Source organism: Panthera uncia (genome assembly GCF_023721935.1).
Source record: "Panthera uncia isolate 11264 chromosome B3 unlocalized genomic scaffold, Puncia_PCG_1.0 HiC_scaffold_1, whole genome shotgun sequence".
NCBI lineage: Eukaryota > Metazoa > Chordata > Mammalia > Carnivora > Felidae > Panthera > Panthera uncia.
This window is the reverse complement of record NW_026057582.1, coordinates 72,119,354-72,257,999: the sequence shown is the minus strand read 5'-3', so window position 1 is coordinate 72,257,999 and position 138,646 is coordinate 72,119,354. Positions and strand designations below refer to the sequence as shown.

At 46.6% G+C, this 138,646-nt stretch overlaps 8 protein-coding genes, 1 long non-coding RNA gene and 2 other non-coding genes across 22 annotated transcripts in view; 4 read left to right on the top strand and 7 right to left on the bottom strand.

The window, feature by feature from the left end:
* Window positions 1–2,277: 2,277 nt before the first annotated feature.
* On the bottom strand, window positions 2,278–2,383 carry LOC125910487 (U6 spliceosomal RNA). The gene has a single exon (XR_007453997.1). It is a non-coding gene; the product is annotated as a U6 spliceosomal RNA (small nuclear RNA).
* Window positions 2,384–7,328: 4,945 nt separating this feature from the next.
* Window positions 7,329–12,825, top strand: LRP10 (LDL receptor related protein 10). The gene is made up of 7 exons (XM_049613117.1): window positions 7,329–7,967; window positions 8,363–8,407; window positions 8,928–9,060; window positions 9,792–9,982; window positions 10,099–11,116; window positions 11,450–11,579; window positions 11,709–12,825. The coding sequence occupies exons 1-7, from the start codon at window positions 7,934–7,936 to the stop codon at window positions 12,294–12,296; spliced, it is 2,139 nt and encodes a 712-aa protein (XP_049469074.1). The 5' UTR covers window positions 7,329–7,933; the 3' UTR covers window positions 12,297–12,825.
* Window positions 12,826–17,118: 4,293 nt separating this feature from the next.
* On the top strand, window positions 17,119–21,317 carry REM2 (RRAD and GEM like GTPase 2). 2 transcript variants are annotated; one of them, XM_049613127.1, is made up of 5 exons: window positions 17,119–17,285; window positions 18,523–18,864; window positions 19,106–19,179; window positions 19,906–20,113; window positions 20,472–21,317. In XM_049613127.1, the coding sequence occupies exons 1-5, from the start codon at window positions 17,177–17,179 to the stop codon at window positions 20,765–20,767; spliced, it is 1,029 nt and encodes a 342-aa protein (XP_049469084.1). In that variant the 5' UTR covers window positions 17,119–17,176; the 3' UTR covers window positions 20,768–21,317. The 2 variants fall into 2 exon arrangements, with proteins under 2 accessions (XP_049469084.1, XP_049469083.1); XM_049613126.1 differs by having other exon boundaries at window positions 19,103–19,179.
* A 94-nt stretch (window positions 21,318–21,411) lies between these two features.
* On the bottom strand, window positions 21,412–43,000 carry RBM23 (RNA binding motif protein 23). 6 transcript variants are annotated; one of them, XR_007453761.1, is made up of 15 exons: window positions 42,716–42,998; window positions 37,890–37,965; window positions 37,196–37,311; window positions 36,668–36,715; window positions 36,362–36,535; window positions 36,055–36,108; window positions 35,785–35,902; window positions 35,538–35,690; window positions 35,315–35,452; window positions 34,388–34,453; window positions 32,667–32,862; window positions 32,447–32,575; window positions 32,267–32,351; window positions 22,173–23,232; window positions 21,412–21,758 (listed from the first exon to the last, which is right to left on the bottom strand). XR_007453761.1 is itself a non-coding variant. In XM_049613121.1 (14 exons), the coding sequence occupies exons 2-14, from the start codon at window positions 37,953–37,955 to the stop codon at window positions 23,184–23,186; spliced, it is 1,392 nt and encodes a 463-aa protein (XP_049469078.1). In that variant the 5' UTR covers window positions 37,956–37,965; window positions 42,716–42,998; the 3' UTR covers window positions 21,412–23,183. The 6 variants fall into 6 exon arrangements, 5 of the variants coding, with proteins under 5 accessions (XP_049469078.1, XP_049469081.1, XP_049469080.1 ...); XM_049613121.1 differs by having other exon boundaries at window positions 21,412–23,232; XM_049613123.1 differs by lacking the exons at window positions 21,412–21,758; window positions 22,173–23,232 and adding an exon at window positions 26,066–32,170 and having other exon boundaries at window positions 42,716–42,994.
* Window positions 43,001–44,169: 1,169 nt separating this feature from the next.
* On the bottom strand, window positions 44,170–53,446 carry PRMT5 (protein arginine methyltransferase 5). The gene is made up of 17 exons (XM_049613119.1): window positions 53,235–53,446; window positions 52,444–52,562; window positions 52,052–52,137; window positions 51,743–51,877; window positions 51,053–51,165; window positions 50,858–50,907; window positions 48,740–48,903; window positions 48,099–48,260; window positions 47,848–47,925; window positions 47,697–47,755; window positions 47,491–47,613; window positions 47,229–47,404; window positions 46,563–46,672; window positions 46,225–46,318; window positions 45,931–46,047; window positions 45,658–45,722; window positions 44,170–44,724 (listed from the first exon to the last, which is right to left on the bottom strand). The coding sequence occupies exons 1-17, from the start codon at window positions 53,342–53,344 to the stop codon at window positions 44,572–44,574; spliced, it is 1,914 nt and encodes a 637-aa protein (XP_049469076.1). The 5' UTR covers window positions 53,345–53,446; the 3' UTR covers window positions 44,170–44,571.
* A 253-nt stretch (window positions 53,447–53,699) lies between these two features.
* TRNAR-ACG (transfer RNA arginine (anticodon ACG)) lies at window positions 53,700–53,772 on the top strand. Its single transcript has one exon. It is a non-coding gene; the product is annotated as a tRNA-Arg (tRNA).
* A 3,257-nt stretch (window positions 53,773–57,029) lies between these two features.
* HAUS4 (HAUS augmin like complex subunit 4) lies at window positions 57,030–76,846 on the bottom strand. Of its 3 annotated transcripts, none has more exons than XM_049613116.1 (10): window positions 76,630–76,846; window positions 74,589–74,673; window positions 72,321–72,463; window positions 72,100–72,231; window positions 71,502–71,636; window positions 70,189–70,285; window positions 69,427–69,572; window positions 68,932–69,062; window positions 68,519–68,587; window positions 57,030–57,918 (listed from the first exon to the last, which is right to left on the bottom strand). In XM_049613116.1, exons 2-10 carry the CDS (start codon window positions 74,641–74,643, stop codon window positions 57,912–57,914), a joined length of 915 nt encoding a protein of 304 aa, XP_049469073.1. In that variant the 5' UTR covers window positions 74,644–74,673; window positions 76,630–76,846; the 3' UTR covers window positions 57,030–57,911. The 3 variants fall into 3 exon arrangements, with proteins under 3 accessions (XP_049469073.1, XP_049469071.1, XP_049469072.1); XM_049613114.1 differs by lacking the exon at window positions 57,030–57,918 and adding an exon at window positions 64,483–67,307 and having other exon boundaries at window positions 76,630–76,842; XM_049613115.1 differs by lacking the exon at window positions 57,030–57,918 and adding an exon at window positions 64,483–67,307 and having other exon boundaries at window positions 76,638–76,842.
* A 9,152-nt stretch (window positions 76,847–85,998) lies between these two features.
* Window positions 85,999–96,728, bottom strand: AJUBA (ajuba LIM protein). The gene is made up of 8 exons (XM_049613108.1): window positions 95,355–96,728; window positions 92,453–92,554; window positions 90,706–90,773; window positions 90,511–90,573; window positions 89,632–89,762; window positions 89,497–89,548; window positions 88,671–88,739; window positions 85,999–88,175 (listed from the first exon to the last, which is right to left on the bottom strand). Exons 1-8 carry the CDS (start codon window positions 96,388–96,390, stop codon window positions 88,050–88,052), a joined length of 1,647 nt encoding a protein of 548 aa, XP_049469065.1. The 5' UTR covers window positions 96,391–96,728; the 3' UTR covers window positions 85,999–88,049.
* A 221-nt stretch (window positions 96,729–96,949) lies between these two features.
* LOC125909701 (uncharacterized) lies at window positions 96,950–104,216 on the top strand. The gene is made up of 3 exons (XR_007453760.1): window positions 96,950–97,661; window positions 102,470–102,689; window positions 104,086–104,216. It is a non-coding gene; the product is annotated as an uncharacterized LOC125909701 (long non-coding RNA).
* Window positions 100,175–123,844, bottom strand: CB3H14orf93 (chromosome B3 C14orf93 homolog). Of its 4 annotated transcripts, none has more exons than XM_049613111.1 (7): window positions 118,568–123,844; window positions 108,748–111,750; window positions 106,239–106,559; window positions 102,792–102,853; window positions 102,463–102,566; window positions 101,169–101,281; window positions 100,175–100,917 (listed from the first exon to the last, which is right to left on the bottom strand). In XM_049613111.1, the coding sequence occupies exons 2-7, from the start codon at window positions 109,345–109,347 to the stop codon at window positions 100,498–100,500; spliced, it is 1,620 nt and encodes a 539-aa protein (XP_049469068.1). In that variant the 5' UTR covers window positions 109,348–111,750; window positions 118,568–123,844; the 3' UTR covers window positions 100,175–100,497. The 4 variants fall into 4 exon arrangements, with proteins under 4 accessions (XP_049469068.1, XP_049469066.1, XP_049469067.1 ...); XM_049613109.1 differs by having other exon boundaries at window positions 108,748–109,794; window positions 121,385–123,844; XM_049613110.1 differs by lacking the exon at window positions 118,568–123,844 and having other exon boundaries at window positions 108,748–109,508; window positions 109,647–116,712.
* Window positions 123,845–135,354: 11,510 nt separating this feature from the next.
* The window catches only part of PSMB5 (proteasome 20S subunit beta 5), a 6,310-nt gene continuing 3,018 nt past the window's right edge, over window positions 135,355–138,646 (bottom strand). Inside the window, exon 3 of the mRNA XM_049613113.1 lies at window positions 135,355–135,860. Coding sequence (XP_049469070.1) covers window positions 135,574–135,860 — 287 coding nt within the window. The 3' untranslated portion in view covers window positions 135,355–135,573. The remainder of the gene's footprint in view (window positions 135,861–138,646) is intronic.

Below are 138,646 nucleotides of genomic sequence, written 5' to 3'. Positions count from 1 at the left end.
AGCCCTCAAATAACTCCGGGAAGGAAGAGGGGGTGGAGTGAAAGGGGTGCAGGAGGAAGTAAGGGGGCACTTCGGTGCCCTCTAGGAGCTTCTCCGAGTTGGCACGCTGCCCTCCGTGGATGCCTCAAACACCGATGCCTGTCTCCCAGGCTCAAACCTCAGAATACTTTGACCCAACTCCTTTGGGCCAAGGCAAGCCGGCCTCTGTGATTCCTTTATCCAAGAGTGGGCATTTCTGTGTCACTTCTCTGGGCCCTTTGGTAATCATGCCCACACGCCTCTTGGGGTGCCTGTAACCTGCACCCATCCTCCTAACCTCATCCCAAGGTCAGGAGGAGCCTTTAATCCCAGTCTCACATTTATAAGGCTCTTCAATTTTGAACGTAAAAAATATGTCTTAGGGACACGTGGGTGGTTCAGTGGGTTAAGCTTCCGACTCTTGATTTCTGCTGAGGTCATGATCCCAGGGTTGATGAGATGCCTCCCCCACCCCCGCCCCCCCAGATGGGCTCTGCACTGACAGAGCAGAGCCTGCTTGGGATTCTTGCTTTCTCTCTCTCTGAATAACCAAATAACATTTTTTAATGCCTTAAATAAAATAAAATATAAATATATGAATGCCTGTAGGCATTTGGTGACTATCACTGTATTATTGCTTTGTTTGTGCTAAGAGTTTTCATTTGTTGGGGCACCTGGGTGGCTCAGTCGGTTAGGCGTCTGACATGACTCAGGTAGGCTCCATGCTGGCAGTACTGGGCCTGCTTGGGATTCTCTCTCTTTTCCTCTCTCTGTGCCCAGTTTGTGCTTTGTGTCTCTTACTCTCTCTCAAAGTAAATAAACTAAAAAAATAAATAAATAAAAAATTGTTAAATAGAAATATTTAAAATACATTAAATATTGGGGCAGCTGCCTAGCTCAGTCACTAGAGACTGGACTCTTGATCTGAGGGTTGTAAGTTCAAGCCCCATGTTGAGTGTAGAGATTACTTAAAAAATAAAATCTTAATAAATAAATAAAATATACTAAGTATTTTCAAAACCATCTGTCTTTTTTTAACATTTATTTTTAAGAGAGTGCAAGTGAGGGAGAGGCAGAGAGAGGGGGACAGGGGATCCAAAGCAGGCTCTGTGCTGACAGGTTGACAGCAGTGAGCCTGATGTGGGGCTCAAATTCACCCGCGAGATTATGACCTGAGCTGAAGTCAGATGCTCAACCGACTGAGCTACCCAGGTACTCCTAAAACCATCTATCTTTTTTTTAAAACCATTTATCTTAGCATTTAATTTTGTAATATACCAGACATCCCCAAAATGGACATGATTGAGGTTCCTCTCAAACCTCTGAGATGTGTCTCCAAACTAGCATCTCATTCTTTCCAAAGCACAAGGAAACTTGCTCCTATAACCATATGGCAGGATCTTTAATCCCCACTCCCTTCAGACACAGAAGTTTCCACATCTTGAAAAGCTCTCTCCTGGATACTGCTGCAGTCTTGAATGATTTCCTTCATATCCCCCTTTTCTGTCAAGCCAAGGTTTTTCAACAGCTGTCTGCATTCCTTCACCAGTCTTTTTTTTTTTTTTTTAGTTTTTTTTTTAAAGTTTATATATTTATTTTGAGAGAGTGAGCATGGGGGAGGGGCAGAGAGAGAGAATCCCAAATCCCAAGCAGGCTCTGAAGTGTCAGTGTGGACTTGGGGCTCAAACTCATGAACCTTGAGATCATGACCTGAGCCAAAATAGAGAGTTGGACGCTTAACTGACTGAGCCACCTAGGCACCCCTTTTTAAAGTTTTTTGTTTTTTTTTTTTTTTTTATGATTCATTTAAGTAATCTCTACCCAACATGGGGTTCGATCTCATGACCTCCAAGATCAAGAGTGGCATGTTCTTCTGACTGAGCCAGTCAGGCGCCTCACCTGTCATTTCTTTTTAACCCAACTGGGAAGGTGGCCTAACCCAGGCATTTAGTGCAACTTCTCCTTTAAAAGAAAAAAAAAAAAAATTGAAGTTTAGGGGCGCCTGGGTAGCTTAGTCGGTTAAGCACCTGACTTCAGCTCAGGTCATGATCTCATGGTTCAGTTCATGAATTTGAGCCCTGTGTGGACAGTGCAGAGCCTGCTTTGGATTCTCTCTCTCCCTCTCTCTGCCCCTCCCCTGCTTGCTCACACTCTCTCTCTTACTCTCAAAATAAAACAAACTTTAAAAAACAAAATGAGCATTAAAAAAAATTGAAGTTTAATGAGCATACATTGTTCTATTAGTTTTATGTGTACAATAAAAATACAGAATGCTGCATGAATCCGTGTGTCATCTTTATACAGGAGCCATGTAATATTCTCTGTATGGTTCCAGTTGTAGCATATGTGCTGCTAAACTGAGTGCTGAAACTTCTCCTTAAAGGGCCCTCCTGACCTCTTTCTTCACAGCCCAGGCCTTTTCTGTGTTTTCACTGTCTTGGCTTCATGTTAGCATCGAACATAATTTGTTTCTAGAAGCTTCTTTGGCCTCGTTTTCTGGGAAGTTATGCCATCCTGAAATTCATGAATCACAGCATTGCCAAGGAACCCTGAAGTCCCAGGACATCTGTCCCTCAGCACCAACCCTACCTGTACCATCAGCTTCTGTACCTCAAAAGCAGGAAATACACTGACTTTATTTGCTCTGTTAATTCCTGCCTCTGCCCTTCCGACTGTTCAGAACAAACAAATTCTTGTTCCATGCTATAGCTCTTCACATATTTGGATCTAGTTCTCATATATTCAAACCCTCACTCAAGCTTTTCTTTAGGCAAAAAGCCTTTCTAGTTCCTTAAACAGCTTATCATATGACATGGCTTAGAGACTCCTCATCATTCCTAACACCCTCCTATAGATTGATTCATTATATCAATCTTTCTCTTTTTTTTTTTAAGATTTTATTTTAAGGTAATGTCTACACTCAACGTGGGGCTTGAACTCACAACCTGGAGGTCAAGAGCTGCGTCCTCCACCTACTGAGCCAGCCAGCCACCCCCATTGTATTAGTCTTTTAAAACAGCTTCCAGCACATAGAGAGGCAGTAACAAGGGCTCTGGAGTTACACAACCCAAGTTTGAATCCAGTCTTCACAACTTACTAGTTGGGTGGCCCCAAGTGATGTAATGTTCTTGAGCTTCAATTTCCTCATCGTTAAAATGGGGCTAAAAAAGGGGCACCTGGGTGGCTCAGTGGGTTAAAAGCCAACTTCGGTTCAGGTCATAATCTCGCAGTTCAAGGGTTCGAGCCCCACATCGAGCTGTGTGCTGACAGCTCATAGCCTGGACCCTGCTTCTGATTCGGTGCTTCCCTCTCTCTGCCCCCACTCCGTTTGTGCACACTCCCTCTCTCTCTCTCTCAAAAATAAATAAAAACATTAAAAAATTTTTTAATGTGGCTAAAAAGTAAAAATAATAAAAATAAGGTAAAATGGGGCTAATAACTGTAAGGGTAGTTGAGCGAATTAAAAGACATCAACTATGTGATGCCTATGACTGGCAATCATCGATTTATTCATTCAGTAAACATTTATTGAATACCTACTTTGTGCCAGATATTATTTTTGGCACTGGGGATACACCAGGAGACAAACAGATCCCTGCCCATGGCACTTACATTCTTGTGGGAGGAACAGGCAATAAACATGATAAATGAGTAAGATATATAGAATATTAGATCGTGATAAGAATTTTCCAAATTTTTGGTTCTGCATCCTTTTTGATTAACAATACCACCTTTAGGGGTGCTTGGGTGGCTCAGCTGATTAAGAGTCCGACTTCAGCTCAGGTCATGATCTCACAATTCGTGGGTTTGAGCCCAGCATCAGGTTCTGTGCTGACAGTTCAGAGCCTGGAGCCTGCTTCAGAGTCTGTCTCCCTCTCTCTCTGCCCCTCCCCCACTCATGCTTTGTGTCTCTCTGTCTCTCAAAAATAAATGTTTAAAATTAAAAACAAAACAAAACAAACCAATTCCACCTTTAAATAATTTCTCTCTGCTTGCGTTTTACTATAAGTATTCAAGGGAAACCAGGCTGCTTCCTCAACACTTTGCATAGAAATTTCTTCAGCCAGTTGGGTCACCTGGCTGGCTCAATCCGCAGAGCATGCGACTCTTGATCTTGGGGTTGTGAGCCTGAGCCCCACATTTGAGCCCCAAATATCACTCTCAAGTTTTACTTTCCACCAACCACCAGGATACAAACACAATTCAGCCAAGCTCTGTGTCACTTTATATCAAGGATCTCTTTTTTCCTCCAGTTTCCAATTAATATGTCCCTCATCTCTGTCTGGGACCTAGTCAGGGTGACTTTTACCCTCCATATTTCTATCCATATTCTGTTCCTTACCACTTAGGTAATTTAAAGAGATTGAGATCTATACAGCTCTCTCCTGCTGAGCCTTCCCAAGAACCATCTTAACAGTCCGTTCGCAACAATGTTGCTTTTTCTAGCATGCATCTCTGGCCTCTGCCCCAGTTCTAAAGCCACTTCTACATTTTTAGGTATTTGTTTTAGCAGCACCCCAACTTCTTGGTGTCAACTCTCTGTCTTAGCCCATCTGCTACAAGAAAATACCACCAATTGGGCAGATTTACTGCTCATAGTTCTAGCAGCTGAGAAGCCCAAGATCAAGGTACCAGCATGGTCACCTTCTGGTGAGGGCCCTCTTTTTTGTTCACCACCACATTTTCTTACTGTGTCCTCTCATAGTAGACAGGGAGGGATCTCTCTGGGGCCTCTTTTATAAGGCACTAGTCCCATTGAGGGCGCCATCGCATGGGCTTAACATCGCCCAAAGGCCCACCTTTTAATATTATCATCTTTGGGGGTTATGAAATCAACATATGAATTTAGGGGACAGGGGACACAAACATTCATACCATAGCAACTTGGCTCCTGCATGTGCTAGCAGTTTCATCTTGAGCAAGTTATCTAACCTACCTATGACCCAGTTTCCTCAATTATAAAAGGAGGACAAAAATAACACCTACTTCCTAGAGGTGTGGTGAGGATTAAATGAGATAATACATGTGAAATGCTTAGAGCAGTGCCTCCTAGAGGTGAGTACTCTATAAAAGTTGGATATTACCATTTTGAAAACCAAACATCTGCCTGTTCTGCACTACTTCCACTACCTTTCATAATTCCTCAAAGATTTCCAAGAACATCATAGGCCCATTCCTAAATGTACTTAATGCTCTAGGATGTGATTTAAATTAAATTTTTTTAATTAATGTTTATTTATTTTTGAGAGAGAGAAAGAGACAGAGCATGAGCAGGGAAGGGGCAGAGAGAGAGAGGGAGACAGAATTGGAAGCAGGCTCCAGGCTCCGAGCTGTCAGCACAGAGCCCAACGCGAGGCTCGAGCTCATAAACCACGAGATCATGACCTGAGCCAAAGTCAGATGCTCAACTGACTGAGCCACCCAGGTGCCCCTAGGATGTGACTTATATGGACCTGGACACTTAAATTCACTGGACTAATTGGAGTATAAACCCATTTTTTAAATTTTTTTTTTTTAATTTACATCCAAGTTAGCATGTAGTGCAACAATGATTTCAGGAGTAGATTCCCTAATGCCCCTTACCAATCCAGTAACCCTCTTTTTGTTCTCCACATTTAAGAGTCTCTTATGTTTTGCCTCCCTCCCTGTTTTTATATTATTTTTGCTTCCTTTCCCTTATATTCATCTGTTTTGTATCTTAAAGTGCCCATATGAGTGAAGTCATATGATATTTGTCTTTCTCTAATTTCACTTAGCATAATACCCTCTAATTCCATCCACGTAGTTGCAAATGGCAAGATTTCATTCTTTTTGATTGCCAAGTAATACTCCACTGTGTGTGTGTGTGTGTGTGTGTGTGTGTGTGTACATATACATGGATACTCCCCATGGCTGTCTGGATTCTTTCATTTGTGTATCTGACCTCTCTTTCCAAGTAGGCAGTATGCTCCTTGAAGTTCAAGGCATCTACCAAGCATAGAAAACAAAGCCAGCAATTAACTAAAACCTCCAAGATCACTTTTAGAACTTAAATATTTTTAATTTTTCCCACCTCTTTGCCTTCCTTTCCTTTGCTCAACATCCTTTTTTCACACTCAGGCTTCTATTTCACTCCTCATTAATCCCAAAGGGATTACACACAGAGGGAGTACAGCAGAGGGCACAGCAGAGAGACCAAGGGACCAAGGTCCAAGTGGAAGAAGGGCCTTTTTATGGCCAACCCTGCTGTGGTTCCAGTTTTGAAAATATCAAAACTGATGCCAACAACAAATGTCATGGACAGAAAACTGTTTCGTACCATTTGTAGAGAGCAGAGAGTAGTAAGGATCCAAATGTACTCTCTCCAGAGCCAAATTGCCTAGGCTCAAGGCCTTGTTTCATCATTTACTAGATCCGTGATCTCAGGCAAAATACTTAACCTGTGCTTGAGTTTCCTTATCTGTAAAATGGGAGTAATCATAGTTTCTACTTCCCAAGATTGTGAGGATTAAAAGAGCAAATACATGAAAAGTGCTTAGATCTGTGCCTGAAGTGTGAAAAAAGCTCAAAAAGTATTTGCTATTGTTGTTGTTTATTAATATTACCTATCAGTGCCACAGGAATAACAGCCCACATAAATAAGAAATATCTTCTGTGACTAATCATAATTGTTCTGAACTACAGAGCACTTCCTAGATGCTCATCGTGCATTAACGCCCTAAATGTTCATGACAACCTTAAAAGGGAGTTGCACTATTAACTCTGCTTCACAAATGAGAAGCAGAGAGGTTAAGTGATTTTCTCAAGGTCACAGAGCCAGCAAGTGGCGAAGGCACATTTATTCGTTTATTTACCATATATTGGGTTCTTACTGTGTCTTAGTAGGAGAGAAACCCCGTGGGTGCAAAGGTAAACATTCTAGGCCCCAACCTACAGGAAGTTTCAGTTTCTAGAGAAGGGGCGGGGCGGGGGCGGGAAAGAGGAGTAAACAAATAGTTATAACACCGTGTGGTAATTGCTATAATAGAGGCTCACGACAAAAAGTGCTGCCTGATCTCAGACACTGGGACAAGAAAAGTACTGAGAGTTTAAGGGTCCAAAGGAAAGACAAGACAGTTACGGAATAAGCAGTTGTCCTCTGGCCAACGAGTCCTGTTAACAAACGTGTCACGGAAGAGACCGAACAAAGCCGAGTTCAAAGTGGAGGCGGACAGCCTAGCCGAGGGCGGGTCTGACGGGTCCCGGCAGGGCCGGAAAGGGGTTAAGGAGAGAGGGTGGGCGGGGCGAGAGCGCTGATTGGCAGGGGTGGGGCCAGGCTCGTCACCCGCCCTCTCCCTCCGCCCGGCTCTTCCAACCCCTGGGCTGGCCGGGGTACCGCCCGGGCGAGGGCCGGGGAGCTGGGCCGAGCCTCCTATCCCCCTCCCCCGCTCCCCCGCCGCGTCCCGCCGGCTGGACGCGCAGGAGAAGTTGAGCCGCGCCCGGGCCGGCCCTGGGGGCTGACCGTCGGCAAAGTTTGGCTCGAAGAGGAAGTGGCTTCAAGCCCCGGCAGGTGGCGGCCGGGCCTGGACAGGGGCTCTCGCGGCCTGCGGACGGGCTCTAGGCGAGGGCGCGCTCCAGCGCCGGGCCTCGAACCGATTCCCGGGGCCTCGAAGCCGGCCTCGGGATAGAGCGCGGCAGAGAGCGCGGCGGCGGCGGCGGCGGCGGCGGGGGGGAAAACAACTCCGAAGTTGGCGAGAGGCACCGCCCCTGCTCCCGGACGGCCGCCGCCTCCCCGCCCCCAGCCCTGGCATCCAGAACACCCGTGGGGGAGCCCGGGCCATGCAGCCCCCTCGGGGAAGCGGCAGTGGGGAGCCTGGACGCTCGGAGCGGCGCCGCCTTCCCACTGGATAGACGACTGAAGCTCCGGGACTCTTCCTGCACCCCCGGACGACTCAGGATGCTGCCCACCACTCTCCTCCTCCTCCTCCTAGGTGAGAAACCGAAACAAGACTACTAACCCGGCACCCCGCCCCTGGGGCTGTCAGAGTCCGCGCGCTCTCTTTTGCCGTCCCCCACCTCCCCTGCCTGGCGGTGCCCCCCAGCGCCTGCCGCCGCATCCGAAGCTCCCTCCCCAACCTCCGGGAAGCTTCGAGCCACTCCCCTCAGCCCTCATCCTCCTTCAGGCTTCCCTAGATCGGCGTGCCTACCCCATCGGCCGTGCTGCTGTGGCTTCCTTCGAGGTCACACACCGCATCCTCCCCTGCTCCACTGCCCCTTTCCCATAAACTACCCAGAAATCCCAGATGGCTCCTTTCCTCCTTGAGTTACTCAGGTGAAGAAAACTAAGGGCGATTAACTCTCCTGTCCTTTCCTGCTCTTCCTCTAGGAGGCGCTGTGGCCTATCCAGACCGGATCATTTTCCCAAATCCTGGTGCGTAAAGGATGCCCCTGGGGCCCCAAGGGTTTGGTAGTGAGAGAAGACCCTTGAGAAGGATTCTCTCTAACCTAAATTCCTCTGGCACCTACGGTAGTTTTAGAGTGGAGATCATCCACCCTTATTTTACAAACGGGGAAACATCCAGTGTGAGCTCTCACCTGGTAGTTACGTACTATTTTGTTTTTCCAAATATCCATGCTTGGTCTCCCTAGCTGCAATGTAGTCTCCCTGATAGTAGAGACAGTATTTCCTGCTCCTCCTGGTCCAGTGGCTGGCACAAAGCCAACCTCAGATTGTTTCTGGTGTTGATACTTAAGGTGAAGCTATAACGAGTGTGGGAAGGAAGGGGGCCAGCTGAAGACTGATTTTAAAGTGTGTGTATGTGTGGTTGGAGAAGGGCAGTTTCTCTGCTCCTTCTTGAAGAGCTCAGACCCTTAGAAGCCTCAAGCCTGGGGGCAGGGGCTGTGACAGTAATGGGCTCTCAACCAGTGTCCCTACCTTCCTCACTCTCCAGCCTGTGAGGACCCCCCGGCAGTGCTCTTGGAAGTGCAGGGTACCTTACAGAGGCCCCTGCGGGACAGCCGCAGCTCACCTGCCAACTGCACGTGGCTCATCCTGGGCAGCAAGGAGCAGACTGTGACAGTCAGGTGAGAAACGGGACAAGACCCTATTACCCTCCCTCCCCTAACCCTCTCCACCATGGGAAAGCCTTCAGGAATCACTTCTTCATGGAATTTCCATTCCTGTCAACAGAGGAAAGAGTAGGATTTGATTTGGCCTGGTCTTCCCTAAAAACCTGGCTTATTCTGGGCCACAGTAAATTGGAGGTGAGCTGGGGCAGACATCTAGCTTGGATTCTAGTCATCTCTGAAGGACAGCAGTCACTCTAGAAACAGTCCTTGGGCTCCAATATGGCTGCCCTGAGGAGTCCTTCAGTCCATTGCACATCCTTGCCTGGGCTTCAAAAGCTATTCCTAATTAGCTTAGAACCTTCCTCAGCCTCCCGAGATGTTTTAAACGGTACAGGTCTCTCCTCAGTCTCCTCTGACCTTGAGCCATAAGATTGGGACCCATGTTAAGTACCTGGCTACTTGCTTCAGAGTTCACTCTCCATGAATTTCTCCTGAAAGGAGTAGGTGAAGGGAGAGGGCAGTCTGGGGAGAGCCTGAGGGATCAGAATGCCATGCTGCCACGAGCCTCTGTTAGGACTACTGCCATTGACTACAAAGGAATTTGGCTGAGTTCATTTGGCTGTTTGGATTGTGGATGAGCAGGGGTTTGTGCTTCTTGGGGTACAAGGGGCCTGACGGCACTGGGAGAGGAAGAAACCAGTGGTGGTCACGAATATCTCACATCCTGCCTTCTTCCACCCATCTAGGTTCCAAAAACTGCGCCTGGCCTGTGGCTCAGAGCGCTTAATCCTGCGCTCCCCTCTCCAGCCACAGATCTCCCTGTGTGAGGCACCAGCCAGCCCTCTGCAGCTGCCTGGGGGCAATGTCACCATCACCTACAGCTATGCTGGGGCCAGAGCACCCGTGGGCCAGGGCTTCCTGCTCTCCTACAGCCAAGGTATGCTGTACACTGTCCATGGGACTAGAAGAACAGATAATAGAAGCCCCAGGGAGGAGGGGAGGATCCTACCAACTCTGGTGCTTCATGGTGTCTTCTCCATGATGTCTCTGCAGATTGGCTGATGTGCCTGGAGGAGGAGTTCCAGTGCCTGAACCACCGCTGTGTGCCCTTGGCCCAGCGCTGCGACAGGATCGATGCCTGTGGCGATGGCTCTGATGAGGCAGGTTGCAGCTCAGACCCTTTCCCTGACCTGACCCCAGCCCCTGTCCCCACCCCACCCTGCAATCATACCTTGGAAGACTTTTACGGGGTCTTCTCTTCCCCTGGATACTCACACCTGGCCTCAGGCTCCCACCCCCAGTCCTGCCTCTGGCTGTTGGACCCCCATGATGGCCGGCGCCTGGCGGTGCGCTTCACGGCCCTGGACCTGGGCTATGGAGATGCAGTACATGTGTATGATGGCCCTGGGCCTCCCAAGACCCCTCGGCTACTGCGCAGCCTCACCCACTTCAGCAATGGCAAGTCTGTCACCGTGGAGACGCTGTCTGGCCAGGCCATCGTGGCCTACCACACAGTTGCTTGGAGCCATGGTCGGGGCTTCAATGCCACCTACCATGTGCGAGGCTACTGCTTGCCTTGGGATCGGCCCTGTGGCTTAGGCACTGGCCTGGGGGCTAGTGAGGGCCTCGGTGAGCGCTGCTACAGTGAGGCCCAGCGCTGTGATGGCTCATGGGACTGTGCCGACGGCACGGACGAGGAAAACTGCCCCGGCTGCCCACCTGGACACTTCCCCTGTGGGCCTGCCGGCACAACCAGCACCACAGCCTGCTACCTGCCCGCTGACCGCTGCAACTACCAGACTTTCTGTGCTGATGGAGCAGACGAGAGACGCTGCCGGCACTGCCAGCCTGGCAACTTCCGCTGCCGGGATGAGAAGTGCGTGTATGAGACATGGGTGTGCGACGGGCAGCCAGACTGTGCCGACGGCAGCGATGAGTGGGACTGTTCCTATGCCCTGCCCCGCAAGGTCATTACAGCTGCGGTCATTGGCAGCCTGGTGTGCGGCTTGCTACTGGTCATTGCCCTGGGCTGCACCTGCAAACTCTATGCCATTCGCACCCAGGAGTACAGGTCAGTGAGGGTGCAGCCAGCTGCAGGGGCGGGGGGCTGAGGGGAAGACCCTGAGGGTGCCCACACTGGGGACAGGCTCTGGTGACCTGCTTCTGGGTTGGCTCCTGGAGTTGTCCAGCTTGGGGATGGGGGTGCTCCTCTGAGGAAAGGACAGGTCTAGATCCTGAAGGCAATCTCCAAGAAGGAGGGGAACCTCGCATGGCTCTTGGGAAAGCCAGGGCATACATAGCTCAGTGGTCTTGGCCTGGGTGTGGAGGGAAAAGACGTGTCCAGGCTAGGACAGGCTGCTCTGGCCGGCACCACCTGTGACTGAGCTGCCCTCATTCCTTCCAGCATCTTCGCGCCCCTGTCCCGGATGGAGGCTGAGATTGTGCAGCAGCAGGCCCCACCCTCCTATGGGCAGCTCATTGCCCAGGGTGCCATCCCACCAGTAGAGGACTTCCCTACGGAGAACCCTAATGATGTAAGTGACCTCCCGGCCCAGTACTTCCCGCTTCCCAGCCTCCGTGGCCCTGCGCCTGTACCATTCTTCTTTGAGGCTCCTGGCCCTCCCCACCTCCCTGACTCTGATGTCTGCCTCCTCTCCTTGCAGAACTCAGTGCTGGGCAACCTGCGTTCTCTGCTACAGATCTTGCGCCAGGATATGACTCCAGGGGGTGCCTCAGGTGCCCGCCGCCGCCAGAGGGGCCGCTCTATGCGCCGCCTGGTGCGCCGTCTACGCCGCTGGGGCCTGCTTCCTCGAACCAACCCCCCAGCCCGGAACCCAGAGACCAGATCCCAGGTCACACCCTCTGCTGCTCCCCTTGAGTCCCTAGATGGCAACACAGGTCCGGCCCGTGAGGGCGGGGCGGAAGGTGGGCAGGATGGGGAACAGGCACCCCCACTGCCCGTCAAGGCTCCCCTCCCATCTACCAGCACATCTCCAGCCCTCCCTACCATCTCTGAGGCCCCAGGGCCACCGCCCTCCATGTCCCCAGAGTCATCACTGCTGTCGGGAGTGGTGCAGGCCCTGCGAGGCCGCCTTCTGCCCAGCCTTCGGCCCCCAGGACCAACCCGGACCCCACCTGAACCCCACACAACAGTCCTGTCCCCAGAGGATGAGGACGATGTGCTTCTGGTGCCACTGGCTGAGCCAGGGGTCTGGGTAGTCGAAGCAGAGGATGAGCCACTGCTTGCCTGAGGTGACCTAGCTCCCTTGGGGGCTTTGGTCACAGTGACAACCCTTTAGAGGGCAACTCAGCTTCCCTTTCGCTACTTCCCTCCCTGACCCTCTGTCTGAGGGGTCTTGGCAGGCCTCCTGTGACCCTGTGTAGCTGCTGTAAAATTAGGTATCCCTCAGGAAGGGAGAGGGCTCACACAGAGCTCCCTCCGCACATGCCCAGAGACCACCGTTTCTCTACCACCACTGTCTTCCCACACCACCACTCAGGTGGCTGTTTTTAAAAAGTAAATTTCTTAAAGGGTCACAGGCCCGGACACTCCATCCTTACCAAACCCCTACCCCAAAGTGGCCTTTCAGCACCAGAATGTCAATTGGCTGGAGATCTCCAGCACCCAAGGGAAGGATTTGGGCAGGGCCTGAGGTTTTGCCGACTGTGATCCTTCCTGCAGGGCCTGGCTCATAAAAAGAGCACAAAAACTGCTTTTGTCCCAAAGCTAGGTCATTGCCCAGCAAGTCAAGGTTGAAAATAAAAGAACCAGAAATTTAAGATTTTTGTAAATGAGCTATAACCTGAGCCCTGTCTCTACCCATCTCAGCTTACGCTCCCCTCGCCTTGCCCCTCCCTGTGAAGGTCTCTGCTCTGCCCTCGGAACCCTGCCCTCTTCCTACTTGTTCTAACCACATACACTTGGTTTTTACACCACTCTAGGAACCCTAAGGACTGACCCTCTCCACCACTTGCACCTACTACCTGGGGCTCAGCCCTACGGTGACTGACACCAGGGGTCAGCACCAAGCCTCTTTACTCACCACCAGTCCAGAAGTCTAGTGAGCCAGCTGGGCGCTGTAGTGGGAATGTTCCCATTCATGGAGTACTCCCAGAGCACAGATCATAGAAGCAGAATGTCCCTAGGGGAACGCAGGAGCCTTAACTCCTGGCCTCTACCTCTACCTCTACCCTCCTGGCCTCTTAACTCCTGGCCTCTACCCTCCACCCCCACCAAGCAGTTACAGTCTGTCCTGCGCAAGATAGGTGAACTCTTGGCCAGGATGCCTCAAAGCAGGCAAAAGTAAGTTGAAAGAAAAAAATCATAAACATCTGGGGTGTGAAGATGCTGGCATCACTTTGACCAAATCCAAAAAGGTCTGCCTAGAAGAGGGCCCAAACTAGACTCTAAAGAATGTGGTCCATAGGTGGAATAGAGTTATGGATTCTAGGAACAGTGAGAATCCACAGGATAAAACTAAGCAGATGTGAGGGCTAGGGCTGCAGGCTGAACCCCAGACCTCCTAAGAAAAGAGGCAGGAGTGTAAGCAGTGGCCAGAGCTGAAGAGCTAGAGTGGGTGATGGAGGAGGGAATAACCTGGAGAAATGTTGGAGCCCAGCCTCTGGTAAGTGAGGTGACAGAAGCCGTCCCAGAGTTTGAAACGAAAACTGGGACAAGGGATACAGAAGGCGTCTATGGGGGTGGCATGGAGCTGAGGCATTCCCGAACAGAAGCAGACTCTCCTCAGGCTCGCCCTCACCCTTCCTGGCCGGCCTGGTCTAGCCCCAGCCTCTGGCGGAAGGGCCCTGGTAATTACAGCCTGTCTGTGTCTGTGCCCACATCCGCACACCCAGCACCAACCGCATGTTTCCTCCTCTCAGTGAGCAAGAGCCTAGGGAAGTGGCAGAGAGTGAATATGGTATAGTCCTGGATTGAGGGATCTTGGGAAAGACCCAGATTCCTTTGACTCCAGACCCTCTCCAGAGATTGGGGAAGGGACTTCAGAGATCCCCATCCTTGCATACCCTTCTCCCTTTGGGTCTTCCTTCCCTAGTGCTAACAGTCCCTGGGTTCCCCTAGTGAAAGGCCCAGGGAAGCAGGGAATGCTGATTTTCCTTCCACACCTCTCCATCTCCTGGTCTGCACCCTCTCCCTTGCTCCTCTCCTTCAGCTGACAGCCTCATCACTTGTCCTGCTCCAGACCTTTGACCTCCTGGTGTTATTTGTAATTTGTGCCTGCTCCAGACCTTTGACCTCCTGGTGTTATTTGTAATTTGTGGACAAAGACATGGTAAAAGAATGCTCCTCAGGGTGGAATGCTTCAGGAAGCCAGAGGGAAGACCTGAGGGTAGAGTTCACTGGGAAGGGCTGTGTGTCCTGAGCCTGAAATAAGTTTCTCTAGGTGCTGGGTGTATGCTCTAGAAGGTGCAAAGGGTAATGCTACTTTTGTCAGCCACAGAGAAGCCCCAGGTTGGTGGGAAGAGGGGACTTAGCCTTGTACAGGCAACATGGGAAACTCAGAAGGTCCCACCCAGGAGAGGTGGGGAGAGGGTGGGGAACTGGGGAGCAGTCACTCAAGTTTATTTGCACCAAGCCCTATGGAAAAAGAAACAAAGCCACCTCACATCCTATCAGGACAGAGACAACACTATCCAAAGTGCCCAGTACTGGGGCGTGGGACTCCTGTCAAAGCTCTCAGTGCAGAGGAGGGAGGTGTCTCAGCATGAGATGGAGATCAGGCTGGGAATCTGAAATAACAGCACATACTAGCATTGAGTCCTTAAGAATCTGGGACTGAACCAAGCTCCAGACCCTGCTGGAAGGGGAGAGGGACCCCTAGCCACACTGCCTGAGGTTGTGGGAGCACCAGATGGTTGGGCAACCTGCTGAGTGCCAGATCCTTTTTCATGTGTAGTGAGCCCTCAAAACAAGGCTGTGCCATGGGCATCATAATCCCAATTCACAGGTTTGGAAGCAGTTTCATAGGAATTAGGAGACTAGCCCAGTCTCTACACAGAGGCAGATTTAAACCTGGATTGGTTCAGTTCCAAATTTCACCCTTGCCCCACTATTCCACAGACTCTCCCGTGGAGGAGAGCCAACATTTCTCAGGTTATTCCCTCCTCCACTTCTTACTAGTGGGACAAGAGAGATAGTGGTTCAAGGTGAAACCCAGCTGGCTCCTGTGACCCAAAGCACAGTCAATGGTAATGGTCAATAATCCTTCCTGGGGTCTGCAGCCCCCGTTTCACTCTTATATGGTATCATAGAAATTAATCCAACCACCTAAGTGGGTTTTCCAGATAAATGAAGCTCACCCCTTTACAATATAAAACTTTTAAAACTCATTTTGTAAGGAAATCATTCTAAACCGTCTTCAGCACATCTGCAATAGAACACACATTTTTCCAGATGGCTGAGGATCATTCATAGAAACCAATGGCTTCTCTATAACAATGTTTTCAGAAGCTGTAACAGTGTCAGGGAAGCTGTTCGCCTTTTTGCCAAAATGCTCTTAGACGACTTTTTAAATGCTTATGACACCTTTAAAGTGTTTTGTGGTGTTGTTGCCCTTGCTACTGGGTGATCAGGGGTCACTTGCTACTCTAATGTTCTGTAATTTCCTGTAATGAGTATAGGAACACATAGACACATACTGAAATTGTAAATAAGGACAAGGGAAGCTGTGATTGAAGCCTGGAGAGTCTATCCAATGAGTAAAGTATGTAAGTACTGTAGTTGCTCAGGGGTCCCTTCTGATCCCCCTAGACCCCAAACGTTGCCCCGTAGTAGATCTCCAGTCAGTGAAGTGTTACTGCACATTAGTCCATGATTACTATTTGTCTCTTCCATTGGAGGAGTCCCCTGAAGATTACAATACAGACTGTTCCAAATAATAGAAGACAGTTGGAATATTTAAGACAAAGAAGGCAGCAAGGCAGATGAAAAACAGTCTTTGGCATTGGAAGAACCAGGGTGGGAATCCTGGTGTCCCCATTTTCCAGCTGATGATTGATTTGGGGACAGGCTACCCCCCTACCACTCTAAGCCTTCAAGTCATAAGAATGACAGGAGATAATGCAGGAAGCTGCTTCACACAGCACCTGGCAAACATGGGGTGAGGAGGAGCCAGAAAATCAGAAGGTATGTTTGGGTGCTTGCAGCGTCGGGAAGAAAGATAAGAACTGATCTGAAGGGAAAGGGCCTTTCCACACGAAAAAGGATCTGGCACTCAGGGAAAAGGAAGCTGGCAGAAAAGGAGCAGTAAAGGAGAGGTGCCATGCTGGCTTCCCACAAAGACGCAGACATCATCGTGTAGTCCAGGAGGCCTGGTGGTGCCCTGGAGAGTGTGGAGAGGGGGCTGACACTTGGGACTGGGAACTTCTAGAGGGCTAAGCTCTGTGTACTAACACCAGGTTGGTGGGCCTGGCAGGGAGGGAGAGAAGGGGAGCCCACATGGTTCGCATCCACCTAAACGTAGTGACAGAATGAAGCTGCCCAAACAAGGCAGCCATCTCCCCTTCCTTAGCGCCCCCATCTGCCTAGGGGCCCAGCTGGGAAGTGGCTACTCTGGTGTGTCTTAACCCAGAAGGGGTGGTATGGGAAAGGAGAGGGTGATGGGGAAGCTTGGTGCCAGGGTGACCGGTGTCTCTTGGTTTCTGCCTCCAGACCCTCCATTTAGCCACTGAGCAGCCACTCTGACCTGGACACTGGGCTGGGAGGCTGAGAGTACACAAATGACGCACAGTCCTGGTTCCTGGACTCCCAGTCCCTGGGTCCTTGCCTCCGGCCATCCTCCACTCCCTTACCCACTGACCCCTCAGCCCACTTCTCTGAATGCCTGTCTCTTTTGCTCCTCTGACTCCAGTCTGTTCAGGTCTTAGCCAGACTCCGCAGTGTGTGTGCTCCCAGAGGGAAGCCACACAAAGGAAGGCGGGGGGGGGGCGGCAGAAAGGAGGGAATCCCGCTGACATCACTGCTCATTAGCATGTGTGACCTCATCAGGGGGCGGGACAACTTCCCCAGGTGTTGGGGGGGGGGGGAAGGGGGGTGGTATTTAAGGGAAAAGCTGACAGTGCTGCTGAGTGAGGGAGCGGGGACTGCAAGCGGCTGGGCTGCACACGCACGCGGATGCACACGGACCTCGACACGGACACGGACATGGACACAGACACAGAAACCACAGCACTCTGCCCCTCCGGCAGCCACCAGGCCTCCCCCCCCGGGACGCCCATACCAGGTGAGGGCTGAGCTGGGCAGGTTTCCAGCAGAAACCACGGGGGGTGGGAGCTGAAGCTCTGGTGGGGAGGTCAGAACTGGCGGCCGACGGAGCTTGAACCCAAACAGCAACTCGGGAAGTGGAGAAACCTCCCGCTCACACCAGGACTGAGGCTGGGCTGGGCTGGGGGCTGCGGAGTGCTGCCTAAACACCCCCACCCCCCATCACTCCCGGGCTTCGCTGGGGAAACTGGTGCTTAGCCCCTAGGTCAGCCTCATTCCCATGAGGCTGGGATGGGCAGGAGGGATGGGGGAAAGGAAAGGGGCAGCCCACAAGCCTGGGAATCACAGGCTGGGGGCTACCCTGGGGACCTGTTGTAAGGGTTTCACTGGCTCGAGGAGGCCCTGGCTGCCAGCCAAGTATTGATCCTGGGCTATTTCCAGCCTCTCTCCATCCCCCTTTGTTGTGTCTGTCGTTCTTCCTCCAGTTACCCTGACCCATGCATTGTCACTCTCCCTCTCGCTCATGCTCCCGCTCTCTCCCTCTCTCCCTCCCTCCCTCTACCTCACCATGAACACAAGATTCTCTGGAACTCACGGGAAGGTCAGAGATGCAGAAGGGTTCTCACACACAGCCATGCACCAGGAGTGCTCACTTAGAGGGCCATTTGAAGAAGCAAAGAGGCGGCAATTCTCACACACCGTGGAGGGGGACCCAATGCACACATCGTAATGAGCAAAGGCCCTTCCCTCGGCATAGGCTCCCCACAAAGTTTTTGACTCTACCAGTACCCACCCCCCAGAACCTGGGCAGCAGCTTCAGCTTCTCATCCCCTGTGCCCCTCCCCAGTGTGGGGACAACCAGTGCGGAAGCAGTGGAAGGCAGGGCCTCTTGGTGGAAACAGGGGCAGCCCTCAGGGCCAGAGGCCTAGTCTGGGGGTGTGCCTGTGTGTCAGTGTGAAGAGGGAGTGGGTGTGCGAGCCTGCGCACAGGTGCGTCCCCTGCATGGGGCATGTTTTAAACAGGTTGTGGCTGGAACCACACTGGCTAAGCCTTCAGCTTAGCTCCTCAGAGCCCCACCAGTTCAGGCTTCTGAGGGAATTCAGGGTAAGAAGTCAGACCAAAGATTCTCAGCTCCTTCTGGGGCATGGTCATCAGCTGGGCCTCTGAAGCCAGAGCAGCCAGGATTGAGCCCTCTGCAGATGGCCAGGCATACCTTCACTCATAGCTTCCTTCTCTTTGCCTACCCCCCGCCTCAGAAACAGATGCCACACTGCTGAAGAAGCCAGAGAAGCTGTTGGCAGGGTTGGACCGGGGTGGGCCACCACCGGCCCCAGGGGCACCCAGACGAAGAGGCAGTATGCCTGTTCCCTACAAGCACCAGCTGCAGCGTGCCCAAGCTATAGATGAACTTGACTGGCCACCTCAAGCCTCATCCTCTGGCTCCTCTGACTCCTTGGGCTCGGGGGAGGCAGCCCCCACCGAACAAGATGGCATCTTCAAGGTCATGCTGGTAGGGGAGAGCGGCGTGGGCAAGAGCACCCTAGCAGGCACTTTCGGCGGTCTCCAGGGAGATAGTGCTCATGAGCCAGAGAACCCAGGTATTTGGAGGGGAAACCCTGAAAGGGTCAAAGGCACCTGCGGACCCCTAGTCAGGGATGCAAGAGGCATGAGCAGCCCCCAGAGGCCAAAACCTAAGACAAGTTACTTCAATGCTTTCTGTGGCAACCTCCCTGGAGGGGGTCCCTGGTGCTGGGATCTGAGGCTTCCCTGGTTACCAGGTCTCATGAGTGTTGGGGAGCCTCCTGATGGGCTCTATTCCTTGTCCTTATTTCCCAGCAGAGGATACCTATGAAAGACGCATCATGGTGGATAAGGAGGAAGTGACTCTAATTGTTTATGACATCTGGGAACAGGTAAGAACTAAGACACGGCTGTAAGCAGGCAATGAAACCTAGGAGAGCTGGGGAGGGGCAAAGTCTGGCTGAAGGCGGGTGGCTCTGTAGGCCCTGGTTTTAATATGTACTGGACGTATGACCTTTCATATGTGTCATCCAGAGAGCAAAGGCCCACATCAATGTGCATACCATGGCACTGAGAGCCGCTGTCTTTCCAGGATCTTCTGACCCTGAGGAAAGTTAGGATCTGAATTTGACAAACCCTGAAGCTGCAAGCCAGGCTACACACCCTGAAATTGACCCCATCCATATGTGTTTCAGCCTGGAAGAGTCTTACCTGACAGGACAAGAGCTCAGGGCTCTGGAATATCAGGGAAGGGAAATAAGTGAGGATTTATGAATATTTGGACAAAAATGGTTACCACATAGAAATGAGAGGCCAGATTACATACAGCTGAAGAGCATTCATTTTTAAGTTAAGAGCTTAAGCATATGAAAGTAGGATGGGCTACCCTAGCCTACGACCCTATCTCCCCAATTCTCCCATGCGGGGCTCACATTACAAATTACTTTCTCCTCCACAACACACTCTAGGGATGGAGATTATGCCATTAACTAACTCTGCTGTCCTAAGCAGGTGGCTTCTCCCTCACATCCAGATTCCTCATCCTTGAGATGTAGGTGGGGAACAGGTTCTCCCATGCCTCCAGCCCTGACATCCCACCACTCTCTGCCCACATGCAGGGGGACGCAGGGGGGTGGCTGCGGGACCACTGCCTTCAGACCGGGGATGCCTTTCTCATCGTCTTCTCAGTCACCGACCGACGAAGCTTCTCCAAAGTTCCAGAGACCCTACTTCGGCTCCGGGCTGAGAGGCCCCACCACGACCTCCCTGTCATCCTCGTTGGAAACAAGAGCGACCTAGCCCGCTCGCGGGAGGTCTCACTGGAGGGTGAGTATCCTGGACCTAATTAACACTTGCAATCTCAGGGGAGATTCCAAGTGACCTCTTCTCCACAAGGCCCTTCTACCCTTCCAGGACAGGCTAAGGGCAGACTCCCAATACCCATGTCTAGCGCCGGAGAACCCCTTCTCTTCACTCCTCACCTCTTCGCCAAGGCCCCTTTATCTCCTTCCCTCGGCACCACCAAGACCCTCCACCTGATCCCTGCCTGTTCTCAGTTGCAAGAGATTCACCTGCTAGGACCCCTTTGTACTGCACAGCGGGCATCTCCCCAGGCCCACCCTTGCCTGGCCCCACCCCGGGCCCAGTGTAGCCCGCGGGCTCCTCAACCTGTCCCTTCCTGCAGAGGGCCGCCACCTGGCAGGGACACTGAGCTGCAAGCACATCGAGACGTCGGCGGCGCTGCACCACAACACGCGGGAGCTCTTCGAGGGCGCGGTGCGCCAGATCCGGCTGCGGCGGGGCCGGAGCCGTGCCGGGGGCCCGCGGCCCGAGTGGGGCAGCCCCGACGGCCCCGCGCCGCCCGCGCGCCGCGAGAGCCTCACCAAGAAGGCCAAGCGCTTCCTTGCCAACCTGGTGCCGCGCAACGCCAAGTTCTTCAAGCAGCGCTCCAGGTCGTGTCACGACCTCTCCGTGCTCTGAGCCGCGGTCGTCATGGCCACCGCGGTCGTCATGGTCACCGCGCCCTCAGCTCACCCCTTCACCCCGCCCCGCCCCCGTCCGGCTTCCTTTGTGAAGACCGTCTAGGAAACCAAAAAGTCCGTGGGCGCGCGGGTGTGGCCGCGGGGGGCGGGCCCCCTGCCCCCAGCCCCTGGTGGGCGTCGCCCCCAGCCCTGCCACCACGCGCGCGCGTGCCCTGGCTACCTCCCCGCCCAAGAGCGCCTAGAAGGCGAGGACGCAGACCTGCGGGCGGGCACGCTGCGGTCGGCGAGCGAGGCGGCTTCTGACGGGCAGGAGGGGATATAGTTCCGTGAGCTACTTTGACTTTTATTAAGTCGCGCTTGACCACCTCTCCTGTAAAGAGACCCTAAAAGTGAGAACTGGAAAAGTGCTTGGTAGACCCCTTTACAGTTCTCTGCGCGAACACGCCTCATCTTTAAGACATCCTTAAAGGTAAAAACACTGGAGACGCTTCGTTGAGACTTTTCCCAAAACGTGCTGGCTCTTATCTGCTGCACTTGTCCACTTTGCCTTTAAGAAGTTCTTAAAGGCAAAGGCCTGGAAGTGCCATTTTTCAGAATCGATTCTGTGATTTACCACTACATCATGGCACTTCCCTTTTAAGGTAAGGTTTGGACAGACTCTTGCCTTCAGATGCCATTGTTAAGAGCTGAGCAGGCAGCACCCTGGGCCCAGGAGGCCCCAGCAAAAGAGCCACCCTTCCCTTTTCAATAAAGAACTTTTCTACTACATTTGCTCATTTTGACTCTGTTCTCAAAAGCCCTGCAGAAGGGATAGATGTAGATGGAAACTGTTAGAGACAAAACTTAGGCCCAGAGGAGCAAAGAACCTAAACCTACCTCTACAGAGGCTTCAGAACTGACTCAGTCTTGGTTGTAGTCTGTAACAAGGAGCCACAGGCCCTTAGAGATCGCTGGGTCCAACTTGTCGCTTTGTAAATGAGCAGACAACCCTGGAGAGGAGCAAGGAAATACTAGAAGTAATTTAGTGACTTAATGAAACAATGGGACCAGGTCCATAGACTCTAGACCTCATCTCCTTACACCACCTTATTCTGCAGAGTAAGCTGGAGGCTACATTTAGCACCTAGAGCTATACAGAGCTTTGTCCTGGGCTGGTTTAAGGTGGGGCCCACATCCACCAGAGAGGCCCATCAGCTGGGGCATGATGGGGACGGCCTGCACCTCCCCTGGCAGGCCTCCACCCTCCCAACTGTCACCTGCAGAGCCCGTGTGAGAACTGAAGCTGTCAGTGTCTCCCCCTGGGGACGCCCACGTCTTCTGCTGCCTGAGCCACGAGTTTGAACAAAGAGAGCAGAGGCAGCAGCTCCCCTCACCCCAGACATGCAGTATAGCTCCCTGAGTACCTGAGGGCCAGGCCTCCACTCCACCCCACTCAGGTTCCCAGAGCTTGATGGAGGAGGGATGAGATGTCTCCCGAGTCCTTGTAGCTGGTGGGAAGGAGCCAAGGGGACCAGTTCAGCATCAGTGGTTATGAGATGGTAATATGAATAATGACATTATCCTAAGGACTTTATTAATTTTTCTCTGTTAATTCTTTAAGGACCATATAAGGTATTACTACTTCTTATACTGTAGAAGAAACAGTTTAAGTAACTTGCCTGAGGTTAGTAAGCAACAGAGCAGGGATCCCACTCATGTCTGCTTGATACTTAATTTTATCCAGCTTTGTATCGGAGGTTCCCGCTCCAGTAAGGATGAGGGGAAGAAGAAGAAGGTCACTAGAAGAAATGTAAGCAACACGATGGCCGGGGCCATGGGCAGTGGCTGTGGTGAAAAGGCCAGAGAAGTTACATGGCTATGGGGGAATAGGCCAGGAAACTCTAGGGACCGTGAACAGAGCCACTTCAAAATGTAAAATGCATAAAAACACACTGGGCCCATTAAAAGACAGATGGCTGGGTTGAAACCTTAGGGACATTAAGGGGAGGGGGTAAGAGATGAGCACAGAGTAGAAGGTTTGGAACCCTACTTTTAAGTACCTTAAATAGCAGGCAAAGGAGTTTGTGCCCAAGCCTGCAGGCAGTGAGTCACCACAGGTCTTTGGGTATGGAAGTGACATGAGCAGGATGGTCCTTGGGCAGAGGAGGCTGGGAGAGGTGCATGGACTGGGGCAGCAAAGATAAGGCCTGAGAAGCTGAGGTTAGCGGGCAATTAACTTTACATATTGGAAGGTAATGAAGTGCCGACCATAGGGAGAAGGCAGTGGGAAAGGAGAGGCACTACAGGTATGAGTCAGGACTGCGATGACTGGGTACAGGCGGGAGTCTTAGGTGGTGGGTGAGGAACTGGGAGTTAGAGGGCAGAGGAGGACATGGGTAAATGGATCCATTTTGGAGACTCTTGAGTTTGCGATGCTAGAAGAATATCCATATGGGGTTTCGGCAGCTCTCCAAAGATCTGGGTCTGAAATTCAGAACAAGTTAGGGCAAAAGATACAAAAATGAGAATAATTCCCATAAAGATGGTAGTAGAGGGGCGCCTGGGTGGCTCAGTTGGTTAAGTGTCCCACTTCCTTCCACTCAGGTCATGATCTTGTGGTTCACTGCTTCCAGCCCCGCGTCGGGCTCTGTGCTGACAGCTCAGAGCCTGGAACCTGCTTCAGATTCTGTGTCTTCCTCTGTCTCTCTGCCCTTCCCCTGCTCATGCTCTCTCTCTCTCTCTCAAAAATAAATAACATAAATACATTATTTAAAAATTTTTAAAAACGTTTTATTAAAAAAAAGATGGCAGCAGAGGAGCTAGAGGAAAGGATGAGCAGCAGTCACACGGCACCCCGTGCTCAGTAGAATGTGTTGCTATTGCGGCCTTGAAAATCTTTGAGCGAGGAGCCCTGCATTTTAATTTTGCCCCAGGCCCCACAAATCATGCTAAGGGAGGTACAAAGGGAGAGGATACAATACTGGCTGGGATCCTTGCCTCAGATCACACATGGGCTTTAGGGGCTGTGATTCTTGTGAAGTGGGACAATTCATGTGCCCATGCAGTCATGCACTTGAGAATAGTGTGCATAGATTTCATAGATTGCCAAAGGGGTCTGTGACCCAACAAATGACAAACCAGGATGTTACTGATTGCTGCCGGGGAGGGCAGTTGGGTGGGGGCAAGACAGGTGTAGGAAGTGTACTTTTCATCGTGTGCCCTTTTTGTTCCTTTTGAATGTTTAACTATGGCGTATATCACCTGTTCAAAAACTAAATAAAATAATGTAAAACAAAACACAACCTTGATGTTCTAGAGAAAGAAGAAGGTGGAGATGTAACCACCACAGAGGCAGGCCATGGAAGGACTAGAATTGTGCAGATAGTGGCCAGTGCCAAGGAAGGAGGCCTTTTTTTTTTTTTTTTTAAACTCTATGCCTAGCGCCGGGGGGTCAGACTCACAACCCTGAGAGCAACAGTAGCATACTTTACCAACTGAGCCAGCCAGGCACCCCAAGAGGAGATTTTTGTTTTTTTTTAACATTTCTTTATTTTTGAGAGAGCAAGACAGAGCAAGACAGAGTGTGAACAGGGAAGAGGCAGAGGAGGGCGGGTACACAGAATCTGAAGCAGGCTCCAGGCTCTAAGCTGTCAGCAGAGCCTGAGCAGGGCTCAAACTCACTCACGAGACTGATAGATCATGACCCAAGTCAAAGTCAGACACTTAACCCACTGAACCACCCAGGTGCCCTAGGAGGAGGGCTTTTAAAGTGGAAGACTACCACCAGTGGTCAAATGTGGCCAAAGGGGCGGATGGGGAAAAAGGTCCAGTGCCTTTCACGTGGCTGAAGCTGAAAATATGCATACTGAAGATGATGGTGGTGGCGGCAGGGCCTCCCCCAGGAGGGGGACTGCACGCACCACAGGCTTCCCTCCCCCTAACTCAGCCAGTCCCATCAGCCCAACCCATCTGTGTGTTCCCTCCAGACGCCTACAGGGACGAGCTCAGAACAGACGGAAGCTGAAGCCACGCTCCCGTCAGACTTGGAAAGTGGGGTCTTCTGCGAGAGCCAGGCCATTCTTCTACCTCCCTCTGATCAAGGCATAGTGCCAGGCTGCTGGTCTGGGCCGCTGTGAGAGACCAGCAAAGGACCCTGGGGCTTGAGCTGCTTGTGCCAGGTAAGGTCTTCTCTGCCCTCATTCTCCTCTTAACCACTGCAATCTTGTCTCTGCTCCTTTACCAGCTGGCCCCTGTGACCCCCATGATTTCTGGCCCACAAGGCCTCCTCACTGGCTGAGAGCATGAGCTGTGTGTGCTCTGCTCTGAGGGGCCAGAGATGAGGCCTGCCCTGCATCTTGGAAAGCATCTCTCTGCTCTGGGCCTCTGCTCAGAGCTGGGCCTTTGTGCCCTGCTGCATCTAACCCTCTCTAGAGAGACTGGACAGGGTCTCTCCTCTCCTAAACTGTTTTTTAATGTTTTATTTATTTTTGAGACAGAGACATAGCATGAGCAGGGAGGGGCAGAGAGAGAAGGAGACACAGAATCTGAAGCAGGCTCTAGACTCCAAGCTGTGAACACAGAGCCTGACATGGGGTCGAACCCACGAACCACGAGATCATGACCTGAGCCGAAGTCAGACGCTTAACTGACCAAGCCACCCAGGCGCCCCTTTCGTCTTCTAAAAGGCTGCCAGTTGTGGAAGAGCGTTTCACAAGTCTTCTGGGTTAAACCCTCATTCCCAGAAAGTCCACCCATACATATACATCTTTTTATTAATGTAGCATAATTCTATCCACATCAGTCTAAGTCAATTTTTCCTAGACTTTCATCCACAAATACTTGTTGTTCCCCTCAAGTACTGCCATAGGCCAGTCACTGTGCTGGGCCTTATGGGAAAAACAAATACAGGTGACACTATCCCTGCCCTCAGGGAGCTTACAAATGAGCTGGAGAGATGGGACAAGGTGGTAATAGCACTACCAGGGCCAACAACAGCAAACTGTACCGCATTTTGACTATCTGAGGGCTATGTCCTGAGCTCTAAGAATTCTGAATGGAAGAAACAGAATTTAAAGACAGATTTTAGGAGCTGGGCCTTAACAGATATATGTAAGCTGTGGATAGATGGGGGAAAGAAGAAAAAACTCCCTGTGGTGAAACTACATGAGCAAATGCACAGGAGACACAGACATGGTGGGCAGCCCGCCATGTGAGGTAAATACCCTTCCTGTAAGAAGGCAGCCAAATTTGGGTGGATGGTACAGCCAAGTTGTCAAGGGACCCCAAAACCAATAAGCAGCATCTTGCTGCTTAGTACTTTATCATCTTTTTTTTTTTTTTTTTTTTTTTTTAGGTAATCTCTACCTCTAATGTGGGGCTAGAACTCATAACCCCGAGATTAAGGGTCGCACACTCCACCAGCCCAACCCATCTTTGGGCCAGCCAGGTGCCCCTCATCTGTATGTAGCTTGATGCCATGCTCCATGGCTCGGTCGCCTTGTAGACTCAAGATGCAAATACAGACTCAATGTGGGCCTTGCAAACATTTTAATTAGCACTTAGTCCCACGATTTTCTGGATGGAGGACACCACTCTCAACGTCTTTGCCTTTCTGAACCTCAGCTCTCCCAACTGTAAAATGAAGATAACATTACCTACCTTGTAGGATAGTCATAAGGACTAAATACAAATCCAAGTATCTTTGTAATTTGTCAAACATTATACAAATGAGCTGTGGAAGTAATGCTTTTTACAACCTGTGTCCAGGTCCCTTATTCAGGCATCCAGACAGCTTGCTAACCTCTCAAGCAGAGCAGCACCCTGGAGATACAAATTTAAGGTGTGCCTGGCTGGCTTGGTCAGTGGAACGTGCGACTCTTGATCTTGAGGTTGTGGGTTTGAGTCCCACCCTGGGTGTAGAGATTGCTTAAAAAGATAAATAAAAAAGTATTTAAGTTGCAGTCCACAAAGTCCAACTTGCCTCCCATAGGACTCACAGGTAATCCCCTGTGAGTTGTGTTGTTTTGAAGAGGATGGGGAAGGAGGGGGGTGATTGGCAACCAAAGCCTCAGTGATGGTATTATACTGCCTAGTGTTCCATTGTTTGTTCAGGTTATAATGTCTTTAGGCAGAGTACCTGTGCTGATTTAAAACATTTATCTGAAAGGAAATTGTCAGAGTTCTGGAGACCAGTGATGGCAGGTGCTACAGGAGCACCTGCGGAAGGTCAGGAGGGAGGTTAAGCAAAGGGCTGTAGCAGACACCACTAGGATTTTCCCCGGCCAGACAAAGCAAAGGGCACTAGGTACCCTGAAGGTACCTGAGGGGGTGGGGAGGGAGAGAATCACATTGATTTTTCAAAGCCATCTCGCTCTGATTTATAGTTTCAGGCATAAAAAGAGATTGAGCCAGTGTGACTGGTTTTTCTGAAAACTAAGCTGCTTGTGACCCAGGACCTAGGGAGCTTGGGACTTTAGTCCAGGAACAATTGAGACTTACTTTCACCATTGCCTCACCTTCACTTCTCTCCCTGCATATATTAAGCATTCTTTGAGGTTGGAAGATGAGGTCAGGTAGAGAGTCAAGTGTGTAGGCATCCAGAGGAATGGGGATAGTGATGGCAGTAGCTATGACAAGTAGTAATGACAAGCTATCAAGTTCTAAGCCCTCAGCACAATCATTTCATTGCATCCTCACAATGTCCCTGAGACAGGTACTATTGTCATCATTTCCCTTTTACAGAAGGAGAGTCGAGGTTAGAGAAGTGATGAACATCCAAGTTTATTCAGCTGGTTTGTGACAGAAGAGCTATCTGAACCATGTGGTATTGCCCCAGAGGGTGACCATTCTGCTACAGGGTGGATGTCTCCTGACTTGGTTGGGCCCAACCCAGTTCAGAAAAGGCTAATTTTCAGCACCACCCATTCTAAACAAGTAGGCTTCATGATGCCTGAAAGCTGACTGAAGCTCCCTTCCTTTCTGGGACATTGGCTAGAGTTTGACAAGTCTCTGATTTCCAAGGTCATTGCTTCTCCTTTCTGCAATCTAGCATTGACTGGCTCCTTTCCAGTCTTCAGGGCCCTCATCCATCTACCATTGCCCTAAAAAATAACTGCTTAATGGCTCTCCAGTAACTGCAGCCAACTCCTTAAGGGCTCTTGAGAGGAGATCATCTGGGAAAGCTAACAGAACTCATCCAACTTTTAAAAGTGAGCTATGATCAGCTCTTTCCTTGCCTCCACCTTCCCGTATGATCTAAACTGGTTGGTCTGCTTCACCTCTCAGAGCTCTCTCAACCAAGAGCACACTGAGCACATCAGTTCTGGATATAAATGTAAGAGTTGGGAGAGAAGAGAAGGAATGTTTGAAGCCAGAAGGTTCAGACACAGTTCTGAGACCAGAATTTCTTTCCTGGATCCAGCTCATGACTATTGACTTCACCTGGTTGCCATGGAAATATCCGTCTCTGTTGGATGGGAAGCAGCATTTTTGACAAAGCATCACAGGCTACCATGGTAACACCAAAAAGAGTAAAGCTGCTTTCTCTCTTGGAGGGTGAGGAATGAATGGAGGAGGAGGCCAGGATGGACATTGGAAAGCTTAGCTCTGACTTGAACAGAGGGGAAATTAATTCAAGACATCTAATATGTGCGAAGGAAAGCAATAGTGAAAAAGACATGTTGATGCCTTGTCTCATTGGGCTATCACCATCTACTAGTAGAGGTTACTGTAGAGAACTGTAGTCGAGAACTGTAAATAAAGACAGAATGAGACTTCTAATGGGACAAAGAATACTGAAAAGGGAAACCAACTAGCAAAGCTTCAGAGTCTTAATGGACAGGATTTTAACCAGCAGGAGAGGAGCAAAAAGAGAACAAGATGAGCAGACGTGGAAGAGGAAAAGTTCAGGACATACTGAGAACTCTGGGTACAGAGACAGGAAAAGTGACTCCAAGGCCTTGGCTTCCACAAGAGGCAGGCTGAGATTAGGATCCAGGAATGTGAAGCTAGACTGCCTGGATTGGAATCCCAAACTCACTTGTGTAATCGCAGGGCAGGTTACTTACACTTTGGGTAGCCTCTTCCTTGTTCACAAAGATGATAAAAGAGTCTGCCTCAGAGGTCACTGTGAGGTTGAAGCAACTCTATACATACGAAGTGATTAGAACAATGCCTAACCCACAACGACGGGACCACCCTGCACCGATGTTAACAGTCATCATTATACCCCCTCCTACTTTCCGAAGCCAGGACAGCCTTTTCTCCCTGTCTAAATATTACTTCCGGATTCTCACCAGACCCCTTCCTTAACAGAAAAAGGAGAGGCTGCGGCTGACCATCTCCCTTCAAGGTGTAAACTTATTTTCCTTCTGCATAAGCACCAGGACTAAAGGTTCAAAGGGTAAACACCTGCTTCCTCTGGTAGCTCACATCGGGGGTTGTTGGAACCTAAGAAGGAAGTAGGCAGAAACTCAATTTCAAGAACAAAGAAGTTTAGAGAACAGGGAGGAAAACACCACTGCCTTAGAAAAGGCAGAAGCATGGGCTAGAAGCCAAATGTCAGGTGAACATCTGTTTAGAACTGAGGACAGTTGGGAAATTCTATGCTAGTAGAGGATCCGGGTCAGTCTCTCCTCTACCTTCGCCCCAGGTGCCATGCCCAGACAAGAGAGGTTGAAGGTTTCTTTTACCTTAGGCTGGGCACAGAGGCTGTTTGCTGCCCCCTCCTCTCTACTCCAACCACCTCCAATGCAGGCATGAGTAACAAGAAGGCACTGAGTCACATGCAGTGACTCCAGCTGTCACCCACTAGATGCTGTCACCTTATATGGATTAAGACTAGAGTAACTGTCTTAGATGTTTCCTCACTTCCACCACGCTCCCTCTCCCAACAAGAGGCTGTATGAGGAACTAAGAAGGGTGGCAGGAACCAAAGTGCAGGAAGACCAAAGGAGGCAAGGATGGGAATATAAGGAAACCAAGCAAAGATAGACACCCATCTGAGGAGGGCAGGGAGGCAAAGCCTGTGGGTATTTATGGTTTGGAAGAGTTCAAAACTGCCATGAGACGGCCCAGTCCATTGCCTCAGGATGACTAACAAAAATGGTCCACACTGTACTTTTCAGGATGCATTAGCAGCCAAATCAATAACTACAGGGGGACTGGGCCACAGCCAGCTGCTACCTAAAAACAATGTATCCTCTGTCCTATCCCCCGGGCCAAGAGAGCAAATTAGAACAGGAAAGGGTGGAGGTGGTGGCAAAGGCAACCGTAGCAGCAAATGAGGCTGCACCAGCCTATACAGCCATACCACCATGAACACACCCCATCTTGGCTGATCTCAGCAGGTAAGCAGGGTCGGGCCTGGTCAGTACTTGGGATAGGAGGAATCAAGACCTAGTCCTGGGTCCCAGTGGCCTTTTATACCACAAGCAGGCACCAAGTACTTAATACTTCTGTGTGAAAAGCAACCCCAGAAGCTAGTATCACCAAAAACTGTTCACTCTGGTTAGAAGTCTAAGAGCTGACAAATTAAAACCTAACAGCAATTATCCATATTTTTAGCATGACAATACAGTCTTAACATTCTGTTGCCATAGAGACCAGAAGAGAATGGGGGAGTCCCACAGAGCTCTGCCCCTGAACCTCAGACCTTCTTCTCTAGGCTGGTCCCTAACTGGTGAGCCAGTCTGGCAGGCCCCTTGTCACAGATCTTACAAAGCCGGCAGAGAAAAGAGATGTGCATCCCCTTCCTCAGGGCGATTCCTGGGATACTCAGCTTTCTGGAATTCACTGGTCCTAGCCTGTGTTATCTCAAGCAGAGCCATATATGGAAAACAAGACTTGAGGGGACTGACCAAGGAATAGCAGATTTAAGGCCTGGGGAGCCCTGATATAAGACCCCCAAGCCCCTTTGGATACCAGACTGGGATTTCCATTACAATGAGGGCCAAAAGCGGGCACAGAGGCTAATGGTAAAACTGGTGAGCTTAGGCTTCCCTGGTACTTAAGCTGCTCAAGATCTCGAACACCTCTAGCCACTTGAGGAGCAGAATGTGCTACTGTCACACTGCCATCTGGTGGAAAGACAAGATCTGTCCCTTAGACGCAGAGACACAGCCTTGGGAAGTGTGTCCAGTGGGCAAGGTAGGTTTGGAAATAGTTAAGATGAAGACAAACGGAGGAGACAATGGGGCTAAAGGTGTAATGCAGATACAGACTGGGAACTCCATCCAGGCGTGTGCCTTTCGTCCATTTTAATTTCTAAAGAACGTTAGATAAAACAAAATCAAAGGGAAAAAACAGAAAGGCATTACAAATGTTTTATATCCTAGAACCATTCACGGTTTTGGCTCATGAAAAGTTATTAACATCAGACAGATACACCAACTGACTGAGACCACACACACATGGGCAGCAGCCGCCACAACAGTGGAGCTTGCCTTTTATACAAAGTTTATACGTATGTGTATGTGTATGTGTATACGTGTACACATACACACACACAGACACACACACACACACAATTTTATGTACACAGACACAAGGGTATAAAATCCAGTGAGAAGGGCTCACATGTGCCCAGGTAGGGGACAGGAGCAGCTTTAACAGCTGGGGTTGAGCCCATGGTAGAGGCACATGGGAAGTGGTAGAGAATAGCAGCCTCCTCTCCATCCTCCCACCCTGGGCCACAGGAAAGACCTGGGAGGAAGGAAAACTATACAGAGGAAGATGGAACCTACTAGAGAAGTACCCCACCTTTCACTCAACTCCTGGATGCCCCTAAGACATCCAAAATGCCTGGCAGGACAGATTACTCCCATACTTCTCAGTAAGAGGCTGAGCCCACAGTAGCAGTTCTGGCCTCAAGCTGAGACCCAAGGAAGGCTTCACAATGTTCATGTCCATGCCATCTTCCAGGGCCTGTGCAGCAGCAAGCCAGCACTTTCAAGGTTCACCTTCCAAACTGCAAAGTCCTCTTGGACTAGAGGTCTTCAAGGGTTTTCCTCAACAGATTGTAGGGTAAAAGTACAGGAAAAGGAGAGAGGTTAGTTCCCTCAGTTAATGCCCTACGGCCTTCCCAACGGGGGAGGAATCGAGGAATCACTAAGAGTTGGTCGGAGAGAGCAATGAAGGTCATCCCAGGAGATGACACACACGGAAAAACAGGTGTTCAATATAGGTGCAGATTCTGTCCTCTTCAACTACTGGCTTTGCTCAGCAGAGTCCATTCCCGATGGGGCCCTGGGCAGGAGCTCTTCTTGGAGTCTAAAGGTGGCCCCAATTCCCACAGAGTCAACATCCACGCCCTCAGGATAGCTTGGTCCACAAAATGGAGAGAAGGGGCCATGGAAGGGTAGACGTGGAAAAGGGAGTGGCACCCAGAGGCACAGGGAGGCAGTGTACTGAGCCACTGATTTACCTATGGCAAGGAGAAGAGGTAAATGGGAAACCAAAGGAAAGAAAATAACCAAAGACATGGCACTTGCCACCATGAATACCAGACCCTGAGACTCACATGGTCTGAGGGGTAAAGAGGCTGGAAAGCTGGAAGCACTGGGAGGCGATTGCTTGGGAGGCGAGGTTCAGGGCTGGACTCAGAGCTGCAAAAAGAGAGGCACAATGAGTTGGTGAGCACATAGTATTCCTTCTTTCCAGGCCCCAACCCAATTCCTCCCTTTCCCAAGTTTAAGTCTACCAGTCAGAGCCGCAGGGTTCAGGGCCCCCAAGGGAACTGTCCCATTCAGTTGCAAGGCAGCAGCAGCCTGGGCAGCAGCAGCAGCAGCAGCAGCAGCAGCTGTGGTAGTAGGCAGCTGCATTCCAGAGCCTAAAAGGGAAAGAAAAGGTGGGGTTAAGTCCCAACCTCCGATCTAAAATTCAACCCCATGTTCTTCACTCTGCAGAGAAACTCTCTCCACCTTCTGCCAATTTGGCCATGAGCTGCAAACGTCCACCTGCTGATCCCAGATCCAGCTCCTGGTCCCCATCCGGAAAAGTGATGTCTGTGCCACCATCCAGTCGCTCAGTCACATGACCAACTCTCATAGGTCGACCAGCAAGCTCAAAGCCATTCAGCTGTTCCAGGGCTCGCCGAGCACACTCGGAGTCTGAGAACTACAAGAAACCCAGGCCGTATCAGTCACTTCCCGGACACAGACATGCTCTCAAAACCCCACTACTATTCCCTAGTCTCGCTATCCCAGGAAAACTGCATGCTCACCATGGCACAAACTTTTCTGTCACAGGGAATGTGACCTAAAGTCCCCATCCTCCCAAAATGGGGTAAAAAGGACCTTTTCCAACTGACTAAATGGCAATCACTTCAATCTTCCAGCTACACTAAAAACCTAACAACACAAAAAAAAAAAAAAAAAAAAAAAAAAATCTTTACCCATAGAGTGCCTACCCTGACAGACTGTTTCACAAATGACCAGATAAAATGGAAGTAAGACAGGCTAAGGGGCCCAAACTCCTGGACTTTTATTTTATCTCAGCCCTTTGGACTAGTCAGTTTCAGTTCTCACTCAAGAAAAAGGAATCTGGAACTCCAGAGTTCAGTCGCAGGGGGGAGCGCACCCTGGCGTGGAGAGCAAGACTGCACCCCACCCCTACGCCTACACCAGTGCTGTCGATCAGAGGGCTCCACTCCCCAGTCCCTTTCATCAGCGTCACCAGAGCTGCCTAGTGTAGAAAAGATTCCAGTCTGCTATTTAAGTGTCATGGGTGTTGATCAAAAAGGCAGCAGCGCAAGGGCAAAAAGGCCTCACCAACATTTTTCTGCAACTGAGTCACACAAGGTGTTAGAAGAGGTACTTGCCACCATGAATACCAGAGCTGGCTTTGTTTATTCTGGTGGCACCTGCCCTAGGGCCTGGCACGTTGGTACTGACAATTCCTAGGCAGGTGGTGTAGGTGGCTTGCCTTTACTGGATACTTCTGAGGTGAGCAATACCTCACCTGTGCAGAACACAACCTAACTCTCCTCTGCCCTGCAGGCAACTGTGGGGGGTGTATGCTTCCTGGACTAAACCCAGGAAATATCAGCTTCTGTGAGACTCTGTGGCTGGCAGCCAGTCTTCAGCCTGGAGTCACACAGGGCTGGAAGAACCAGTTATGGGAACTGGAAGTAATTTTGTGACAGTGTCAGGAAAAGGTAACACACAGCCCCACTATTCTCACTATAGCTGTCTTTAAACATAAAGATATTTCTCAGTGGAGAAACTCCTTCAAATGGGATAGTGCCAGAAAAAAATATAAATCTCTATTTCCACTATCATGAAAACACCAATTCCATGAAGCATGTCTACAAAAGCCCACATCTAACCTCCCTCATGCCCCCAACCTTTTAGCTGCTGCCTGAAATCATTACTATTACCCAAAAAGCAAGTTGCAGCACCAGGGAAGCTGGTTGAACTCCTGGACACCCCCATGCCAGGGCCACTGACAGAGTGTGGGAGCAAAGCCAAGATCTCAAGCAATGCACTCATCTCAAGGGGAGGAAGGCTAGTCCAAGCTTCAGGCACCAAGGCTTATGAGTCATTTAGACAGTTCCTAAAGGAGGAGGAGGAGGCTGAGCTGCAGAATCAGACAAGTGGACAAACCCACGCTGAAATTCAAAACTTCAAGACCAGAAACTTACCGTAATGAAACCATAACCTTTAGAACGGCCTGTATCTGAATCCTTCATCAGGACAATATTATCAATCTGTAGAAGAGGCAGAAATTATTAACAATCTTTGGGCTAACCCCCACCTTTGAGCTTTCCTACCTGACTGTTCACACTACCTCTAACCTTCCAGCCAATCGATTTCAACTCTCCCAAATCTTTTCTTTTTTTGAAGCTTATTTATTTTGAGAGAGAGTGCATGCATACACTCAAGCGGGGAAAAGGTAGACAAAGAGGGGGAGAGAATCCCAAGCAGGCTCACTGATAGCACAGAGCCCAACGACACAGGGCTCAATCTCATGAACTGTGAGTTCATGATCTGAGCAGAGATCAAGAGTCAGACTCTTGGGGCGCCTGGGTGGCGCAGTCGGTTAAGCGTCCGACTTCAGCCAGGTCGCGATCTCGCGGTCCGTGAGTTCGAGCCCCGCGTCGGGCTCTGGGCTGATGGCTCAGAGCCTGGAGCCTGCTTCTGATTCTGTGTCTCCCTCTCTCTCTGACCCTCCCCCGTTCATGCTCTGTCTCTCTCTGTCCCAAAAAATAAATTAAAAACGTTGAAAAAAAAAAAAATTAAAATAAAAAAAATAAAAAAAGAGTCAGACTCTTAACCGACTGAGCCACACAGGGGCCCCCAAATTTTTAAAGAAGAGACAAATGCCATCTCTTTCCAAACCACCTCTCCTGACCAACCTTAATCTGCACCCCATTATTTGATTTCACGGTGCCTGACTGACCTGTTTACTGAGCACTATGAAGACAAAGATGGAGCCTAACTTTCCCAGTGTGGACCTACATGCCCGTTCGATGGATGCAGTGCCTTAATCGTGGTCAGAATAAAGAGGTACACTCACCCTCCCCACTTTTTCCAATTCCCTTCAGAGGTTTCCATCACTTTCTACTCACTTTGCCAAAGGGCTCAAAGATGCCCCGGAGCATGTCTTCAGTGATATTGAAGTGCAGGGAGCCCACATAGAGGCGCATTGGTCCACCACTGCCCTTCTGCAGGTTGTTAGCCATGGCTGCCAGTCGGTTTTTCTCAGCCTAGGCAAGGAGGAAATGACGGGTCACATCCCATACCTCCCACCTTCAACCCCATCTTCTTGTGTCAGGTTTTCAGCCTGCTCACCTGTGAGGCCTGGACAATGATGGGCACTCCAAGCAGCCGCTGCCCAGTCAGCCCAATGGCCAGTGGCACAGACTGGATCTCACAGAATTCTACGTAGGCGATGCCCTTAGAACGACGGGAATTCCGATCTGAGATGATCCGGACGTCACGAACCTATCCGGGGCAAGAAGGAAATCCTGAGTTGGGCATAAGGGAGGATGGACAGAAAATAGGCCACATGGATGAAAACTAAGGGAGGGAAGGTTACCTTGCCGACAGCAGAGAAAAAGTCCTCCAGGTCTCGAGGCCGAATGCGGGCAGCTAACTGCATACAGAAAACCGTGCGGGCATCACGCTCCTCGGGACTCAGATTATCAATTGGTTCCCTAAAGAACAAGTACAATTTATTGAGACACCCGCTCCGATACACAGTCCTTGTTTTCTAGCTACACTCAAGCACTACAAGTTCCTGTATTCCAGCTCAAACGGCTTTTTATTCACACCTCACAATCCCTGGGAAAGCTCATTATCCACTCACCTGACTGGGCTCTTCTCTCTGAAATGAGGACTCTTACTGTGCGCATACCTACGCCTATGGAACAGAGAACAACAAACGGAAAATCGTGTCATTCAATGTCATTCGCACTAGTCCAATGCTCAGTCTTCTAACACGAGAAAACCAGATTCCAGCACTTCACCTCACGGGAATTCTCAACACCACCCCTCCAATAACAAGGTCTCCTGCCCATCACATCAGGTTGTAAGCATCCCCAGGCAGGAAGCACAGCACACTGGTTTTATCCAGACTACAACACAAAGGCCATTAGATTGGTGAGAGGCGTTACCCAGTGGCAAGTGGCGGGCTCCTGTAACGCACACGATCCTCACGCCGCCGGTCCCGACTGCGTGACTCACTACTGTGCCGACGGTCCCAGCTCCGGCTGCGGTGGCGACGCTGCCGCTCTCGACTTCGGCTCCGAGTGCTTCTCCGCCTGTGCCGGTCCCGATCTCGACTGCGACTATAGGTGGAAGGCACTACTGAGTTTGCTGAAGGACAAACCAACCTCTTCTGGCCTTTGATGGAGAGCTTTCCCTGGTATCTTTCCACTTATAGCAATCCTCAAAATCCAAAAGTCCCCACAATTACTTACCTGCGCTTTCTATCCCTGCTTTTACTAGGGCTCCGACTCCTCTTTTTCCTGGGAAAGAGGGGATAACTTATTGAGAATGTTTTATTCTCTCCCCCCAAGGAAAAGAAACAAAAGAAAGGCCAGGGTGGAACGGCAGTAAAAGACCAAAGTGCCCAAGATGACGTGGCAGGAGTTCACAGTAACCGCGCAACACGAGCTTGCACACAGCCCTGGATATTGTCAGGCATCTGGAGTGGCCGTTTCCCCCCCAAAGCCAGGCCAAAGCTGCTGTCTCCAAATCAGGGGTCCTCTTGCTGTTTTATTCAATTAAAATATACTGATGCTAGAACAAATCCACAAATCTAGGCAGGAATGTGAAGACTAGAAGAACATCAAACCAAGTCACCGTTATTCCCAGGACCCAGTGGAGCCATCACTAAAAGTCAGCAGTCTTCTAAGCAACCATCTCCCTGTTCTGGCTGTTTCTCTCATGGACATGGTTGCTTCCTTTCCCCCAGCTGCCAGCCCATTTCTCCACACCACACTCACTTGCTTGCCTCCGCACTGGCACTGCTCCCACTGGTACCACTGCCACTGTTGCCGTTGCTGCTGGCGTTGGTGTTGCTGGGGCCATCTTTTTGAACTTCTTTCCTTTGCTGATCATCCTAAAGGGTTAGCCAGGAAAAACGTCACAAGGCACAAGGTGGCAACACACACATTCCACTGGGCAACAAAAGAACAAAAGTGGACAGAGATTTGATTATGAAATCAAAGCTCACAATTATCTAGTCAGTTTCTGGGCACCCAATCTCCTAACAAAAGGAATAAAATAGGAAGAGAGAAAATCAAAAAGAGATCAGAGTGACAGATTTTGTCAAAACTTTAGCTACCCAACATTGGTTCCACTGACATCTATTTCCCAGGAGAGTGAGAAATTATTTAGGTTTGAGATACATTGACTTTCTAGTGTGTCACTGAGAGCTTTGAGCAAAGTACTAATTCCTAGCACATTATGCCCTGCCCAAACCTCTCCCCCACACCCCCAGCTTTGGGAGCCTCTCTGCCAGCATGTCTTTGAATATGAGAGCTGGAGAGCGGGGTGCGCTAAAAGACTATGACTTTTACGAATAGCCACAACACATAATAAACAAGCAGGAAAAAAGGATTCACAAAATGCTGAAACTGATGACCTAGAACTGCTCTTCTTACTAACCCAATTCTAGGAGTAAAGTGGGAGTATTACCTCTTCTTTTTTATAGGGAGCCTCCAGCATGGCTTCAATCACTATATCAAAGTCATCGGACGCCATCGTAGCAGATCTGAGGAGAAGACATGGATATGTGAGAAACTCGTATTTTTCCTCCCCTTCTGGCACCCCACATTCCCTTCCTTCTCCAAGAAACAGACTTCAGAATATACAGTTCTGTTTCTTGAATTCCAAAGGGATCTTCCTGGCTGTTGCTTACTCTAGGTTTATTTTTGTACATTATAAACCTTAACTAGTTCAGCTCTGTGGCTCAGAAAAGCTCAAGGGTTGAGAAGGAAACTGAATAGGTAGGAAGAAACTACAATATGGACCCTGTCCTGTGAAAACAAAGCGTTGGTATTCAAAATTACTATTCGTTTTACAGTAGACGCTAGGCCTCCATTCTACAGTTCCAAAATTCTGTATATATAACTGGTTTACACGTCAATCACAGAAACAGACACACGTTTCCAATAAAAAGGTAAAAGTGAAAGAGTACAAATCAGGAACAAGACAAAACAACACCAGAATGCAGATCTGCCTTAAGCTCTTTCCCCCACATACCCTACTCAAATATCAATAATTAGGCAACTCATCAGTAAGCATCTTGCGTACAACAGCAACTAGAATTCAGGTAACTCAGAAAGATTATGATTAAGACAGGCTTAACCAATTCCACTTTGAAGCCTGTCTAGGTAGGCAGAGTAAGACTTCCTGCCTCCCCCGAGCTTTCACACCTAGCAATCATCCTTCCCAAGACTGTCCACCACAGGCCTGTCAAATTAAAAAACAAACAAACAAAAACCAGAAGATATCAAATAAAATCAGTAGGCTAAATTATTAAAAAAAAAAAATACTGGTCTGGAATTATCAATATATAGAACATGGATGAATTTCAAAATAATTTTGCTGAGTGAAAAAAATAAGACCAGATAAAGTATATACCATATGCTTCCATTTATATAAAATTCTAGGAAATGCAAACTAACTTGTACTGGCAGAAAGCAGATGAGTGGTTGCCTAGGGATGGACGAGGTGGGCAGGGGAAAGGAAGAAAGAATTATAAAAGGGCAGAGGAAACTTTTGGGGGTGTTGGTTTCATGGGTGTTTAAACATCAAATTGTACACTTTAATGTGTACAGTTTTATTTTAGATCAATTATATCTCAGTAAATCTGACAAAAAAAAAAAAAAAAAACACAACCCTCCAACTAATCTGAAGAATTTCTGTACAAGGAAGCTAATCATAACCAGACTTTCCATATCCCCAAGAGCTTTGCCCTCTTTAAAGGAGCTAATGCATTATCCAATGATGCTGTCCTTGTTGCCCTCAAAGCCCACAGCCTATTTTGATGAGTTAACAATGAGTATAAACATACTAATATAAACTAAGTGATGCAAAAATAAAATTAATCGTTCCATTTGTCATTTACAGTACCTGATATTGCTAGGCACTGAACTAAGCTTGTTTCAGAAACAAGATTCTTGGAAAGAGCAAAACAATAAAATAAAAATTACTTGGAGCCATGGGCACCTGGGTGGCTCAGTCTGTTAAGCATATGACTCTTGGTTTCAACTCAGGTCATGATCTCGAGGTTTGTGAGTTCAAGACCCACATCAGGCTCTGTGCCAAGAGTGCAGAGTCTGCTTGGGATTCTCTCTCTCTCCCTCTCTCTCAAAAATAAATAAACTTTGGGGCACCTGGGTGGCTCAGTCGGGTGAGCATCTGACTTCAACCTAGGTCATAATCTCATGATTCATGAATTCGAGCCCTGCGACTAGCTCTGTGCTGACAGCTCGGAGCCTGGAGCGTGTTTTGGATTCTGTGTCTCCCTCTCTGCCCCTTCCCTTCTTATGCCCTGTTTCTCTCTGTCTCTCAATAATAAATAAACATTAAAAAAATTTTTTTAAATAAACTTAAAAAAAAGTTAAGAAAAGAAAAAAATTACTTGGAGACAAATTTAAGACTTAAAATGGAATTCAAATCAAGATTAAATAGCTGTGTCTAAAAACCGGTGAACTCAACTGCTTATTATAAGTAACATCATACGTTTGTTTAACAACCAAAGGTAATGTATGTCACAGGCAGCTGTCAGACCCAATGCACAATGAAAAAAACTGAGGTTTTATGAACTGCCCAGAGCCACAAAGCTCAAATGGAAGAGCTGACTCTTGATTAAGGTCCCCTGACTCTAAGTCTAATGTCTCATCAAGTCGATCAAATTACCTCTCTCCTGTACTTTACAACTTAACTTTAAAGATTTTTCTAATTTTATTTTTTATTTTTTTAAATTTATATCCAAATGAGCATTTAGTGCAACAATGATTTCAGGAGTAGATTCCTTAGTGCCTCTTACCCATTTAGCCCATCCCCCCTCCCACAACCCCTCCAGTAACCCTCAGTTTGTTCTCCATACTTCTGAGTCTCTTCTGTTTTGTCCCCCTCCGTTTTTATATTATTTTTGTTTCCCTTCCTTTATGTTCATCTGTTTTGTCTCATATGAGTGAAGTCATATGATTTTTGTCTTTCTCTAATTTCACTTTGCACAATACCCTCCAGTTCCAGCCACCTAGTTGCAAATGGCAAGATTTCATTCTTTTTGATTGCCAAGTAATACTCCATTGTATATATATATACCACATTTTCTTTACCCATTCATCCATCGACGGACATTTGGGCTCTTTCCATACTTTGGCTACTGTTGATAGTGTGCTATAAACATGGGGGTGCATGTGTCCCTTCAAAAGATCACACCTGTATCCCGTGGATAAATGCCTAGTAGTGCAATTGCTGGGTCATTGGGTAGTTCTATTTTTAGTTTTTTGAGGAACCTCCATGCTGTTTTCCAGAACTTTAAAGATTTTAAAAAGAAGAGTACACAGCATACTAATATGTCTAGTTTTATTTACTTATTTATTCATTTATTTATGATTTTGGGGGTTTTTAAAAATTTTTAAATATTTATTTCTGAGAGAGAGAAAGAGACAGTATGAGCCAGGGAGGGGCAGAGAGAGAGGAGACACAGAATCTAAAGCAGGCTCCAGGCTCTGAGCTGTTAGCACAGAGTCTGATGTGGGGCTCCAACTCACAAGCTGTGAGATCATGACTTGAGTCGAAGTCAGATGCTTAACTGACTGAGCCACCTAGATGTCCCTAAGATTTCATTTTTAAGTAATCCCTACGTCTAACATGGTGCTCAAACTTACAACCCTGAGTTCAAGAGTCACACTCTACAGACTGAGCCAGCCAGGCACCCCAAGATGTCTAGTTTTAAATACATACTCATCTGAATAATGATTGTTCTGACAGGTTTATCAAAAGAATTACTCCCCTCAGTCACACCTTATTATGTGTCTTCTAGGTATGAGGCAGCATATACTTCAAAATATTAGGAACCTGGCTAATTTTAATACATACTATTTGGCCTATTGTGGAAAAATGGTTCTTTAAAGGTTTTGATGTTCTGTTTCTTCCAGTCATTTTCGCTGCCAGGTCTATACAAGTTCTCTAGGTGTCATACAGCTCCTCTTTATATTTTTACAATCTTTTTCCTCCCCAAATGAAATGCTTCGGACTTCAGTAATTGCTCTCTGTTGACTGCTAGTACAGGGTAGGAATTACTTAAACACACAAAACTTTCACTTAAGTCCACAAACGAACCACCACCTATCAAGTAAAGTTTTCACTCAGGTACTCAGAAATGAATGAATCCCTTTAAACAAAGATACACACAACACCAGCACATTTTGAAATGAAATCTCACTAGGTTTGGTGCATCTTTTCAGATATCCTAGAAGCAGTAAAGTCCCAAACACCATGCATTTTCACACTGGGAGTTTTCAAATTCTTCCCATGTCCCAAATCATGGGTCAAAGTCCATTCAATCCCATCCATTAAGACACTGTAAGAGCCTTAGTCCATCCCAGCTCCAAAAACTGCATTAAGGGCGGGCCCACAATCATGCAAGTCTCGGGGCTCTATCAACGCACAGTCAAGACCCAAACAAGCACTTAACTTAGGCCCCACTGCTTAAGGGACAAAAGAGAGTGAAAAACCACTGTCAGCTCAGTTCAGGCAAAATTCACCACATGCTGAGTCCCAAAGGGTGATCACCTCCTGGGTCCACAGTCACAGAGCTGGACACAAACACCTCCAAACTGAAGACAGCTTAATTAAGAACAGGAGCAGTAAGATAAAAAACATTCCCCATGCTGCGTAACAAGCCAAGGCTACACTTCAAAAAATGGTCCTTACTATAAGCAACCGACTGGCATGGTCTCTGCGAGGGCCAGTGTCCCATGCTAAAAACCTCTTATGAAGCCTCACTATCCTCCGGTACAGCCACGGAATGTGTGGTTAAAAAAAGAGGGAAAGCCCCGAGGCGACAGAGTGAACACGAGTCTTCCAGAGACTGAAGACTGAGGAAGAAATCTCAGTTCCCTAGCCTCTCTCGGAGTGGTAGCACTAAGAGCTGAAACCCGAACCTGCGAGCTCTGTCAGACCGCCCCGGTATGGACGACCCTAAACGTCAGGGCAGAGGGGGACCTGGAAAGATATCAGTCACTGGGATCCTTAAGACAGCACCTTCACCATTAAGAGATATACCCACGAGGGTGCCGATCCCTAAATCCATGCCAGCGGGCTTCATTTAGGTAGCGAACACTTCCAAATCAAAGTAAACAATTTTTCTTTGTTTGTTTTTAAAAGTTTGCCTGACTCTGCGCTTGACGCCATTTTCTGCCTGTGACGTCAGGGGGAGGCGCCGTGCGCCGACGTCACGCATAGGTGACGTCGCGGAGGGACCAGGTTTCGGGGTTTCTCACCAGTTCCGGGTCCCCGCAGGGGGCCCCGGTTTCCTCCGTTCCTTTGGGTGTGTTGGGGGCGCGAAGCAGGGCTATTTTCCAGAGTCTCAGCAGTAAAAGCAGCACGGCAGTCGGAGCTTCTCCTCTTCCCGCAAAATGGCGGCACCTCCGCTGTCTTCCAGAACTTTCCCCAATCTGCGCAGGCGCCGAAACATTTAGGCGGTGGAACTAATCTCACTGGTTTCGCGGCAACAGTCCAAAGTCTAAATTTTCATTGGCCAAAACCCTAAGCATGGGTGGAGCCAAACTCAAATGTTTCTTAGCAACCATCAAGTTCCCATTGATTGGCTAACCTCTCCCAGACACGGGAAAGTGGAAGCGTCCTACGGCGGCCCGTCCGTAGCTCTCTCATTGGTTAGGCGACTTGAGGAAGGCGGAGAATGCGGGCAAACAACCAGCGGGAATGACTTCCTACCCAGCTCCCGAGCTCCAGGCCAACGCCGGCAGGCAGAGCTGGCAAAGAGGTACAATTGACCTCTTTGCTAGTCCCTCCCTACTCTGATTTGCCGAGGGTTGCGTCGGACTTACCTGTGACAGCTTTGGGAACACTGAGGCACACGTCAGGAGGGATGCCGAACTCCACATCCCCATTCTGAGCTGGCTGTCTACACAACCCTCCCAACCATCTCCTCTTGCCCTTAGTGCTTTGGCCCCGGGAAACACAAGTCTTGTAACAGATTTGTCTTCTTTTACATTCTGCCATAGCGTCATTACCTGGTCCCACAGCTCACACGCCTCCCACTGCAAGAGTAAACTTGGAAGATTCTCCTGGGACTCCGTGGGTGCAATACTCAGCCCTCTCTAACCAGAAAGAGAAGGAACTAAGGTCCATTCTCACATTCCAAGGGCTTCCATAATCCCCACACTTCCCTTGCCCCATACATGCTGCCAAAAACATAGCTGGTTATAACATCAAGAGAGCCAGAGTCAGAGGATCTGTGTTCCAGTCTTGAATACTAACTTCGTTATCTATCAGTTTGATTCCTCCTCTGTAAAATGGAGAATTGGACTCAGGACTTCAAACTCTCACCTTGTGATTTTATTCAAACAAAATAGGTGCCTTCTTGCTGGAGATGCCTGGATGGCTTCCAGCTTCCCTTCCAAGAGGTAGCAAAGGAGCTGGTGGTGCAGCAGCTCAGAAAAGTGGAAGGGAAGCTGGCTTCACTCACTACTACATCTTTCTCCATAGTGGCAAAATTTCATCCCCAGAGAAAAGCCTAATCACAGGACCTAATGTACAAGACCTCTTTGCAGCTGGCCGAAAAGGCCTACGGCCAGGAGTCCAAGAGTGACCATTAAGCTTCCTGAATAGGGAACAAAGTTTTAGGGCGCTTTGAATCTTGCATAAGGGCACAGATCTGAATATGCCCAGGTTTAAGTAAAGTGTGGGAAAGCAGAGGCAGGGGGCAACAGGGTTGGAGCAGGAAAAGGCTATAACTTCACTTTATTTGTATTTCCTCCCACACAAAACCATCAAAACAGGAACAGAGATGGGCAGGGAAAAGGGCTGAAAATTTGTTCAATCCACATGTTCTCAGGGCTATTCCAGGGAGCGCTTGAGGCCGAATGCCTGTTGGAGTAGCTTCAGATCCAGCACTAATTCCTCCCACCCTGGCCTGAAGTCTTCACAGATTGGTGGCTCGAGCCCTGCAATTAATTCTCATCCTTTGCCCACCTTGATGTAAGGCAGGAAAGCAGACTGAAATGCTCCACTCTGATGGGCAAGGGGAATCACAGCCCACAGATGTACTGCACTTTCTGTGCTACAGGAGCAGAACTTGAAGCTGCTTCCAAGGTCTCAACACTTGTAGGCAGGGCTAGAGGCCGATGGTGTATGAGCGGCCTGTGGGGTTATGAATAGCAGAACAGACTGGTGCTGTCACAGCCCACTCATACCACACCTTCTTGGAATTGCTGCACCGCCAGAAACGGACACAGATGGTCTGGCCTTCGCGTACCGTAATGGGCTGCTGTAAGAAGAAAGACAGGGAGGTTCAGGGTGGAGCTAATGAATTGTATGTGGCAATGTACTACTGAGCTAAGTGTGCCGAGAAAAGGATAAAACATGACATTCCAACCCTCATGAAGTTTATTTGAAGTCTTTCAGAATGAATTATCTGAACAATCAGACACTAAACAAATCATCAGAAGTGTGATGAGTGCTATGAACATGCAGAGAACATTGCGCTACAAGAGCACCTAGGAGGCAAGGCGAACCTAGTTCAGGCAGTCAAAGTTATCTGACAAGTGGAATGTTTAAGGGGACCTGGAATATAAGTCAGCTGAGTGAAGAGATGAACAAAGAACTTTCCAGGCAAAGGAGGTGTGAAACCCTGAGGCAGGAAAGAAGACAGGATATTAGAGAAACCAAAAGAAGGTCCACAGAATCATGATGAGCATTGAGTAATGTACAGAATTGTTGATTATGTTGCACACCTGAAACTAATATAACACTGCTTTTTTAATTATACTTCAAATAAAAAAAAAAAAAAAAAAAAAAGGTGGTCCATAGGGCTGATGCAATGTAACTAAGGGAACAGTAGCTGAAAAGACAAGCTAAAACTAGATCACACCACGTCTTACAAGGTTAAACCTTTCCCCTGATGGCAGTGGGAGGTCAATGAACGGTATTAAGCAGGACAGAGATATGACAAGATCTGGGCTTTTAAAAGATGACTCTTGCTCAAGGTAGAGACTAGACAGAAGAGGAGCCTGAGGAGATGTGGGGAAGCTAAGGAGACAGGCACCGCAGACATCTCAACATCTACGACAGGGATCCAAGAACATGTGGGAGCAGCAGAACATGGGTCATACTCAAGCATCCTCCTGAGAGCAGGGAAAGGGCAGAACACCAATGGCAAAAGTTACTCCTTAACCCATGGAGTATTAAAGGTGATTCCTACCTTAATAGGGAAGAGGATGGGAAACCATGAAAACATCCCAGGAGAGTGAGTTTCTGGACGGATACCTGTTTGAAAAAATAATGAAAACATTGAGGTCTCTGTGACTCTGCTTTTTGCCTGGGTTGAGGGGCGTTTCTTCTGTGAACAGAGAAACAAGTAATCAAAGATCCCCATTCATTGATTCTTGGGCTCCCTGTGCATCTAAATGAAACATTAACAAAACTGCCCAGGTAACATACTCATGCCCTGCCATCCACTGCCCCAGACACTCACTCAGGGTGATGTCCTGATAAAGCACAGTTTCAAAGTAGCCTGCAAAGCCATGTAGCACTGTGTTCACCTCCACAGGAAACTCCAAGGTGCAATAGCGGTTGTTGTCAATCATAGGATCTGTCAGGGAAGAGTTATGTGGATGACAAGGGGCCAAAAGTTCTAGACAACTTGGTAAAGCAAAAGCAAAAAACAGGATGGGAAGCCTAGACAGAGCAGACCCAGGATAGCAAGAGAAGAAACCAGAAAGGTAAGCTCTCACCCATCCAGTCAGAGGAGAGTCATATGGGAACCCACCTCTGTTGGGATGGCTGAAGGTAAAACAGGGCTGGGGCGCCGACAGCTGGTGGAAGTTGTGCAGCCGTACCACGTAAGGCATCTCAAACTGGGCCTGTCCCGAGAGACCAAGCAAGAGCTGGAGCAGACAGGCAAGACACACCTACTTCCCCGGGAAAAGAAGCCTGAGCCTCAGGGACACAGAAAAGGGTAACATTTTCATTTCAACTTTCGCTTTCCCACATCCCCAGCTTCTCCATCACTTCATCTTCTCCAGTGCAAGAAAACAGTTGATGCTAACGTAGAAAAAGAAGATGACTAAAGAGAAAAGAGCTCTCCAGAAGACAGTGGCTCTTTACCTCAGGGTCACGGTCCTTTTCCCGACAGGCGCGGACCTCATTATACAGCTTGGAGGAGGAGATGGGAGCCAGAAAGGAGGTATACTCCCCAGGGATGCTCACACCATCATCTGGAGAGTAGGAGGGTCATATTAGTTCCCAAGGGATGAAAATGGTGCGTCTAACTGAAGGTTTAAACCTCCTACATCAAAACATACCACATGTGACAACATGGAGCGGTCTAGGTCTGTTTTGTCTAGGTCCTTTCATGAGAAATTCTACTTTGAGGTTAACTTACAGAGACACAGGTTAAAACTGGAAAGAACCTAAGATATTCTAATCTAGTGGTTCTTAACTTCTGTAGGGTCATAAAGAACCTTGATATTTGGATGAAAGCTAAGCCCAAGGTACATATTACATCAGCTCAGGGAATCCACAGACCTCAGACTTAAGAAGGATCTGCTCTAGTCCACTGCTCTCATTTTACAGATGTGAACAGTGAGGTTCAGAGAAGTTACTTCATTTGCTAGGGCACTGACCCAAGTCCAACCCACGTTCCTTTAAACCTTGTCACCTCCTCCTAGGCTGCTGCTGCCTCACTCAACCCGCCCCCGCCCCCCAAACTGCCACAGCCTTCCAAGCTGAGAATCCATTCCCCTTACTCAGCACACCCCAGCCTAGAGGCACCTTTTAAGAAGTGTTGGGCTCCATCCAGGCACTCAGGTGACAGTTCATTGTCAGCAAAGGAGCCCAAAAGCTCACTGACGATGATGTCTGCTTTCTCTGGAGCCACCCATTCCCGCATGTCCGATGAGACTACGGTCACCTGGCTTCCCCATTCTTCAAATTGCCAGTTCTCTAGCCTAAAATAAAGATAATGCAAGTGAGGACACTGGTAAGAAAAACTGGCACTGGAGACAAACTTCCCAGCAAGGAGGTTGCTACTCACGTCACCACGGCATTTGGGTTCTTCTCCACAGCATACAGCTTTATCCTCCGGTCAGCCTGCTTGGCTGCCCTCAGAGAAGCATTTACCAGGGGACCCCGGCCTGCTCCCAACACCATTAGCACCCTAAGAAAGAGGAAGGGTCAAGCTGACTTAGCAGATAGAGAAGAGGTATGCAAATCTCTGGGATTGTGGGCAAGAGCACTCACTGGACATTGGTATCCTTCTCTTCGTCAGGCACTCGATCTAACAGACATTTATAGATGGCCTGGTGGAGGAAGGAGAAAAGACCTCATGGCTATGATCCCATCTTCACCCAGGACATCCCGGCCCTGTACTTGACCCAGACCCACACTATACCTGCTGATATTGAGAGTATTTGATGGGGTCCTTTTCAAACACTTCATATGTCTGAGATTCCAGATTGTCCATCAGTGGCTGACGAATGAGAGGAAAAAGGGAAAATAAGTTAGCCAGTTTCTGGCAAGGGCAACACACCAGAATACCAAAAAATTTCCCATTGCTTCCTGAGCTCTGGTAGGATTTTAGGGCACCTATGGTCAGAGACTCTTCTCCCACACCTCCCTCCTCTCAGAATACTCCAGACCCACCTGGAGTGGGGACTGCAGATAGTCTTCATAGCCCTTGGCAAAGAGTTCGTAAGCATTGGGTGGAGGACGGTTCTGGCTCAAGTATTCCAGGTACTGGAGGTAAGAACAGAACTCCTTCTCTGAGTGGTGGTTGGTGCCTGTGATGATGAACTGCACTTCCAGCTGTGAGAGAAGTCAGACCATCAGGTACAGTCCTCGAACCAAGATTCTGGGATATTGTTATGGCTTATGGCCAAAGAACCCTGGCGTAAAATAAGGCCCAAACGATCAGTCTTCCAGTTCAGCAGATATCTCCAAGTATCAACACAACAGCATGAAGCTTCAATAAACTTATAAAGCCCTCTAATGCCATATAAGCATCATCCTGACTCAAACAGCCCCATCGATCCTCACTGTAACATCTTAAAAGAAACCTTCTGCAAAGTTCTCATGAGATTTGGTTCCTTTTGAAATGTTCTGGGGCTCCTAATCCCATTTGCCTCTTTGTTCTCAAGAGCTCCAATTTTGATGAAATCGCTCCCCAGAAACCAGAAAGGAAAAGAATCAGCCTCACAGAAAAAAAAAAAAAAAAAAGCACCACACATATGTGAATAAGGCAAGAGGATTAGCTGGAGTATCTTTGGAAACCTTCTACCACCCACCTTGAGGAGCCGGAAGATCAGCCTCTGATGCATCTTAGAAAGAACAGGAAATCCCTTCTTATTGGTCAGGAAAATGCTGGTGGGGAGAATGGCTGCTTTGATGGGCTCCCCAAGCCAACGATCAATGACATGGTTAGATGGGAGGTCGGCCCCAATTTCAAGAGCTACACGAGGGAAAAGAAAGTTAACTACTACTATATAAGAAGGCTTTCCTTGCTTTTTTGTGCAACATCTGTTTACTCCTTAAGAGCAAGGCCTACTGAGACATAAAGTAGCAAAACTGCCCAGCAGCCAAGTATACATGAAACTCCTTTTTTTTTTTTTAAATGTTTTTTTTTTTTTTTTTATTTGAGACAGGGAAAGACAGAGCATGAACAGGGGAGGGTCAGAGAGAGGGAGACACAGAATCTGAAACAGGCTCCAGGCTCTGAGCTGTCAGCACAGAGCCCGACGCGGGGCTCGAACTCACAGACTGCGAGATCATGACCTGAGCCGAAGTCAGCTGCTTAACTGACTGAGCCACCCAGGCGCCCCTGAAACTCCTGATTCTTTTTTTTTTTTTTAACTGTATCCAGCTTTATTAAAGATACTTTTCATAAACAATCATGGTATTTCAGGCAGAACATGGGCAGACAATGTTAACAGTATACAGCAACTTTCAAACTCCTTTCTTTAATGGACTACCAAAGTCAGAAAGCCATTTCATAAAACCCAATGAAGTCTTCATTTGATGCTCTGAACAGGGAAAAGTTTAAAGAAATTTTAATATTTATTTTTGAGAGACAGAGACAGCACAAGTGGGGGGAGGGGCAGAGAGAGAGAGAGACACAGAACTCGAAGGGGGCTCCAGGCTCTGAGCTGTCAGCACAGAGCCCAAAGTAGGTCCCAAACCCATGAACCGTGAGGTCATGACCTAAGTTGAAGCCAGACGCTTAACCGACTGAGCCACCCAAGTGCCTGAACAAGGAAAAGTTTAGAGTAAGGGTTGACATTTCACATTTAGCATGTTGTTAAACAACTTTTCACAAGCCAACCCTGACTTTGAAATGAAAATGGCAGAATTATCAATCTGATGCTCCACAAGCTAAAAGAGGAACTCTTTTGAGGGATGCCATCTCCATGGTGACCCTGCGAAGTCCAGATTGCCTGACATACTGGGAACCATTTTGACACTCGGGTCAGGTTCCAACAGGTCTCTGGGTTTAAGGAAGTCAAATCTATGTTGAAGGCAGAGAAGGAGAAGAGGATATAAAAAATGAATTTTAGTTTTTCCACACCATAAGGTGTCTGTGCCAAGGTGGCTAATGTGTATCATCATCAAGGAATCCCTCCTCCTGGGAACCAAAGAGGAAGTTTCTCAGAACTAGAAGGGAAAGGTATTTTCTCCCCCTTATCAATCTAGCTTCAGAGATATTCAATTAGTGACATTTGTCTTCCCCCTAAATAACAATGAAGTGTTCTGTGTACTAACAACATAGCTTAAAAGAAAAAATAAAAAAAAAAAAAAAAAAAAAGTAAACCAGGGATGCCTGTGTGGCTCAGTCAGTTAAGCGTCTCTTAATTTCAGATCAGGTCATGATCTCATGGTTCATGAGACTGAGCCCTGCACTGGGCTCTGTACTAACAGCGAGGAGCCTGCTTAGGATTCTCTCTCTCCCTCTGCCCCTCCCCTGCTTGCTCTCTCTCTCTCTCTCTCAAATAAATAAATAAACATTAAAAAAAGTAAAAAAATCTTCATTTTAACAAAACTTGATAAAAAAGTATTTCAAGCTGTAAAGTCACCAGAAGTACATAGTTATCAAAAATGCACACATTTCACTTGGCATCTCCAAAAACTCCTAATTCTTTTTTTTTTAATATTTATTTAGTTTTGAGAGAGATATATATAAGAGAGAGGGAGAATGTGTGCAGGGGAAAAGCAGAGAGAGAGGGAGACAGAGGATCTGAAGTGAGCTCTGTGCTGACAGCAGAGCCCAGTCTCACAAACTATGAGATCATGACCTGAGCCGAAGTCGGATGCTTAACCAACTGAGCCACCCAGGTGCCCCCAAAACTCCTAATTCTTACTTGCAGGAGGTCAGAGAAGGGATACCTATCCCAGTACCCTTGTGGACTTACCCACCGCAATCCTCTTGCTATAGTCACACAAGGTCCGGAAGTTGTGCCACCTGTCGGGGTCAAATACAGAAAAATACAGTCAAATATATATAGCTCACCAATTACCACAGCTCGAGGAGACCTCCCTACAGGCTCCACCCTGTACCTCCCCTTATCCTCCCCTTTGCCCTGGCACAGCAGCAAAAGGAGACATACCACATCCATGTCTTCTCCTCTCCACTGTACTCCTCTGTGTGTGTACTTGGTGCATTCTCAATTATATCATCTCTCAGGTCCTCTGGGGCCACCAAGGGTACCCGCATCCAGAACTGCACATGAACAAGTACTCTATTTAGAACTCTTTGGAACTCACTAGGTCCAGAAAGCTTCCTTCAATTAAAAATATCTTGATCCACAGGGCACCTGGGTGGCTCAGTTAAGCATCCCACTCTTGATTTCGGCTCACAGTTGTGAGATTGAGCTCCGTGTCAGGCTCTGTGTTGACAGTACAGAGCCTGCTTCAGATTCTCTCTCCCTCTCTCTCTGCCCCTTCCCCACTCGTGCTTGCTCTCTCAAAATAAACTTCAAAAAAAGAAAAATCTTGATCCAGCTCACAAGTTAATCCTTTTATGTTTTTCCCAACTTGTGGTTATATGCACATGTACACTTACCTTGTGTATATCCTTATGTAAATACCTGCCTTGTCCTTTATTGCAACTGTAAGTTTCTAGAAATAACTATACATTCTATATATTTTATAACAGTCTGCTTACTACTTTTAGATGCTGGTAGGCAGTACTGACATGTCAGTTTTCCCAAATGCACTCTTTACTCAATGGCTAGGAACAAGAAAATACCTAGCAGACTATCATAACATGCAGCAGAAAGGGAGGCCCTTAGCCATACCATGGAGGAGTGGTGGCCAGTGTGGATGTGGTTGGTCAAAACCCTGGCCAAGTTTGTGTTATCTTCCTGATTTAGGGGCAGCAGGAAAGCTGGAAGACCCAAATATGCCCCAAAATTCAGCTCCTGTAACATGGCCTGGAATGGAGATCAAGAGGAAAAGGTTAAGAGCTAGGAATCCAATTAGCTTTAATTGAATTGTATTAGATTTACTAAGTTATGGGAGAAAAAAAAACAAACTGCTCTTTGCACCCAGCGTGGTTATGAACCTGATCTCTAGACAAATCCATTGGATTGGTGAAACAGTCTTACCGCCTCGGAGTTCCTGCGGATCTTCTCCACTTTTGAGTCTGGACGAATCCATGGAGAAAGCTTTCCCACAATTAGCGTATTCCAGTCTGCACTCCCCCCATCCAAGAAAGACAAAGACTAAATGAGGGTCAGCACTTTACTTGTTCAATTTCTAGTTCTTAACAGGGAATAAAGAGTAGAGATGAGAGATAAAAGACTTTCTATCACAGATATGGGATAGCCTGATGCAGAATAGACTACAGCTTTTAGCAGGTAAGCAAGAAAACAAGAGTTATCTGTGTCCCAGGACTAACCAATATATCCAAGTCAGGAAAGGAGGAGAATGAGGGCACTGTTAAAGCAGAAGTTGTTACTGCCTCTAATAATTAAGGGGCATATGGGATGGTCCCTACCCCTTCCTGACAGCAGTAGGTCTGATCGTGTCTGGGGGCCCGGCCGATTCTTAGCAGGTTCCTGAGTGAACTCCCTCTTGAAACGCGGGTGGAAGACAGGCATGCAGAGGAAATCAAACCTACAACCGCGACAGACCCAGAATCGTCATGTAAAGAGAGCAGCAGTGCCCAGAAATCCAAGCAACTGGATTAGGCTATCTCAATTCTGCACAACCCTCTCAGCTGCCATCAGTCACCCGACGGGACTGCTGAGTTCAGCCCACCTTGGGGCAGATCACTTCCGCTGCACTGTGCCTCAATTTCTCCCCAAAACACAGGCATGGAAAAGACAAGGAGAGAAGATAAAAATCCACCCCAAGTGGATTTCTACTCTGCTGTCACCGGTTTTCCAGGATCGTCACATCCAGATTTGCCCCAGTATCGCCCATGCCTTCCCCCTTAAGATTTACCTCTTCTCTCTCTAGCCCCCTAACTCTCCCTCCTACTCTCAGACTGTAATCCCGCTCTCCAGGGCCTTGGAGATCTGTATGTCCCCTTTTCGAGTTTACCTGACAACTCCCCCGACTTTGGGGCTCAGTGACCACACACCTCCAATAAGTTTTTTTTGTTTTTTTTTTTTCCTTACGCCCCAGAGCCTAAGGCTCTCCACTCACCCGCAAGGAGTAATGGTTTCTCCCGCCCTAATCTTACTCCGACCCCCTCACCCCTGCTTCTCGGGGATGACTAGTCTGTCCCCCCTTCGTCCCCGAGTTCGGAGCCCGCATTCCGCTTGCAGAGGTCTGGGCCCTCACCCCTGCTTGGCCACAGCCCCCAAAGTGTCAGCTATTTCGGGGACGCAATTCAGGTCCCTGCCGCTGGACACGCGGCTCCCACCGGCACCTCCGACCGCCATCGCCGCCATCTTTTCCCTCGCGCTGTCCACGCCGGGATTCCTTGATATTAGCAGCCAATCAAAAAGCCAGAAAAAAGCCCCCGGAAGGCGGGATGAGTCGCCCTAACAACCAGAGCGTCTTCCACGGCTTCAGAGCGAGAGGCGGAGGGGTGGGGAGTGGCTCCTCCCGCCAATCCGCGGGCTGCACAGTGGCTTACGGCGTGGCTCCGGAAGATCCACCAATCTCAGGGTCTGGTTCTCGACGAATTTCTATCTCCCAGAATGCTTCGTGCATTCATAGAAGTCCGTCAAGGGACTACACGTCCCATGAAACCCTGCAATATAAGCTTGAAGTGTCATCATTGAGGCGAGCGTGATTGTCTCAGGGCCAGTGGCGCAATGGATAACGCGTCTGACTACGGATCAGAAGATTCCAGGTTCGACTCCTGGCTGGCTCGGCGGGACTGAGACTCCTTTATTGCATCGAATGCGACACGGCCTCAAGCAAAATATTTTAAATCTCTCTTCCTTTCCTTACACTCTTAAAAGTTTCCTCTTTTATCTTTTAGCACCTTCGTTTTATAGGTCTTAATTTGAGTTCTGCAGCCATCTTATGTCAGCTTTTTCCGTTACCTAATTCAGAAATGACTCTTGTGTCACTACTTGCTTAGGTCCATCTAAGCAAGAGAATTGAGTTAATGGCTGGTGCTCTTAAAATGGGCTTTGTATGGGCCTTCGTATATTTACAAATAGATTGTGGAAACTCAGCCACTAATTCCTTGTGATTTTATATCTCAACACAAAAGGTAAACACACACACTCACACATTCGTGGTGAGGGATTACAGCGAAGAGGAGTCATGAAGTGCCTGGAGGAGGCCTGGGAAAATATATACACTCTTGTTAGAGGGATGGAAAGAAGCAGAGGAATGAAGCAAGGGAAGACACGGGGAGGAGAAAGGGAATACCTGAAGGCGGGGAGCCCAGAGGTGTTGAGGGCCTGGGAGCAGGGATGGAAAAGAGAACACAGTGCAAAAAGCCCGAAGAAGGAGGCGTTGACAGAACTTAAGGACTGCTTCGCAGGGCGCCAGGAAAGAGGAGTCTGGGTTCTGGCCTCTGTGAGTGAAACAAGAAAGGAGAGAAGCGGGCTTAGGGAGAATCAAAGTTCGGGTTTGGAAGTGCTGAGTTGATTGGGCGCCTAGGGGGCGCTGTGTAATAGAGAGTTGGATGAACAGTGAGTGATCTGATCTGAACCAGAGAAGATTTGGAAATGCCAGAAGAGAGGTAGTGATGAAAGCCACGAGACTGAATGAGATCATCCTGGACCGTTGCGGACAAAGTCCTTGGAAACATGGAAAGGGTGTGGATAGGATAAGCTCTAAAGAGCTCTGGGTGCAATGATAAATGCTCCAGAAGGACGAAAGTCAAAAAGCCAAACAACTAAGAAAAGACATACAAAAAACCTCAAGTGGTTGGAAGTGCTTTTGTCCCATCATTACTAGTACACCTACTACAAACTATTACTAGTAGACTTCATTTCTTTGCTTAAGTTTATTTATCTATTTTGAGAAAGAGAGCACAAGCAGGGAAGGGGCAGAGAGAGGGGGGGGGGGAGAGAGAATCCCAAGCAGGCTCCACACCATCAATACAGAGCCCCATTTGGGGCTCTGACTCACCAATCATGAGATCATGACCTGGGTAGAGATCAAGATTCGGACCCTTAACCGACTGAGCCACCCAGGCACCCCTAGCACTTTATTTGCTAAAACAGTTTTAGATTTACAGAATGATTGAGCAGATAGTACAGTGAGTTCCCATGTGCCTCCCCAGAGCTCTCTTTGTTATTAAGATCTTCACATGTATGGTATATTTATTATAATTCAGGGACCAATATTGATAAATTATTATTATCAAAGTCCATAGTTTAATCAGATTTCCTTAGTGTTTACCTAATGTCCTCTTTCTGTTACAAGATCCAATCCAGAATACTGTGTTACATATAGTTGTCATGTCTCCTTAGGCTCCTCTGGGCTGTGACAAGTTTCTCAGTTGTTCCTTGTTTTTGATGGCCTTGATAGTTTTGAGAAGTACTGGTCAGGCATACTATAGGATGCCCCTCTGTTGGAATTTAGTTTGTCTGATTGTTTTCTCATGATTAGACTGGGATTATGGGTTTGGGGAGGAAGATCACAGAGGTGAAGTATCATTTTCATAATATATCAATAGTACATACTATCAACATAATTTATGACTGTTGATGTTGACCTTTATCACCTGGCAAGAGTAGTATTTATCAGGTTCCTCCACTGTAAAATTACACTCTCCCCACCCCCTCCCATCCTGTGCTCTTTGGGAGGAAGTTACCACGTGCATCCCACACTTAAGGAGTAGAGAGTTCCGCTGACCCTCCTTTAGGGTGGAGTGTCAACAATATTTATTTGGAATTCTTCCCTGCAGGTCTTATGAGTAGGTGGTTGTCCACAGGAAGTGGGTGAGTGCTCTACCAACATTTTAAGAAGTAAAGAAGAGTTTTCAGGATGCCTGCTTGTTCTCTGCCCCAGCTGTGCCCAACCAAACTCTACATTCAGAGAAGACTTATGAGATATGGTTTCTTCTTTGGAAGCTAATTATCTGGGTTGTGGACCATCTGTGCTCCTGGCATCTTCCTCCTGATGTCAAGCTGGTGGCTGCTCTTGGCTGTTGGTTGTTAACTAACCCATCCATGAGTAAGAGAGAGAGAGAGAGAGGAAAATCTATAAAACAGTAATGTCAGTTTTGCCATCATTAAAATAATTTTCAAAAGAATATGTGTAAAAAGGGCTTGGAATTTGTTTGGCCTTAAAATAAATTCACATGGGCTGCATTTCATTTCTCTGTAATGTCTTTGGTTTTTCAATCAAGATGGCCTCAGCTCTAAGGCAAGCATGATGCTGAACAGCTCACAATAATTCCATACCATGTTGTTCCCAGTCTTTCCTACAGCACTTACCTGTGACTTAAAAAAAAAATACAGCAAATACTATGGGTCTATCTACATGAACCAGAGAGAAGCAGAAGGCAAGGAGTGAAAAAGAAACAGAGAACTTTGTCAAGGACTTGGCCCTAAGCATAAAGTCAGAGCTGGCAAAGTCTGTCTTCTGTTCTGACTCCCTCTGCCCTGCCCTCCATGCTGAACTCTTGTGCTCAGAAACATGTAAGTCACTGATAGAAGGCCTCCAGATCCAAGCCTTTGCTGAGATGAGGGTAGGGAGATGGTAGGACAGTGGGGTAGATACAATATTATTTTCTCCCAACAGGAGCCAGTGACCAACAGGCAAAGCACTGGAAACTCCTCTGGAAAGGAAACAGTATCCTCTCCCAGATAATTCTCTCCTTACCTCCCACCCCCACCCCACCCTTCCACACCATCCCTAACCCTGCCTGGCATTCCTCACCTTCAGGCCCAGTTCTTCTACTTGATCCTGTTTTTGTGACCTTGTTTAAACACCTCCAGCCCATTGTAAATGCTCCTTTCATCTCTGGTGCTCAGCTCCTCCCTCAGCACTTGCCTCCCTCCCCAGGACCCCTTCACTCACCTCTGTGCCTGCCCAGCCAGCTACACTCTTCAACACCAAAATAATGGACCGTTTGACCCTCCTACTGCTCCAAATTGCGCCTGTACAATCAAGGCTGTCCTGCAGCTACAAAAGTGGCGGAGTTACTGAGGCAAAATAATCTGTGCCGATTTGCATTCTCTTCCTTGTCATCTCTATTATACAGTGTTTATCTGTCAAAATGAATAGAAAGTAGAAACTGTTCTGGAACATAGAAAAAGATGGAAAACTACCCAATTTGTTTACGAAGCCAGAATATACCTAATATCAAAACCTGTCAGAAATAGCACCCCCTCAAAAAAACCCTATAGACAAATCTCACTTATGCTGCACATAAATGTAAAAATAAAAAATATTTAAGATTAATACATAAAGGTCAACAGTATATTAATATAATAATTATATACCACAACCAATTAGAGCTTAATCTCAGGATTTAAGACAAGATTAGGCATTAGGAAATTTATTTATATAAAAGGTCAAAATAAACCAAACAAAAAAAATTTGATCATTTTTAATAGTCACCAAAGAGAACGTGGCAAATAAATTCCATTTTCTGTAAACACTCCTAATAGTGTTAATATTCTTCATATATAAACACATGTATTTATATATATGAAGTCAACAGTTTATGTAAAAAAAAGAATGTCTACTTTCATCACTGTGTTATTTAATATTATTCTGAAAAATCAAATAAAATAGGCTGGAAATTTGAAAAAGGGGTTATAGCTTTTGGAAAGAGAGAAGCAAATTTATCACTGTTTGCAGATGATATAATTGTATACATAGAAAATCCATAAGAATCTATTTTAAAATGATGAGAACTGGAAAAAAAAAGGGGAGGGGGCACCTGGGTGGCTCAGTTGGTTAAGTGTCTGACTTCAGCTCAGGTCATGATCTTGCGGTTGCGGTCTGTGAGTTCAAGTCCGGCGTCTGGCTTTGTGCTGACAGCTCAGAGACTGGAGCCTGCTTTGGATTCCGTGTCTCCCTCCCTCCTGTAGCCTTTTAAATGCTGAGAATAACCAGTTAGAAGACACAATTAATAAAAATATCCCAAAAACATGATAGTTAAGATTATGGACTGTGAAGAGGTGCCTGGCTGGCTCAGTCAGTGGAGCATATGACTTTTGTGGGATTGTGGGTTCAAGACCCACCGTGGTTACAGAGATTACTTAAAAATAAAATTTTGGGAGTCCCTAGGTGGCTCAGTTAGTGAAGCATCTGACTTTAGCGGTCATGATCTCACAGTTCATGGGTTGAAGCCCTGCGTCAGGCTCTATGCTGACAGCTGAGAGCCTGGAGCCTGCTTTTGATTCTGTGTTTCCCTCTTTGCACCCCACCCCCCCACTTGTGCTTCTTCTCTCTCTCTCTCAAAACTAAATAAGCATTAAAATTAAAAAAAAAATAATATCTTTATATATATAAAAAAAGACGGGACTATGGAGCCAGATGGAAAGAGATTAAAGTTCTGTTCTTCCATTTACTAGCCACGTGAGCATAAACATCTCTGGCCTCAGTTTCCTCATCCATAAGATGGGAATGTAAATAACAATTTTTATCTATTGAGAATTAGTTAAGTTTAAATGTTTATTTATTCTGAGAGCAAGCAGGGGAGGGGCAGAGAGAGAGAGAGGGAGAGAGAAATCCTAAGCAAGGCTCTGTGCTGACAAAGCCCAATGACTCAGGGCTCCAACTCAAGAACCATGAGATCATGACCCGAGCCGAAATCAAGAGTCAGTGCTCAACTGACTGAGCCACCCAGGCACCCTGATGATTCGTTCAGTTTAAATTAATTAAAATAGCAACACACTTTCCTGCACATAGTAAGCCTTCAATATCGTGACTGGGGGCGCCTGGGTGGCTCAGTCGGTTAAGCGTCCGACTTTGGCTCAGGTCATGATCTCGTGGTCCGTGGGTTTGAGCCCCACGTTGGGCTCTGTGCTGACAGCCCAGAGCCTGGAGCTCTGTGTCTCCCTCTTTCTGTTTTGGATTCTGTGTCTCCCTCTTTCTCTGACCCTCCCCTGTTCATGCTCTCTCTCTGTCTCAAAAATAAATAAATGTTAAAAAAATTTAAAAAAAAATCGTGATTAGTATTTTCCCCATTCACAGTGGTAACAATAACACTGCTATAAAATACTTAGTTGTAACCTTACTGAAAAATGTGAGGAACTTATATAAAGAAAACAATAGGGGCACCTGAGTGGCTCAGTTGGTTAAGCATCCAACTCTTGATTTCAGTTCAGGTTCATGAGATCAAGCCCCACGTCAGGCTCTGCACTGACAGCGTGGAGCCTGCTTGGAATTCTCTCTCCTCTCTCTGCCCCTCCCCTGCTTGCACACACTCTCTCTCTCAAAATAAATAAATAAACATTAAAAAAAGAAGAAAACTACAAAGTTTTGCTGATACAATGAAAGAGAAAAAAAAGGAGACAGTCGTGTTCTTACAAAAAATGAATCTCATAAAGATGTCAATTCTTACAAAATTAATTTCTCACTTTTACAACATTCAATCACAATTCTAATGGAATATTTTGTTACTTGACAAAATGATTCCACTGTTCATCTGTATAAAAATCAGACAAGAAAAGCAAAGAAAATTTTAAAAAAGAGGAGAGTGAAGAAAGAATTTATTCTATAGTTTTAGCCCTTTACCTTAAACCCCTTTATGAAATAAGCAATATATAAATAAATAAAGAGACACAACGTGCAGTTGGTATAAGAATAGAGAGAATAAAAGAGCTAAACCAATAGTCCAGAAACAGACCACTTGTATGTGTGTACATGTTTGTGATTAAAAATGATTTTATTTGTAATAATAAAAACAGCTAACAATTACTGAGCCCTTCTTTTGTGTCAGGTTCTATGAAAAGCATTCCACATTTATAAGAACGCTGTGAGGTAGGAAATATTATTTTTTCAGTCTTAGAAAGATTAAGTGAGCTGCCCCTCTAAGAAAGAGTTTAGATGGGGTACAAACTCAGGTCAACAGACTCTAGAGCCTTCGATCTTAACCTTAAGATATATCATCTATAATTTTCCTTCTAGAAAGCTATCCTACTATCCTAGACAATCTTTCCAAACTAGGACAAAGATTAATTAAGAGAAATGCTTAGTGTAGCATTTTTTTTTATGATTACAAAGAATGTAAAACAACAACTTGGATATCCTATAGGGGTATGGTTAAATAAATCATCCATGCAATGAAATCTTAAGCAGCCATTAAAATCAATGTTGCCAGAGAAAATTTAATAGCATGGAGGACCACTCAATGATATGCTATTCTGTGACACAGATTACAAACTGTATACACAGAATGACTTTGATATGTGGGAAAAAAATGGTATTTTCCAAATTTCCTGTAATAATTGTGTTTATATTATATGGAAGACATTTTTAAAGTTTATTTATTTATTGAGAGAGAATGAGTAGAGGAGGGCAGAGAGAAAGGGGGACAGAAGATCCAAAGTGGGCTCTGTGATGACGGCAGAGAGGCCAATGTGGGGCTCAAACTCATGAACTGTGAGATCATGACCTAAGCTGAAGTCGGACACTTAACCAACTGAGCAACGCAGGTGCTCCTGGAAGACTTTTCTTTAAATTTTATTTATTTTAACAGAGAGAGAGAGAGAGAGAGAGAGAGAGAGAGAGAGAGAGAGAGAATCTCAAGCAGGCTCTAAGTGCAGCACAGAGCCTGATGTGGGACTCAATCCCACAATCCTGGGATCATGACCTGAGCTGAAACCAAGAGTTGTATGCTCAACTGACTGAGCCAACCAGGCACCCCAGTTTAAGGCCTTTAGAGCAAAAACTGAGGTTTCCCGCTGAAGAAGAAATTCTGCCTCAAGACAGGAGCATCACTTCTGCCAGAGTCTCCTGCCTACAGCCTGCACTATAAATTTCAGAATTGCCAGCCCCACAATCACATGAGCCAATTCCTTAAAATAAATCTTTTTATCTAATTAATATAATATAATAAATATAATAATATAACATACATAATAATATAATATAATCATATAATCATAGGTTCCATTACTTGGGAGACCCCTGACCTTGCTCTTTGGATAACCCTTTTCTAAACTCTGGGCTAATTGTTTACTTTTCATTATACATTCTTTCTTCAGCCAGGCTTGGTACATTTAAGTGTCTCTAAATTTCACTGTATTTTTCTGAGACTAGGAAAGCCACTTAGGCTAGACCTCAGCCACTCAAATACATACCATTTTTACTTTTTTTTTTTTTTAAGTTTATTTATTTATTTGGGGGGTGGGGGGAGACAGACAGAGGGAGAATCCCAAGCAGGCTGTCAGCACTTAGCCCAATGAGGGGTTCAAACTCGCAAATCGTGAGATCATGATCTGAGCTGAAATCAAGAGTCTAAGGCTTAACCAACTGAGTCACCCAGATACCCCATCGACGACATACCACTTTTTTTGGTAAATTATTTCTACAGATTGCTAATCTTGTCCATTATCATTTGCCTCTTACATTTTCACTGTCTTTAAGATATGAAAAGACCTATCAATTCCTTTTTTTAGTAACATATAATTTTTTTTTAACATTTATTTGAGAGAGAGAGAGACAGAGCACAAGTGGGAGATAGGCAGAGACAGGGAGACACAGAATCCAAGGCTCCAGGCTCTGAGCTGTCAGCACAGAGCCCCAGGCAGGGCTCAAACTCTCAAACTTGTGAGATCATAACCTGAGCTGAAGTCGGATGCTCAACTGACAGAGCCACCCAGGCACCCTGACCTACCAGTTCCTTTAACAAAACCTAGCTCAGGTCCTTCAAGATGGGTAATGCGGAGGGACTGTTCACAGGGTGAGGGGCCCCACAGAGGGGGGTGGATGTCAGGGATTCCTTTCTCCTTTGGGGATCATCAGACTGGGCTCTAAGGGGGCACTGTATTTCCTCTTTGTGGTGGCTGAGGGAAAATGCAGGGTGGCTGCCCCAGAGACCTGGATAGTCACCCTTCATAGAGAACCTTGAGGGAACAGGTTTAGTTTGTCCAAGAGCCCCAGAGTTTCCTTAAGGAGAACAATCCTAGGGGCGCCTGGGTGGCTCAGTCGATTAAGCATCCGACTTCCGATCAGGTCATGATCTTGTGGTCCGTGAGTTCAAGCCCTGCATTCAGCTCTGTGCTGACAGTTGAGAGCCTGAAACCTGCTTCGGATTCTGTGTCTCCCTTTCTGTCTACCCACCCCCGACTTGTGCGTTCTCATTCTCTCTCTCTCTCTCAAAAATAAATAATTATTAAACGAAAAAAAAAAGAACAATCCTATCCTGAGCTCTGGAGGTGATATACTTTGTTTCTTATTATTGAGGAAGAATCAGCAAGACTTAGTTCTTGATCAGATGTAGTAAAAGACAAGTGAAGAAAGATATGCCTGCAAAAGAATGAAGGAAAGGCAGTAAATGTAAATCTTTTCTGAAATGCGTGAGGGGCAGCGAGGGCAACTGAAGTCCAAGATGTTAACCTTCAGCTCTCACTGTCACCCACCCCCTCTGCTGGCCCTCCTCCAATCCCCTTCCCACCTAGTCCACACTAGCCAACGGCTCATCCTGCGAACCTGCTATCTCCACTCACTGCGAAGAATGAGGACCAAGACAAACTGCTGTAGTGTCCCCTTTGGGCAGCACCGAACACCCTTTATGTCCCTTCTCCCACCTCCATGGAACAGTCTGGAGATACTTTTTCTACCAAACTATATTCATAAGCTCAGTAATTAGTTTATTTTTTCATGAAATTACTAGAATTAATATATTGATTTTCTATACCAAAAATGCTTTAAAGGCACTTGAGCAAGAAACAAATGCAATGATAGTCAATTAAGCATTGTGTAATAGGGCAAACTGGGAACAATCTGAATATCTATCATAAAGGGAATGGTGAAATCATGATACAGCCATACCCCCAACGATATGAGCTAATATTTCTGTGCATACATTTGCAAATGTTTAGAAAAAGCTCTGCTCTGGCATTATATTCACCAAATCAGTCTAGTTATTCTGGGGTAGTGAATTGGCATAATGGGCCGTGTGTGTATGTACACGCATGTGCACGTTAAACCTTTTACTTTTATAGATTTCTGCTTGAATTTTTTTACAAAGCACATTTGTTTTGCTTTTAAGCCAATGTTTTTTATATAGTTGGGCAGCACTGTTGCTAGCAAATGTTCAGTTTTATTTAGGTTTTGGGAAACACGAGGAACAACTAGCTGTCCAGCTCCCTGTCATTTAGGGAACCAGGGCTGGGAACCACAGCCTTGGAAGCCATTTTGTTTTCTCAGGTAGTCACTTCTCAAACCTCAGCTCTCCAGAAACTTGACTGACGCCAGGGGATATTCTTTTCAAATTTTGGTCATTTAAGATGAAAGCTTTCCTTGGTGTGCGATTTACTCATTTCTCACCCTGTGCTTTCACTTACCGTCGCTTCCCCTTTCTCTGTCTTTGTCACTTTTTGCACAATGCCATCCCAGACTCACCTCTACAAATCCTGAACCAAATCTGTTTTCCCTACTAAGGCTCTACCTTATAATCCCTGATTCACTTCTCTTGGTTTTTCAACCATACTCATTTGCACTTCCTGTTACTTTATTTCTTAGACTGTCTTTTAAATTCATTTTTTAACGTTTATTCATTTTTGAGCGGGGGGGGAGGGGCAGAGAGAGAGGGAGACACAGAATCTGAAGCAGGCTCCAGGCCCTGAGCTGTCAGCACAGAGCCTGATGCGGGGCTTAAGCCCACAAACTGGGAGATCATGACCTGAGCTGAAGTTGGATGCTTAACTGACTGAACTACCCAGCCGCCCCATATTCTTAGACAGTTTTTATGTGTCCACTATTGTCTATAAGTTGTAGACACTAAGACAGAGTCCATTTTTTTTAATCATTATTTCAAATACCAAAACCTAGTATGGTTTAAGATGAGTACCTAACTAAGGAAATGCTAAATGCCATAATAAATATCAGGAAAAACTATTTTGAGACTTTTGATGTCATCTCCAGATGCTACTAATTACAAAGGGAAAATGTACTTCTATATTTTAGAGACATCAGCAGTTACCACCTTAACCAAGCAATCCAACTCAGCATAATTTAAATCTTTAAAAAAAAAAATTTTTTTTAATGTTTATTTTTGAGAGAGAGGGAAAGAGACAGAATGTGAGGGGGTGAGGGGCAGAGAGAGAGGGAGACAGAATCTGAAGCAGGCTCCAGGCTCTGAGCTGTCAGCACAGAGCCCCAGGCAGGGCTCAAACTCTCGAACTTGTGAGATCATGACCTGAGCCGAAGTCGGATGCTTAACCGACTGAGCCACCCAGGCATCCCCAACCCAGGATAATTAATAGTGACACACTCTAACCTGATATGGCTCCAGGGTGATATAATGTGAAGTACATTATGTCATCTATTAAGTATTCTTTGCAAAAATGTTTACCCTGAATCTAAAAAAGGCTGTAGACCTACTTCCAGTTTACAGGAAATATAGGCTTATAGCACTGTCCAATAGAACTTTTTTCTAAACAGCATTTGTATTTTTTGTTAATGTTTATTTATTTTGAGAGAGAGAACAAATGGGGAGTGGGGGAGGGGCAGAGAGAGGGGAAAGGAAATCCCAAGCCAGCTCCACAATCAGTGCAGAGCCCAACACAGGGCTCTATTTCACACCATGAGATCATGACCTGGGCAGAAATCAAGAGTCGAACACTTAACCGACTGAGCCACCTCGGCACCCCAATAGCTTCTTTATATTTTTAAAAACTTTTATTTATTGGGACTGGGGTGGCTCAGTAGTTGGGTGTCTAACTTCAGTTCAGGTCACAATCTCAGTTTGAGTTCGAGCTCCACATTTAAAAAATTTAAAAAAAATTTAAACATTTATTAAGTAATCTATACTCCCAACACGGGTCTAGCGTTGGTAGCATAGTGGTGAGCATAGCTGCCTTCCAACGTGGGTCTTGAACTCACAATCCAAGATCAAGAGTCCCACTGACTGTTCCACTGACTGAACAAGTCTGGTGCCCCTAAAACTTCCTAGAATGAGAGAAATGTTGTATATTTGTACCATCCAATACAGTAACCACCAACCTACTGAAATTTTATGTCATCCTAATTAACTTAAATTTGAATTTAAATACCTGTATGTGGCTAGTGGCTACTATATTGGACAGAACAGGCAAGGTGCAAGTTAACTACTGCAGGAAATAGACAACGGGACATTCTACAAAGTAACCAGCCAGGATTTTTCAAAAAATTAATTTCTACTTAAAAAGAAAAAAAAAAGGTAGGAGAAATGGTTTATTTTAAAAGAGATTAAAGGGGCGCCTGGGTGGTTCAGTTGGTTAATGAGGTTGAGCCCCACATCGGGCTCTGCAGTAAGTGTGGAGCCTGCTTGGGATTCTCTTTCTCCCTCTCTCTGCCCCTCCCCTGCTTGCACTCTCTCTCTGTCTCTTGCTCTCAAAAATAAGTAAACATTAAAAAAAAAAAAAAAGAGAGAGAGAGAGAGAGATTAAAGAAACCTAATATCCAAATGTAATGCCTGGGCCTTTATTGGACCCTAGACCAGGAAAACATATTAGGGAAATTTTAATATGACCTGGATAAGAGTTATTACAAAGTTACTAACTTTTAGGTATAATAATTTTATTAGTTATACAGAGGAGTGCCCCTATTTTTAGGAGTTACCTGCTTAAGTATTTAAGAAATGAAATATCACATCTGTAATTTACTATAAAATGGTTCTAGAAAAAAAAAGTCCATATAACCAAATATTTATCAATCTATTTAGAGAGAGAGGGAGGAAGGAGAGAAAAGAAACAGAGGAAATCAAAATGTTAGCAGTTGTTGAATCTAGGTTGTTGAGATTATACTGGTGCTTATTGTATTATTCTTTTATATTTTTCTGTAAGTTTGAAACTTTACCCCAAAAATGTTGGGGAAAAGAACACTATAGAACTAAGCAATATTGATTATTTCTGACTTTTTCCATTAATTGGTTTGTGATTTGTTAATTTTCCTTATAGATAAATGGCAATAAGTACCATTTACAGAAAAAAGCTAAAAAAAAAAAGTTAAAATTATGTCAGGGCACCTGGGTGGCTCAGTCAGTTGAGCATCCAGCTCTTGATTTTGGTTCAGGTCATGATATCAGGGCTTGTGGGTTCCAGCCCCAGCTCTACATTGACAGTGTAGATTCTCTCTCTCTCTGGCTCTTTGGGATTTTCTCTCCCTCTGTCTGGCCCTCCCCCACTCACACTCTCTCTCTCAAAATAAATAAACTTAAAAAAAAATAAAATTATGTCAAAGACCTTAGTCTTTCCTATAAAGCAATCCAAGACCATCGTTATTCATTGTAGCAGAATGCCTCAAGACAGCCTCCCTTGAAAGAAGTTTGAGAAGCTAGGTAGGCTCTTCTAAATAAGGGTGGAGGTCTTCTGCTTCTGTTCTCAGTCCCCGACTGTGATGCCAATCAGGGCCCTGCCTTGCTCTAAAATAAGTGGACTGTGAAACTTGGTCCCTCGGGGTGATCTCTTCCCACTCTCTGCTTTCAGAGGAAAAGGTAACGCTCAAACCACACCAGAGGGAACCAGGAATCCAAGGGGCTGGTGTCCCTTCCAGTAACAGAGCTGGGTGCCCTGCTGCTTTATCAGGACTGCCCCACTGAGAGCTTTGGTGACGGAATAGTTCCCCCTCCCCCCCCACCCCGCCTTGGCATCGAGCACTCCTCTGGATATTACAGTTCTTCAAGAGCAAGGCCAGATGTAATCCATGTCTGCTCTCCAAGAATGAAGCCTCTAAGGCTCCAGGTGGGCAGGCTGCACTCCTGCCTCCCACTGCTGGCAGAGGCATTATCCATCGGTCTGTCTGGATCCACTCAGTTCTCCTCCTTACCCACCTTTCATATTCTTTTTTCATCCTTGCCCAAAGGAAGCATCATCACTTTATTCAGGAGGTAATCAAATATCCTATAGTGCTGACACTGACAAATAGTTGCACATAAAATTATATAAATCTGTTACATTTCCCAGAAGAGACTCAGTCACTGTAAACAAGGAAGAAAAACCAGGACGGTGCCTAAACCATTGCAGGGCTTCAAGCAAGTGTCCCCACACTCCCGGAGTGAAGGTGGGCCTCAGGTGGAGGTGGTCCTTTTGGCAAGAGGAGGGGGAGGCAGCACCGGAGCAGAAGTCCACCTCCAGACCCCCACCAGCCAGCGCTCAGCGGCAGGCCTTGTTAAACTCTTGGAGGGCCCAGCGCTTGTTCTCAGTTGCCTGCTTGAGTTGAGTGTACTCTTTTACCAGCCTGTCAAACTCCTCCCCAAGGACCTCATAGGTGCTCAGGACCTGTCGGGACTTCTCCATGTCCTGCTCTTGTAGGCAGATGGCCCCCTCCAAACGGTCCCTACACACCCGGGGAACAGAAGATACAATATAAGGATCTGGCTCCTCAGAAAGTAGACAAGATTATCCAAAAGATAAAAAAATGCTGATTGAAACAGGTACATGCACCCCAGTGTTTACAGCAGCGCTATCAACAATAGCCAAAGTATGGAAAGAGCCCAAATGTCCATCGACAGATGAATGGATAAAGAAGATGTGGTGTGTGTATATATATATATATAGTGTAATTTTTAAAAAATTTTTTAATGTTCATTTATTTTTGATAGAACACAAGGGGGGTAGGAGAAGAGAGAGAGGGAGACCCAGAATCTGAAGCAGGCTCCAGGCCCTGAGCTGTCAGCACAGAGCCTGACATGGGGCTCGAGCCCATGGACCATGGAGATGACGACCTAAGCTGAAGTTGGTCACCCAACCAACTGAGCCACCCAGGCGCCCCTATATACAGTGTAATATTACTCAGCAATCAAAAAGAATGAAATCTTGCCATCTGCAACAAAGTGAATGGAACTAGAGTGTATTATGCTAAGCAAAATAAGTCAGAGAAAGACAAATGTCGTATGATTTCACTCATATGTGCAATTTAAGAAACAAAACAGATGAACATAGGGGAAAAGAAGGAAAAATAAGAAAAACAGAAGGGAGGCAAACCATAAGAGACTCTTAAATATAGAGAACAAACTGAGGGTTGCTGGAGGGGAGGTGGGTGGGGGGATGGGCTAAATGGGGGATGGGCATTAAGGAGGGCACTTACTGGGATGAGCACTGGGTGTTGTATGTAAGTCATGAATCAGTGGATTCTACTCCTGAAACCAATACTACTGTATGTTAACTAACTTGAATATAAATTAATAAATTTTTTAAAAAAAGAAAGAAAGTAGACAAGAATGTGACCACGTTAAAATGAATAGGTGTGGAGAACACAGGACTAGCTCTGAGTAACTGCACCCTGTCCTCACGAGTTCTTACCTTTTTTTTTTCAAAAATTTTTTTAATGTTTATTTTATTTTTGAGAGAGAGAGAGAGAGAGAGAGAGACAGAGTGTCAGCAGGGGAAGGGCAGAGAGGGAGACAGAATCCGAAGCAGGCTCCAGGCTCTGAGCTGTCAGCACAGAGCCCGACGTGGGGCTCGAACTCAGGAACCATGAAATCATGACCTGAGCGGAAGTCGGATGCTTAACCGACTGAGCCACCCAGGAACCCCGGGAGTTCTTACCTAATGAGACGATGAACTTCCACTTTCTCAGTAGTGTAAGTGTCAGACAAGATCTTTAGCTCCTCCATCCTGACAAAGGGAAGAAAGAAATATCAGCCTGATGATCCCTGACAACAGCAAAGTTATGAACACAACAGAGAGTACCTGCCTATGGTCAAGGTGTGGGCTAAGCAGTGACAGGACAAGCAAGGTCACTCTGAGTTCCTGAGCAATGTATCTCATCTCACAGGAAAGCACCTATTTCAGAAGGCTTTAAAAATAAGACTCAGGAATGGTGAATGCTTATGGGTAATCCAAAGGCTAATACCCACAAGGTGCTAGGCATGGTGGAGAGGAAAGACAGATGAGGGTGACGATTGAAGGGGGTGGTGTGTGAGACAGAGTTCCTTGGACCCACAGGGGTCAAAGCTCACCTCAGCTTAAGGATCATGGCACTGCACTTGATCTCTAGGTACTGAGCATTGATGCGGTCCAGCTCAGACTGAGTCTTAAGCCGGTGCTCTTGAAGAAGCCTCTGCAGCAAGGCTAGGCAGCGGAGAAGCACCTGAGCCCCCAGGAGGCAGGAAGAAGAGGGCAAAATCAAAGTCAGTAGTAAAGAAGGCAGATCAGAAATCCTTGTCTTCCTCAGGGCACCCGGGTGGCTCAGTCGGCTAAGCATCAACGTTGGCTCAGGTCATGATCTCACAGTTCATGAGTTCGAGCCCCACCATCAGGCTCTGTGCTGGCAGCTTGGAGCCTGGAGCCTGCTTTGGATTCTGTCTTTTTCTCTCTCTGCCCCGCCCCTGCTCACGCTTTGTCTCTCTCTCAAAAATAAATAAACATTAGAAAAAAAAAATTCTTGGCTTCCCCCAAAGTGCCCCTGGGGCCAGGATAAAAGGGGGAGTGGCTATCCCACTGCCCTGACAAACCTGGGAGTAGGTGGCACTCTTCTTCTCCAGCAGCACCATCTGCTCCTGCTGCTGGCTCTTGGCATCCTGGCATTGCTGCTTCTCACCCACCAGGATCTCTGCCAGTTTCCACACCTTTGCCGCCTTCAAGGTTTCACTGTCTGAATCTGGGCAAAGAAACAGAGGACTAGACAGGAAAACCCTAACTGCTACTGCCCTTCTGAGGCCATTTTTCAGTGCCTTATCCCTTATCTAGCTCTACAAATTCTCTCTTCGGGTTTTCTTCTGACGTCCTGTTAAAATGGCCCACTTCTCATAATTAAGTTCTCTTTCCTCTTACCTTTATTTTTTATTTTAAAATTTTATTTATTTAAGTAATCTCTACACCCAACGTGGGGCTTGGCCTCACAACCTAGAGATCAAGAGTCACATGCTCTTCCATCTGAGCCAGCCATGTGCCCCTCGCTCTTACCTTTAATTCCAGATTTGGCCCTTAATTCTTAAGTCAAATAAATAAGATAAGGAGAACACCTATTAGCTTGAACTTTCCTCCCTATTCCATTCCGATTCTCCTGAGAATGAATTCATCCTTCCCTGTAGCAAGAGGACACTCCCACTTAGTTTTCACACAATTCCTTGCTTGTATTCTACCAGCAAGGAAAGAAGCCTCTCCAGTGCTTCCTAGCTTCTGTCACAAATCTATAATTCAACAAGTTATTCTCGGAAGAGCAGACCAAGAGACTGGAAGGTCAGCTGTGGACAGAACAGAGTGCCAGCACTCACCTGAATTGGGGTCATGGTAGCACAGCAGGGTGAAACATTTCTTCTTGAGCTGCTCCTCTACTTCCAGCGGGAGCTGAGCTCTCATCCACACAAAATCCTACATCCGCAGGAATGAGAAAGGAGATGCAAATAGACCGTTAGAACTAGGAAGATCCAGCCGATGAGCACAGGATGATAAGTATCTCAGTGATACCCAGAGAAAATGCCTCAAGAGACATCAAGGAGATTCACTTTTAGCCTACCAAATTTGCAAAGGATAAAATGATGGTTAAGAGCCCATGCTGATGAAAAAGTGGGGAGCTGGCAATATGCACCAATGTTTAATGTGTATATCCTCTTGACCCATTGATCCCACCTCAAGTACTAATACTCCGGGAAATAATCATACAAAGGCAAACACACCTATGAACTAGCATGTTCCTATCAGTGTGGTTTCTAACAGCAAAATGTAGAAACAACCGTATCGATCACTAACGTTGAGCAAACTGTGCTACATTCATACAATGGAATCCTTTTGGTTTTTTTTAGGTTTTTTAGTGTAATCTCCACCCCCCCCCATCCTAGGGCTCAAACTCACCACCCGGAGATCAAGAGTCATGTGCTCTACCAACTGAGCCTGCCAGGTGCCCCCACACAATGGAATCCTACCAGTGATTTAAATTGATGCTATACTAAGAACACTGAGCACAAACTACGTGCCTGGCACTGTGCTTGGAGTGCTTTAGGAACTATCGGTTTATTTATGTTTATTTATTGACTCGAAAAAAAGTCCAAAATATATTCAGTGAAAACTGATTATATTCACTATACAAGCATGGAGGCTATAATACCGTTTATGTCAAGTTATATATAAAACACTGTATTTGGGGCGCCTGGGTGGCGCAGTCGGTTAAGCGTCCGACTTCAGCCAGGTCACGATCTCGCGGTCCGTGAGTTCGAGCCCCGCGTCAGGCTCTGGGCTGATGGCTCGGAGCCTGGAGCCTGTTTCCGATTCTGTGTCTCCCTCTCTCTCTGCCCCTCCCCAGTTCATGCTCTGTCTCTCTCTGTCCCAAAAATAAAATAAAAAACGTTGAAAAAAAAAAAAAAAAAAAAAAAAAAAAAAACACTGTATTTATTTCTAGATGTAGTATTTCAGCTTTTACTCTCTTCTGTGTAACATATCTATCTCTTATTTATTAGAGTTTGGCCCCCCCCATGAAATTAATGCGTATCATTTTTGAAAAAACAATAAAGTGTAACGAGACCACGTTTAAGTATATGGGAGAAATTAAACCATTTCACTTCTTTGGTCCCCGTATCTGCCCACTCCCAACCTCTGAGGGGGGCATGAGCTCCAGAAGGTCGGCTTTCTCCAGCCCTAGCAGCGGAGGCATTTCCTTCTCCCGGCTGGGCCCTAACAGCCCCGTCAGTTCAGTCACGAGTAGCCGCTGTTCAAGGGTCTCGTGAAACTGAAAGAGAATAAAAAACAAAAAGAGGTTACTATAAAATTTCTCCCACTCCACCTCCTCCATCCTCATATACCAGTTCTTCACACATTTTTAAAGTCCTCAAACACGTTATCCCCTTCAGCTGCCAGCGCTTTCTCCTGTCAGTCTTCCTTTTCAAAACCCTAACAACACACCCACCTCTTCCCCCATAACTACGGTCCATTTCTTTCTTTCCTTTTTTTTGTTAAGGTTTTATTTTTAAGTAATCTCTACACCCAACATGGGGCTCAAACTCACAACCCTGAGATCAAGAGAGGCATGCTCTACCCCCCAAGCCAGCCAGGTGCCCCCTGTCCAGTTCTTTTTTGATAACCATTACTCAAAGCTCCTATTTCCCCTAGATCATACAATCAGGCGAAGCCATAGTTGGCCTAGTCATTCCTGCAGGTGGTAACCAATGCCTACTGTGTCTCTCCTGCTTCACCTTTTTGTCCTCAGAAGTTAAATTTGTGTCTTGTGTCTTCACATAGTAGTCCACAAGCAGCTCTTGAATGACTCTCTGTAAAATCTCAGACCTCAACCATGTTGTTTTATGCAGTCGAACTTCCTTCCATGCCTAGAAAACCAAAAAAATCCCAGGTAGGAACTTCACTGTCTTGGAAGATTTTCCCTTCCTCCTATCATCCCTCCCCCAAGAGCTCTTACCTGAGCCTGCTCCTTTGCCAGGGTGAGGCTTAAGCCACTCTCGTCTACGTGTTGTGCGAGACTCAGCAGCAGCTTGCTGAAGTGTGGGTTTTGTAACAGGTCCTTTTCACTCAGGTTACAAGGAGGAAGCTGTTTGCTGCACACTTCGTGGGATGTCCCCATAGAGACAAAAAAAAAGCAAGGATGGTATTATATATAATTGAGAATAACTCTTAGCTTAATACTTTCAAAAAGGTTTTTGGTAGGGGAGTTTTCTAAATCTAATGAAATGTTTATTTTTATTTATTTTAAAAAATGTTAATGTTTATTTATTTTTGAGAGAGAGAGAGACAGAATGCAAGGGGTGGGGCAGAGAGAGAGGGAGACACAGAATCCAAAGCAGGCTCCAGCTGTCAATGCAGAGCCCGCCCGATACAGGGCTTGAACTCACAGGCCGTGTGATCATGACCTGAGCCGAAGCTGGCCACTTAACTTAACCCAGGCGCCCCTAATGAAATGTTTAAAAAAAAAACAAACAAAAAAACCCCACAAATAAACTAGAGGCAACACTCAAAGTAACAAGTATTTATAACATATACAAAGATATTGATCAAAGATTAGGGAATGAGTCTCTAATAAAACTAAGAGATTTGGGGTGCCTGGGTGGCTCAGTCAGTTAAGTGACCGATTTTGGCTCAGGTCATGATCTCACAGTTTGTGAGTTTGAATCCTGCATAGGGCTCTGTGCTGACTATGTGGAGTCTGCTTGGGATTCTCTCTCTCTCTCCTCCTCTTTCTCTGCCCCTTCCCTGAGTGCATTCTCTCTCTCTCTCTCTCTCTCAAAACAAATAAACTTAAAAAAATAATAATGAGATAATAAAACTAAGAGCTTAGAAAATGGAAGTACAGTTGGAAAATATTACACAAATAGAGTCAGGAATAAGGGACCTCTTAGTAGGGATCACCACAGTACCCCAAATACCTCATTCACACTGAATAACTAGAATTCTTGAGGAAGGGGAAAAAAAAACATGTAAAGTTCCTTTGGATGTGATCTCTAGTCACATAAGCAAGACTGAGAAAAGGTATATTCTTAGGGATAAGTGAAAAACTTAATGGAATTCTTATTGTAAACAGAGTTGAGTAACCCACGTGGATTCAGAGCAGCACATGTATGAGAAAAAGTGCAGGAAACTGGGATCCTCTGGTTATTCCATAGGTTCAAGGGGCTTTCTTTAAAAATTTACATTTATTGGGGCTCCTGGGTGGTTCAGTTGGTTAAGCGACCAACTGCGGCTCCGGTCATGATCTTGCAGTTTGTGAGTTCGAGCCCCGTGTCGGGCTCTGTGCTGACAGCTCAGAGCCTAGAGCCTGCTTCAGATTCTGTGTCTCCCCCTCTCTCTACCCCTCCCCATGCTCTGTGTCTCTCCATCTCTCAATAATAAATAAACGTTAAAAAAAATTAAAAATTTATGTTTATTTAGTTTTTGAAAGAGACAGAGCACAAGTGGCAGAGGGGCAGAGAGAGAGGGAGACACAGAATCCAAAGCAGGCTCCAGGCTCTGAGTGGTCAGCACAGAGCTCGACGCGGGGCTCGGGCTCACAGACCACAAGATCATGCCTGAGCTGAAGTCAGACGCTCAACCGACTGAACCACCCAGGCACCCCATTGGCCTTTCTATCTCTTTTCTCACACATTTTCTGCTGGGGTCTTCTGTTTTACTCCTACTTACCAAACAATCAAACTTTCATTCTTTGGACCCTTAGAAAGTCCTTTTGAAGAATAAGAAATCTCCTTTTTCTCCCCTCAGGCACTGAAGGATCAACAAGGAAATGGTCAAAATGTAGAAGATTCAAGTTCTTGAAGGATTCAAGATATAGAAAGGGTGTGATATGGAAAGAATTCAAGATACGAGACGATATGGAAGCATCTGAGATTTTAAAGTACAAGATATGAGAAAATTCAAGATGCAGGTAGGAAGGAAGCCTTCACAGAGTTTCTTGGCCAGCCTTACATTCAGGTTATGCCTGCTAACACAGCATCAGAGCAGCATGAGTTTTTAGTCCACTGCAGGAGCAGACACTTGATAGGAGCCAGTGTAATATGTTTTCCAATAAGAGAATATTTAAGAATCTTCATTTATTCTCTAGTTTCCCCCAGAAACTTAGGCTTTTATGTGAGAAACCATACTGGTGAACTTTATAAATCCTTTTTATTATAGAAAGCAAGAACCTGGATAAGATCTCTCTGGAGAAGTCATCAAACCTCCTTCAAATGGCAGCCCTTACCTTGTTGGAGTATTTCCATTCCTTCTCCAGGTGAGCAGAAATCCCCGGATGCCATCTGATTTTCTTGAAATTCTTATCTGTGGAACTGAGTGAAAGAAAACACAAAGTGAATAAACTGGGTTGCTGCTCCAGAGAAAACTACCATGGGTTCAAGTTTCTGTTGTCTACGAGCTGGGGAGGAACTTCAGGGATGCCTCTTACAGGGAGGGACTATATTGCACATCATGGGTCCCAAGCTCTTGCAAGTTTTATAGACAGACTTCTAAGTGGCAAAACAATTTGCATTCTAAGCACATAAATGTTTCCACTTGTTCCAAGCCTTCTAAAAAGGAGCCTTCTTTGGAAAGAAAATTTTCCAATTCACTGAACAGGACGATGCTCCCCTCCCCTCACCATTATGTCTAAGTTAAAACGGAGTTGCTACTTGCCAGTGATGAGTGAGTTGGGGGAAGGGAGGGTGGGGAGTCAATGTCTGCTTTTTTTCCCTAGTCAAATAACTCCACTTTCAAATTCCACAATAGTTCCTTGTACTTCTTTAACTTGTCCTTTCATCTAAGATCTGTTGGTAAGTTTTGATCATTAACTTTAGAATCATCCTTCAGGAATGACAAATCATTCCATATTGAACAACCACCATTGGTTTTCACATAGCTGCGTTAGTAAAGAGCACCTGGAGGAAAGAGCATGACAAGAAGACTGACAGGGAGGTCGGCGCCAAAAGAGCAATGCAAAGGTGTAGTTAATACAGCTAAGGCTGGGCTGTGGGCTGTGGGGTGTTTTGCCAGAACATGGAGTACACTGAAAAGGATGACATCAACACAAAGGGGCAGTAAAGGTGGGCACAGTTTGGACTCAAGACAAAATTTTTCCCTTGACCTTATCTTCCATTTTTTTGCTCCACCCCGTCCTCTCTGTAAGGTATTAAACTCCAAAGGGCAGCTGAGCCTCCCAAAGAAGACATTGAAGGTTATTAGGATTTAACATTTGATGTTCACAGAACATTTGGTTTACTCCCTTGTTTTATGAGTAGCATCAAAGTAACTACTCATTTATTATTAAGTTTACTTATTTATTTTGAGAGAGAGAGAGAGAGAGAGAGAGAGAGTGATGGAACAAGAGCAGGGAAGGGCAGAGAGAGGAGAGAAGGAATCCCAAGCAGGCTCCATGCTGTCACCGCAGAGCCCTTGGTGGGGCAGTGGCTCCATCCCACCACCCACGAGATCATGACCTGAGCCAAGATCAAGAGTTGGATGCTTAATGACTGAGCCACCCAGGCGCCCCTACTACTCATTTATTTTGTAACATGGTCTAGAGAGGAACACAGATGAGGAGTCCAGATGCTAGGACTTCATTTGCAGCTTAGCCGTCGCTGCTGTGTGAAGTTAAGGGAAACGCTTTTTGGTGCCAAACTTTCTTCGCCTGCAAAAGAGATAATAAATCCTGCCTTGGATGAGACATCAAGAACTAATAACACAACTCGTTAACAAAAGCCACTAGTTAAACTCAGTGTTTTAACAATTCTGTTGATCTAAGTTCTGCAGGCAAATTTCGCAGACGGAAATGAGGACCAATCCAAATTTCAAAAAAGTCAGCTGTTCTTCCCTCCCTAGGGGAACTGCCCACTGGGGTTTTCTTAGGGTGCTTTTCTTTACCCTTTTAAAATGTTACAGGGCGTGAACGAAGGCGACAATCAGACTCGATTCTCCACCCTCTGCACTCAGACGTGTTAAAACGCTGCTACAGGGACCCAAGCATTTAAATGTTCTGACTCAGGCGTCTTTTAAATTCTTAGAGCTGTCTTTACACGCTGCACTGAACGTTAAATTGATTTTACAGGTATTTTCACAAGATGTGACCCTTACAGGGCCCGAGATGAATCAAAATGCGGAGAGGGCTCTCCGGCGCCTACTTCCCTTCCGTCTGGGCAGCCAAGGATTCCCAAGGGCGAGGGTGGCCGAGCCGGAGGCCGGGGGCTGGCCGGACTGACCCTCCCAGCACTCCTCCTCCCCGCCGCGCCGCCCTCGGACCCTCAGAGGCAAACCTGCACACCAAGGGGCAGCTGAAGCTCCCGAGGCAGTGCGGAGCAGCCTGGGGCGGGATGGCCCGCAGCGTCCACGCCGGAATCCCGCCCGCACCCGGGCTCCGGAACCTCTCACTCGGGCCTGCACTGGGGTTGGGGGAAGCTAGGTCCGGGTGGACTGAGCAGGAACTTCGGGGGAGAGGGGGAAAAGGCAGATAGTGCACAGCGGCCCCGTGGGAGGGAGGAGGGGCGGTGCCCCGCCTGAAGCGGGAACTGCAGGCCCCGCCCCTCGTCGAGCGCGCGCCCTCAGTCCTCAACCATCTGCGAGCCCGGCTTTTCGGCTTTTGGAGTGCGGGATGGGAAGGCCTCTTTGCCCCTTTTTCTGAGGGCGTCCCCTTTGTTGAGGGCAAATGTAGAGAAAATGGTAATGATTGCTAACATTTATCGAGGGCCTACAATGAGTCAAGAACTATGTCAATAGGCTTTACTTGCCTTGCGGGTTCCTCATTTAGTTCTTACGTCAGTTCTTAGGGCATCCTACGAGAGAGGCACTATCATACCCATTTTACAGAGGGGAAAACTAAGGCGCCGAGAAGTTAAGTGACTTGTTCATGGTCGCAGCTCACAGAGTCTAAATCGGACCCAATGGCCCTCTGAACCTTACACCTGCCGCCCACACTAAGCCTGCCAGTCTCTTCACTCTGGCGCTGCCCCCTGGGTCAGCTTCCAATCTAATTTCCTCCCCCAGTCTCCTCTAACTTCATTATCTCTCATCCTTCATTCACCTCGCTCTCTCAGGCTAGCTCTCTCCCTCTCCCCCCTCCCTCCCTTTCACCTTCTCTCCTTCTTTTTTAAACTATAGGGACTTGTATAGTTTGCTTAATAATAAGTCTGGAGCTGGAGATCCCAAGGCTTCTTAGTAACTCTGTTGGTCATGTTTTTTTGCATTTTCCTTATGGTTACAGGGTAGCTGCAGAAATCCAAGAAGTACATCCAATTCAACAGCAACCCAAGCAGGCAGGAAGGGGAGGAGCCTTCTTCCTGCAACAGTCAGGGAAGAAAATCTTTCCCAAAGTACACAGCAGACTTTCCCATATGTCTCATTGACCAGACTGGGTCACGGGCCCATCTCTAGACCAATGAGCTAGATATCTTCCATTTGCCCCCCAGATACACATTCTGCTTTTTGACACCTATATAGACCAGTAAGGACTGCCTGTAAATACTTCAGGGTTTCCATATGCCCTACTTTCAGCCAATGAGGGGTCCCAGCAGGAGGCTGGATGGGAGGGAGGGGACGACTGACTTTCTCACTGGGCTTGACCTGAGGCTGCCTACAGACTTTAACCCAAGATCATTACTTCTGTCAAGGGGGTTCCCCTACCTCTCTCTGTCTTAAACACCACTCACTCCCACCCTCTTTTCAAAGTTGACTGGAACGTAATCATTAAGTGAATTATTTCTAAAATAATATTTGATGCTAAGTAAATTACACCAAGTTTCTCAAATCTCTTGCATCAGAGAAGCTGGTAGTCTGGGATGGTGGGGCAGGAATCTTGGTTAGGTGTGCAGGGTGGTAGAGAGTTTCATATTTTCCTTTAGTACCAACCAGAGAGTTCTACTGGCAATACATAGAGGAATAGTGTGATCCAGTGCAGAAATTTTATATCCCTGGTCATCTTGTCAGCTGCCACCTTTCGTGCTTAATATTAAAGTGCTGTCATTTTCTACGGCTTTTAAAAATCATTTATGCTTCCTCAGCTCTGTGGTGCAGCATCATTAAATATCAGGCATAATGTCCCTAACAAACGACACTTGGAACAAAATAGCAAGCATGCTTTGGTGACTCAGAGCTGATCAGAAATCTACTGAAATTTCATGTCTCGTATTTGTCAAGTTTTATAATCTGGTACTACAAAGCTTTGGCTAAACAGCTCTAAAGGACTTGGGGAATGCAAAGGTGAAGGGTGAAGAGGCCTGTCTTCAGATAGCGTAGAGGGGAACGAGGGGGAGAGCCATGGGAAACCTTGAATTGGCTCAAACCTTCATATGTAATTATCTGTTCCAGCTCTCTCTCTCTCTCTCTCTCTCTCTCTCTCTCTCTCTCTCTCTGTGACCTTGGGCTTCAGGTTCCTTATTTGTCACAAGGAGGAAATAACATATTTCTAGCTCCTCCAATCTCGTAGTGTTGATGTAATGATCAAATGAGATAATGGCTGAAAAGTGCTTTGGAAAGACTATCAAAGTGAGGTATTTTAAAATTGACACTTATTGAGCACATATTAAGTGTCTTGAGAGAGACCCATAGATAAATATGACCCAGTCCCTGCCCTGAAATTCATAATCTAGTTGAGAAGATAAGACATGCACACGAAAAGCAAATAATAAATACTAGAAGCAAATAAATACTAAAAGCAAATTATAAATACTAGAGGGGCACCTAGCTGGCTCAGTCAGTAGAGTATGTGACTCTTGATCTCAGGGTTCTAAGTTTGAGTTGGGTGTAGAGATTACTTAAAAATAAAAAATCTTAGGGTTGCCTGGGTGGCTCAGTCAGCTCAGTGTCCAACTCTTGATTTCGGCTCAGGTCATGATCTTAGTTTGTGAGATCGAGCCCCATGTCGGGCTCTGTGCTGATAGCATGGAGCCTGCTTGGGATTCTCTCTCTCCCTCCTTCTCTGCTCATGTGAGTACACACTCTCTCAATATAAATAAACTTAAAAAAATGTTTAAAGGTTATAAATACTAGAGAAACTTAAAAGAAGGTACAGAACTCTTTCTGCAGGAATGGATAGTAAGGACTATGAAATCAATCTTATCTTAACTGGGCCTAAAAGGAGAGAAAATTCAGATCATTTAGAATGGAGGAATATCCCAGCAAGCATAGGAAGAGACAGAGAGTCCAAGCTGCTTTCTGGGTTCAAGAGGACACTGGCCCAGCTGAAGTGAAGGACTGTATAGGCAAGTTCTACATAAGACTACAACATTTAGCCCATAGACCATCTTGACAATCAAAACTGCAGCAAGGTACTGAAAAAAGATATTACAATTGCACACTGTCTGATGTCCTTGAGCAAGTAAGATTTGCAAGAGAGTCCCTAGAATTCATTGTCTTTCTCTCTCCCTCTCCCTCCCTCCCTCCTTTTTTACTCCCAAATTAAAACAAACAAACAAAAAACCACTCACACAGGGGCATCTAGCTGGCTCAGTCAGAAGAGCACGGGACTCTCGATCTCAGGGTTGTGAGTGAGTTTGAGTCCCATGTTGAGTGCAGAGATTACTAAATAAATAAATAAATAAATAAGAACTAAAAACAGGGGCTCCTAGGTGGCTCAGTCGATTGAGCATCCAACTCTTGATTTCTGCTCAGGTCATGATCCCAGGGTCATGAGATTGAGTCCTGCGTTGGGCTCCTCCCTGAGTGTGGAGCCTGCTTGAGATTCTCCCTCTGCTCCTCATCCCTGCTCATGTGTGCTCTTTTCTCTCTGTCTCTCTCTGTCTCTCTCAAAAATAAAAATAAAAATAAAAAACAACAACAACAAAAATACACACAAAAACAGTTTTATTTATGGGGCCTTGGGTGGCTCAGCCAGTTAACCATCCAAGTCTTGGTTTCAGCTCAGGTCATGATCACAGGGTTTTGTGGGTTCGAGCCCCATGTCAGGCTCCACAATGACAGTGCAGAGCCTGCTTGGGATTCTCTGCCTCCTTCTCTCTCTCTGTCCCTCCTCCACTTGCGCTCTCTCTCTCTCAAAAATAAATAAACTTTAAAAAAAGTTTTATTTAGGTATTTTGACATACAATATTTAACATGTACAATTCATTAAGTTTCAACCTTAACTATACATATGTGCTATCACCATAATCAATCAAGAGAGTGAACATATGCATCACCCTCTAAATGTTTACTTGTGCCCCTTTGTAATTCTTTCTGGCCCCTCCCAACCACTGATCTGCTGTCACTATAGATTAGTTTGCACTTTCTAGAATTTTATATAAATGGCATAAAATAAAGATGTACTTTTTGTCTGGCTTCTTTCACTCAGCATAATTTTGCAATTCATAAATGTACTAGTATCAATAGTCCATTTTTTTAGTCTGTGTCTATTGTTGAGAAGTGGCATGAAATCCACTTTAAAACCTTCATTTGTTTGGGTTTGTATTTAAGGAGGTGCTTCCTCCATGATCCTAAGGTACCTATCTCAGTGCTTGGCATATGGAGCGCTTATTTGTTGAAAGAATGAATTTTCACCACCCCACAATGTTAATTCCTTATATAGTTTTGTTTGTTCCATGGAACGCTTGACCTTTATAGGCCTGTCTCTTCATCAGTGTTGTTCATCTCACATTCTGCTATGCCATATGCAAAATACAATCACTCACTTCTTAAATGTTCTTTAATGATAAAGCCAAGAACATGCTCAAGTATTCCTGAGCTAGATTCTTGCAAGGAATGGGAGGGGGGGGGAGCGTGTAGAAAGATAAATTAGGCATAACTCCTGCCCACAATCTAGCTCTACTTTCTTGGAGACATTGCTCTTGATCTAGTATTCAAAAAATATTAATGTGTATGTTTTGAACTTGATGTTAAATGTAAATGGGAGCCTGAGAAAAAGTTTACTTAACCTTTCAGACTTGGACATTCCTTGGCTGCATTGTTTAGAATTACAGAGAAGAATGGAGATTTGCTGAGAACATTGTAAGAACTCTGCCTCCCACACTCTAGCCAGGAAACAAAATGGCACTGCAAAGATAGAGTATTTAGTACACATTCTATTTATCAAACCAATGGAAACTTTTGAGTAGAATACGTTTTCACATGGAAAATTTGGGCTTCAATAATCAGATTTCAAAGCTAGGATATTAAAATCGCCATTGGAGTGTGGAACTACACTTAACTGAGCAATTGTTTAGAAAAATTAAAAAAAAATGAACCATACTACTTTGAAAGTATCTGAATATGAGTAGCAAGAATATATTTGTATTATGGACCCAGAAACCAGTTTCAGGAATAAAATTTACAGGCAGTCAAGAGGTTTTCAAATTATTTTCAAGGGTGTTCACTGGAAAATGAAGGTATTCAGAGACACAACTATTGATGATTAAGCTAGGAAATTCCATGCCCATTGTGAGTACATGATTTAAGGAGAAAACAAGTGGATAAAGAAAATACGTAATCAACCTATGACATCGAATGGCAATTTTGGAACAAATGTTCATAATGTGCCATTTTTCGATTGCTTAACCATTCCAAGGGGGATTTCAAACCCAGCTCCCTTGTGGCTTCAAGGGTTGCCTGTCTGTTCATGGAAACGTTTGTTATACAAACTGAAATGAGCCTGGTTTTACTGAGACACCATTGTGAACTAGTATATAAATAAGGCCTGATAGGACATTTTGGATCTCAAAGAAAAGCTGAGAAATTTGGCTCAAAAATGGGACAGATTGAAACAATTTTTACCAAAGGAATATGAGACAGTAAAGGAAATTGATTCAGAAGAAGACCAGTATCATTTTGAAAAGCTAGACATGAGGCACAACGTGTGCAGTTCTTGTTATAAGGATTGAGTGTGCTGCTGTAATGAGAAAACATGTGCCAGGCTGATAAAAGTATTTCCCTGGATTTTAAACTGATGATGACACTGTCTTACACTGAGTTGCATATGAAAGAGATTTTCTCCTTTAAAAACTGTATCAGAACAGTGGGAGAAACAGACCAACCAAAGGGCATTTGGAGTTTCATGGTTGGGAAGACCATACATTGTAAATTTTGAAATGCCCCCTAAGATTAAGGTGTAATGGCAAAAAAAAGCAAAACCTTGAGGAAGTTAGCAATTTAGTATACTTTCCAAATTCCATTTGCCAAAGAGAAATTTTGCTAAACTAATTTACAGTATGCAACCATGGTAGCTAAGTAGATTAATTATTACATCATTACATCTGGGTTTCACATGACTGGGTTGCCTTATAAAAAACAAAAACAAACACAAACAAACAAACAAACCAGGCACAGGTAATTCTGGAACAGATGCTTTTCTCGGGCAGCATTTCAAAACTAATTTGTTGATACCTTCAACAATTAATAATGGGAGGGTCTATGGATGGGGAGGAGCCCATCAGGATCACCCAGCTAGAGGGTTACTGACTCAAATAGAGGGTCTACAGGAGCCAGGCAGTAAGCAGTGTGAAGCACACAGAGTGGTAAGAACTGTGACAAATGAAGGAGAGAATATACCCTATAAAGGAGCAGCTATCACTCGGTTCCAACTAATTGTTGCCTTGTGAGACTGGAAGGCCAGGGGTGACAGATCTTCTGATTATTCAGAAAAACCTTAGAAACCCCTCTCTTCACATACAATCTACGGATTTTTATGTGAAATCTCCTTAATTATAAAAGTTGGCAACTAGTTATTTTATTCATAACAGCTTTTTACTACTACAGAGGCAGTACAAGTGCACTGTATAAAAATAGAAAACATAGGCCAACAACACAAAAACATACTCTCACCACTCAGAGATCACCACTGTCAACACCTTCATGCATATCCTTTCAGATCTTTTTTTTTTAAACATATAGACACTTTGAAAACAAAATATGAATACCCTGTACTGGTTTTGTGACTGGCATTTTTGTTAATGATTTTGACCTTTCCGGCTCAGTAAATTTTCACCTCATCTAATCCCCTGTCCATATAAAAAATTTCCCAGTTGACTCCAAATATCTTTTATAGCAATTTGCTTAAACCAATAGTGAATCCAGGACCATGCGTTGTATTGTTATGAGATAGCTTAAGTCCCTCTAATCTAGCAGTTTTGAAGTTAAAAAAAAAAAAATCATGTGGACTTGCTCAAGAGCGCTGACCCATTGCCCTGCAGATTACCTCACCTCCTAGGTTTGTGGGGTTGCTTCCTCCTGGCATCCTTTACTTTCTCACAGAACTCCCTGCAAACCTCAAGCTACATGTCCTACTTCTCCGGTGGGTGGGGAGCAGCTGGACTCTACACTAGGCTGGGTTATGTATTTGCCTCACACCAGAACCGGTCAACTGGCTGGTGATACTAAGACCCATTCCAGGAAATGAGTGATGACAAGACCATAAGCTGGTAGGTTACTTGGCACTATATCATATATATATATATATATATATATATATATATATATAATGTCCAGTTGCCCACTTATAGCTTTCACTCTAATTAATAATTTGGCCCGAATCAATTATTTTATTCGGGTTCACAAAATGCTGTTTTTCCAATTCTATCATTCTTTCTACATTTACTAGCTGGCATTTTCCTCTCCTCAATGAAGGTTCAAAATAATATAAAAAATAACTCCCACTCCCAGTGGCCAAAGAATGCATTTGGGGACAGGATTTGTCTATGGGCCGCCACATTCTGATCTACAATCGAAGTCCAACAAAGTCTCCCCCCGGTCATCTGTACCCTGCAGCATTAGGTCTTTTGTTTGTAACACTCAATTACTTTGCACTTGGTGACATGTTGCTTGTAATCTTCTCAAGGCATTTTATGTGTGTATTTGTCTCCCTGGCTAGACTGTGACCTCCTCAAGGGCAGGGACTCTCCTGCAGTGTATTTCTTTTGCTTCTTCTAATGTGCTTTTAAAGATACTTTGGCTACTGCTAGTTCAAGTTAGCAAAAAAACCAACCAACCAACCAAACAAAAAACAAAAACATTAGTAAGAACCACAAGTTTTCATTATTGTCTCTTATATTCCCTGGCTTTCCCACTAAAACTTTCCCTAATTATCCATCATAATGAAGGGCTGATCTAATTTACAGTTTACTTGTGCTGTGGGAGTCCCTGCAATGGGGATGAAGGTTCGGGTGGGAGGGAAAAGGGGAAATAAACTCTTTATTAGTCTTCAAAAGTTGGAACCTCATTTTCCAGCTGCATGACCTTAGGTAAGTGCCGTTATCCCTCCATTTCTATTTCTTCATTTGGTAAAACGAGGTCACAGAGTTCCAAAATCACACCCCGCTTGGCTCTAACCCTCCCTCTAGGATACAAGCCTAACCTACACCTTTCAGCAGATGTTCCTGGTAACCTGTGTCTCCCTGCTTGGATTGCTCCTTGGCTCCCTTCACAAGGGGCAGTGCTAGCCTTTCTAAGCATAGGTGGACAGAATCTGCCTCTAACTACTCTCCGAACACGTTAGACTGCTCTAATCCATATGTCCCAGTGACAGTTTTCTCTTGTTTCCAAGGTCAAACCTCAGTCCTTCACAACCAGGGCCAAGTGTGGATATTCCAAGGTCTCTACACCAGTAACGGGCAGCAAGGCAGAGGCCGTCTTAGGTTCTCCTTTGCTGTGAGGGAGAATGGAGAGGACGGAGATTGTCTTTGTTGTGGAACCCTCTAACATTAGGGCTCCAAATGACCTGGCTCGGGTCTGGATCCTTCTAAAACAACAAAATGCTTTTGCTCACTGGTTTTTCCAATCCTTTTGTCTCAATCCTATCAGTCTCCTTTCTCTCTCATTATCCCTCTTGTTATATGTACAATCTCAAGGACCTTATCCAGCTGGCTTTATGTGCCTAGAAATAGCTTTCTCTACTTCCTCAACTGAGGACAGTCTCCGGCCTGATTGCAAATGGAATCTTACCAATTCCCTGGCCTAGGAAAGGGGGAAGGGAGAAACAGGTCTTGAAGGAGTGAGACAGAGGGAGAGCCACCACCAGCCATATTCTTCATAAACCAAACCACATTCAGGCCTGTAGTGAACGGAGCTTACCAGAGCAAACAGCCAGTCTGCTGTGAAAGCCTGACCCCCGTACTGTGACTCTCATCTAGAGACACCAAAAAGATCCAAGACTCTCCCATTTCCCCCTTGCCCATCTCAGGCCTAGTGGCTATTGATGAAAACCAGGCAGTAAGCTGGCCAAACAAGGTCTACCTGTTGCTGGGTCCTTTGCAGCACCCACGAATCTATTAGCTGTAAATATTAAATAGAATGGGTCAGGTAGAGCTGTCTCCTGGGAAACAGGAAGAAGGGGTCTTGCAATGCAGTGAACACTTGGGAGCCTGCCAGTGACAACGTGAGGTGGCTGGGGCTGATCTTCTGCCACAGCCTGCCTTCCCTGGGCCTGTCCTCATCAGCTGTTAGCACTTGTCTTTTCTCAGGATGGAGGAAGGGAGTAGCCCCAGTGGCAAGAACAGAGTCCTGGGGAGCCTTGGGGCTGGCACAGAGGAGCACAGACCCAGAAAGGAATCAGCCAGTAATATGGAGGCTGAAATCAGAGTAAGAAACCAAAGGTCAGAGTGGACACGACCTCCAAGAGTCAAAGAAGGGATGGGTGTAAAGGTATACATGCTTGTCTGGATTTCCCAGGCCTGGAGCAGCCTGGTGAGAAAATTGCCCAGTCAGCGTCATTGTATTCACTTATTTAATAATAATAATTCAGAAGAAGCAATCCCAGCTGTAGATCAAGTAACCTATCAGAACATTTATCCCTCCAAAAAAAGTGCATCCCCTCTGCAGTCAGGGGTATGAATGTGAGCTCTTACTCCCCCTCACACCCTCATGCACAGGCCTCTCCTCTGCAACCCCAGCTTGGCTGACATGGTCACCTTAGAATAACCCCTAAACGCGGAACTTCTGTTCTTAGGAGTAACCATTTCTAGTATGAAACTCTAAGTGACAGGGAATGAAGACTAAGGATTAAAGATTATCAGATTAATTTGCTGAAAACCAATTCACCTATAGACAATTAGTCTAAAATAAATATTTATCAAATCTGCAGCATTTCAAAAGGATTTAGCAGATTTACCCTTTCACTTTTTATTGTTGTTGTCCACATAACCTTTAATTGTTAGTCAACTGAACATGCCACATGCCTGCTCATTTGTTTAGAATATATTGGCATTTTTAACAGCAGGAATGTAGAAGTTAGGCCAAAGCATCAAAATCATATTGAGCTCTATTACATTTTCCAAGGCATCTAATTTGTAAAGGAATATTGAATTAAGAAACACAAAAAAATGATACACAAAATGTCCATACCAATTATATTTATTGCTAGAAACTTTAAACTTTTTAGAAAAGTGTTTGAAAAGTAGATAACATAGGAAAATGTCCATAAAGGTAGGAAGCAATCTCAACATTACAAAGTGCTGCAAATTTGATAAATTTGTTGTTGACAATAATTCAGAAGTACTGTTGGATGAATAGATGTAAATCTTGAAAACACCCAAAACATAACAACGAAACACCTAAATGGCTATAAAAATAACCCAAAGGGACTGAGCTTTTGGCAAACTGGTCATTAAGTAAACTTTGGCAGCTCTTTCTGCCCATGGGTCCTATTCCTGTGCTTTCAATAAAACCACCTTTTTTGCACCCTCCCCGCCCCCCACAAAACAAGTAAACTTTAAGCATACAAGTCTCCCACGAATTGGCTTTAAGGGAATCTACCTTAGGTAAACCGATTTCAGCCAAACGACTAGAACCAGATCAAAGTGTGTTGCCCCTCTGGCTCCCCAGAACCTCAGAGTTTGGGAGTTGTAGTGGTTATAATCCTAGATTCCTCTGAGAGGTGGCAGGTCTGGAGTGGTGAGTGACTATGAGGGAACTGGATAAGAGTGACCTGAGAAGAAGGGAGTGAGACAGTGTGTCTATGAATGTGCCTATGTGTGTCTACATTGGGTTGGAGGTCTCAGTGCACCTATACCTGGGCATGTGCACGGAGCGCGGTTGGCCTAACACTTCTTACATGTCTCACCTGGCACCTCCACCCCCAAGGACCCACTCATTACTTCCCCAACTGAGGAGAAGAGGAACCAAGTATGGGCACCCACCTAGCCTTCCCAGGCCCACGTGAGTCCCTGAGAAATAGGCAATACAGGCAACAGGCCCACTGAGAGCTGTCCCCCTTCCCAGCAGAGGGGTGAGCAGTGCTCCTAGTCTATAGGGAGAAAGTGGCCAAGAAAAAAACTCATTAATAAGGTCTAGTGTCCATCTCTTCATCCAGATACAAAGACACTGTGGTAAGAACCTGCTGACCCCATACTTGACCCACATGAGGGGTACAAAAGAGTGAGGAGTGCTCATGATGTCCTCTCTTCCTATAATCCAAAGCTGGAACATCACTTGACTTATGCATAATCATAGACTGGAGATACAGACCAGAATCAGACCTTTAGAAAGTACTGGAACTCGCCTGCAGTGTGTACCTGAGTACACGCTACAGCACAGGCTACACACATGGAAAGAAAGCCAGTCACCCCACCATGGCAATTGGAAGGTTCCTTCTCCACAATCCATTTGGAATGTCATATCTTTGGGTCTCTGGCCCTTGGGGCCTTCCCCAGAGGGCTCTTCTTCCTGGCCTGGGAGTGCGTTCCTTGCCTCGGCTGGCCTCAGAGGGGCCCTCTGGCCAGAGGAATTTGTCAATGGTGGCGAAGGCAGCAGTAGCGACTGCAGTTCAGATATAGTTGGCAGGGGGCTGTCGGGCATTAAGCCGCTGCATGTGACAGCCGTGGCAGAGCAAGTGCCCATCCAGAGGGAAGCAGCAGCAGCCTTCCTCATCACTCAGCTGCATCCGGCAGTCCTAGGGAAGAAGGACATCTAGTTTACCTCAGCTTAGGCACCTCAGACATCTTGGGAGTCTGCCTTGCTCCACACCAGACTCCTAATGACTGGAAGAAAGGAGGTGGGGTTGGAAGGGATAGACTCCCAGAGAAGAAACCTGAGAAAATACCTCAGCGGGACAGCAGGTGTCGCTGCTACAGCAGAAATAATGAGTCAGACTCCCATTTCCAGCAGTTACCAGGAGTCCCTAGTTTAGTCTTGCCTCTGGGGAAGCCAGATTCAGAAAGGACTAAACAACCAAGACCAGAGAGGGTGGCTGGAGGATGAGAGAGAGAGACAGAGAGAGAGAGACAGACACACACACACACACACACACACACACACACAGGAGATAGGCCAGAGCACCTTCCTGGTTTCCATGCCTTAGACCTCTCCTGCAGGCAGTTTAGGGACATGCCTCACCCCCCAGCCCCATTCCCATTCTCCTCCAGAAGCCCTGGCTCCCAACACTCACCTCACAGTGGTAGCACTCAAAGTGATAATCCCGGTCCATGGATATCACCCTCACAATGTCCTCACAGCCCTGAAATGATGCAGACCCCCATGGGATAAGCTTGGGATGAGCACAGCATGACAACCCCAACTTTACCTTCCCTACTATGGGCCCCTCCCACACCAATGGGAAGATCATACAAAGGCCTCCAGACAGAGCTCTCTGCAATCATCTGCGGCTTTGAGATGGTTTTTGCAGATCCTACCAGAACTTTCCCCCCACCCTTTCTTAGGGTTGCCTCCAGGAGGCATGTCCTCTCATTGTCTTCCCTCTGTCCAGCAGCTCTGGCCTTACCTACTTCTCCCAGCTTTGAGGGAAGCAGAGGGAGGGAAAGGGGGCAGGCAGCATAAGTAAAGTAAACTAAGCTGGGGACAAGGAGATCCAACAGGATCTGATATCTCATTGGCTTTTGGCTTCTCTCCCCAGGCAAATGCTTCGCACACACAGCATAAATCATTGCTGACATCTTCCTACCAGCCCTAAGGATTCTTCCCACCTTTTTTCCAGCCCCTACCTCTGGAATCTGGTGACCCTGACCTCGAAGAAAGTCTCCTCCTCTGGACTGGGAGAGACCAGATGAAGCCTGGGCCCAGTGAGGCTGTCAGACATGTCCAGGCCCGGATGTTAGGGTCAGGGTGGTGACCCTGAGAGCAGAGTCACACGGGAATCTTCGCAGAGTACATTCCTCAGCGCCACCGCCTCCCGCGGGAAGCCAGGCCCTATGTCCCATCCCCTTCCCAGGGGCAGCGGCACTGGCTGCCCCGCAGGAGAACCCAAACATACTGACCTCTGAGGGGAGGATGGGTTGGCCGCAGGCCGCACACTTAGGAGCATAATTTCTGAAAAAGAGAGACAGAGATGAATTAAGGTTGGAGAATCCCTGAGCCCAGTTCCACACCATACCCCAAGGGGGTAGACTCACTTGTGGTAGTCAGTGACGCAGTACACCTGGTTGGAGAAGTCCACTGTGAAGGGGATGCCATCCAGGCACTTGTTGCAAACGATGCATCTGAAGCAGCCTGGGTGATAGGACTTTCCCATGGCCTGTAGGATCTGGCTCATGGAGTGGGAGGAAAATCAGTCTCCCTCCGATCTTGGCTCTCCCGTTACCCAGCTACCCATGGCCCTTCCTGCTGCCCCCCAACCCCAACCAACCCCCTGCTATCCTCCCAGAACAATGCTACGTAATCTGAGGGAAGCCAGGACTCTTAAAACAGAGGCAGAAACCTTGAACAAGTTCTTAGCATCCAGGCCAGTGGTTCTCATCCGGGGCTACATATTAGGATCACCCAGGGAGCTTAAAATACCCATCAATGCCTGGGTCCTATCCCAAAAGTATCCATCTCAGTCTCTGATGAAGACCCAGGCACTGGTATTTTCTTTACTTCTTCCCAGGTGATCTGCTAGGCTGCTAGAGTTGAGGACCTCTGATCTAATCCTATCCCTCCTTCCTAAATTAAAAAAGAACAACTCAGTTCTAACTGATCCCAGTCAGTAGCAGGAAGGACATTAAGACCCAGCATCCCACACCCCTTGCTCAGGTGGAGGGCCTGGCTGTGCCTGCAGAATTAGGTAAAGACTAGGTTACAGAAGCCTGGGGTGGCAGGATTAGGGTCCAGACTTGACCCCACAGGCAGAGGGACACCACTGTAAACAGTTGCTCTGGGGAAGAATGAGATGAAAGTGATTCATGTGGTGATACGGTTCCTCCCTCCACCTTTCTCAGTACCACCTATCCCCTGGCTCTACCCCTCGGCCCCTCAGGCTCATAGAGAGTCTCAGATGAAGACACTTTGCTTACCTTCTCCAAAATCAAGTGACCACAGACACAGCACTTCTCAGCTGCCTCCTGAAACCCTGAAAACTACAGAGAAAGAAAAGACCAAGGGAGGGTGTTACAAGTAGAGAATGACCTGATGGTTGGAACCCCAATGGACCACCAAGAAGGGAATCCACTGTGGGAGCCAAGTCCAGGCCCAGGGGACCCCTCACTCACCAGATAATCTTCCTCACAGTACACGGAGCCATTGACGCTATAGAAAGCTTTGCAGCGCAAAGTTCGCCCTGGAAGCAGAAGACAAAGGACTGGAGGCCATCCCGGGGTCCAGGTACAGGGTTTCCCTGCCCCAGGGTCACTCCTCTCCAATGTCACATTATGTGTTTAAGTCTGGACTTTAGTGCCTATGCTCCTAACTGCTGTTTGTCCTCCCTCCCTACACAAAAGTCCCATCTGATGCAATTCCAATTTGCTTTGGTCTCATTCCTGCCAGCTTCCCCTCTCCTCTGCTCACTGCTTCTCCACTTCCTGCCTCCTCAACAGTTTTCTAGTTTCCTGGCCTCCCTAAACAAGTACATTCCCCACCAGTGCACGTGGAGCCACCAGGGAAAGCAAAGCCAACCACAGGCTGGGGCACAAGGTAAAGGAACTCTGAACAAGGTGCTGGACGATGCCCACAGAGGTGGTCACACTGTCACAGGCCTCGCCCTCTGAGACTTTTCAACCTAGAGGCCTCTTTGTGGACAGCCATCTTGCTCTCCCAGCCCTGTCTGTCTTTTTCCAGGGACAGGCTTGGCAGGTCAGGACATACTGGCGTTACTGCTGGGGACAAAGTGCTTTGCTTGGGAGCAAAGTCAGTTCCCTTTCCCGCTGTACTGAACTGCTACCCCAAGCTTAGAGGAACCCAGGGAATCCAGGATCTTCTGTGAGCAGACAAAACATGTGATCAATACTTAGGAACTGCTCCAGGGTGTCTAACTTGTCAGAGAGGGGGTAGGAGTAAGACCTAGGATGGAGAATGGGCAAGTTGGCCACTTCCTCTGCCCTCTTTTGATCACAATCTCCACTTCCACCTCTGTCCAGTGGTTTAGAAAAGCTGACTTAGAAACTCATGAGACACAGCAGGGGTAGAAAGAAGGAAAGAGACATACCCAGGAAAGGCCCTACAAACAGGACAGACAGATAGATGAACCTAAGAGAACCAGGCAGAGGTGGGGGGGGGGGAGGATTGGGGTGGAAGGAGAGAAAAGCTGAGTGCTGGAGTCAGACAGGCAGAGATAGGAGATTAAAGGTTTAGCAAAGGAATCAAGAGTGGGCAAGCAGTGGGGAGGGGTAATGAGGGAGGTGAGGGAAGGGCCGGGGAGTTAAGGCCACTGGGAGCACCCCCCCCTCCCAGGCGGGCCTCCTGAGCTAACAGCAGCGGGCATTCCTGGAGCGTGATGTCATCAGCTTGGCATGGCCCTGTGGCCTGCACTCCAGCGAGGTGGCTGAACTCTGACCAGCCAAGAGAAAACCCCTCTCTCCACCCCCCATGGCTCCCAACTTCCCCAGCCCACCCCCACCCTTCCCACATTCCAGTCTTTCACTGTCGCCCCAGGCAACTCAGACTGCCCAGGACCAAACCCCACCAAGGAGAGGCTGAGGCCGGGCTGGAGTCCAGGCTGGGCAAGCAAGGAGGCAGAAGAAAGAGGGAGGAACACAGGGGAGGAAAGAGGCTGAATGGAGGAAGGGAGGACTCACTCCAGAAAGCAGACCCAATATGGGGACTAGAGAGTCAGGTAAAGCACAGAGAAGGAAAGGCGGGGCAGCAATGGACACCCAGACATATGGTGGGCACCTGACAGCTGCTGTGTGAGCAAGTGAAGAGGCAAAAGCTCTGCTTTCCCTAGGCACTTGTGAGTGTGGATGCATGTGGGGAGTGCTTGAGGCCCCAGCCCCTGCGGGAAGGCCTAGGGGACACACTCACCACAGGAGCAGCAGACAAAGCACTGGGTGTGGTAGAGGCTGTCCAGGGCCTGGCAGGCGTTGCTCTGCCCATAGATGCCTTTGTTGCACTTGATACAGGTGCCTGAGGGGAGAGAAGAGGTTGTTAGCATCACACCCTATGCCCTCAGCTCAAAACCAGAGAGATTCGGGATCTTTCCTCACTATTCTTTCCTAATTGTGCCAGAGGACCAGTGGTCTCAGCCTCCCTTTGATGGGCTCCCTCCTGGGAAGAGAGGATAACGAGAAATGGGATGCAAAAAGGTCTTGGATGAGCAGACCCATTCTTGTTTACGTGATTAATCAACAGATATTTTCTGAGCATCTAGTTTGTGCCTACGAAAAACATCGTGTCCAAAACTGTGGAAGATTGGAAAAGGTCAAAGATATGGTCCTTGGCCTTCAAATAAATGCTTACGTTCTGTCAGGAAGAAAAGACTAATAGGCTAGGATATGACCCCTGTTGCACTGTGTGGGACAAGGAGTCAGATATGCCAGTCCATAATGTCTCAGCAGTGGACTCCTAGAGAAAGTAGGCCAGGTCCAGAAAGCCTCTCTGGGACCTCAGTTTCCCCATCTGTAAAATGAGCTGCTATTCAGCTACAGAATGACTTCTTACTGCTCCACACCTCCAGGCTTTCAAGGATGAAAAGAAGGATATGGCTCAGCAGAGGGCCCTGTGCAGAGGGGACCATGTGAGCATGACTCCTGTGGGGAGGTGGCTGCTAAGAATGTAGGGTGTGTTCCAGGGACTGGAAGTTGCATAGGAAGGTGGGGGAAGGGTGACAGAATCCCTAATGTCTCCCAGACATCGATCTTGGGAGGAATAGAGCTAAACTGCTCTTCTCTGACACCCCTCCCCCTAAAACACATACACCTGGCTCTGGCACCCACCTTTCCTGGGTGTGTTCTTCCCTCCCTCCACTCCCCAATTCCAGGCCCATGAGTGAGGGCTAGGGCCTGTCTTTGGGGAGCAGATCCCAACGGGCCCGCCTCACCCCGCCCCACCTCTCCCCCTCGGCACACTGCCATACTCCTTGCCTGTTGGGGCCCATCCCAGTCTTTGCCCAGGGGCTTGGGAGCCCGTGCAGCAGCTGCAGCGATTGATGGGCCCAGACCTGTCCTGCTCCCACCCTCTGGCAGCTGGGCAAGGCTGTAGCCAAGGAAGAGGGCCCCTAACTAGGGGCCAGAGTAGGAGGGTACAGTCAGGCTGGGGATTCTGTCAGAGGAGGCAACCTGACTCTCAGGAAGAAGAGGCCCCTACCTCTAGGGTCGAAATGCCCATAAGAGTGAACATCTGCTCCAAGATTGCCATGCCAGGGGGGCCCGTCAGAACCATTTCTTTGGGAAGCCTTGAACATTATGGGAAGACTGGCACAAACTGCTCAGGCATGTCCGCCTCACCTCCTCCAACCCAGTATATCCACACTTAGGTTCTTCCTGCCATTTTATTGCACTCTGTCCAAGCTCCTTTCTTCCTTTTAACTCTGATGGCTTAGCCAAAGAGACTTCTTTCCACTCAACAGCCACTTCTCACAGGCCCCCAAAGGAAACTGCTAAAAGGATCCTGTCGCTTTGTCTCCGTTGACCAAACCATTGTCTACTCTACAGCTTTCCTCTCTCAGGATGGGAACACTGAGGGTTGAACCAGGCAGGGCCCTTCCAGACTGCAGCCCTGCTACCTCAACCTCCTCCTCAACCTTCCCTCCTTGGCTGGGTTCCTCTCCCCGGCCGCATTTCTTTCTAACCATAGAGATCTAGAGATCTAGAGCATGGGGTCCAGCGCAGGAACATGGATGGTGAGAAAGGTGAGAAAAGGCCCACAGCCCTCCATTTCTGCTCTTCCTACCATATCAGCATTTCTTCCTGCAGCGAAGTGGTGGTTGTGGGTCTTAGCTAAAAAGATCCTTTAAGACCCCAATATCCCCCGGTAGCTGTGACTTATAATCAATTAAAACTTCTTAAAGGTGACCGCGTGGGGGAGAGAAACAGCGACCAGGTTTCCTTAACAGCAGCAGGAAAGAACGTGCTACTTCCAGCCTGAATTCTGAGGAGGTTGTGCCCCAAACTGAAGGCCAGGTTATTTCTGGCAGTTAACACAGGGTCGTTAACCAGCTAGGGATGCTGGTGTACGGGTGGTCATGGCTTTTGCCCTGACTTCCGGAAGATAGGGAAAATAGAAGCGGACACCACCAGATCTCCGCTTAAATGCCCACGCACGCAGGCAAGCCAGCAGGACTGGGACGAGCCAGTAGCAGGGTCCCCTCTTTTCCGTCCCGGAACCCCTCACACTCTCTCCGGGTTCCATTTGCCCGACCGCGGCCGCGGCTGCGCGCGTGTTAGCAAGCAGCACCCCCGCCCCCCACCGCACTCCACCCTCTGCCCAGCGCCGCGCCGTGCCGCGCGGCCGGCCCCGCCCGCGGGCACCTGGAGCGCCCGGGCAGGAGCCGGCACGCACGCGGCCCGCCCGCCCCGCCCCCCACCCGCGCATTCCCCGAATTCCTGCGGGCGGAGCTTGGGCCGGGGTGGGGGCGCGGCGCGCGGAAGCCTGCAGGGGCACCGCCGCCTAGGGGGGAGCAAGATGGGGGATGCTCTCACTCCCCACTTGGTCCCCTCCCCACGAGGCCTCCTACAGCGAAAAACCGAGGCTCTAAAGCTTGAAGAACTGGAACTCACGAGATCATAATCAGGGGAGTGAATGTAGCATGAATAAGGAGCCCCTGGTCCATTTGAGACCTGGTGGAAAGGGGAAGTCCCTCTTGCCTCTTCTAGCTCCGCGTCTCCGCCTCCGACTTCCCGGCGCCGGCAACTGGGGCCGTCGGGGCAGTGGGGAACCGAATGCTGTGACGGGTCCCGTCCCATCCCTAACCACTTGTCTCACTCACCGAAGTAGTCTTCTCTGGCCTCTGGTTCCCGCATCCGGGCCCGGGAGGCCTCTGGAACGAACGGACCCGGCGGCTCCTCGAGACCCGACGGCTCAATCCCCGAGGGTTCCCCGCGGGTGCCAGCTTCTCGCCCACCCGTGCCCACCGTCAGGCGCAGCAATGCTGTTAGCTCATCCTGGTATCGGGCGCCCGCGGCGCAGTCCCCGTATCCGGTCACCGAGTGTCGTCCGGGTTGCGCCCCGCGTCTCTCCAACGGCCCTGCCGCTCCCACTCCGGCTCCGGCTAGAGCCCCGGGGCTGCCTAGGGCCGGGGGATACGAGTGGCGGCTTTCCTGGCAGCCGAATCCCGACGGCCGGTGAGCGCACAGTCGGTCCAGGGCAGCGTGGAGCTCCGGGTAGGCGGACGGCACCCCTCCAGGGGAATAGCCCGCCGGAGCCCCAGCCAGGGGTGGGCCAAACAGGCATGGCCCGGCGGGCAGGGGGCTGCCGTGGCGCTGGTCGTAGCCCATGCTGATGCCGCTGGTACGATTGCTGCAGGGTCGGCTACCTCCGGCTCCACCGGCCCCCGCCCCGTCCAACAGCAGGCTGCCCCGGGGACTGGACGGCTTGCTGGCATCGCTGGCTGAGCTACTGGCGAAACTGGAGCGGGGGCTTAGAGCTGGGGCCGTGGTCTCCAGCCGAAAGTCGGGGGGCAATGACTGAGGTAGAGGCAAGGCCCGGGTGGGAGGCGGCCCCCCAGGAAAGGAGCCTTCGTAGCGCTGCGCCTCAAAGGAGCCGCGCGGGTTCCGCTCAGCGTCCAGGGGGCCCTGCTCCCGGGCTGGCTCCAACGGCTCATCCCCAGGTCCCCCAGTAGCTCCACGGGGCCCTGATTTCCTAGGTCCCCCCAACCCACTCAGACGCCCCTTGCCCGCCCCGGGGGTCCCATCAGATCCAGACCGGCTAGATTCACCCTTTCTGCGGCCGAACTTGGCGCTGCCGGAGTCCGAGAGTCTTAACTTCTCCAGCAGGCGACTGGCTTTCTCCCCTAACCGCTCCATGCCCTCGGGCCTGGGGCCTCCAGCCCCCTCCCCGCCCGGCACCCTGCAGCGTCTCTGCGGCCGCTTCTCTTTCCCAGCGGCCGGACTCCGGTTCCCCGGGGGCACGGGGTAGGCACACGGGTTTAACGGGCGGCCCGGATGCCCGGCACCGGGAATCCCGCAGCATCCCCCAGCGAGAGGGGCTGCTTCCCCCCGCGCATCAGGGCTTAAGCGGGGCTAGAAGGGCCTACGGCCGCAGCTGTCCCGTCCGCAGGTCTGTCTGTTCACGCGTCCACTCGCCCTGCCGCCCCACTCTCCTCGGCCCCCGCCCCCCTCACTCTCACACTCAGCACAGACCGAACTTCTCTCCCAAACTTTTGTCTGCCTGGCCGGATCTACTTTCCGGGAGGGGCGGAGCGCTGTGTGCAGGAGGAACGGGGGTGTCTGCGCAGGGATCTCTGGTGCGCTGGAGGGGGAGGGTGGTGCTGGTGGTAACTGGCCCGGAGGTGGAGACCTGCCGACTGGAGGCGAGAGGCGGCCGTGGGGCAGTTTGGGCAGCGCCGCTACATCTCTCAGGAATTGGGACGGGGAAAAGTGGAGGAGGGGGAGGGGAACTCTTTGTTTGCAGTTGGAATGCGCGGAGGGGCACGGTGGAATGTGACGGTCCCGAACGGGGCGACGCGAGGCATGTTCTGCGCAAACATCGTGACTTTGTTCCTACTGTGGGGACTGTGGGAGAGACGGAGAGAGACTGGCACAGAAGTAGTGAGACAGGGAGAGTTCCATAAAGAGGGGGACAGGGAGAAAGAAAGGTGGATACACAAAGAGGCTCAGAGACGCGTATGTGAAGAACCCAGAAGGGCGATGAAACCCATGTAGAGAGGTGGAAGACAGGTAGCGAAAGAAAGGGCGAACCGGAGCAAAGGGGATCGTGGGTGGTACGTACGAGACCGAAAGATGAACAGACTAAGAAAAAGAAAAATCTATGCATGTCCGGACAGAATGAGAGACCTACGATAATCTGCAATAAAAAGACACCACTTTCTGAACCCAAAGCTCTGCGACGGTAGGGAGAGAAGGAGCTTTAGGGGCTACGTAAAAGGAGTGGGGAAAAGGGTTGGGACTAATCTCTACCTTCAGGGTGGGACAGATACAGGAATAGAGACACCCCCTGGTGTTGGGAAATGAGATTTTTAGCAACTATTTCAGGTGACTGTGGGGATAGAAGGACTGGTTTTAGGGCTAGCGAATGCCTCCCCCTTGGTTGGCCCACAGGAGATTGGTGATAAAGAGTAAGTATTAACTTAGGAAGAAGAAGAGAAATGTCCTTTAGACGAGCTAGCAAGTGAAAATGATCAGGGTGGAAAAGGGAAAGAGGCTTCTAATATGGGCCACACTGGAAGGATCAAGAACAAGGAAAGAAGGAAAGGGAGGGGGGGCTGAAACTGAACATACCTAATTAAATACCAGTCAACTGATTTTGCCCTGACTAGCACATCAGGCGCAAGGGGTGGAGGAGGTAGAATGGAGAAGGAAAATGATTCTTTTGTATTTAGATAGTAGATGAGTATGAAAATTATATGCAAACAAATCATGCATATTATTTTCATTTCAACATTTTGAACACCTTTCATAATCTTAGTGTAGCCTTAGGGAATGGTGAAGCAAAGGAGGTTAATATCTTTGGGGAAATTAATTTGGCACAAACTATTTGGCTTCTTTGTCCTAGCTGCATTGTCTCCCTGACCTCATCTCTCGGGAGAATCAGCCTCTCTGTTTCCCTATCAGGCCTACAGCTCTTCTCTGATCCAGAGGAGAGTTCACTATCAGACCAGAAGCAGGGAACACTGAAAGCGTTAGTAACAGAGGGGAGCTATCAGGTTGCATCCAGAACCTGCTGTGAGCAACATCTTCAGAATTAACCATAAGGCTCTTCCTCCTTTCCTGTCTCCATATGGAGAAGGAAAACCTGGATTCTTCCTTCCTATTACTTACAACCAGAATATCCACAGAGCCTCTCATATTTGGAAGCTTTCCCCGTTTATAGTGAGGATGGGAGACTGAATCTCTTATGAAAAGTTGAGGAGCCTTTTGTGGTGGCAGCAGTGGGCACAGTTGGGATCAAGCACCTGTATTTTCAGGGGATAACAGGAAACAGAGACAAGTGAAGGGGGAGAGGGATGCACTGAGGGCATACTCCGGTAGTGCTCATGACCTCAGGGTAATCACTGTTTTGGAGCCAGGAGCTCCACCAGCCCTGTTCTCCCTTCTCAAGACTTTAATTATGAACTATGTACACAGATGGCTCCTAAATCCGTATCTGTAGCCCAGACATTTTTTTTTTTTAAGGTAAGCTCTACGCCCAACATGGTGCTCGAACTCATGACTCTGAGATCAAGAATCCCATGCTCCACTGATTAAGTCAGCCAGGTGCCCCTTAGCCCAGACTATCTTAGACTTAAAAACTCAGCTGACTACTATCATCTCCACGTGGTTGTCTCAAAGGCATACAACACCCTCAACTGACTTCACCTTCTCTGCCTCCTGAAATTGGCCCCTCCAGCATCCCAAGTAAATGGCGCCATTAACCACTTAGATGCTTACGCCAGAAACCTGAACGTCAACCTTATGTCCTCCTCCCTCAGCCTTAAGTCCAAGCCCTGTCAATCACCAAGTCCTTTCAGTTCAGCTTCCTAAATCTCTTTCAAATTCCCTCACCATCACTTTCTGTCTAGCCACCATCTCTTCTCTCTTGAACCACTGCAGGACATCCCCCCCTGCCCCCGCCCCGCAAGGCTTTCTCCCTGCAATCCATCTTATCCCCAGGGCAAGTGATTCTTATCAAACACAGAACTGACCATCTCATTTCCCTGCTTACCACCTTTGAAGGATTTCTCATGGCCTTTGAACTAAAGTCTATACTCTTCAAGATACTTGACAAGGTCTCTGGGTCTCTCCAGCTTTCCTCTGCACCAACTCCTCCCCATCTTTCAGGTATTACTTTAAACACCACTCTCTGAGAAGCGTTTCCCCACCACCAGAGTAGGTGAGCCAACCCTGCTGTCTGCTGCCGCTACACCTTCTGCTCCCCCATCACCACCCTTATCACAGTTCATTTCACTGTCTACTTAACTACCTGGCTTCCTGATTAGATAATAAAACCTAATCGGCATCTAACCTGATCCACAGTGTAACCACAGCACCCAACACAGTACCTGACACCTAGTAAGCAATCAGTATTTGTTACATACTGACTGAACAGAAAGCCATTTTTACTTCACAATCCATTCGTAATGCACAAAGTTTGGGTGTGGGTGTGTGTGGGTGCACGTGTGGGTGTGCGCGTGTGCGCGCACACACCCACACATGCACCCACACACACACACACACACACACACCCCTTCCTCAAAATACAGTTTGGTTGACAGGACTAATAGCTACAAAGCCTCATATACTGCTTGGTCACACAGTGGGAGAGCAGCTGCTAGTGACACATGGGAACTCTTTAAGCTTTAATTTCTTCATGTGTAAGATGGGAATAATAAAATCTGCCTTACATAATTCAATAAACAATAGCTATTATATCTGTATCCCAATTCCCAAATAGAGACACAGCCGTGTTCTGCTCAGAAGCATCAAGCCCATGGCTGAGACTGCCCACCAGGTGGCAGTATTATCCTGGACTGGTTCTGTGCGGCTTCCACTGCAGAGCCAGACCAGCAGTCATGGGGAAGAAGGTACAACCAGGGCTGCTTCCCCAGAGCTTTGAGTGAAACCAGAAAAAAAACCAACTCAGAGACTGGGGCAGATGTCAAGAAGGCCTCATGTTTCTTAGACCCATCCTTCTCCTTTTTTTCAGCTCAGGCTCCCCGAGGCACTATTTATGCTTAGAAATAAGCATTTTCTGGCTTGCCATTCACAGTGGGGGGCAGCTTTCCCCCTTCTAGATAAGTCTTTATCCCAGCACAGCTGCTGGCTTCCACTTCCATTGGGGACTGTGTTAAGAAGAGAGACAGATTTGCTTTCTCAGGCTGCAGAGGACATCTTGTTATTCTGGGAAGCCCCGTGGCCATCCATTTCTGGGACATGGGGAGTGGCAGAAGCCAGAGTTATTCTTGGTTATAGATTTCATTCATCCTTTTCCACTTTGATTTCAATGAAGGAGTTCAAGTCAGGACAACAGGTTTTGTGGGGTTGGTCAAAAGATGGGGAGACAGGTCCATTCTCATCACCTCCCTCATCTTCCTCTTCTTGGAAATTAGGATTATAAAGTTCTGGTGGAAGGAGCTGGGCCTCAGCAGAAGGTAATCGGTCTGAGGGAGGTCCATACACACGGTTGGCTTTCGTGCCATGCTTAGAGTTGGCATCCAGGTGGTAGCAGAGTTCCGTGAGGCGCTGGGCCCGGAAACGGGGAGGCCGGGCCACCCAGACACCTGGCTCATTAAGACTGTCCTCTTCGTCTGACATCAGCTCTTCTGTCACATCCTTCCATAGGCGTTGGTCCTCAGGTCCAAAATGCCTCATGATGCTGGATCGGTTGGCAAAAAGCTAAGGTAGGAGCCCAGGATAGAGATTAGGAAGAGAGACAGACTAAGGATTAGATTTGGGGAGAGGGGTTCGGGTAGGAAAGCTGTGTAAAATCTGTGCCTGAGAGAACCTAGCCCCCCTCCCTCCTCCTCTACCTGCTAACATTCCTGGCTCTCAACCCTATTCTCAGATGCCAGGTCCTCTGGCCCTTCCCACTGCAGCTTAGTAGGGTTTAGCATTTAGCATCTTGAAAGGAAGGCCTAGAAACCTACCCGGTATCTGCGACTTCGAAGCTTCTTCTCCTCTTTTTCCTTCAGGCCTTTAAAGGGGTTCAGGGAATTGCGGTACTCACGCCTCTTAGTAAGGAAGTAGGCTACACAGGCTCCTGGGAGGAGGGAGAAGGGAGGGGGCAGAGAGCAAGGTCCTCTGGACCAGGTCCTCAGCCCTTTTTTCTGCCCTAACACTGTTGGCTGGGAAGGTGAGGGTCCCTCTAGATGGTGGGCTTTCTCACAGACCCATCAGCAGCTATTTACTCCTCTTTGGTTTAGCTCTCTCTGCTCACCTCCATGTCCAGCACTGACTCCACCCATATCTCCCCCTGGGAACACAAGTCCAAGCTTCTGTAACTCCCTCCCTGGCCCTTGGCTCAATTAAACCCACTCCCATTCTACTCTGCTGGTAGTAGATTCAAGTGCTTTTTCAACAGCAGCTTTCTAAATGCTTCAGGGTTAGCTACAAGCAAATAACAGAAGAGCAAGGAAAGTAGAAAACTCAGGACATAATATTTAGGGACAAAAGGGCAGGCCTGGGGTGCCTGGGTGGCTTAGTCGGTTGAGCGTCAGACTCTTGATCTCAGCTCAGGTCATGATCTCAAGGTTCTGTCGGTGAGTTCAAGTCCTTTGTTGGGCTCTGCACTGACGTGTGGAGCCTGCTTGGGATTCTCTCTCTCCCTCTCTCTCTCTGCCCCTCCCTCACTTGAGTGAACGTGCACATCTTAAACTAAATAAATAAACTTAAAAAAACAGAAAGGGCAGGCCTGGATTCTGACTTCCTTTTCTTTTTTTTTTTTTTAATTTTTTTTTTTTAACGTTTATTTATTTTTGAGACAGAGAGAGACAGAGCATGAATGGGGGAGGGTCAAAGAGAGGGAGACACAGAATCTGAAACAGGCTCCAGACTCTGAGCTGTCAGCACAGAGCCCGACGCGGGGCTCGAACTCATGGACCGCGAGATCATGACCTGAGCCAAAGTCGGCTGCCTAACCGACTGAGCCACCCAGGCGCCCCCTGACTTCCTTTTCATAACACCCTAGATTCAGGCCCTGCAGAAACATCATGCACGCTGGTGTCAGCCCTTTCCTTTTCCCATTTTCAGTTCAAGCGGGGCAGGGGAATAAAAAAGCAATTAGAAACAATTCTGTGAAGAAGATGTGAGAATAGCCCAAAAATTTTATTTTAAGTCCACTCTTCTGAAAACCACCCAAATCATCTCCATTATGCCTCTACTCTGAACGAGAACAGTGAGTAGAAAAAGGATGAGATGGGAGTTAATTCAGTTTTTTCTCACCTTTCAGCTCCTTATCAGTGTAATTGTGGGGACTGGTCACCAGCTCCTGCTTGAGCTTTTCCAGAAGGAACTTCACTACTGAAATATTCCAAGAGGACTTGATGCTGCCACAAAGATCATGAACAAGCCAGTCAGCATTTTGAAAGCCAGAAAAACAGAGATTCCTGGCATGAATCAACTGTGTGGTAAATGCCCTCACGGCCAAGGGCAGGATGTAAGGGGCAATGGTGAGAGCAAAGCCTTAGCCTCATTGTTATACTGGAACAGCCCTCTAGTTCCCTCTCCTTGGCAGAGTACCTTATGATTGTTTTCCCTCAAGGGGATCGTACCTTTCAGACCCATTGAATCTCTTGTCGTTGGTGATGTGGTTATGCACATTGTGGACCAATTTCTAGGCGAAAAAACAAACACAGATTCAAGCTGAGAGTGTATATGATGGAACCCTCCTCTGTTCCCTAGGCATTGTCTCTATGGGGTTCTCTGCCCGAATCCTTCCCATAGTCTGGGCACCATTTCTGATGATACTCTTTCTTAGCCAGAGAGCCTATCCAAGTCAGTACTTCTAATGTCCCCCCTTTTTTGGTCCTTTTCATTTAATTTGTATGGAGGCTCTAGGATCATCCCTGGTCTTACTTTTCTGTTCCTGGGGAATATGATCAGTAGAGCAAAAGGTCTCAGACATTTTTACAAACATACTCCTTACAAATAGCCAGGAGAGAGCAAATATACACCAAGACTACTGCAAGTGGACATTTCTTGAGGCCCCCTATTCTTGCAAATTTTAAAGTTTTCTTTACAATATATCTGTATTTTTTTTTAATCTAAAAATGTCTTCCAATCTTTTAGTACAATTGATGACCCAGGAAAATGCCCTAGGTGTATATATCCTTTTGCACATTACCACAAGTCCCAGGGGTATACACACCATGGTCTGAAAAACACAAACCTAAAATAACAGAAATGTGAAACGCAAAGGACCTTGGAGACTCTATCACCCAACCTCCCTCTCACATCATCGAACAGGCTTTCAGCTTTGCTTACACACCTTTAATAATGGGTTCTCACTAGTTTTTTGGGCCAGCTTATTTTACTGTTGAACATCTCTAATTGTTAAAAAGTTTTGCCTTAGACTCCAAAATCTGACCAGTTTTGCCTATAACGGCACCTAACATCTTTGAAGACAGGTCTCATGTACTCCCCAAATCTTCTCCTATTCAGTCTAAATATCCTTCATATTTAGAAGTCCTTCAGCCATTCCTCATGACAGTTTCCAAACCGTCAGGCTCTCTGGCTTGCCAGTGTCCCTTGGACAACATGGCACTGGGAACTGAATCTAATCCATCAGCTGGGACCTGGCCAAAGGGAGCATTACTTCCCTGAATGGAACTCTACATTTCTAGGAATGAAACCCAAGATGGTGTTACCTTTCTTAGCAACCCCACCCCTATTCCCAATGTCACAGGGTTCATTCCCTGTGAGCTGTCAACTCAAGTCTACTTTTCACATGGATTCCTATCTCTGCCATTCTACAACTGCTTTGCTTTTTTAACTTTGATGCAGAATTTTACATTTCTTCCTATTAAATTTAGTTTTGCTGTTTCTGATTATATTTTTTATCTCAAGCTCCCTCAGTCAGTGGAAATTCCCAGTCCCAAACCGATGGACCCATATACTGATCTCAAGACTTCAGTTTCAATTAAGAAATCCCCATTTACCCTTCTGCTTCTATGACTGACCATATCAATTTAGGAAAGTGCAGGCAACTTTTTATGGTTAGGGTCTCTACTCTATAAAAAAGGCCTGTAATTAAACTAGCTTCTCATATTTTACATATTTTACCTCTTAGAAGTCCCAACTTAAGGAATCACAAGAGGTGGGCAAATGCTTCAAAAAAATTTGAAAGTGTTGCAAAAAAAGGAAAAAAGGGGAGTTGCACAGCTTCCAATTCAAGTGGCTTGGAAGAGATCAGCTGATAAAAATCAAACCAGGCTTGAAGTGGAAAGGGAAAATACTCTGAGACAATAATAAGTGTTAAGACTGTAAAGGCAGCTGGCTCACCTACCTCCTGAGTGAGCTAAAAATAAATATATTCCCCAATGGGTAGCTGGGATTTGCAGCATTCCAAGAAGTCAGTGGTTCCGGTTTGGTCCTTTTGGATCCCTAGCAGTGACCCACAGCAGCCTGAGTGGATTGGAGAGATGCCTCCTTGATTCCTTCCCAGAGCCAAAGGCTGGAAGACTGAAGGCCTGCGGCTAGCCCTCTCCCTCTAAACCACATTTTAAACCTTCCTCTGTGATGGGCAGCAAAATTCCCTGACCGGTCCTCCAGGGCCTTTTCAAGTACTGTAACAGAGAGCATGGGGAGTGAGCCTACTCTCCTCCTCCAAGGTCCTCAGTTTCACCAGGCTCTCCAAAGGGCAGGTGGGAGCCAGCCCTCCACACCGACCTCTCGCTGGAGGCAGTAGGCTGGAGAGGAATGGAAGTGGTCGGAAACCCTAATTTTATGCAAATTGTAATCATCATACATTTATTCATGATTTAAACACTATGCTTGAAATGCATTTCTAGGTATATATGCCTCCATTTCTATCACTGGAAGCAAGAGATTCATGACAGAAAAACTAAACCCTATTCGTGATAAGTGAGATATCCCTGAACATAACCAAAATTTTAAATGAAGTCTGGAAAAAAAGATAATAAAATAAAACAAAGGTTAGAAACCAGTTGATTCGGATTATGAACGGTGTCTTCCTTCCCAGGGATGAAAAGAATCCCTCGGTGTAAAAACAAATCAAGTGAAAGGGAGAGTAAGAGTCAGGAGCCCTTAGGAAAGGGAAAAAGAAGAAAGAAGTAATGCAGATGAAGAAGGTGTGCGCGTAATCGGCTGTCTTCAACCTTTACTAAGACTGTGACAGGAGGAAAGGGGCTATGCTGTGAGATTTCTTCGGATGGGTGTGAATGATGAGCTCCCCTCCTAATCAGAACTCTCCAGTTACTCTATCAGCCATAAGCCAGAGAAAGGAAATGGCTTATAGTCCATATGAACACGATCTAGCTAAGGAACACCCCCGTGGTTATCAGAAAGATGTTCTGGGGCACAGAGTTGATCCACAGGACAATGGTTACCTTAGAACAGGGTTTCTCAACCTTGGCACTATGGACATTTTAGGTCGAATAATTTTCGGGGACTGCCCTGTGCACTGTAGGATGCTTAGTGATGTTCCTAAGGCTCCAAGCCACTCCAAGTTTCAGGCAAAACTGGTTCAACCCGGTACCTTCCCTGCCAAGATCCCCTTGGATCACTAGACTGTCCAAACCTTCATAACTGAGCTGAGTGTCTAGTGGTCCTCTGCATCCTTGGGGTTTGGGACCACCTCAGGATACCTTGGCCTTTCTGCCAATGGGTCCCTTGCTGCTTACCCTGAACACTGGTAAATGGCAGGCTGTTTCCAGTGCTACCATTCAGTGGTTGGTCTGCTCAATCCCGTAAAGATCTTCCCACCAGGATTATTAGATCATTGGGAGGAGGTGTGATATAATTCCCTTCTCTTTAAACAGAAGATTTCAATCTATTTGGCAAAGCCTTAAAAAAATTCCATGATTAGCAGGGGGACTGCCTGTCCCTAGGGCTATGGACCAGTCTGTCTCCTTCTTGCCCCTCCCTCTCCAGTATGATACAGGACACCACTCAATCAATATGGGAAGTTTAAAATCAACCCACACTTCATTCTTATCTCTCCAGACTGAAGAAAAATTTATAGAATTGAGCTCACTCACGGAGAGTACCAGATCCCGCTTGCGCCTGGAGTTCTTCTGCCCACTCCCTCTGGTCCTGCATGGGGAAGCAGTAAACCCTAGAGAGTGTCTCAGCTCCCCTGTTCCCCCAGGGCCTGACTCTTCCAAGGCACCGTCCAGCGCAGCTGCAGCACTGAGCATGTCCTCAGGGCGGGGCGGTGGCAGCTTGGTTCCATTTTCTGGCCCTGTCTCTGAGGTTGCCCGCTGGATAGCCAGTTGTGTGGCTGGTGAGAGTTGCTTGGCATAAGCAGGGACCAGCACCCGCTGTACTGCACCCTCAGAGGCCACATAATCATCCACCAGCTAAGAACATAAAAAAGAATAGCCTATTAGCCATCCAGGCTTAGGGGAACCCGGTCACCCATCATTCTTTGGCCAAAGATAATGAACAGAGAGTGGAAAGCAGGGGGAATCCAGGACAGTCTTTAATGGCCAATAGCTTGTTTCTCTGGTACTCCTATGGGGGTGTTGGCAAATATTTCTGGGGTACCCAGGGCCTCTCATGTTGAATCGTTACCATAGGACTGATTACAAGGACAAGGCTTGTTTCTGACACTCTATTTGTGAGGAATCCTCTATGATTTGCTCTTGGGTATAAGAACCGTAGCCAGGCAAGTATTTTGTCTAAAAGGCACTGGGGGAGGAAGTGATGACAAGAAAGGAACACGGAGCAAGAAAAGAAACAAGAAAATAAAATGGTAACAACAAAAGGGAGAAATAGGAGAAAATGGGAGCAAAGACGGGAGCTATAAAGTCAGAAATTTCTAGAGAGGCTGGCACCAACTGTCCCCCACCTCCCACCCCATTCCCTTTGCACCACCTGTCTGTGCCCTCACTTGATCCTGCCCTGGCCGCATCCAACCGTCGCTGTCCTGACATCTACTTGCTGCCTGTGCCCTCACTCAAGGACACACAGGGCAGGGAAAGGAAGGAGGGAGGAAGACGACTGAGGGAAGAAAGGAGGGGGGATTTCTGCAGCCAAGAAAACAAAACAGTGAAAGTGGGGGGGGGGGGGAGAAACACAGAAAGAAGCGGGGGAGGAGGCTGAGATTTATAGACCTGTGAGCTGCTTTCTGCGCTGTGAAATCTAATTCCGTCCTGTCGGCTTGGAAGCCTTCCCTGCCTGACAGAACCACAGCTCAGGGCATCGCCTGGCCTGATACCTGGTGCCTCCTGCCTCCTCCCACCTCCCTGCAGCCCCAAACCCCCCTTGAGTTCTGGCTGGGCAGAGGGAGGCATGAGGCAGTGACCACCACCCGCCCGCATGGCTAAGCCTTCAGGGAGCAGTGACCAGCTGTAGCGTGACACTGGAGGGGGACATGGGGCTTCTACATTCATTTCTCAGATCCAGCAGATGGGCTGGGAGTTCCCTCCCTCCCATCTCCCCTGTGTGCTCTGATCCTTTTCTCTTTCCTGGGTGTCAGGGCCTTGTCACGTGCTGGAGGAGGAAAGAGGGCAGGGCGGGAGCATGGGGGAGGAGGGTTGCCAGACCTCCCACTGTCTCTCAAGTGGTGACACATCTGTTACTTTCCCATCTCTATGATCTCTGTAGTTGCTCCATCTCCTTTTCATACTTCCGTGTGCCACGCTCCGCAGTTTTTACTCTACTCAGCCAGGGTTTGCCTGCTCAGATGGCCCTGAGCAGTAAAGAAACTGAAATAGCACAAGGTGCTTCTGTGTCTTTTCCTGCGCACGAAATAGGTGCGCTTGCTCCCCTCGTTCTCCCTACATGCCATTCTCTTCCGAGGAGCTCTAGACGACTGTCTGTCCGCTTTTTGTCCTCCTGTTACTCCCTCCCCTCTGCCTCCCTCCCACCTTTCCTCACATTCTGTGGCACGCATATATTCTCTTTCCATTTAGATACACCTTTCCTCTCCGCTCGGTTCACTTTTTCTCCTTCCTCAACCCTTCATTTCCACCTGCCTCCTTCCCTCCCTACACCTGTCTTGTGTCCTTTGTCCTCTCCGTCTCTCCTTCCTTCCCTCTCCTCCCTCTCTGTGCCCCTCTGTCCCTCTCCTCTCCAGCTCTCCCTTCCTCTCCACCTCTGCATCTCTCCCCTCCACATTCCCATCTCTCTCTGTACTGAATTCCTCTTGGCAAGCAGAGGGCCCATGATAAAATATGAATGAGCCGTCTGTGCACGGCAGGCCTTCTCGCCAGGAGAGGCAGAGCCCCTGGAGCAGCTGAGCTAGCTGTGGAGGAGAAGGTGGCACACAGAGCTCCTGAGAGGAAGGGAAGGGCACGGCCATCACCACGCACACCAGCAATGACCTGCCGAAGAGGATGAGGTTCAGAAGAACACAGATGAGTGCCGACTATCCCTGCCGGCTAAGGAGACTTGGTGCTGTCCTGTTTTAGCACAAGTAAAACCAAAAGAAAGGCTTACGGCTGGAAAGAAACTAGGGGGAGGGGGAAGGAGGAGAGAAAGGCCAGGAGAAGCAGTCAGGAGCTACCACACGACACTGGCGTCCTGCTCTGAGGCCATACTCACGGGATTGAGCATCGAGGCCGCCTCGCTGGCAGCCAGGGTGCATCCGGGGAGCCGCGTGTCTCTCTGGCCTGCAGGGAAGCCCAAAGGCCCGGGACCCACAGCCGACGCAGCTCCCACCTGCCACAGCTCCTCAATCACCACCTGCATGCCGCTGCCCACGCTGTCACACTCCTCCTCTGCGGCAGATGCGGCCTTGCAGGCTTCCCCGGGGCTCTCTTTGAGAGGTCCAGCCTCCTCGGATGGGGAGCCCTGGGCCCTGCCGTCCCCATCTTCCTCAGGGGCAGAGGCTTTCCCCTGCCTCAGCTCACCCACCTCCTCCTGGAGACATTTTAGTAATTCGTTGTTGGCCCTGGCGAGCCCCAGAGCAGCCTCAGCCAGGCCCACTGCCTTCTCCACGCGCTGGTAGATAATATGAAGGAGCTGCTCTGAACTCTGAACCGCCAGGCCATGTCCGGTCACTGTGATAGGGGTGCTGGGAGGAGGGTTCCCGCCCTGAGAGCTTGTGCTGCCCCCACTAGTCTCGCTCTTACAGGCGCAGCAGCAACATCTGGCCTCACTGCCACCAGGAGGGGAGAAGAGAATGGTGGCACTGAAGGACATGGTTGACCGCAGAGGGAACAACTTTGGTCACACTGCTGGACTGCTCCAAAAGGCGTCCCCAGTCACTGGACTCCAGTCGGTAGGAAGCTCTGGCCTCTTTGCATTCACTTTCCTTTGTCATGGAGGGTGACCAGAGGAGCCTGGGCACCAGGCGGTGGATTCTGTGAAGGAGGAGCAGGCAAGCCGTGAGGGAGCACACAGTCCATGGCTACCTGTTCTCGGCCTGGGGAGGAGAGATGCCTTCTTCTACCTGCAGATCCTGTGCTCTCCTAGCACAACTCGCTGGGTGTCCCACTCACCCGTGTCCAAAAGCGTGGTGCCTACACAGGCCTTCCTGATGAACAGAGTTTCACGGAGTAGAAGGCATTCTTCCTGCACCCAAGCATGGAACCCGCCACCACTCCAACCTAAGGAACAGAGCAGGGACTCAAAAGGACCCACAAGATTCTGGAAAGATTAGAAGATTAAGGAAGAAAATGCAGATCTGTCTTCTCCTCACTATCTTTGCCCTAATAACAGTCATTGCATTTTGTCTCCTTGACATCATTCCTGAAGGAGTTCAGAACACTCCTTGCAGGTTATCTCATTCACACAGCAGCTCTAGGAAACACATATTACCCCAGGTCCACAGAAGAGACATGTAGAGAAGTGATATATCTTTTCAAGGTCATAGGGAGACAGCAGAATCCAGTTATTGCTACTTTCAATCTAGCATTTATTTTTTTTTTAACTGAGACCACTTTTTGTTGACATAAAGAATCATGATTCTACCCTCTCTATAATTTTCTTACAGATGCATTCAGAGTAAGACTCCTAAATAAGGAATTTGCCGATCACTGCAGCCCTCAACATGTCACCAAACCCACACTATTATATCCCTGATGCTTTGGGGATGGGGCAGGGAAAGGAAGGGAAAAGCTGGATCAGAGAATCAAGCTGTGGTGACCTGGGGCTGCACAGCCCCCTTGCTCTCACGCTTGTGCATCTGGGTCTCCAGCCCCTGAAAAGAAGTCCAGCTGTTCTGAATCCTACAGCTGGTAGCCCAGAGAAATCACCTCCTGGGCCCCTCACCTCCACTTCTCAAGCTCCTTGAGGGAGTGGCAAAGCTCAACAGGCACAAAGCTCAATAGGCACGTCTACATAGCTAAGCCACTTTGCCCACATGACCAGCCCCATTAAAGAAGAAACCAGAGGGGCGCCTGGGTGGCTCAGTCGGTTAGGCGTCCGACTTCAGCTCAGGTCATGATCTCGTGGTCTGTGAGTTCGAGCCCAGCGTCAGGCTCTGGGCTGACGGCTCAGAGCCTGGAGCCTGCTTCCGATTCTGTGTCTCCCTCTCTCTCTGCCCCTCCCCTGTTCATGCTCTGTCTCTCTCTGTCTCAAAAATAAATAAAACGATAAAAAAAAAAAAAAAAGAAAGAAACCAGAAAACCAATGATAAACCAAACTGCCTTACTTTTGAATCACCCTAGTTAAGCAACTAAACCATTCGAGAAGAAAAAGAAGAAAAAGTGTGGGAGGGTTGGATTGTACCACCGAGAACACTCCAAGGAACTTCAAATTGTCTTTTCTAAATACTTGATTATAGAAAAAAGAATCCTTCTTCCTGAAGCTCCCTAAGTGACAAAGTCTTGAGTATGTTTATAATTTGCACAAGAGATACATTTCCATCTTACCCTTTAAATTATATCATAACATCACAATTAAAAAAAGAGGTGGTTAAGAAATTTTCTATATATTGAGATTTGGGGGCTTTTTTCTGCATCAGCAATCTCATTTCAGAAACAGGTAATATCAGTGCCTCTGAGGTACTAAAACGTAAATCTCACAATGCATTTTAATTACATTTGGTTATTAAAGAATAGTCTTTAATTTGCTCTTTCCACCTTATATATCGAAAAAACGGTTTCCATGCCAGGTATTCACTTTTTGTAAGAACTGAACTCAAATCCATTTGCAGCTTCTCTGTCATTAGAGTCACTGGAAGGCACAGCTAAATCTAAAACTAAAGGTTAGAGGAAAGCACTAAGCAATTCTTATGTCAACTTATGGATGTGTCATTTATGTATTCTTTCTCTTCTTAAATAAGGGACTTCACTGTTCTCGCAGGGTCTTTAACCAACATTATGCAAGGAGTTTAATGTGAAACGTGGCTGTTGTGAGAAAAAGACAGTTATGTAGAGGATAACATACAGATTGGGTTCAGCATTTGTGAAACCAGAAACTAAGATGCATCAGGTTGGGATACTGGGTAGGTACCCCTTCTGGTACCAAATTGACAACAACCACATTCTTACCCAGAACACTTACTCTTTCTTGCAAGAGGCCTTTACCCCTGACACTGTTGTGCCTACCTTGAGCCCTTCCCTCCACCTCGACTGGTCTTCTTCCCCAAACAGCACAGAACTGGAAGTAAAAAATATATATATATGGGGTTCTCATCCTGCTGCACTACTTAGCAGCTGTGTGAAATTGGGCAAATTATTCCCTTTTTTGAGCCCCAGTGTTCTCATCTCTGCCTACTTTGAGAGTTTTTGTGATGACTATACATAATGTATGTAAGGCACCTACAGAGTGCTGGCATATGGTCAGTGCTCCACAAATAGCAGCTGAATGATATTATGATTGTTCCTGAAATATTTTGTGTTCCCATCCTGGACCCCCATCCTGATTTTCCAATCTCAAAAAAAAAAAAAAAAAAAAAAAAAAATGCTGTGGCTTGGAATGGAACTTGGATGATTTTTCCCCTACATTTCCCCCCCTAAATTTAATAACAAATTTCTAAGAAACAATAAATTCAAGTCTACAAAGATGCATGTAAACATACTAAACCTTCTATGATGTACATTAGAAAGGTAATTAAGGAAACAGTATTTGCAATTTACTTACTCTCATGAGCTGGCTTTAGACTAAGGGTAATATTCAATTCTGCCAGCTTTGAATGATAAATATTATTTTCATATTTGTGTTGACATAAAAAAATCATGATTCTACCCTCTCTATAATTTTGTTCCTCAATTTATTTCTGCTTTTCTACTTTGTGTATTACCTAACTATGTCCGCTTTAGAATGTCACATTCAGAGCAACAAATAGGTATTTTTTTAAATTAGCCTGTCTATATAAACCTGGTACAGTGCAGTGCAGCACAATGGGTATTCAAATACAGTAAAACCTTGTATTGTGAGTAACTTGTTCTGTGAGTGTTCTTCAAGATGAGCAAACATTTCTAATAAATTTTAACTTGATAAAGGAGCGATGTCTTGCAATACGAGTAATATGTGACACTAAAAGTCACATAATCACAGCTGAGCCAGTGGTTCTTGAAATTCCCTTTGATATAGAAGTGCTTTGGATTATAAGCATGTTTCCAGAATGAATTATGCTCACAAACCAAGGTTTTATTGTACCTCTTTTTTAGTTTCTATGGACATTCCTGCTGACTTCATTTCCGTGGCTCCCCTAGCCACTTAAGCTCAAAGACAGTGAAATGTAAAGGATAAGGAAAGAGGGGTATCTGGGTGGCTCAGTCAGTTAAACATCCAAATCTTGATTTCAGCTCAGGTCATGATCTCATGGTTCATGAGTTCGAGCTCATGTTGGGCTCTGTGCTGATGGCGCCTCCTTCTCTCCCTGCCCCTCCCCTACTTGTGCTCTCTCTCTCTCTCTTTCTCAAAATAAATAAATAAAACTTTAAAAAAAAAAAAGGACAAGGAAAGAAATGAGGGTCATCAGGTAACAAAAGAATCTTTCACATTATAATATTTACTAACCAGATAACAACTTAAATGTTGGATAAGTTGGATTAAAAGCAAAACAAACACTAATTCGTTAGTTACATATATCCCCATTAGAGAAAAAGAACACGTTAGAAAAAAAAAAGTTGTTTCTAAAAACTCTCAGTATGCAAGGCCATGCTGAAGGATGAGTCACCAAAATGGATTGCCCTCCTCTAAGTACTCAAATGAAGGGAAGACAAAGTCCTTACATGCAAGGAGATTACAGCATATGTGAGAATGAAATGTTCAAAGGACAAAACAAAATACATACAAGTGCCTAAAAATATGGTGCAGACAAAAATTCTTAATTAGTTAGTTCAAAATAATGGAAAGATGAACAGAATGAAATCATGAGGAAGGGGTCTTACAGAGGAAAAACCTCCAACAGGGCAATGTATAGAATGAACAGGGAGGTGGTAAGACGATATGAGAGATGAGAGAAAAAACAAACATTACAGGAATTAACAGGGTACATGTGTGAGGTCAGAGTAAAGAGGCTTATATAGAAAGGTACAGAACACTGATCTAGGATTTTGAAAACCAAGTTAAGGGAATTATTAGAGTAGGGGTCAGCAAAACTTTTTCTGTAAAGGACCAGACAGTAAGTAATATTGGCTTTGCAAGTCATGTGGTTGCTATCACAACTACTCAACTCTGCCACTGTAGCGCAAAGCAGCCACAGGAAATACATAAACAATGAGCACAACTATGTTCCAATAAAACTTTATTTATGGACAATAAATGTCATAAAATATTATATTTAATTAAAAAATGTAAAAGCCATTCTTAGCTCATGGGCCATACAAAAACAGATGGTAGGCCAGAAATGTCCTATGTATGGGCTGTAGTTTGCTGACCCCTGTCTTAGACACCTAAAGTGGAAGAGTTAGAGATTAGGAGACTGTTTAATCCTGAAGTAAGGTGAGAATGAGGATTGTGGATATGAAGGTTCAACATCCTGGAGGAAGATCTGATAATATTTCTTTACTAGACAACTTCAAGATTATCAATCTGAGAGTCAGAAGATGGTACATTGACAGATGATAGAAATGAGGACGCTGAGAGGAGGCACCATCATGTTAAAGAAGATGTGTATTTTTATTGATTGATTGATTGATTGTTTTTTAGGGAGCTCTACACCCAACTTGGGGCTGGAACTCATGAGTCAAGAGTCACATAATCTACCAACTGAGCCAGCCAGGCACCCCAGATGAGTGTTTACTTAACAAGTTAAATTTCAAACTGATAGCAACATCTTTATTTATTTTTTTAATATTTATTTATTTTTGAGAGAGAGGAAGAGACAGAGCATGGACAGGGGAGGAGCAGAGATAGGAAGACAGAATCAGAAGCAGGTTCCAGGCTCCGAGCTACCAGCACAGAGCCCGATGTGGGGCTCAAACCCACAAGCCACGAGATCGTGACCTGAGCTGAAGTTGGACGCTCAACCGACTGAGCCACCCAGGCACCCCAGCAACATCTTTAAATGTATGTCCTGATAGCAACTGACTAGGACTGGAAAACAAAACAAAACAAAACAAAACAACAAGAGGAAGGTCAGAGCTGGGATGCAGATTTAGAATCTTTGCAGGAGGGAAGTAGCTAAACCTGAGAAAGTGAATGCGCTCTCCAAGAAGTAAAGATAAAGTGTGAAATGCAAAGGCCAAGGACAGCGCTTCAAGCCAATTTGTGGAAGAGGCTTCATTAAAAGAGAAGTATGGTCAGTGAGGTGGGAGAAAAAGAGTGTTATGAAAGCCAAAGTAGAAAGAATGTCAAGAAAGTGGATCTAATCCACTGTGACAGGTGCAGCAGAATGGCTAAAAAAGATGAAAATTAGGGAGATATATTTTATTTGTCTGTGATGGTCTCTGGTGATGACCAGAAAGGTAAATCCTGTAATGAAAGTAAAACTATGCAATAGATTAAAGAGGAATGATGGAGAGAAAATGGAAGCAAGACATGAAATCAAGTCTTCTAGAATTTAGTTATGAAAGGAAGGAAGGAAATAGGAAGTCAGAAGGGGCCCTAGAGCTTTGGTATATTTACAAAGCAGAAAGAAAAAGGCCAGTGATTTTTCTGACATTAGCCATAGCAACATTTTTCTAGACATGTCTCCTGAGGCAGCGGAAACAAAAGCAAAAATAAACCATTGGGACTGCATCAAAACAAAGACTCTTGATTTTGGCTCAGGTCATGATCTCACAGTTTGTGTCTTTGAATCCTGCATTGGGGTTTGTGCTGACAGCCCGGGGCCTGCTTGGGATTCTTTCCTTCTCTCTCTCTCTCTCTCTCTCTCTCTCCCTGCCCCTCCCCAGCTTGTTCTTTCTCTCTCCTTTTCTCTCTCTCTCTCAAAATAAAGACAAACTTAAAAAATAAAAGAAAGAAAAAGAAAGAAAAATTTTAAAAAAGGGTGGTTGTGGTTCCTGGCTGGCTCAGTCAATGGAGTATGTGACTTGATCTCAGGGGTCGTGATTTCAAGTCCTAGGTTGGGTGTGGAACCTACTTAAAAAAAAAAAAAAAGACTTAAAAGAAAGTAAAAGCCCATAAAAAAGTAAAGGATGAAGCTATTCGAAAATAATTAAATTTTCTTTTGGGAAGGCTCTTCCCAATGTAAGAAAGAAGGAAGGGTAACTGTTGCCTGAGACTGCAGAGAAGAAAAAACAGATACAGAGCAAAGATTCGTTGAGGTGGAGAGAGGAAGACAAAGATACACTACTGAGACTCTCTTTTTTACTTAGAGGCAGATTTTTCTTGGCATGAATAATTCAAATTGATAACAGAACTTTATTATAAACAGTGCTATATTATCTGTTGTTACAACCTGTTAAATCCTTTTCTAACACTCCCAGACTAACATAATTAATTATTCTTGCTTTTTTCCAACACTGGCTTATGGTTCTAGAGCCCATTTAACTCTGCCAACACTATTAAGGAACAAAAAATTTATTCTGATATCTTTATTATATTTCTCAAAATGTATAACTGCTTAATTCAATAACCCATGAAGCAATCCATGAAGTGCTTGGCAAAGCAATGGTTAACTGTAGTAAATTATCTGGGCAGTGTCTGTACCATCATTATTAAACATGTTAATACTGTCAACTTTTGCAATTTCAGATTGCTAATTTACTTTATCATTTTTGCAATGTTTATTTATTTTGAGTGAAAGAGAGCACACGTGCATGGCAGGAATGGGCAGAGAGAGAATTCCAAAGAGGCTGTTCGCTGTCAGCAAGGAGCTGGACTAGGGGTTTGATCTCAGGAACCATGAGACCATGACCTGAGCTGAAATCAAAAGTCAGACCCTTAACCAACTGAGCCACCCAGGCACACCTCAGATTGCTAATTTATCTTAAAGCCAAGAATTCATATTTTTGTTCAAGAGAGGAAAAAAAGGAATAAACTAAGGTTGACCACCACAGAAAAACATACAGACCTTTTACAAAATGCTATCAACTTTTAGAACTGAGTGTTGAGAAAAAGATTTTTAAGGGAACCTGACTGGCCCAGTCCATAGAGCACGCAACTCTTGATTTAGGGGTTGTAGGTCTGGGCCCCCACAGTGGGTACAGAACTTACTTTAAAAAGATAAAAGTTGGGGCGCCTGGGTGGCGCAGTCGGTTAAGCGTCCGACTTCAGCCAGGTCACGATCTCGCGGTCCGTGAGTTCGAGCCCCGCGTCGGGCTCTGGGCTGATGGCTCGGAGCCTGGAGCCTGTTTCTGATTCTGTGTCTCCCTCTCTCTCTGCCCCTCCCCCGTTCATGCTCTGTCTCTCTCTGTCCCAAAAATAAATAAAAAATGTTGAAAAAAAAAAATTTTAAAAAGATAAAAGTTAAAAAAGAAAGAAAGAAAAAGATCTATAATCTTTTGATGAGTTGCCAACACAAAGTAACAACAGTTGTCAAACTTAAGTTTGCATAAAATATATGTTTGAGGTTCATTCCGTATTTGTCTAATTTTAATACATGTGAAAGGAGCCCAGAAAGTGCATTTTTCAATAATTCTGATATTTTCTTCATAAATATTTAGATAAAAAAGAAAGAAAAGTCATCTTCTTCAGACAGATGAGACTGTCTGAGGCTGTCTCAGGGTGAGACTGTCCATAATCTTAACTATCCCTTTCCTCCCAAGTCACATGTATTTTTGTTAGAACTAAATATATCATACTCTTGGCAGCTCCCTTGCTTGCTTTCAACCCATTCTGAGCTTGAATTTTCTGCATGACTGAGTTCGCCTCCAAACTATGAAAAATAAAAGTTTCCTCACTTTTAATAGATGTCTATGATATGGTATCACTCTAATGATATATGTCTTTATAATGGGCCCTTGACTCATTCAGGGTCACGCTAGCAACGGAACTCCTTAAATGTGATTATGGAAAGCACAGCAATGCATACCATAATTTTCATCTTAAGAAATAAAAAAAGGAAAACGGCCACTTAAAGCTCCTGCTGTGCTGGTCAGCCCTGCTCCTCCACTTGGAGGTGCAATATGGCTCACCTGTTGGAAGGTACTCTCAGAACCTATTTCTTTCTTTTCTTTTAATGTTTACTTATTTTTGAGAGAGAGTGAGAGTGGGAGAGGGGCATAGAGAGAGGGGGAGAGAGGATCTGAAGCAGGCTCTGTGCTGACAGCAGCCAGCCAGATGGAGGGGGGGTGGGGGGGACTGGAACACAGGAACCATGAGGTCATGACCTGAGCCAAAGTCTGACACTTACAACTGACTGAGCCACCTAGGCGTCCCTCAGAACTTATTTCTATCAAAAAAGAGCTCTTTTATCACACAAGAGCAGAGAAACAAATACCATAAAATATTATTTTCCTATGTTTTGAAAGACTGACCCATCTCATGATCTGCAGACTATCTAAAACCTCATTTTCAGGGATTAAAAAAACAAGAGATGTAGACCTAGAGGGAGAATGAGATCCTAAGAAAAGGATTCCATTCACCTGAAATTTTCATGTACACTTGTATAGTGGTACAAGAGTTTTTAGCCTAGTGTATCGGTCTTTTTCATTTACATTTGTTAAAATGCAACTTGGTAAGATTAAAATCCTGGTTTAAGATTTTCAGAGAAATGTGCCTGACATAAAGGGCAAGTCCTGCATTGCTGGATCAAGTGAAAAATGAACCACCAGCTCCTAAAGCTATATCATGTGCCCTGCGAGCCCTCGATAAATGTTAGTTGATTAAATATTAGTCAGAGATGACAAGGTGGGCACCAGGGACAGAAGAACCATTTCCGAAGGGAGCGTGGTTCAGCTACAAGCAGGACGACCGGCAGCGACGCAGGAGGAACAGAGCTCCAGCACAGCCCTCGAGGCCGCAGGGGTCATGGCGACTCGCCACTGAGCCCAACCTCAGAGAATGCCCAAGGGGTTCCGGGGAATGGGGTGTAGCGGCAAATAACCTAGTGGCCCAAGGCGCTGGGATCTCTCCGCCTCACCGTGGGTACACTACGTGGCTACAAAAGCTCTGAGGACTCGGTCTGGGAACAGCCCGGAAGTTCCTGCGGCGGTCCTGCTCTGGCAGCCCTACAGGTGTTCCATCACGGGTGTTCCACCGCGTGTGCCGCGCGCCACCGCGGCCAGCTGACTCAGCTACAACTACAAGAGCTCGCGGGCTCGGGAGAGAGACCGCGGCGCCGGCCCGTGTACCCGGCCAGCGCGCGCACGCGGCGAGGCACCGCCCCGCCTGTCCTCTGGCTCCCGGTGATTGGCGATTGAACGACGAGGGGAGCAGGGCCAGGGACGTTACTGGTTGCATTCCACAATCACTCAACGAGCCAGGGAGGGGAGGGGCCTCTTCAGGGCGGGACACGACTGCTAGGCTGTTTCAGGGCCGTTAGGCGCCATCTTTAGCTTGTTTTGTTTTGTTTACTTGGTTCTGTCCTCTGCTGCTTACAAGTCTGCGTGTACACGATTATAAATGCAGTGGCCACAGAAAGGTCTCATACATTTGGTGGTGGAAAGCTTTTAATTCCTGTCGGCCTTGGTTACAGACCTTTCAGGTCCCACTAGCAAGGGGGCAGTTCCCCTTCAAAGTTTTCATCTCTACGAACCCCAAAGGCAACTGAGTTCAGCTGTGCTTTGGTAGGAAGGCCAAGCCAATGATATATTCGTGGGACTCAACGCAGGGACCTTGGACATGAGCCTAGGTTCCTAATAAAAATCAAATGGCTTAGCAAGTGTACTGCTCTACAAGAGCTCTCTCACGAGAAGTTAAAAAGTGATGCCCTGCAGTGATGTGAAAAAGAATTAGAAAGAGCAAAGTTCCATTAAAATTCCCAGCACCACGGCCATCACAAAATCACCGTAATCTGACTAGATCTCAGAGATATGCATGCAGGTCTCAACTTGTGGAATGATCCGTATTTGAGGTAGTATTTATTAAGTACTGATCTGACTTGCATTGTTAGTTAATAAAAATACACCCAGTACAGGTAAGTAACCTAGAGAGCCCACAGAGGGCGACTTTCATTATGAATTTCAAGACTTGTACAAATAATTTTAAAGCTGTTGTTGAGGGGTCCCAAATGCTACTTGACAATGAGTAGGACGTTAGCTGAGGAATAGAACTGTGTTACCATCACCATACAGAGGCTCTGTTGTAATGAAATTTGAACTCTACAGTAGATCCTTTTATATCCTGGTTGCTACTTCACTGGTGACATTCCAGTTTCTCCCTCATCACCCCATATACTTCCTATGCTTTCACTCCAATCTGCGAATGCAGTTTTTAATATATTTTCCGTATGACTCCTAATAGAAGACACTGGTTCTGTAACAGAATGAAGGGAGAATATGGCTCATATAACAGGAGGTCCCGCTCAGCTTGTTTTGTCCTCATTCTTATCCTTTTCTCTGTGACTCTTCCACACGGGGAGAAGGCTTCCCATTCCAAAAATGCAACATGATAACCAAAATGCATTTCTTATCCCTCCTTTGTATTATTTGCCTTTGCCTCCTCTGGCCCCTCCCCCATCACAACCATCATGAACAGTTTTTGAGAATTGGACTTGACTGGATTATTTTCCTGACACTTTGCCAGCTGTGGAGCTTTTCAAACAAATCCCAACCTATAAACGACCAATTTTGTCAAAAAGCCAAGAGAGACCTTCCCTTCAGAACACACCAACGAAACCACACATAAAGGCCAAAATATACACAGCTGTACATTTATGAACGTGAGACAATAAAAAGCAAAACCACTTAGGCAAAACAATCACTAAAGAAGGCTTTGAACCACAGATTCAATAAATTGCCTATGCTCGTTTGCCACATGGACTATATACTCCCTGGCAATTATTTAATTATTCACTGATACTTTAGAAGAGTAGTAGAAAAATACAGTAAATGCACATAAAATGAAAGTGCCTAAGTATGCTAAGAACAGGATTTCTTCTAAACTCTAATTTGCACACGAAATCCTGTTTTAATCACTTTTGGGAACACAACAGAAAAAAAATCACATCCTAAGGGCTACTTTGCACACATAAAACCAAAGGTAATCTTTTTTTGAAAACAAAATCTGATATGGCACATATACACATACTGTACATATACACAAAGCACAAAACCCCAAGATAAATCTTTATGATATCATTTGCTCACACACACACACACACACACACACACTGTCTTCATGAAAATGTAAGACACATTTGTAAGAAGGGCTTTGCCCACCTCCCCAGGGAAATGAGTGTCTCAATTATAATATCCAAACATTTTTAACCTATTGGCCTTGGACAATTGCCACATTCAAGCCACTTGGTTTTGATTCTGGGGGAGGGTGTGTAAAACGCACGCAAACAGCTTTGTGAGGGAGTCTCAAATCTCCGCTTCTTTCGACGTTGCCCTTGACGTTGCCCGTGGCAGAAATTTACATTATCCCTTCAGCCCGCCTAAAAAGAAGAAGAAGAAGACGAAGAAGAAGAAATCTATACTTCCCAAGCGTCTAATTTTTTTTAAATCCCTCGACCATAAAAATTTACCAGTTTTCTTTTATAACAAAAAGAAAAAAAATCTCTACAAATTTGGCTGTTAACAGTTGTACACGGCCATCCTGCTTCTCAACTTCTTGGTATATTTAAAACCTTGACCAGGAAAAAGAAAGAGGAAGAGAGACAGAAAAAGAAATGGGGGAAAGCGCAAATTCCCCTTAGCAACAGTTTCCTCACCCCAGCACTGCCACAGATCTCTAGTTTTAAAAATTTTGAAAACACACACAAGATTAAGGAGGAAAAAAAATGGAAAAAGGATACCCGAAGGTCGTATGGCTCTTTGTATTCGTGTGTGTGCAAAAAGGAGGACTCGCGGCGCCCGAGCCGGTAAGCTCCGCCCCTCCCCGGACGCCCTCCCGGATTGGTCGCCGCCGGCGGCGGGGCGCCCCGCCCGCGAGCACACGCGCCGCGCCCCAGGCCGGGTCCCCGGGGGGCCCCTGAGGGCAGCCCGACCCCCAACCCAGACCCCCTGCCATCTGGACCCTAGCGGTTGGCTGGTATCTATCCCTTTCCCCGCCTCTGTCCCTTTCCTTTCACTTTCTCACCCTCCTCACCCTTTCCCACCGTCCTTTCTCAGCGAAACGAGGCCCTCGGCATCAATATGAGTAACAGTCCAGTGAGCGAGCTCCTTCGGACATTGCTAAACTTGGTTAGCTACTCAGTGAAATTCTAGACTTGGATTAAGCATCAAGGACTTGGTGCGTGGGCCTGAGCTCGTGACTTCCAGGTAGAATGTCTCTGGGTCGTGGCTGTTGCTTGACACTCCCACCTTTACGTGAACGAACATTTCAAGCAAGTATGTGACATCCCTCAGGTGAAAGACAAATAGTCTTGGACTTTCGGCGATGCTTTTGCTCAGCCTGAGTCTCCAGTTTTTCTCTACCCGGCTAAGATAATATTCTCAACAACCTAAAATGGCTCCCCTTTACCTCCTGCATGAGAACCTAGTTGCTTGTACTTCAGGGTTAGACCACACATAATCCGGTCCCACGCTCGTTTGTTCTTAGTTCCCACTGCCCTCACCTTTTTAACCCGAATTATTCCTTTGCTCAAGTGCTCTCCTCTGCCTGGAATAATGCCTGTTTCCTTTTCTCTGACTAGTCAGTTTTTATCCATTCTTCTTCAGCTATTTCAGTCAACACAGACCACTTCCTTCTCCTATCAGAATGAACTTCATGCTTTCTCAGGTTAGCAGCACTTAACTCTACCTTGATTGTTTCACCTATTTTAGTGATTTCACACTAGTAAGCTGTTTGAGATCACAGATCATGTCTTAAACTTATTTTTCCATTCAGGAACCCCCCCCCCTTTTTTTTTAATTCTTACTTCAGCAGCTGGCATAATTGTAGACAACAGTAAGCACTGGAAAAAACATCATTTATAATAAAGTGAGTGGATTTTTTTTCTACAAATTTTGAAACTCCCACAAGAATGTGCCTTCTATAGTAACAGTTCATGAGCACTTACTGTGCAGGGACTGTTCTGAAAACTTCACGAATATTACATGTATTTAATCTCCACAGTAATGAAGAGGTACCATGATTATCCCCATTTTATATTAGAGATTCGAGTACAGAGGTACACAGATCTATCTCAACTTACAGTGGGGTTACCTCCTGATGAACCTATCCTAAGTTGAAAATGTTAAGTTGGAAGTGTATTTTATATACCTAACCTACTGAACCTCATAGCTTAGTCTAGCCTACTTTAAAAGTGCCTAGAACATTTACATTAGCCTACATTTGGGCAAAATCATCTAACACAAGCCTATTTTATAATAAGGAGTTGACTATCACATGTAATTTATTGAATGCCGTACCATAAGTGAAAAACCAAATGGTTATAAATGTATTGGTTTATCCTTGTGATGGTGTGGCTGCCTGCGAGTTGCGGCTCACTGCTTCTGCCCAGCATCATGAGAAAGTATCCTACTGCATATCACTAGCCCCGGAAAGAGCAAAATTCAAAATTCCAAGTATGGTTTCTACTAAGTGTGTATCACTTTCACTCCATTGTAAAAAAAAAAAAAAAAAAAAAAAAAAAAATCCTAAGTCAGGGACCATCTATAATAATGTGACTAAGTTTAAATAGATAATAAAAGATAGACCTGGGATTTGAACCCAGAAAATCTAGCTCCATAGTCATAGTTCCTAACCGTATGCCTCACAAGCTCCACAGTGCAGCTTTTAAAAACATTGTTATCTAATTGGAAAAAATTAGATACACAACATTCCACAAAATAAATGGCCTGAAAGCTTCCAAAATATCAATGTCTTGAAGCCACACACAAAGGTAGGAGGACTGCTCTGAATTAAAGGACAATATAGAGACATAACAACTAAATGCAAAATATGACCCTTAATTGGATCTGAATCAGAAAAAAATGAGTTATAATGGACATTACTAGAAAACAACTGGGGAAAATTGAATATGATAAATGAAATTAAATACTATGGGTCAGTATTAAACTGGCAGGTTACTGGCATCCCCATTTTACAAGAAATCAAGTATCAGAGCTTACTACAAAGTCTCATAGGTAACAGGTGGCAGACCTGAACCCCCAAGCCAACTGTTCTATTTACACCCCCGCACTCCCCGTACAACCCTGTTTCAGTGATTTCCTGGCTGTCAGTCAAACCTCCTCCATACAATTGTTGGTTCTCAAAGTCCAGGACGTTCTTGGTAGAATCTGGTTCTCAGCAGAAAGGCCTGTTGCCTCCAGCATCGTTTTCATCCAGGCAGCACCCTTGCTTCTGTGGCAACCCAGCTTTGCCTTTCATCTGAAAATGAGATGGCAGTGTTTATATTCTTGAGGGTTATAGATTTTCTATTTATTTTCCCACATTTTTCATTAAAATTTTTTTAAACATTTTTTGTTTAATTTTTTTAATGTTTATTCAGTTTTGAGAGATGGAGAGCAAGCAGGGGTGGAGCAGAGGGAGAGGGAGACACAGAATCTGAAGCAGGCTCCAGGCTCTGAGCTGTCAGCACAGAGAGAGACGTGGGGCTCGAACTCACAAACTGCAAGATCATGATCTGAGCTGAAGTCAGACACCTAACTGACTGAGCCACCCAGGCGCCCCTCCATTAAAAAAATTTTAATAATACAAGCAAGCCAGGAAATCACTAGGAAAACATGAATTTTGGATAGGAATATACTACGACATCTCATATCCTCAAACATACAGGTGGTCGTTTTCAAAATGTTAGGATGAAGGAAAAATAGAATTGTTAACAACGATTATTATAATTGAAATTTATTGGGGTGCCTGGGTGGCCAGTCGGTTGAGGGTCTGACTTGATTTCAACTCAGGTCATGATTCTAGGGTTGGGGGATCAAGCATTGTGTTGGGCTCTGCTTCAGATTCTCTCCCTCTCTCCCTCTGCCCCTCTCCCCAACTTGTGCTCTCTAAAAAAAAAAAAAACAAAAAAAACACATATATATATATATATATATATATATTTGACATTTTGACATCCATTGAGGGTCTCCTTGGGCCAGGTACTCTTTCATTTAATCAATCCATAAGTACTATTATACTGTCTTTTATTTATTTTATTTTTTTCATAATGTAATTTTATTTATTTTTTTGAAGTTTATTTATTTATTTATTTTTTTAAAATTTTTTTAACGTTTTATTTATTTTTGAGACAGAGAGAGTCAGAGCATGAACGGGGGAGGGGCAGAGAGAGAGGGAGACACAGAATTGGAAGCAGGCTCCAGGCTCTGAGCCATTAGCCCAGAGCCTGACACAGGGCTCGAACTCACGGACCGCGAGATCGTGACCTGAGCCGAAGTCGGCCTCCTAACCGACTGAGCCACCCAGGCGCCCCTGAAGTTTATTTATTTTTGAGAGAGAGAGCATGAGCAGGGGAGGAGGAGTGGCAGAGAGAGGGAGACAGAGAATCTCAAGCAGGCTCCTCCACACTGTCAGCGAAGAGCCCGATGCAGGGCTCGAATTCATGAACTATGAGATCGTGACCTAAGCCAAAATCAAGAGTCAGACACTTAACCCACAGAGCCACCCAATGCCCCTACTGTTTCTTTTACTGATGAGAAAACAGACTCAGAGAGGGAAGGTAAATCTCAAAGTCACTGAGCTCATTAAATGGTGGAGTCAGAACTTGAATTCAGGCCTCCAGACTTCAGAACCTGTGCTCTTGACCAATCATTAGTCTCTGACTAAATTGACAACATGCTCTCAGCCTTGCTGTGCTAACCTCTTTTGGTCTCTTACTTGGAGTCTATGAAAAATAAGCTGTCTTCCCTCTGAGAATCAACAGAATGTTCATGCCTGCCCCTCACCCACCCACTAATGTCTCCTGGGATATATTTTAAATTATGAGTCCATTTCTACAAATGTCAGAGTTAAGTTGGAAAAGCCATTTCTTTTTAAGTTTCTTTTTCCCCTCTGTGATTATAAAGGAATCTTTGGTAGAAAGTTTGAGTAAAGCATTTTTGTGCTATTAGGTAATGAGAATAGAAAGAAAATGCACCTTTTTCACCTAAAAAAATCACAATTTTAAACTCTAAAGCATTTGAGATTTCAAATGTTAAACTTTACAGATGACTTGTCGATTGAAGAAAAGCTGCTCATTTGGCTTTGACTCAAGCAGATCTCTTTATTTTAAGCTGTTTCTGTTCAGTGAGATCCCATGGGAGCCTCCACATACAGTGAAATCTGACTTGCCCTGGAGTGAGGCTGGGGAGCTGATTCTGACATTCATTAACACACCCGAGAACATTTTAGAACAGTAGTGGAAGGAAATCCCAGAGCCAGCTGGGAGGGTGTCCTTAGAGGCACTGGAGAGGGAAATGTGAGTTGTCTGAGAGAGTTGAAGTTTGGAGACATGAAAGAGGTTATAGAAAGGTGGAAGGTAATGCAAAGGAAAAGAAAAAGGAAGACAGACAGGCAGCCGAGAACAGTACTCAATGAATAGTAAGCAAAAGAGTTTATGTTGTAGCAGGAGTGAAGGCAGATTAGATTTTAAGATAAAAATTTCTGAATCAGACAGATTATTAAATGCAAAGGAAATTGTGTAAACATCTGGGAAGTCTTTCTTAAAGACCAGTAAAAAAATAAACACCAAAAAAAGTTAAAGTGCCAAGAAAATTAAATACAGATAAATGTGAAAAACGAGGAGGATGAGGAAGAGGAGAAGAAGAAGAAAGATAAATGCCATCTAATGTATTTGCAAGAAATGACAGCAATCGAAAAAATAATGTTTGCCAACCACCAAAGCAAAAATTATTTCAGGAAGGATAATCAGTAGTTGCTAAATCCACTGGGTGCAAGACTGCAGGAGAACAGGATATTCACATGATCTCAAATAATCACTCTACCTATCATTAGTTTACTAAGTAATTACAAAGGGCAAACATGTCTTTACAATGGAGAAATCTAGCAGACAAACTTCACATCACCAATAACGTAACAAACTGACATGTGTCTCCATATGCAGTACAATGGAAAATACACAATACCACCTAGGTAATATTCTTGCTACCAATGTTTAACCCGAGTCTAATCAGGAGGAAACAATCAGACAAATCCAGTTTGCTCATGGCAAATGATGGCCTGGACTCTTTAAAGTACAAATGTCATGGGGCGCCTGGGTGGCTCAGTCGGTTAAGTGTCCAACTTTGGCTCAGGTCATGATCTCATGGTTTGTGGGTTTGAGCCCTGCATTGGGCTCTGTGCTGACAGCTCAGAGCCTGGAGCCTGCTTCCAATTCTGTCTCCTCTCTCTGCCCCTCCGCTGCTCATGCTCTCTCTCTCAAAAATTAATAAATGTTAAAAAAAATTTTTTAAAGTACAAATGTCATAAAAGACACATAGACAAATATGGGAGCCTTTTTTAAATTAAACTAAAAAGATATGACAATTAAATGTGATATGTGAGCCTTGGGCTGCCTGGGTGGCTCAGTTGGTTGAGCGACCGACTTCGGCTCAGGTCATGATCTCACACTCCATGAGTTCGAGCCCCATGTCAGGCTCTGTGCTGACAGCTCAGAGCCTGGAGCCTGCTTCTGATTCTGTGTCTCCCTCTGCCCCTCCCCCATTCATGCTCTGTCTCTCTCTGTCTCAGAAATAAATAAACATTAAAAAAAATTTTTTTAATGTGATGTGTGAGCCTTGATTGACTTCTGGATCAAGAAAAGAGAAAACATTATGGACATAATTTGGACAAATGAGGAATTTGAATATGGACTAGATATCAGATAATATAATTATATCAATGCTACATTTCTTGGTGTGGTAATACGGTTTTATAGGAGAATACCTTAGTTCTTAGGAGACATATTTAGGGGTAAAATGTCATGATCCCTTAACCTACTTTCAAATGATTAAGTCAAATACATACTAACAAATAGATATATACATAGAGATAAAACAAATGTGGCAAATTTGTTATCAAATCTGATATCAATTAGTGGACCTATAGGAAGGGTATATGGGTATTTGTTGTACTATTCTTTCAACTTTTCTGGTCTTGAAACATTTCAAAAAATTTTTAAAAAGTAGATAATGTTTTTGCTTTAGATATTTAGATTCAGCCTTTACTTGATTAACTGACTGAGCCACCCAGGTGCCCCTCAGCCTTTACTTGAGAAAAGGAAATAGTCCCATGGACTCTGGAATTCTCTGATTTATTTTAGGACTCTGTTACAATGCTTCAGAAAATTCCAAAGTGTGTGTTAATCTAGAATGTCAAAGAATGTGTTTTTGTTTTAATTTTTAAAAATGTATTTATTTTGAGGGGCACCTGAGTGGCTCAGTCAGTTAAGCATTTGACTTGGTTTCTGCTCAGGTCATGATCTCATGGTTCATGAAATTAAGCCCCGCATGGGGCTCTCCGCTGATGGTGCTGAGCCTGCTTGGGATTCTCTCTCTCTCTCTCTCTCTCTCTCTCTCTCTCTTTCTCTTTCTCTCTCTGCCCCTCCTGTGTCTCTTTCTCAAAATAAATAAATAAATTGGCGTGCCCAGGTGGCTCAGTCCATTAAACGTCTGACTCTTAGATTCAGCTTAGGACATGATCTCACGGCTCAGGAATTCTAGCCCTGCATCGGGCTCCTGCTGACAGTGAGGAGCCTGCTTGAGATTCTCTCTCTCTCCCTCTCTGTCTACCTCTCTCCCACTCTCTCTCTCAAAATAAATAAACTTAAAAATACTATAAATAAATAAACTTTTTTAAAAAGTCATTAAAATTTATTTGTTTTGATAGAGAGAGAGAGAGCACACAGGGGAGAAGCAGAGAGAGAGAGAGAGAGAATCCCAAGCAGGCCCCTCACTGTCAGCACAGAGGTGGATGCAGGGCTCAGTCCCAAAAATCAGGAGATCATGACCTGAGCTGAAACCCAGAGCTGGATGCTTAACCAACTGGACCACCCAGACCCCCACAAAGAATGTTTTTAAACAGGTAGAAGAAGAACAAATGGCAACAATTCTAGATTGTGGAAAAAAAAAAAAAACACAACCCAATGAAAAATGGCTTTTGTTTTTAAGGTGTGGGGGTTGGTGATGCATGAACCTCATTTTCACCATCGATTAGTCCTTCCCTTGTAAAGAGCAACTCACTCACGCACCTGACATCCAGGGACCAGTCTTGAGTATTGGCTAAGCCCCTACCCATCGATCTAACAGAAAACAAAACAAAACAGCACAATAAGACAGACACTCTACAGAGCTACCTTGAAACTCAATTCTTCAGGGCCTGACCATATTGTGTGTGAGACTAATCCTATCATTTGGAGAGAAAGATTACAGAACTGCAGAATCTGGGCAAGGTGGGATGGCAGGGCTGCTCCTTAAAACTGCTTTTTATGGGGCATCTGGCTGGCTCAGTCTGTAGAACATGCAACTCTTGATCTTGGGGTTTTGAGTTCGAGCCCCAGGTTGGGTGTAGGGATTACTTAAAAATAAAATCTTAGAGGCTCCTGGCTGGCTCAGTCAGTGGTGCTTGCAACTCTTGATCTTGGGGCTGTGGGTTCGAGCCCCACATTGGGTGCAGAGGTTGCTTAAAAATAAAATCTTAGGGGCGCCTGGTGGCTCAGTCGGTTGGGCGTTGACTCTTGATTTCAGCTCAGGTGTGATCTCGCAGTTTCGTGGGTTCGAGCCCTGCATCAAGCTCTGTGTGCTGGCCTCCAGGAGCCTGCTTGGGATTCTCTGTCTCCTTCTCTCTCTCTGCCCCTCCCCTGGTCACACTCTCTCTATCTCTCTCAAAATAAATTAAAAAATAAAATAAAATCGTAACAAAATAAAATAATATAAAATAAAATCTTAAAAAATAATAAAATAAAAAAACCTTCCTTTTTATTACACCTAGCTGTCTTCATTTATAAGTAGGGGATGGCATAACACTTTAAAAATATGCTCAAAGCAAGTAATTTTTTCTCAATTAAAAAAATTAACATATGCTTCAAAGTATGCTTAAGAGCAGCAAACAGCATCTTAAAATTCAACAATTATAGGGAGTCACAGTTCTGAGAAGGGTAAGAAAGAATCACTGGCATAAGGGCACATAGAAGTCCTTCATTCATTCATTTATTCATTAAGATACATGTATGATATAATCTCTACTGAGTAGCCTACACTATGCTAGTCACAAGGGGACAAAGAGTAAGTATAGTTAAGTGTTTGACTGAAAAGGATGACAGACATATCACAAAATAACCAGAGACCCTACAGAGATGTTCTTCAAAGTGGCACATGCCTCGGATGGTTTAAAATATTTAAGTTACTTTACTTATTTTGAGAGAGCGAGTGTGCGGGAGGGGCAGAGAGAGAAAGAGATGGGATCCCAAGCAGCCTCTGCACTGTCAGTGCAGAGCCCAATGCCGGGCTTGAACTCATGAACCATGAGATCATGACCTGAGCCGAAATCAAAGATACTTAACTAACTGAGCCACCCGGATGCCCTGCCTAAAACTATTTAAATGAGACAGGGGAACACTGCTACCCCTAGCCAAGAACCGCATTCAGGCTCTATTGACTCAAGGCTGAGCTTCCTTTCTGCACATTTTGCTTCTTTGGGAGGTACCATGAGACTGTGCTTAATCTGTTGCTCTGGTTTAAAATGCTCCACTGCTTTCTTTTCTAGAGATTAAGCTGGGGGTACAGCCCCAAGATTCAAGAGACACAGGGTATGACCCCTCCCCCAGAACCCTGGTACTTGGTGGATTCCCTCTGATCAGGTGACATTGCACAGCAACCCTGGAGAAGAGCTACCATGAAAGAAGAGCCTGTGTATTCTATGAAACTCTGTATGCATGGGGAAACTTAGAATATATGTCCCCGGGCCAACAATGGTATGTATTGAGGCTAAGCTGGGTAAAAGGCTGCAGTAGTTGCAAAAATATCCCCTTGACCTTGGTCCCTTCTGATCTGCACACATTCCTACTTGGAGCTACTTATTTCCTTCCCACTGGAACCACCTGCTATTTTGGTCATCCTGGGAGTTTGTGGCCTTCCTGGGAGTCTTCCCAGCCTTGGCCCTGACCTGTGGGCATTACAGAAAAACAGGGATGAGTTATGCATATGTGAGGTATGTGGCCAGGGGGTATGAAGCAAAAGGAAGAAGGGATCTCTTCACAAACCTAAAAGTAAAAATGTAAAAGGTATTGAATCTGTGATCCTGCCTCACTTACCCTGTTCCTCTTATGAGACAGATTTCTACTTTTCTGTCTTTGGCCTGGCTGAGGTGGTTCTGAGCACTCAAAGCTTTTTCCCAAACTTGCACAAGCAGGGTAGGCATGGAGAGATTCTTGCGGAATGTAAGTGACTGTGACAGTACAGGGGCAACACACAGGGAGGCACGTGTTCATTATGTATGGCTGGAGAAATTATCTGTCTCCAGGGGGACATGTTTCATTGTGCATTAGCTTCTAGCCGCTTCCTTCCTCCTGGTTTCTCTGCCCACTCTCTCGATCACTGTCCTTCAGAATCTCCTTCCCACCCCCCACCTGTCCCTCTTCCACAGCGCCTCTCTGCCCATCACTGTCTCCTGCCACGTTCACGTCTCCCTCTCCACTTTGCTCACTCTCTCCCTTGCTGCCCAGGACTTTGCTTTTCCATTTCTGTCATTTGTCTCTTGTTTTCCCTAGCTCGCATTCTCTCATTCCATCTGTGTTTCCCTCTGCAGTACCAGCATTTTGGGTACCCCGAAGCTAGTGATAACCTTTTCTTGTTACATTAAAGTCCATAGCAGCACTTGGTTTATTGATTGATTGGTTTTTATTTTAATTCTGTGGAGGAAAGAAAAGGGAATTCTTACAAAGTGAGAGAACAGAGAGAAAGCATGAAAGCAAGCAGAGGGAGAATAGAGAGATGGGGCAGCCTGAGAGGATGGGGTCAGGGCCAGAGAGGAAGGCATCAGAAGAGGTGGAATCCATGGTGTCTAATTTCCCTTCAAATAAACTAGGTCAGATATTCATGGCTGATGACAGCTGAATCTGGATTATAAAGGGTTAAGTATTAAGTTAGGCTTGGCACCTAACTCAGAGGCAAAAGCTTCAGGGAGAAATGAGTTGGGTTAAATAAACCCAAGAAGCTGACGTGGGTAGAATTTCTTCTGCCTGACCCACTAACAACTGCGAACAGGACATTTTGGAAATGGTTTTTATTGAAATGCTTCAGTGGGGCATAGCCCCTGGAAGCAAGAACTTGGCTCAGAGGCCAGGCCTGGGGAGCACTGCAGGAATGTGGACAGTCAGTTGACCGGAGGGAGGGGGTGGGGAAGGAGGGGTGGCCAGGGTCAGGCAGGAGGTGGCAGCAGCTGCTGATCAGGGCAGTTCTGATGCTGTGTGTGCTCCCTCCTCTTGCCTGCTATAATTAAAGCTTTCCCAATATGATTCTGGCCTCCTGAAGGGAAACTAGAATTTTGAAAACAAACAAGAAACAAACAAAAAAAAAACAGCAGAGATGCTTGGTTGCAATATATGCATATTTTAATCAGAAAGCACTTAATCATGTCCCGAGGTCACTGCCACTGGTCAGTTTCAAAGTACCTCATCTGCTATAGCCCTGACAGGAGGGGCTCTTCTAGGAAAACAAACAAAAATACCAACATGAAAAACCCTAACTGTACGCACAGGATTAGATATGCTCATGTAAATTCTTCACTGACCCCATCCTCTTCCTTTCGTTCTGACACAAGGGAAATGCTGCCCCCAGAGTGTTCCTCCACACTTTTTTACCTTACTCCCTTTTCCTCCCACCTCTTGTTCCTCTCCCACATCGGACCACACAGAATCCATGGACCAGAATAAATCCGTTGTTTTATTTTCCCTCAAAGGATGTAACCTTCCACTCCCCAAATGGCTTTGACAGTTTTCTCATTTGCTAGCTGAGGAGGATATCAAGAGACATTGACCTTCTGGTTTTGCCTAAAGAGGGAACACTCAAGAACTATTATGCTCCTGTCCCTGATTTCCTTTCATTGTGCCCTTCCTCCCCCTCCCCCATGTCCTTGCCTACCTTTTCCCTTTCCCTCCTGAACATTCTGCTCTCCCCACAGCCCTCCCTCTCCTGGTGTGGAGATGCTATGGGGCTCGTCTGCCTTCAATCCCACGGCATTCCCTGCTACCAAGAGAAAGCACAGGGCCTCAAGGAGTGCTTGCTCCCTATTTAATCAGATTAGTCCCATTACCTACCCTGAGGAGTCAGATTCTGGTGTCACTGAGCTATCTCTGGAAGGAGAAGAAATTGTCAGACATCACTTAAAGAGCCCTGTCCCGTGGATGCCTGGGAACTGCCGAGAGAAATTAATCTTCCAGCTATTTAAGGCAATTTCTTTTCCATCATCCTTTGTCAAGAGGACTGCACTGGGAAATGAATCTGATGGGAGTCCCTGAACTGGTCCACTCCACTCAACAGAATCTCACCAGTGCTGTGCGGCATCCATCATCCCCACACAAGCGGAGACATACAACATCACTGCAAAGCCAGCTCCCCACCAGCACTTGGCAGCAAGAAGTCACAATTGCACAGGGTGGGCCTGACTGGGCCTAGTCACTTGCAATTTTCCTCTACCTCTGCTCTACTTTCTCTCCAGAAAACCTACCAAAAATCGATCTCTTCCATTAATCGAATCTTTCTTTTATCTAAGATCCAGGAAGGCAGCGAAAGGGGCATCTGCAGAACAGAACATGGGACTGATGGTTGTGCATTTTCTTGCCTGAACATAAGGATCCAGTCAGTGCCCGGGCGCCTGGCTGACTCAGCTGGTTCAGCGTCCAACTTTGGCTCAGGTCATGATCTCACGGGTTCATGGGTTTGAGCCCTGCTTCAGGCTCTCTGCTGTCAGCGCAGAGTCTGCTTCCGATCCTCCACCCCACCCCCTGCCCCTTCCCGGCTCGCTTTCACTCTCTTAAAGATAAACAAATATTAGAAAAAAAAAAAAAAGATTCAGTGTAGAATAGGTGCTTACATTAAACAGCTAGACCACTACCAAAGCCAGGTGTGAGACAGAAACAGGGAAAGGGTAGCATTGCTTCAAGACCATCTCTTCTCTCCAGACTATTTTCTTTCACAGGCTAGGGAGGCCTATGCTCATTCATGTAAAAAAATTCCAATCTTCAACTCTCTTTCCACCCTCTCAAGGTTATTCCCCAGGGCGGCAATTTTCAAATTGTGTTCCTTGGGGTTCCAAGAAGTGCCGGGGAGTATGTGTCTATAAGGGTGTGTTGGTAGGGAGGTGGTGTTGTGGACAGTGGCTCCATGGAGGAGGAAGCTCAGTGGTTAAGGCTCTGGACCCCTCAACTCTATCTCAACCTGAGCTGATTTCTTTCAGGTGTTAGAATTTCTCCTAAGAGGTTGTTTTTGTTTGTTTTTAGGTCTTAATTTTTATTTTTTTAAGTAAGCTCTACACCTAATGTGGGGCTCAAACTCATGACCCCAAGATCAAGAGTTGCATGCTCTACCCACTAAGCCAGCCAGGAACCCCTAAGGTTCTAATTTTGAACAAAGATCTCCAAACCAGTGTCCTGAGAGGTCGATGAGTGTACCTGTGTCTCTCATTCAGCTGACCATGGGCTGATGGCCTCAGAGAAGGGAGCTGCAGCATGGCTCCCGCCCCTTCTAATGGCTCCTAATGCTGAGTAGGCCCAGGTCCCCACTAGCAGCTCCCTGACTCCAGGGGCTCCCAAGGCACTTTTCAGCAAAATGAATCTCCTTAGGCACCAGTCATTTGTTTTCCAAACTCCCTTCTCCAATCTCACTAATTCCCAATTTCCCTGCATTTGACAAATGCAATTAACAAGCCTCGATCAGTTCCTGGCCGACAGCCCTCATCAATCAATATGCGACTGCATGAGGCTGAGGGGGAAGGGAAGGTACAAGAAGGGAAGGTATCCGCAGTCCAGGCAGAAGAGGACTTACCCTCTCTATTGCTCAAACCCCTCTGCCTCAAAATGGGACGCTGGGTTGTCACCCTCACCAACCACTTTCCCCTTCCTGCTAACTATAAAAACAAAGCAGTATTGTTTTATACCCTCCTCTCCCATCTTTTAAAGGTTTTTCCCATCAACCTCCTCTATCTCCCCTATGCTTATGTCTTCTCTTTAACAGAAGGCCTTGCCATCTGCTGCCACCATAGCTTGGGAAGCCCCTCAGTGCTGGGTGTGATAAATCAGCCATTTTTCTGCTCTCAGAAGGGCCTCTTCTCCGCCCACATGTCCCAATGACAATTTTGTGCTGCTTCCTGTCCAGAAGGCTCTAAGCCCACCACCAACCGCTCTGTCCCCCACACCTACACACACTGGAGCGCCAAAAGAACAAGGATCACCAACCTTGGGGTCACTACCGCTTTCACACTCACCTCTGTGTCCTCTTTTCCCAGGGTCCAAAACTTCCCTTCCCAATTGGTTCAAGATGCAAGATTCACCCTCTTCACCTTTCTGCTCTGCATGTAGCACTAGCCTCCCCTCCCCCACCACAAAGTGAAAGCTTTTTCCTCCGCAGCTCTGGCTCATACAGCCCTGTGCATCTTTCCACCTCATCAACTTTTCATCTCTTTGCAAACAGAATTGGGAAGTCTCTCCCTCCTCCCTTGCCTCTCTCTCCTTCTCCTTTGTTATTAGCTTCATGAGTGGGGATGCTAATGTATTCACTAGACAATGTCTTCACACCACTGTTTCCTGTAATTACAGTCAGTGCCCTCCCACTGTCCTGGCTTATTTGGCTGTAAAGTGCTTGGAGGAGGGACAGTGTGGACAAAAGACACAACACAGACTGTGGTCAAGTAGTGTAATGTTAACATCCAAGAAAGTAAAACGATCACCTCTGCAGCAGCAGGTCATTAACAACTGGTAACATAGAGAGGTCAACGGCACCAGAGCTTAAAAAAATTATCAATACAATTGAGGACCACTCCACTATAGGATGGGGAGCTGTATCCACATTACCAACAATAGTCACCCCAAGAAATGCAAGCAGCCACATCTGCCCTCTTTCAGGGGGTAGATCCACTATATTTGTCATGTAGATCAGCTACATTGTCACTGGAGACTCGGATCCAGCCATCCTCTCGGACATGGTAGAGGTTGACTGCACCTCCTGAGTAGGCATCTCTATAGGTGGCTTGGTAGATGGCTCGACGGGCCAGGTCATAGGCCTGTTCCACCTCTAGGTCATAGGAGTAACCCCGATCCATGACCCCATAAGCATACACAGAGCCAGAACCTACAGAGAAGGTGGCCCCTGAGATCCGGTTTCCTTCACTGTCCACATAGTAGAGGCCTGGAAAGAGAGGTGAGGTTAGCAGGACAAAAAGAAAAAAAAATGACCCTCCTTCTGACATCTAATTCATTTTCCAAGAACAGTTCTTTAGCTCTTTTGAAACCCAGGGGAGACCAACAGATATATGTAAGAAAATAGCACTTTGGGGTGCCTTGATGGCTCAGTCAGTTAAGCATCTGACTCTTGGCTCAGGTCATGATCTCATGGTTCATGGGTGTGAACTCACGTCAGGCTCAGCACTGACAGCACGGAGCCTGTTTAGGATTCTCGCTCTCAAAATAAATAAAGACTCCAGGATCCTACAATATACCATCTCATCTAACCTCACATTACAGTAACTCCTTTCTTGTCCTTGCTGTATAAGCAAAAAGTATAATCCAAATGACTTAGGTTTCAAACACAGAACTTCAGGCACTGTGGGAGATGTTTAACACGACTCTAGCCCTCAAACTTCAGACTATCTGAAGGACAAGACATACATCATACAGTAGGAGAAAGCCTGGAGTTTTGAATCATATTGCAAAGACCTGCACTGTCCAGTATGGGAGCCACTAGACATGTGACTACTGAGCATTTGAAATGAAGCTGGTACCACATGCTGACATGATAACACTTTGGATCCATCTGGATCCACGAAATAAAATATATTATTAAAATTAATTTCCATTAATTTTTTTTAATGTTTATTCATTATTGAGAGACAGAGCATGAGCAGGGGAGGGGCAGAGGGAGAGGGAGACACAGAATCTGAAGTAGGTTCCAGCTGTCAGCACAGGGCTCGACGCGGGGCTCGAACTCACAAACCACAAAATCATGACCTGAGCCAAAGTCGGACACTTAACTGACTGAGCCACCCAATGGCCCCAAATTAATTTCCATTTTTAATTTTTAGGATGTAGCTATTACAAAATTTAAAAATACACATGTATTACTCACATTTTATTTCTATTGGACAGTGCTGCCTGTTTTCGTAAACAAAGTTTTACTGCCACACTGCCATACCCATTTGTGTACATAGGGTCTATGACTACTTTTGTGCTAAAACAGGAGAGTTAAGCAGTTGAGACAAAGACCAGATGGCCTGCAATCCTAAGTTATTTACTATTTGGCCCTTTATGAAGAAGTTAGCTGATTTTTAGTATATATGAAAATTTAGACAAAGATTTTAATAAAATTTTTATCAATCCCAAATGCCTGCTGGACCTTTCCAACAGAATGCCCTTCTCATCAAGTTCAGATTCAAACTTCCAATCTTCAAATACTTTCAGTGGCCCTCCATTACCAACCAAACTCATCTCTCATGTGCTGCACCAGCCCGCATTGCCAATGGCATCGTTAATCTTTTTCCTACTTCAGTGGTTCCCATCTCTCACTATGTATCAGAATCCTCTAAGGAAGCTTTTTAAAAAGATGCCCAGGACCTACCCCAGGTATTCTTTTTCAATTGGTCTGGGGTGGGGAGTAAGTATGGAGCTTGTGTTTTGAGTTCTTCAGGTGATTCTAAAGCAAGCCAGTAGAGAACCACAACTCATCTCAGCTTTCGGGTTCGAAGGATTCCAATGTCTACCCCCAACTAGCCCCTTCCGGGTCCCACAGCCACCGCCTTGCCTAGCTGGCTCACTAGCTGGTTCCAGATTACCTCTCTGGCTTTATGGATCCCTAACTCCTCTTCATACAACCTTAGTTGCAATTAAAGTGGGCTTTCAGTTACTCCCCCAAAATCGCATGCTTGTTTCCTCCCTTCCTTTGTTCACTAGCCTTCCCCTCTCTGATTTGTACATCTTGGACACATGCCACCTATCCATGAAGTCTTTCCAATTTCCTCCCATCAGAAGTAATCCCCTCCTTCTCAAAATTCCCTCAGCATCATATCGGTTCTTTTAAAAACAGTACTCATCTTATTTAGCCTTGTACTAAGTAATCTGTGATCCTTTCTCAATCTTTTTTGAAAAAAAAAATTTTTTTTTTAAGTTTGAGAGAGACAGAGATAGTGCAAGTGGGGGAGGGGCAGAAGAGAAGGAGAGAGAATCCCAAGTAGGCTCTGCACTGTCAGCATAGAGCCCGACGCGGGGCTCAAACTCTTGAAACCCTGAGATCATGACGTGAGCTGAAACCAAGAGTCAGATGCTGAACCGACTGAGCCACCCAGGTGCCCCTCTCAGTCTCTGCTTCTTGGAGAAAGGGCCTGACTCATCCTGAATGGGACAGGTTGTCAGGAAGGCTTTTTTTTTTTTTTTAAGGTAGGCTCCATGCCTTGTGTGGAGCCCAATGCAGGGCTTAAACTCATGACCCTGAGATCAAGACCTGAGCTGAGATCAAGAGTTGGATGCACGAGGCACTTGCATGGCTCAGTCGGTTAAGCAATTGACTCTTGATTTTGGCTCAGGTTATGATCTCACAGGTTCGTGAGTCCGAGCCCCACACTGGGCTCTGTGCTGACAGTGCAGAGTCTGCTTGGGATTCTCTTCCCCCCCTCCCTCTCTGTCCCTCCCCCGCAATAAATAAATAAACTTAAAGTCCTGGGTATCCTACAGTTCGATAAAGGAAAACTAGGCACTCAGTAAGCAGGCAAACGAATGAAGCAAAAACAAGAAGAGGAAAGAATAAACTATGTTCAAGCATTGAGGGGGAAAATGACACAGAAAGTGACTAGCTGTATTCCAGCTTGACTAAAGAAACAGACATTCAAATCTGGTTAAAAAACTGGGTTCCTCGCTGGCTCAGTCAGAGGAGCATGTAACTCCTGATCTTGGGGTCATGGGTTTAAACCCCATGTTGGGTGCAGA

Excerpts from the sequence above, each read along its gene's own strand:
- PRMT5 (XM_049613119.1), bottom strand. The coding sequence starts at position 53,344 with ATGGCGGCGATGGCGGTCGGAGGTGCCGGTGGGAGCCGCGTGTCCAGC. Across the intron at positions 52,563-53,234 it reads GGGGCTGTGGCCAAGCAGGG|GTTTGATTTCCTCTGCATGC; the intron begins GTGAGGGCCCAG and ends TCGCGGTTGTAG. Across the intron at positions 46,048-46,224 it reads CTTCAGCCATCCCAACAGAG|ATCCTATGATTGACAACAAC; the intron begins GTGGGTTCCCAT and ends CTTCCCTGACAG.
- AJUBA (XM_049613108.1), bottom strand. The coding sequence starts at position 96,390 with ATGGAGCGGTTAGGGGAGAAAGCCAGTCGCCTGCTGGAGAAGTTAAGA. Across the intron at positions 89,763-90,510 it reads GTCACTTGATTTTGGAGAAG|ATCCTACAGGCCATGGGAAA; the intron begins GTAAGCAAAGTG and ends TCCATGAGCCAG. Across the intron at positions 88,176-88,670 it reads TTGAGTGCTACCACTGTGAG|GACTGCCGGATGCAGCTGAG; the intron begins GTGAGTGTTGGG and ends CTTCTTCCCTAG.
- LRP10 (XM_049613117.1), top strand. The coding sequence starts at position 7,934 with ATGCTGCCCACCACTCTCCTCCTCCTCCTCCTAG. Across the intron at positions 8,408-8,927 it reads GATCATTTTCCCAAATCCTG|CCTGTGAGGACCCCCCGGCA; the intron begins GTGCGTAAAGGA and ends CTCACTCTCCAG. Across the intron at positions 9,983-10,098 it reads CCTGCTCTCCTACAGCCAAG|ATTGGCTGATGTGCCTGGAG; the intron begins GTATGCTGTACA and ends ATGTCTCTGCAG.
- HAUS4 (XM_049613114.1), bottom strand. The coding sequence starts at position 74,643 with ATGGCATCCGGGGATTTCTGCTCACCTGGAGAAGGAATGGAAATACTC. Across the intron at positions 69,063-69,426 it reads AGAGTGCCACCTACTCCCAG|GTGCTTCTCCGCTGCCTAGC; the intron begins GTTTGTCAGGGC and ends CTGGGGGCTCAG. Across the intron at positions 67,308-68,518 it reads GAAGTTCATCGTCTCATTAG|GGACCGTTTGGAGGGGGCCA; the intron begins GTAAGAACTCCC and ends CCGGGTGTGTAG.
- CB3H14orf93 (XM_049613111.1), bottom strand. The coding sequence starts at position 109,347 with ATGTCCTTCAGTGCCACCATTCTCTTCTCCCCTCCTGGTGGCAGTGAG. Across the intron at positions 106,560-108,747 it reads CGGCCTCGATGCTCAATCCC|CTGGTGGATGATTATGTGGC; the intron begins GTGAGTATGGCC and ends TTATGTTCTTAG. Across the intron at positions 102,567-102,791 it reads AGATTCAATGGGTCTGAAAG|CATCAAGTCCTCTTGGAATA; the intron begins GTACGATCCCCT and ends TCTTTGTGGCAG.
- REM2 (XM_049613126.1), top strand. The coding sequence starts at position 17,177 with ATGCACACGGACCTCGACACGGACACGGACATGGACACAGACACAGAA. Across the intron at positions 17,286-18,522 it reads CCCCGGGACGCCCATACCAG|AAACAGATGCCACACTGCTG; the intron begins GTGAGGGCTGAG and ends CCCCCGCCTCAG. Across the intron at positions 20,114-20,471 it reads GCGGGAGGTCTCACTGGAGG|AGGGCCGCCACCTGGCAGGG; the intron begins GTGAGTATCCTG and ends CCCTTCCTGCAG.
- RBM23 (XM_049613121.1), bottom strand. The coding sequence starts at position 37,955 with ATGGCGTCCGATGACTTTGATATAGTGATTGAAGCCATGCTGGAGGCT. Across the intron at positions 36,716-37,195 it reads GCCAGTGCGGAGGCAAGCAA|GAAAAAGAGGAGTCGGAGCC; the intron begins GTGAGTGTGGTG and ends CCTCTTTCCCAG. Across the intron at positions 35,903-36,054 it reads AGAGAGAAGAGCCCAGTCAG|GGAACCAATTGATAATCTGA; the intron begins GTGAGTGGATAA and ends CTTGTTCTTTAG.